The sequence below is a fragment of the Cottoperca gobio genome, unplaced genomic scaffold (genome assembly GCF_900634415.1).
Source record: "Cottoperca gobio unplaced genomic scaffold, fCotGob3.1 fCotGob3_292arrow_ctg1, whole genome shotgun sequence".
Lineage (NCBI taxonomy): Eukaryota > Metazoa > Chordata > Actinopteri > Perciformes > Bovichtidae > Cottoperca > Cottoperca gobio.
The window spans coordinates 31,031-166,360 of record NW_021166901.1 but is presented as its reverse complement, the minus strand read 5'-3'; the positions used below and the strand labels follow the sequence as shown (position 1 = coordinate 166,360).

Here is a 135,330-nt window from a genome sequence, read left to right as displayed (position 1 = left end):
GGACCCAAATTAATGTAAAATGAATGTGAAGAGCATGAAAATTAACTAAATGATTTTCCCAGGTCTAATTGTTTTAGTTGGTCCCTGATGGACTTCTTTAGCAGGTTTTGTCTTTTGTCTTCATACTTTTTGGGTGTTATCAAGTATTATCTGCTGTAGCACTGTAGAACACACTGTACATGCAACGCATGATGTCTCCGGCCCTGTGCTTGACACTTGAACTTGAATGCCTCAGTATGTACGTTGTACGGTGGTTCTCGTGTTCCCCGTCTCACGTTTGCAAAGGGCCTCACACTCCTCCCGCTCTGATTATTACACAGCGTTACAAAACTTACATGACGCAAAGTAAGAGAAATAATGCAGAATGTAAAGAACAATGTAATACTTTTACGACGTGTTAACATCACAAGTGCCAAAATACTGACCGCTTTTTGATAAAAGTTTGCCGTCTCGAATGCAACGCTGCGATGAGTGTGGCGTTGTGCTTCAGTTCAATCGCTCGGGCAATTGTCACTGTGGAAAAGGAAATAGATGGTAAAGATCTAAAATATGGATACAACTTGTTATGATTAGGATCATTAGGGTGAAATATCATCATTGCCATGAGTATCTGTGTCATTGGACTCTGACTCCTGATCTGTAATCCTCAGATACAATATAATAAGAGAATCAATATTTATGTCATTATAAATTTAAATTTATAGTAAAAGATGCCACTGGTTATAAGGTATAGCTCCTACCACAACGCACAATAACCATACCCAACCTAAGAATATTTTTTTTTTTTGTTATTGTTTTTTCAAAATATTGATGATTCATACAACCATTAATAGTCATATTGTATTATTCCAGGGTTGTGATGTGATGTAATAAGATACATTTCATTGCCCTTTAAGGCAATTCTGTCAAACATTCTGACTTGTCCGACTCCTCTCATGATGGTTGCATAGAATGTAAAAAACTACACTTTTGTAGAGAAGCAATGTGCAGCTCGGACATTATTAAGAATCACAAAACATAATAAAAAAAAAACTAGGTGTATTAATGTAATAGAAATGTGACACTCAACGAGCATACCTGATGCATGCAGTTATGGCTAAAGTGCAGGCCTGGGCGACTTTACCTTCCTGCGCCTCAGCCTGGCACTGGATGAATATGCATCGATCGCTCTGGGCTCCAGGTCTCGGCCCTTTTCGGCCGGCGGATGAGACGAGGGATGTGGACCTCCTGCAGCAAACATGACAGAGAATAGTTGCTTTAAAATCAGCTTTTAAAGTTATTCATTTGTAATACTATGCATTCTTTTTGTGTGTTGCGAGACTATAATCCACTGTGACACTGTGGCCCCCTAACACCGACATATACTCCCCTCCACTCATGTTGGTATGGAGTCAGTTTATTAGCTGGAACCGTGGAGTCCGTGAGTTAGCTTGGCTAGTAACTTTTTTTTTTGTATCTGTTGACTTTGGGCAAATTGTCATTAATAGTGTGGCGAATGCGCATTAGCAGTTCCTGTTGCAATGTACCCAGTGGAAGTACAGGCAGCTATCAGTGGTTCTTTCTATACTGAAGAAAACTTCAAAATGTGACGATTCTCTTGCCGGTTCTGACAAGTGACTTTGAGAAGAAGGAGTTTAACCCATTGTCTGCCTCACGGGCCACACCCCAAACCTCTGCTTTAGACATAGGGGTGTTTGCAGAAGGGCGTGTTGGGGTCACTAGAGGGAGTTTAATAAAAAATGTATTTATTGTAAACTGAAGAATTCTCTGGATAGTGCTTCACTCTTCTCTGAATGAACAGAAATTATCAAAGCAATCAATATTAAGTCAGAGGCCTAATTATTCTGACAGATTTTAGTGAACAGCACATTTAGTTCTTATGTTTACCATAGAAATATCAAATGAGGAAATACTAAGAGTAAGACAGGAGGTGAATAGGCCTCCCGGCAGCAAAACCTCCAAGTCCCACAGCTCTATGTCATAACTTAGAAAGACTTGACTGGTCTGTAGCTGCTCACCTTGAGGGTTTTGATATACCCAGCGCAAACTTTCAGGCTCCGGTGAACATCTTTCGCTTCAGCCTCCGTACGCTATCGAACAGGAAAACATGACCACAAGAAATATTTAGTATAGTAATAAAAAGCAATGACAATTTTACAAACTAGGGTTAATCAATTTACAACTTATTTAACATAAATAACAGACAAAAAAACACACTTTTCTTTCCCTGCTAGTCTCGAGGCAACTTGGTGTACCAGAGGGCTACATTGAAGGCCATGGAGACCATTTCAAACACTGCATCCTGTGGGCAACTGGGAGGAGAGCGTGGACAGACGGTGGGTTATACAGACTGACATAGCCTTTGAGGTAAAATTGTAATGAGCAACACAGAGCGTGATAGTGTCGTCTTCACTGTGAAAAATTCTTTTTCTGTGTTTTGAAGTTTTTAGAATGAGTTCTGCCCCAGAATAACTTCATTCAAAATGTAGTTAATATTTGCAGAACTCCATCATTTAAATAAGAATGACAAATATTCAATGAGGTGCTTAATGGCATTTTGAACTGTTTTACTTATCGGTTGCCATGCAAACCATGAACACTAAATAAAATGCTTCCAATGAGACTCGAAGTATAAATTGAGTTTTTACCTTGGTGGTTTCCTTGTAATGGTCAGTCCACTTGAAGTTCTGGATGAATCTCATCTTGTTCTCCTGTGTAGTCCCATCCAAGGATGAAATAAAGCCTATTGTATCATAAACCAATATTTAAAAAATGAGAAAGCAGTTGGTTGGTGCAAGGCAAAAATCAAAAAACCGAAGGTAAGTTAGAAGGCAAATCAGAAACACAATTACAATAATTAAAAATACAATACAAGTATGCAATTACTTTTTTCAATCACATTGTTTTAGGTAAAGTCATGCCAAGACATTGTCAAATACTGTAAAGAAAAACTGGGGTCAACTCTTTGGACATCTACTTTTCCCTTAAGTATCTTAAAAGTTTGAAAATGTTTCTTATTCCAATTGTCTGGAAGCATCATATACAGCATATTTCTCTATCCGCTTGTTCAAACTATTTATTGAAACAGTGTGGATGTTTACTGAGACTGTTTTTGAGGCATGGTTCTATGGCAAGATGTCTTTGAGCTTGGAAAACTTTGGGACCAGGATTAAAATAATGTTCTGTTTGATGAAAAATGTTTTTGATGAGAAGCAAGAGTTTGTATTGACTGATACACTGACGGGCAACACTGCATTGTAAAGGGTTAACACCCTAACAAGAGAAGAGAAGAAACATTAGATCGCACATTACCTGGAGGAGGGAAGTAAGGAAGGGAAGTATGCATCTGTGGCATTTTATCATGATTCTCAAGGGTTGCAGGTGACAGCAGTGGAAACATCTTCCAGCAGTCTCGCCTGTTAGTCCTCAGGTACTGATGTGTCAAACAAATAGCAATCAATTGAGCTCTAAAATGTGATGATCATTACAGCATCAGAGTGATTATATCCAACGAGGCATTGCCATCTTTAAGAAAAAAGAGGTGACTGTGATCAATTACAGTAACATGCCATAGGACTTCCACTCATCATATAGAGCAGGATAGACAAAAACAATGCACGGTGGTATTTTGTCCGTGATCTGGTCACAGTCAGTCCAATTTGATAACACCATTCCCGGTGTAAGTAAATGGAGAGAAGACATACTTGCATATCTTATTGCGGCGGCTCCCTGCCACTCCATAAAAGTTAAAGGAACCGGGCTGTTGCTTCAGCGGGTTTCTGTGAAACCAATGAGCCATCCTGGGATGAGGACACACCTATAAGGGTTGAAAAATACAGGATGAAAAAGAGCTACTGAATGAGTTGTTTTCTGGTATTAACACATTTTTGGTACAGTGGAATGGATGGCCTCCCAACTAGTTAATATATTTAGTGAGGTATTTATAGTAGGCAGCATATAGGTTATGTGTCACTTGGCTAACGTTCATTTACCGATACGGGTCGCTTCGAGTGGCTAGCGGCCGTGTTAGCAAGGACTATTGCCCCTTCCCAAAGTAACCTTACTAGAAAAAAAATGATAAAAACAATCAAGAGCTCTGGGGCTGCTATGCATTGGGTTTTAACAATTATTGTATGTCTGTTGTAGACAAAAGTCCATTACGTAAGATACGGAGAGCAGCAGCTAACGGCTAATAGTGTGGTGCTGAGGGAAAACTGTAATAGTGTGTGTGTGTGTGTGTGTGTGTGTGTGTGTGTTCTTTTTAACAAGGAGCACACAACTACAAGAGTGTTACGCACACCTGAAAAAGCATCACACACAACTGCACTACATTAAACCCTCAACATGACTTTAGAACAGTATTACTCAAACGGCAACATGGCAGTCTCATTTCATCACTTTCACTCAAAGCCAAAGAAAATAACAACTCTTAGAAAGTTGTTCGGCAGCAGTGTCGAGCTTCACACATGTTCACACTCCTGCCTGTTTGCACCGCGACATGGGAGAGACGCTGTGCTGCTGCCAGAGGAGCTGCTGACTTTACTCTGAGCAGCCAGGTCGAGGTTATTCATAAAACATTCCGGGCTGTGTTTCGGACGCCCGGGCATACAGGCGCTACTGTTCCACACTACTTTTTGGAACAACCTCCTCCACCATAGAGCCGGTAGTAATTTCGCTTTCAATTCAGCCGTGCTTTGTGTTGCTGTGCGTAACGGTATGACGCCATAATGTCAACAAGTGGGAATTATAGCCCGTAGAGGCTAAGGCGATGCTTTGAGACATTCAGAAACACAATAACTACCTCCGCCTACTTGTGTGTGTGTGTCTCCGAGTGTGTGTCCAGGTGTGCGTGTGTGTCAAAAACAGTTTACCTCCCGGCGGAACACCACCATCAACAAACATTGGTTCCTACTTATAGCAGCAGTGCTAATTGGCTCATACATATCCATTATCACGATATGAATTTAAAAATAATACTGCATTAAACATTATACCGGTATTATCGTGAACGATCTGATATGGCCCGGCCCTGGTTTTGAAGTGCTGTAGTTGTTTCCTTTGGAGTTGCGGTGCCTTTGCAGAGCAATATCTTTTTGTTTCACACATTTTAGTCAAATCAGAATCTCCTGCCTTGTAAAACACACAGACAGGAGATATTAGTTTGAAGGTTTTGGGTTTGAGGCCCTGAGCTGCTGCTCCACTCGAACACCCAGAGTGACATATTGTAATATTGTCACCGGTGGTCAGTCACCTAGAGAGTGCTAAAGCCAAACTATTTCATAAGAGACTATTAACGTTCAGTATTTCTGTCTGCAGACCACACATTGAACACCTTGGAGCGGAGTGCGTAGCAAATGGAGGAAGTACCTTCAGCTGAAGCAGCACTTTTACATGGCTTATGTAAGTTCATGCAGTTCACAGTACTTTTGTTTATGCAAAGGAACCTTGGATGAAAACCGACTCTTCTTTACAAAGACGGGATGACAAATGGCAGGGCTCCTTTTATAGTCTACTACTTTGTGTTTGCAGGCGTACTGCTATAATGGACAGACACTGCTGGCGAGTGACAAGTGTGGTGAGGCTATACGATCTCTCCAGGAGGCAGAAAAGTGTAAGTATATCTACAGGACTGTCTCAGAAAATTAGAATATTGTGATAAAGTTCTTTATTTTCTGTAATGCAATTTAAAAAAACAAAAATGTCATGCATTCTGGATTCATTACAAATCACTGAAATATTGCAAGCCTTTTATTATTTTAATATTGCTGATTATGGCTTACAGCTTAAGAAAACTCAAAAATCCTATCTCAAAAAATTAGAATAGTTCCTCAGGACCAAGTAAAAAAAAAAGATTTATAACAGCAAAACAAAATCAAACATTTGAAAATGTCCATTAATGCACTCAGTACTTGGTTGGGAATCCTTTTGCACGGATTACTGCATCAATGCGGCGTGGCATGGATGCAATCAGCCTGTGGCATTGCTGAGGTGTTATGGATGCCAGGATGCTTCAATAGCGGCCTTTAGCTCATTAGCATTGTTGGGTCTGGTGTCTTTCAGCTTCTTCTTCACAATACCCCACATATTCTCTATGGGGTTCAGGTCAGGGGAATTGGCAGGCCAATCGAGGACAGTAATGCCATGGTCAGTACACCAGTTACTGGTGGTTTTGGCACTGTGGGCAGGTGCCAGATCATGCTGGAAAATGAATTCCTCATCTCCATAGAGCTTTTCAGCAGACGGAAGCATGTAGTGCTCTAAAATCTCTTGGTACACAGCTGCATTTACTCTGGGCTTGATGAAACACAGTGGGACCAACACCAGCAGCTGACATGGCTCCCCAAACCATCGCTGACTGTGGGAACTTCACACTGGATTTCAAGCAACTTGGATTTTGCTCCTCTCCAGCCTTTCTCCAGACTCTGGCGCCTTGACTTCCAAATGAAATACAAAACTTGCTTTCGTCTGAAAAGAGGACTTTGGACCACTCTGCAACTGTCCAGTGCTTCTTTTCCATAGCCCAAGTCAGACGCTTCTTCCGTTGTCTTGAGTTCAGAAGTGGCTTGACCATGGGAATATGGCTATTGTAGCCCATTTCCCGGACACGTCTGTGAACAGTGGCTTTTGATACCTGGACTCCAGCTTCAGTCCACTGTCTTTGAAGCTCCCCCAAATTCTGGAAGCGACTCTTCTTCATAATGCTGTTAAGGCTGCGGTCATCTCTCTTGGTTGTGCAGCGTTTCCTGCCACATTTCCCCCTTCCAACAGACTTTTTGTGGATGTGCTTTGAAACTGCACTCTGTGAACAGCTTGCTCTTTGAGAAATTTCTTTTTGTGTCTTACCCTCCTCATGGAGGGTGTCAATGATGGTCCTCAGGACAGCAGTCAGATCAGCAGTCTTCCCCATACTTGTGATTTAGTTTACTGAACCAAGCTGAGTGTTTTTCAAGGCTCAGGAAACCCTTGCAGGTGTTTCGAGTTAATTAGACGATTCAAGTGATTCGTTGAACACCCTACTAGTATACTTTTTCATGATATTCTAATATTTAGAGATAGGATATTTGAGTTTCTTAAGCTGTATGCCATAATCAGCAATATTAAAATAATAAAAGGCTTGCAATATTTCAGTTGATTTGTAATGAATCCAGAATGTATAACATTTTGTTTTTTTAATTGCATTACAGAAAATAAAGAACTTTATCACAATATTCTAATTTTCTGAGACAGTCCTGTATATCTATATATATATATATATATCTATATATCTACAGGACTGTCTCAGAAAATTAAAATATTGTGATAAAGTTCTTTATTTTCTGTAATGCAATTTAAAAAAACAAACAAATGTCATGCATTCTGGATTCATTACAAATCAACTGAAATATTGCAAGCCTTTTATTATTTAATATTGCTGATTATGGCTTACAAGCTTAAGAAAACTCAAAAATCCTATCTCAAAAAATTAGAATAGTTCCTCAGACCAAGTAAAAAAAAAAGATTTATAACAGCAAAACAAAATCAAACATTTGAAAATGTCCATTAATGCACTCAGTACTTGGTTGGGAATCCTTTGGCACGGATTACTGCATCAATGCGGCGTGGCATGGAGGCAATCAGCCTGTGGCATTGCTGAGGTGTTATGGATGCCCAGGATGCTTCAATAGCGGCCTTTAGCTCATTAGCATTGTTGGGTCTGGTGTCTTTCAGCTTCTTCTACACAATACCCCACATATTCTCTATGGGGTTCAGATCAGGGGAATTGGCAGGCCAATCGAGGACAGTAATGCCATGGTCAGTACACCAGTTACTGGTGGTTTTGGCACTGTGGGCAGGGTGCCAGATCATGCTGGAAAATGAATTCCTCATCTCCATAGAGCTTTTCAGCAGACGGAAGCATGTAGTGCTCTAAAAATCTCTTGGTACACAGCTGCATTTACTCTGGGCTTGATGAAACACAGTGGACCAACACCAGCAGCTGACATGGCTCCCCAAACCATCGCTGACTGTGGGAACTTCACACTGGATTTCAAGCAACTTGGATTTTGCTCCTCTCCAGCCTTTCTCCAGACTCTGGCGCCTTGACTTCCAAATGAAATACAAAACTTGCTTTCGTCTGAAAAGAGGACTTTGGACCACTCTGCAACTGTCCAGTGCTTCTTTTCCATAGCCCAAGTCAGACGCTTCTTCCGTTGTCTTGAGTTCAGAAGTGGCTTGACCATGGGAATACGGCTATTGTAGCCCATTTCCCAGGCACACGTCTGTGAACAGTGGCTTTTGATACCTGGACTCCAGCTTCAGTCCACTGTCTTTGAAGCTCCCACAAATTCTGGAAGCGACTCTTCTTCACAATGCTGTTAAGGCTGCGGTCATCTCTCTTGGTTGTGCAGCGTTTCCTGCCACATTTCCCCCTTCCAACAGACTTTTTGTGGATGTGCTTTGAAACTGCACTCTGTGCACAGCTTGCTCTTTGAGAAATTTCTTTTGTGTCTTACCTCCTGATGGAGGGTGTCATGATGGTCCTCTGGACAGTGTTTTTCAAGGCTCAGGAAACCCTTGCAGGTGTTTCGAGTTAATTAGACGATTCAAGTGATTCGTTGAACACCCTACTAGTATACTTTTTCATGATATTCTAATATTTAGAGATAGGATATTTGAGTTTCTTAAGCTGTATGCCATAATCAGCAATATTAAAATAATAAAAGGCTTGCAATATTTCAGTTGATTTGTAATGAATCCAGAATGTATGACATTTGTTTTTTTAATTGCATTACAGAAAATAAAGAACTTTATCACAATATTCTAATTTTCTGAGACAGTCCTATGTATGTGTGTGTGTGTGTGTGTGTGTGTGTATATATGTATATGTGTGTATATATATATGTATATATATATATATATATATATATCATATTATATATATATTAATATTATCATATATATCTGTGTGTTGTGTGTGTATTTGATCTCTCATCATATCTTTATATCTATATTTTATCTCATCTATTTTTATTCTATCTTTTATATCTTCATATTTATTATTATCATATATATATAATAATTATCTATAACCATTACTACTTATCTCTACTATATTTACTTATATATATAATTTTATCTTCTTCTTATTCTCATCTATATCTCTCTCTTTCTTCCTCTCTCTCTACTTCTCTCATCTTATACTCTCTCTCTCTCTTTTTCTCTCTCTCTACTCTCTCTATTTCTCTCTCTATCTCTCTACTCTCCTCTCCTCTCTTCCTTCTCCATCTCTTTTTCTTCTCTCTCTCTCTCTCTTTTCTCTCTCTCTCTCTCTCTCTTCTCTCTCTCTTTTCTCTCCTCTCTCTCTCTCTTTTCTCTCTCTTTTCTCTCTCTTCTTCTCTCTCTCTCCTCTCTCTCTCTCTCTCTCTCTCTCTCTCTCTCCTCTCTCTCTCCTCCCTCCTCCACTCTCTCTCTCCTCCTCTCTCTCCCTCTCTCTCATCTCCTCTCTTTTATCTCTTTCTCTTCTCTCTCTCTTTTCCCTCTCTCTCCTCTCTCTCTCTCCTCTCTCTCTCTATCTCTTCTCTCTTCTCTCTCTCTCTCTCTCATCTCTCGTCTTCTTGTTCTCTCCCCCTGCTGTCTTCCTGTCTTGTGTCCATATGTTTTAGAGTAAAGGCCCTGTCACACAGCTCCGTGTGGCAGAAACATGCCGGTGTATATGAAAAGTAGCTCAAAATGTGTCAGAGTCCAAATACGTCCAACTTTTCCACAGCAGTGTTGTAGCTGACGTATACATAATAAATACATAACAAATTATTATACGTATGTCTAACCTATTGATAGCGTATCACTTACTTATTTAAAACGTATCAGAGCGTCTGGCCCACGGAGCTGGAAAAGTGCCATCGAGTTCACGTCATGCTGATGCTGGAGAACGGCTAACATGCTGAACGTTAGCTGTACTGTAGAAACACGTTTAATAAGTTACTCCGTCATCCGTTATCAATAAGTTGGCTGTAGGGTTCACCGTCAGCCGATGTAGCCTATATCCAACGTACCTCTAACGTAGTCACGTAGGTATTCACATACGTATTCTGTATTCACGTATGTCTAACACAACGCAACGTCTGCATATCTTATGAAGCACACGTCGGGTAAGTCCGGTAATTTTGAACATGCTCAAAACATCAGCATTCAACAACGCACCCCAGCATAACAGTGAGCTCTTAACGAATACTACTTATACCTTACCTTATATCTACGTACACCAGCGTAACACAGTGAGCTCTTAATGAATACTACTTATACCTTACCTTATATCTACGTACACCAGCGTAACACAGTGAGCTCTTAATGAATACTACTTATACCTTACCTTATATCTACGTACACCAGCGTAACACAGTGAGCTCTTAATGAATACTACTTATACCTTACCTTATATCAACGTACACCAGCGCAACAGTGAGCTCTTAACGAATACTACTTATACCTTACCTTATATCTACGTACACCAGCGTAACACAGTGAGCTCTTAATGAATACTACTTATACCTTACCTTATATCAACGTACACCAGCGTAACACAGTGAGCTCTTAATGAATACTACTTATACCTTACCTTATATCAACGTACACCAGCGTAACACAGTGAGCTCTTAATGAATACTACTTATACCTTACCTTATATCAACGTACACCAGCGTAACACAGTGAGCTCTTAATGAATACTACTTATACCTTACCTTATATCAACGTACACCAGCGTAACACAGTGAGCTCTTAACGAATACTACTTATACCTTACCTTATATCTACGTACACCAGCGTAACACAGTGAGCTCTTAATGAATACTACTTATACCTTACCTTATATCAACGTACACCAGCGAAACAGTGAGCTCTTAACGAATACTACTTATACCTTACCTTATATCAACGTACACCAGCGTAACACAGTGAGCTCTTAATGAATACTACTTATACCTTACCTTATATCAACGTACACCAGCGTAACACAGTGAGCTCTTAATGAATACTACTTATACCTTACCTTATATCAACGTACACCAGCGTAACACAGTGAGCTCTTAATGAATACTACTTATACCTTACCTTATATCAACGTACACCAGCGTAACACAGTGAGCTCTTAACGAATACTACTTATACCTTACCTTATATCTACGTACACCAGCGTAACACAGTGAGCTCTTAATGAATACTACTTATACCTTACCTTATATCAACGTACACCAGCGTAACACAGTGAGCTCTTAATGAATACTACTTATACCTTACCTTATATCAACGTACACCAGCGTAACACAGTGAGCTCTTAACGAATACTACTTATACCTTACCTTATATCTACGTACACCAGCGTAACACAGTGAGCTCTTAATGAATACTACTTATACCTTACCTTATATCAACGTACACCAGCGTAACACAGTGAGCTCTTAATGAATACTACTTATACCTTACCTTATATCAACGTACACCAGCGTAACACAGTGAGCTCTTAACTGAATACTACTTATACCTTACCTTATATCTAACGTACACCAGCGTAACACAGTGAGCTCTTAATGAATACTACTTATACCTTACCTTATATCTACGTACACCAGCGTAACACAGTGAGCTCTTAACTAATACTACTTATACCTTACCTTATATCTACGTACACCAGCGTAACACAGTGAGCTCTTAATGAATACTACTTATACCTTACCTTATATCAACGTACACCAGCGTAACACAGTGAGCTCTTAATGAATACTACTTATACCTTACCTTATATCAACGTACACCAGCGTAACACAGTGAGCTCTTAATAATACTACTTATACCTTACCTTATATCTACGTACACCAGCGTAACACAGTGAGCTCTTAATGAATACTACTTATACCTTACCTTATATCAACGTACACCAGCGTAACACAGTGAGCTCTTAATGAATACTACTTATACCTTACCTTATATCTACGTACACCAGCGTAACACAGTGAGCTCTTAATGAATACTACTTATACCTTACCTTATATCTACGTACACCAGCGTAACACAGTGAGCTCTTAATGAATACTACTTATACCTTACCTTATATCAACGTACACCAGCGTAACACAGTGAGCTCTTAATGAATACTACTTATACCTTACCTTATATCAACGTACACCAGCGTAACACAGTGAGCTCTTAATGAATACTACTTATACCTTACCTTATATCAACGTACACCAGCGTAACACAGTGAGCTCTTAATGAATACTACTTATACCTTACCTTATATCAACGTACACCAGCGTAACACAGTGAGCTCTTAATGAATACTACTTATACCTTACCTTATATCAACGTACACCAGCGTAACACAGTGAGCTCTTAATGATACTACTTATACCTTACCTTATATCAACGTACACCAGCGTAACACAGTGAGCTCTTAATGAATACTACTTATACCTTACCTTATATCTAACGTACACCAGCGTAACACAGTGAGCTCTTAATGAATACTACTTATACCTACCTTATATCACGTACACCAGCGTAACACAGTGAGCTCTTAATGAATACTACTTATACCTTACCTTATATCAACGTACACCAGCGTAACACAGTGAGCTCTTAATGAATACTACTTATACCTTACCTTATATCAACGTACAACCAGCGTAACACAGTGAGCTCTTAATGAATACTACTTATACCTTACCTTATATCAACGTACACCAGCGTAACACAGTGAGCTCTTAATGAATACTACTTATACCTTACCTTATATCAACGTACACCAGCGTAACACAGTGAGCTCTTAATGAATACTACTTATACCTTACCTTATATCAACGTACACCAGCGTAACACAGTGAGCTCTTAATGAATACTACTTATACCTTACCTTATATCAACGTACACCAGCGTAACACAGTGAGCTCTTAATGAATACTACTTATACCTTACCTTATATCAACGTACACCAGCGTAACACAGTGAGCTCTTAATGAATACTACTTATACCTTACCTTATATCAACGTACACCAGCGTAACACAGTGAGCTCTTAATGAATACTACTTATACCTTACCTTATATCTACGTACACCAGCGTAACACAGTGAGCTCTTAATGAATACTACTTATACCTTACCTTATATCAACGTACACCAGCGTAACACAGTGAGCTCTTAATGAATACTACTTATACCTTACCTTATATCTACGTACACCAGCGTAACACAGTGAGCTCTTAATGAATACTACTTATACCTTACCTTATATCTAACGTACACCAGCGTAACACAGTGAGCTCTTAATGAATACTACTTATACCTTACCTTATATCACGTACACCCAGCGTAACACAGTGAGCTCTTAATGAATACTACTTATACCTACCTTATAATCAACGTACACCAGCGGTAACAACACGTGAGCTCTATTAATGAATACTACTTATAATAACCTTACCTTATATCTACGTACACCACGGTAACACAGTGAGACTCTTAATGAATACTACTTATACCTTACCTTATTCTACGTACAACCAGCGTAACACAGTGAGCTCTTAATGAATACTACTTATACCCTTACCCTTATATCCTACGTACACCAGCGTAAACACAGGGAGCTCTTAAATGAATACTAACTTATTACCTTACCTTATATCTACGTACACCAGCGTAAACACGTGGAGCTTCTTAAGGAAATACTACTTATACCTTACCTTAATATCAACGTACAACCAGCGTAACACAGTGAGCTCTTAATGTAATACTACTTATACCTTACCTTATATCAACGTACAACCAGCGTGAACACAGTAGGGCTCTGAATGAATTAGACTTACTATACCGTTAACCCTTTTGTAAAAAAATATCTACGTACACCAGCGTACACAGTGAGCTCTTCAATGAATACTACTTATTACCTTACCTTATATCTACGTACACCACCAGCGTAACACAGTGAGCTCTTAATGAATACTACTTTATATCTTACCTTTATCAACGTATACACCAGCGTAACAAATGAGCTCGTAATGAATACTACTATATACCTTAACCTTATATCTACGTACACAGCGTAACTAGTGAGCTCTTAATGAATACTACTTATACCTTACCTTATATCTAACGTACACCAGCGTAAACAGTGAGCTCTTAATGAATACTACTTATACCTTACCTTATATCAACGTACACCAGCGTAACACAGTGAGCTCTTAATGAATACTACTTATACCTTACCTTATATCTACGTACACCAGCGTAACACAGTGAGCTCTTAACTGAATACTACTTATACCTTACCTTATATCAACGTACACCAGCGTACACAGTGAGCTCTTAATGAATACTACTTATACCTTACCTTATATCTACGTACACAGCGTAACACAGTGAGCTCTTAATGAATACTACTTATACCTTACCTTATATCAACGTACACCCAGCGTAACACAGTGAGCTCTTAATGGAATACTACTATACCTAATTAATCAACGTAAACCAGCGTAACACAGTGAGTATCTACTGAATTTAATACTCTACCTTAACTATATAAGTACCCCCCAGGTCACACGTGAGCTCTTAATGAATAGCTACTTATACCTTACCTTATATCTAACGTACACCAGCGTAACACAGTGATGCTCTAAGGAATACTACTTATACCTTACCTTTATATCACGTACACCAGTCGTAACAGTGAGCTCTTAATGAATACACTTATTACCTACCTGATATCTACGTACATCCAGCGTAACCTAAGTGAGCTCTTAAATGAAATACTACTTATACCTTACCTTATATCTACGTACAACCAGCCGTAACACAGTGAAGCTCTTAATGAATATACTTATACCTTACTTATATCTACGTACACCAGCGTAACACAGTGAGCTCTTAACTGAATAACTACTTATATCCTTACCCTATATCTACGTACACCAAGCGTACACGTGAGCTCTTAATGAATACTACTTATACCTTACATATATATCAACGTACACCAGCGTAACACAGTGAGCTCTTAATGAATACTACTTATTACCTTACCTTATATCTACGTACACAGCGTAACACACAGTGAGTCTCTAATGAGATATCTTTGACCTGTACTGATATCTAACGTTACACCAGCGTAACACAGTGAGTCTCGTTAAGCATACTACTTAGACCTTACCTTATATCACGTACACCACGTAACATCAGTGAGCTTTAAGACTACTACTTATACCTTACCTTATATCTACGTACACAACGCTAACACAGTGAGCTCTAATGAGAACTACTTAACCTACCTTATATCTACGTACACCAGCGTAACACAGGAGGCTTTGAATAACTTACGCACATACATGGCTTTAATCGAATACTACTTATACCTTACCTTATATCAACGTACCACACCACGCTTAACCGTGAGTCTTAAACAGATCTAGAAATATATATATATATATATATATATTATATTATATATAATATATATCTATATATATATCTATATATATATATATATATATATATATATATATATCTATATATATATATATATATATATATATATATATATATATATATATATAGAAATAATATCAGCACTACAATGGTGAATGTGCTCTTGAACGGGTAGATACATGGTGGTCTAGTATAGAAAAAATAAACGTACGGTAATTAAAAATATGTTATCATAAGCATTCTTACGAATATGGACATTTGCTAAAAAATCATTTATAATCGCTAAATTTGAACATTTAAATTGGAGGATACTACGACCAACCTGGCACTTCATACTCGCGTTAGCTTGGCTACGAGCCATACAAGAAGAGCATAGGAATATTCAAGAAAAGTGTACAGAGGAGTTTTTATTTGTCCTCCACGAGTCGAACCCTTTGTGCTTAATATACAAACAGACCCGCTCTGTTTTCAAGCGAAGTCATTTGGAGCCGCATTTCCAAACGACACATCCAAAATTCAACGAAATTTACGCATCTGGAAGGGAAATTAGGAAAAAACTAAAATAGAGCAGCTTTCTTCTTCTCTTTCTGGACAACAAAGGCTCATACACATGACAACTAATACAGCTGAACGATTAACTGAGGCATCTTTTGAGATCGCATGGATTTTGGCTCGGGCAAAAAAAGAAAACCTTTTCAGACTCAGAAATTGTGAAACACTGCTTTTTGTCTTCAGCAGAAATATTGTTTTAAGGTAATTAAGTAATTATAATTATTAAGATAATCCTGCTTTTAATTAATTTATTGGTTGACTACATTGCATGTTGTATGTTTTGGGTGGGATGACAGATTAATAAGCAGACATGCTTTTTATGACTGGAAAAGAAAGTGGCTCTCCTATTGACTTTGTCCTATCAATGTAAAAAATCATGTAAGAAATAGTGAAGATCAATGTGTTATGTGGTCATAAAAAGCAGCTCAGATAAATATACCTTCACACATCAGTTGTGCGTTCCTCTTGTTAGCAGCCAGGTTGATGCAGATGGAGAGGAGCTCAGCTTCGGTTTCCTCCTCACCGTGCTCATACAGCATTTGCATTAGCTAGATACAGACACAAAGACACATAAAATTTCACTGTGACTTTGAAACTATCAAAGCCTGTATTAATGTTGACGTTAACATTTCATATTCTTTAGGTTAGTTTAAAGTGTCTTTCAGTAGATTATAAATTGTACCTGAGGTATGCAGTCAGTGTAAACAAACATTCCCTTAAAGCGGTCGTCGATGCTGATGTGATACAGGATACGCATGGCTACCTGACGGCTGTTCTCATCACCTGCATGACAACAAACATACGCGAACATCCGTCAAGATATTTGTATACTCATTCCTTGTCCCACTGGACTTGCAGAATATAAGTTAGTTTTTCTAAGCGATGTACTGCTGTGGACAGGGGCAGCACCTAAAAGAAAGGTCCACCAATGAAAATCCAAATAACTTTAAGTGTTCTTTATACATAATATTTTCACAGCTTTACCTTGCTGTGAGACTGTTGAGTTGTACAGTCTGTGTTTCCAACAGGGAACTGAAGCAATTATCTACAGGTTTGCTCCTGCCCAAGCCACCAGCAACTCCCATGATCTGCGATGTAATATTACTGTACATTGAGTCTGGTGGCTTTGGCGACAGCATAGATGGATATAACGGCTTCAGTTCCCCGTCGGAAAGGACTGTTTCACAGCAAGATTAAGTGCTGAAAATATTCTAAATATAGCGTATAGCAATTTTTTTAGATGTCCCTTTGTTTTGGTGGCTAAAATATGTTTTCCTGCTGCCCCGGTCCACAGCAGTTCATTGCTTTGCTCCTCTGCAGTAACTCCTGTCTGTTTCTCCAACAGTGGGCATGTCGACAACAATCTACTGTAGGTAAAATACTTACTATAGATAAGAATGAACTAGGAACTATTCCCTTAACATTATGGGCTCTGTAGAGGTAGTTCCTAATCCTAATGTACTGTACATTCAATATAGACAGTATATATTGCATGCTACTATATTAGTGTGTACTGTTACCCAACAAGGCAGTCAATTTAGGTAACAGTCCAACTTCCACCATCTTGGCTCTGAGTCCAGAGTCAAAGGAGAGGTTGAGCAGCAAACGCAGAGTCAGGTTTAGCAGGTCTTCATGGTCACACGGAACCAGACGAGCCAATCGTTCTACAGTATCCACCTCAGCCTGCAAATCACAAACATCTGAATGAGAGGGTCTGTCATCACAGACTACATTAGGTTCTGTATCACATCTACTCAGAAAATAACGCAACTGTGACACTTTTGACAATGACTGAACATCGCTTAGTCTCAGTGTAAATAAATACATAGGATGATATTTTCATTAATCTGGGCTGACAGGATGAATTCTTAAAAACATCTCCTTCACTTGCCATGTCATTCTTGTTCTCCAGGAAGATGGACAGTTTTTTGAGGAATGAAACCACCAGGACCAGCAGCTCTTCATCATCTCGTTCCAGAACTTTGACGAGCAGACAGACAATGTTTTTATTCCTCATCTTCAGCTCCGTCCTCGTGTCCTCGGCAAGGTTCAACAGGAGGTAAAGAGACACTGGGAGAAAGGGATAGAAAGAGAGGAAGAAATGAGAACCGGAAGGAGAAAGAGAACATTTGAGAAGTTATAAGCAACTTCTTATTTCTAGTAGCATAACAATTAAAAAAAAAAATGCATTCATATTTTTCATTCAGAAACGTGTGTTTTAGGTTTCATGCTATGAATAGGAGCAATGCTTAGAGTCAAACATTACTGTGAACTAATGCTGCTTTCACACTGGTGAAGATAATGTGGTAATGATTTAGCACTACTCCACAAAGTGGTACATATGGGTGAGAAAGAATAATGTACTACTTTTAAATACAAATTGCTGGGATGTGACAAGAAATGCAATTTTTTCTGATCTTAATTTGGATTTAACACAATTCACCACAATGTCAACACAGCAAAGAAAAACACTACTTTGTGTGTAATTGCTACTGTATGACAAAAACATGTTATTCGAGTGTTAAAAGGCCAGTCTACCTCTGAGCAGCTGTTCCTGTTTAGACAGAAGGCCGTGGTATTTTCTCACAGCTTTGTCCTGATCTCTTCTTAGAGAGCCGTTCTCTGGTGCTGACTCACGTACACAAATGAGTGTTAAGGAACACATGTTACACACACACTCACACACACACACACACACACACACACACCCACCCCCACCCAGCTCAAATGCAATAAGCAGATGACAGCAGATAAAAGGATATAAGCCTTGTTTTTCTTGCGTAGCTCCTCACGCCACATATCATGTCTCTTCAGCTCATGTTCCACCACGCTCATACACAACGCGCCTATTTTATAATGACTCACCACTCCGTGAAACTGGGAGAAACTGCAGGAGAGGAGAAGAGACACATTATTTAAAAATAAGTAGAACAGATCGACAAACGAAAGAAATGTGTGCCATTGTGTTTGTGTGTGTTACCTGGAGAAGCAGAAGAAGATGTAAATGATGATGGTAGCAAGCTCTACACTCTGTTTCCAGTCTTCCCTCAACACTCTGGCCAGAGCACCTAGGGCTGCCTCTACACAAACAGTTTTCATGTGAGGTAACAGCAGACTGTTACCGGCTACGTGTTAAACCAGACCACAGGTGTGATTATACCACATCTTTAGCTGTTAAGTAAAGTAAGTATTCATGTAAATGTATATGAGCTACTTTGCTAGATATCAGTATTAGCAAGTGGAATGACACTAACCGTTGTGAAGCAGCTCCTCCAGGTTATCAGGGTTGCGGGCGAGCTGCAGAATGAGAGCAGAGCCTCGGATCTTCTCTGGGATGCCCTCATAGAGCAGTTCAATATACTCATCCACCCTGGTTATACCGGCTTCCTCATTTAACTACACAGATAAACAGAAAACACAGACTCACACGGTTACTGACTAACAACAAGGCATGACACTCTTCCAGAGATCAATAAACATGAGACTTTAAAGCTTTTAGTCTTTCTCCAGCCAAATTGTAAATAGATTAAATAAACATGAATGAATTAGAGGAAATTCATACATTATTGCATTATACAGAGGCCTCAAATTTGGTGTTGCTGCTAATCAGTTTAGAGTGCTGAAGAATGGTGATGATATAATATATAATATAACATAAATAAAATAACATTTAGAGAATGTTGTCTGAGAACTGAGATCAAACTGAAAGGCTGAGAGAACAAGACAGGTGTTTAAAGTTGTTACCTCCATTCCTTCAAACGGTGTCAGCTCTCGAGGTTTCACAGTTCTTTTCTCTTTCTTCTCCACTGATGACACACAAACAGCCAACCATAAAAACATTACAGAATATCCTTTAAAACTTGAAAAGATTGATTCATTCTTGGTATGGTTTATAACTGTATGAGAAACCGTACATGTACATAGAATCATCTCATCGTGTATTCAACAATATATATGTAACAGGATCTATATGACTAATCAATGTACCGGTACACACTGATTGAACATATGCCTCTGTGTCTTTACATGTTTAATGTTTTTTAAATGATTGCTGCCCAACTTTCTTTACATTGGAATGTCAGTGTTAAGCAATGTTTATGCTTGCATACTGTGATGTTTTGTAGGCCATAGAAAGAAAAGCATTCAATGGGGCATCTGCTAATAGGAGTTCCAGTGATGAATAAAAAAAACATTAAAATCAATGAACAATGTATAAGGTTGATAATCAGGCCACAGTATGGTGCCAGCTAGATGAGTTTAAGATTGTGATCGCATTTTGATGGCTGTAGATGTTTAGACTCTACAGCAAGGTCGGGAACAACGGTAACATGACTGACTTTTGCCCTCCACGGGGGATGATTTCCTGTTTTGCAAATAGTAGAGGAGCTGCTCCACCTGGGGCAAGCGGGAAGGAGGGATGAGTTTACACTCCTCCACCACTTTCTTGGCCAAAGCCCCTACATCTGTACTAGGAGACAGACTTTTCACTCGGATACTGGAGGGAGGACAAAGAGAAGGATGACAGATAAAGACTGGTTGACTTCATTTTTTCAGGTTTTTAACCAAATGTAAGGCCATTGCAAAACCTATAATGAAGCTGCATAACTAGCATGTTATTGATTAAACACATCTGATGTATCATTCCATTTCAAGTCAAGTAGAGAAATAAGAAGAGATGGAAAAATAGCCCCAGAGGTCATAGGAAAGAATAAGAGTTCCATGTAGAAAATCAAGAGTGTACTCACATTTTTTGTCCCTCCTTTCGTTCGCCCAGCATGTGACCTCCACCCTCTCCCAGTATAGAGGCTTCCACCTCATAGTGGACCACAAGGGCCTTCTCTGTGGGATGGACATCCAAACTGCCTGCAGTCACTTTGCTTCGGGTGAAGATGAACAGTTACAAACATCGTTTTTCCAGTAACTTTGTAAAACTCAAGTGAACCATACCAAATACATATTAAATAACCATTTAGTTGGGCTTAAGTTTCAGATCAATAAATTCCAAAATAAATTAGTATAGGGTGAAGTCAATGTTTCTATCAAGAACATGACTTTAGCCATTAAATTTGGCTTCATATCCACATTTCCACCGTACCATAGCTGAGATGTTTTAATCATACCGCTTTCACAGAATTTTGTAATAATTTACTTTAAATGTTGATTAAGCAAACAAGAAAAAAAGATAAACAAAGAAAATGAATACACCAGTATAAATGATTGGGTTCTTAACTGTAAATACCAGTAACAGTTAAACACTTGTTAAATATTTACCATCCACCAAAACGTTATATAGGAAGACACGCCCAGACAGCGACGTACTGCCTCGTTAACCGTATAACATTTGTTTAAATAAAGGGTTGGATCATTAGAAAGATTAGTTGAACTCACAGTGTAAACATCCAGACAGTAACAGTAAACCAATTCAACATAAAACAGTGAATTAGCGAGGCAGTTTATCGGTCACCGTTTCACAGTAGCTTGCTAGCTATGTTAGCTGTAAACCCAGATATTCCAGCCCCCTTCATTGGGGGAATGTAATGACAAACCCCCTTTAACAATCTGTCTGTTGAATGGCGTCGTATTTACCGGCGAAAACATAGATCGGTTGGCAAATGAAATACATTTTTTATGTTTTATTATGGTGTTGTGGTGAATTCGGCACTGTGAAAATGAAACACGCAATACATGGTTGTTCCTTGTACTGATTCACATAAATAACTCTACTTATATGATTACTACGAGTTAGCGGTATATTCCACGAAGGGCCGGTTCTCGAGAGACATGATTATGGAAGCAAGCGTGTACAATGAGATTTATTTTCAAGTATGTGTTTTATCTGTGGATTACATATATGCCGAATTGATTGGAGGGTCAAGGTGATTAACAAAAGATGTTAAGAGATCTTACACTTAGTATTCACTTTGCTCGGAGATCAAGGAAACATTAAATTACCCCAAATGTAACTAGTAATTGGTGTGAGCTTCTCTCCATGCAATAGAACCGCACGCTTCAAGGCTAATTAAACACGATGGGATTTCAATAACACTAGTCTCATTTAACCTCGGTGCTTGTTAAACGCCTTTAGTTAGAGCTGATGCGGTATGCTGTCATATTTTAATTACATTAATGTGCAAGAGGTATTGTAGCTAGCTAGCTAATGTTACTCATCCCATAAAAATATTGAATCATGTTAGAATAACTTAAGCTTTATGTCTCACCGTTTGAGGTAGCGCGCGTCATCCTGCATCTTCTTTAAATGTAATGTGTCAGATTTTTTTCAAATGTAATAGCTCGATTACATTTAATGGATCCACCAAATAACGACCATAGAAATCCGTGTGCTAGTCGCTAGCACCACTGTCAAAACAGCAAGAGCAGACTACAAATATGGGATATATTTCCCCCCAAGACGAGACTCCCAGGCATTTATTTTCGTGCACCGTACAAATACTGCCCCCGTAAATATATTGACATAGATAGTAACCCAAATCTTAACCATGGATTACAGTAAAACTTGATCATCTACACAACAACACTGTTGGAATCGTATAGTCGGTTGAGAACATATACTACAGCCTGGCTGAGCCGCAGCGGATGCCTGAGAGGCTAAACTCTGGGAATTCTTCGACGGTGTTAAATGTATACATCCAACTAGTTAGTGCTGTGGCTGAACCTGAAAAGGGGTTCTATTTTAGGAGATACCCCTACCAGAGGTATAACAAGCTGGGAATGGTCTCATTTTTACCGTCTGGATCTCTAGTTTTTGAAAAGTGATGTTGTAGTTGCTGCAACTCCGTACAAGATGGTCTATTAACCCTCTGCTTGCTGACACTTAAGAAAAAGCGATTATTTCAATTATTGCCTAATTCGATGAATCAGCCCTCTTTATTTTTAGCACTGTTGGTTATAACTATGTATTTAATTGAAATAGACATGTAGCAAATATTGTATGGGGGTTTAAGCTGGTAGGGGGGGAAATATACCGATTTATGTGATGAACCACCCATGCGTTGCTGTTTTGAAAACACGGAGTATATTCTGATTCAAAATTAAACAACTTGTGACCAACAATACAGATGATTTAAATGAGACCAGTCTCGGCTTTTTATACCTCCGGTAGGGTATCTCTTTAAATAGAGGCCCTTTTCATCTTCGGCCACATTATACTATTTCTGTGTTATGATAATCTATAAGGATATTAATTTCTCTTATCTATTCAGGAACTAATATGGACCTCATCCAAGAACCACCCGAGAAAAGGAGACGGGCAAGCAGCAGTGACAACTGTTTGATATGTCGTCTCCCCTTGAATGCAGATTCCATTTTATGTACATGATAGGCTTTCTGATATCAAAGATGGCATTCTAAATCAAACTGTTACAGTTAGATACCACACGAAATGCAGAGCTTGGTATACGTTATCAAGTAACCTAAAGTATGTACGACATGAGGCTGGCCCTAGTTCAACAGGGAGCACGGCTAGTGACTTGACCGAGAGTGGGCCAACACGACTTTGGCGAACAGAAACATCTACGTTTAATATAAGAACAGACTGTTTCATCTGTGGGACATCGAACACTAGGAAAGAAAAGTTGACAAACATTACTACCGGCACTGGGGCTTCAACCCGTGAACGCATTATCGCAGCAGCTTTGGAAAGGTCAGATCCCGATGACAAGATTCACATGCGTATGTTGTCATATCCAGACTTGTTTGCATACAACACTAAATACCACAGGTCATGTTACAGTCGGTATGTTTCACAGCGAAATATCAAGGCTGACCGGACCAAGGCTGAAACACAGAAGTCTCTGAATGATGAGGAAATCGAGAACACCATAGTCTCAAAAACCAGAAAGCCTGTAACATTGTCCTCCCTACATAACGATATATTGAGATACTCAATGAAGGTAGACCTTCTAGTACTAACATTGATCCAAGTCACTATCCCTCATGGAAGCTTAAGGAGAAGCAGAAGAAACGCTTTGATGATAAACTGTTATTTATAGCCCAGGCTGGCAAATTCAATCTAGTTTGTTCCAGTGAGGTGAGCATCGGTGACGCTCTAAAGAAAGTTGCAACACTAAACATCCAAATCAATGAATCTGGTGAATGTGAATTTGCTAGTACATATGAAGATCCAAGTGAACTGGATAGTGCTGTCATGACCAGTAGGCCATGGCTGGTCTGCTTGCGATGATGGAGGCATCACTCAGACGTTGTTCACTCAGGCACCTGCTCCAAGTGAGGTTCGAGACCTGACTCATCTGTACTGCACTGATAAAGACTGTTTAAATGGGAGGAAGTGTCCTTGCCTGCTTGCTGGACTAGAGTGCATAGATTCTTGTTCTTGTACAAACTGTGAAAATCAGAATAACAAACCCGAAGAAGATGAAGAAATAGAGGTGGACATATAGACCATACCTGTCAACATTGGAATTTCAAAATAAGGGACATTTTTTGGCAGACTACCCATATTTTAACAGCTTTCAGCCCCCTAGCCCCTACCCATATAATGTAAATGTAAACACATAAGGGACGGGTATATACATTCAGGAAATACATGTTTATGTAAAGTATGTATTTTATTTTTTTGTTACTATCATCAATTTATTTGATGATGGATGAGTTGTGTGGCTTTTGTTTTCCCCGACGAGTAGGCTACTTCCTTGCGATGGCAGAGTTGGGAAACATGTCCGCTACACTGTGACTGAAATCATCGCAGAAGCTGAAGGCTACATTATTTTTTAACGCAAAGCATCGGCATCTTTCCCTCAGCTTTGGTCACTTGGTTTGCCTCCGAAACAGTTCTTGTCACAAATGAAGTCATTGACAGTGTATGTGTTTGTGCCTCTTGGCGTGCTTGTGCTTGGACGATTGTTCATTCTGGCGAACATTGCTTATTCCGCCGTGTGCAATGCTAACATCTGAATGGCACACTTTACAAAAAGCATTAGTTTGCCCGACTCTGCTTTTAATTAAATAATGGAAGGTCTCCCCTCATTTGGCCAGGTACTTACATAAAGTTTTAACTTGTTTGGCAGGTACAACTGCGTCTCCATCTATCTCCCGTTCACTGTGACTCTCATCCATATGTTTTCGTCTTCTTCTGCGTTATTGTTCCTGTTTTCTTCTTCTGTGTGTTTACTGGCGGATAACGTTTTTCAGCTAATGTTAAACATAATACTGCCACCTGCTTTACCAGAGGCCACTTTACACTTTTTTTAATTAGGCCTTTTTTTTGTTTTTGAAAGGTTAAAAATACGGGAAAATTACGGGAAAATATTTACACGGGAGGAAAACGGGATAGAAGCAAAAATACGGGAAAACGGGAGGGTTGACAGGTATGATATAGACACTGCTATGAGCACAGTTCTACCGTGTGTCCCCAAAAAATGGATTAAAAGACGGGAGAGCCGATAACTTTAAAAACAAGGAACATAATTTCTTCATATTTTAGAGTTTGAAAGTGTACTGAATATCTGATCTTCCTTGGTGAGCATTTCAGACAAATTTATTTGCAACTTTTCCCGACAAACATCGCTTCATTGTTTGTGTGTTTGTTTAGTAGAAGCTAACGCCTTTGAATATATTAATAAAGGAATAGTGATCCAAAATAATTTTATACAGGTTTGCAGTATTTTTACCAAACTTAAGTCATAAACAGAATATACTCCGTGTTTTCAAAACTTGAAGTCTGAAACGTGCACGTGCAGCAGCAATGCATGGGGTTCATCACATAAATCGGTATATTTCCCCCCATTTAACTCCCTACCAGCTTAAACCCCCATACAGTATTTGCTACATGTCTATTTCAATTAAATACATAGTTATAACCAACAGTGCTAAAAATAAAGAGGGCTGATTCATCGAATTAGGCAATAATTGAAATAATCGTTTTTTCTTAAGTGTCAGCAAGCAGAGGGTTAATAGACCATCTTGTACAGAGTTGCTGAATGTTATACGATGTCTATCTTTTCTTGAAAAGTTCGTCTTGAAAATGGCGTTGTAATTATATCTGCGACCAAATTGATCTCTTCTCCTCCTTCAGCCATTGTGGGTTGAAAAAAAACAGCTTGTAGAAATCTACACAAATTAGCTTGTTCAAAGTTTGCTAGCTCTGCATAGCTCTGCCTCTCAATAGTGCGTATCCAATCAAAAGACGTGGACGTGCTGACGTTATCGTACGCCTGCTAGCTGGCCCCAGTGTCCCCATCTTGAAATCTGATTGGTTAATGCCACAGTTTTGTCTCCGTTCACTTTAAGCGACAGGCGCCCGCACTGTTGATTCTGAAGGCCTCAGGGCAGATTTCTTGGACCCTGGCAACACATTATGGCTGAAATATGATTGGATAAAAGCTCTAACATAAAGGCCAGCCCTCCAAATCTCCATCTGAGGCTGGAAGCAGCGCAACCAAGAGGAAAGCTATGAAATGAAGAGAATAGACTATGGGGAATAATTTAATACATATTTGTGGAAAAAATATATAAAAATTAAATGTATATTCTGATGATGTTTAGGCCAGCAGAGAAGGAATTACTGGCCCTGACGGCCCACCACTGATTGTGGCATGTTTTCCACAATAACTTTGCTATATATTGCTATATAGAAATACTGCCAGAGTTGACCTGCCGAAGGACTATATTGAAATGATGACTAGGATCATAAGATCAGATATGTACCATTAGGGTTTTTGCAGTCCAATGTTACACAAACAGACACAGACAGAGAGCACTTTGGTTGAGTCATCTTTTATTGGAAAGCTATGATATGACTGCAAAGCAGTATTTCGGCACAGACTTTCTCACACCATGAGGTTTACACCTAAGAGTTTCTAAATACAGTCAGTGTTCAGTGTGTGCTGGTGAATGTTTACTATTGTGTGTTTATCTGCACATGCAATGTATATGCTTATTAACTTGTGTGTGTCATGACTGCTACACTGTCCTTACTGTTCTTCCACTTCTTTCCCCAATTCCTTTCCTCAGCTCTTTTTTCCCTTGCCCCTTTACTGTTATACCCCCTTTTCCTGTTTACTTTTTCTCTGCCTTTATCCAATCTCCTCCACTTTTTCAATTCATATTTTTCTCCCTTTCGCTCAAAGATCATCCTTTTCTCTTTCCTTGTTCCTCCTGCTATTCCACGTCACCTCCTTCGTCCTCATCATCAGCACATGCTGTGAACTCCTTCTCAGGTAACAGGCCATATTCATTGAGGAAGCCCTCCACATCCGTTGCGAAGAAATCTTCATTGAAGTGTTTGGTAACAGCCAGGAAATTACCCAGTAACTCACCAGCTTTGTACACCAGCAGGGCAGGAAGAACCTGGAAGGATATTAATAGGAATCAATATGTACCTGCAGGTGTTTAAGTCAATGCTAGTCCAATTTCTGTAATACTATAACAAATGCTTAACCAACAATTTGTTAACTTATCAGATTATGCTGATATTAAGTTATTGTTGCTATGTCAAACTTCCCATGCAGGCATGATTTAGTTTACAATGATAACAGTGTCAGATGTACCCCTTGATAGTCATTGTAATCTTTAAAAAAAATGGGCGATTGATTTCGGAAGAAGACAAAAGCAGGCTTTTTATTTTTCTTGTGCTCTTTACTTCTTGTTTTGAAAAAGCAAAGAACTTTAGATACCAAGTATTGCACTTTCTAGTGCCACATGCACACCACTTGGACAATCGCTGGTCATGGGAGGGGTCAATTCATTTCTCATAACTTCACTTATTCATATCAGTGTGACTACAAACACTATTACTACAACTACTAGAAATAATACTGTTCATACTACAGCCCAATGTCCCAATGGGGATTATTGTAATTCTATCAATTGTTAGTCTTGTCTTTTAATAATAACATTACCATCATCATTTTCTTTGCTGTTTTTAACAGTTTACTGACCTCAGGGGAGAAGCGCTCAGCAGCGCCTGTTGCCACAGCATCAATGCGACAAAATTTAATGCTGGAGTACTCCAAAGCCAGACAGTCCAGACATGAGTTCAACTGTTCACAGCCTTAAAAAAGAACAATAACGTATGCATAACTATTAGCAAACAGCACTGCAGTGAACCACCCCATGGGAATATATAGACATTTCTGAAGTATATGTTGTACCATGTCAGTTGATCAATGAGACTATACTGTTGTAACATGATTCCGTTTGCTAAGACTAATACACACAATTAAAAAAAACAAACCTTCGACACCGTGCTGGTATATGTGGACTACCACTAGGGTCAACCGATGTTCCTTCTCTATGACTTCTAGAAAGGCTTCTCCAGTCTCGAGTTCGTAGACTTCTTCAAACGTAGGACCAAAGCTCAGGCGCTCGTGCATTTCCTGCATACACTGTTTTCTGTAGCGTTTCAGGCAACGCTCATCCTCTTCTTGGATCATTTCGTACTCCTGAACACTCATCTAGAGGTGAGGAAATTCTTGTTACTGTTTCACTTTTTTGTTACATTTAAATGTATTCTTTTGGCAGACGTTTTTGTCAAAAGTAAAAATGAGGTATAGCTCAAGCCACAGTAGATTGTTGTTGTGTGTAACCTATGTTTTTATTTTTTATTGTGTCTGTCTTCCTCTAAGTGTCTGTTACTTTGTCTGTGTACGGAAGCCCCAGGCTGTGATTTTGATTCTCTTCTTCTGTAGATCTTATTATATTTGTCGGCACATACCTCTTGAATTGTGGTCAAGTCTATTGTCATCCTCTCATTAACTATATAATCTGTCAATAGTATGTTTTCCTATGTTTTTCCTATTTCCTAGCGCCTTGAGATTGCTTTTAGCTTTGAAAGGCGCTTTATAAATACAATTTATTATTATTATTATTATTATTATTATTATTATTATTATTATTATCATTATCATTATTATTATTATTATTATTATTATTATTATTATTATTATTATTATTATTATTATGTGTGAGGTTTGGTGAGTGTTTCCATCCACCTTCCTGTTGAGTCTCTCCTTGTCATCCTCTCGTGGACTTGACATTTGTCTGAGCAGCTCTCTCTTGCTTTGAGGGACAGTTTGATCCACACTGTCCAACTTAAACCTTCTCCAGTCATTAATTACACCTTTTGGACCTACAGAAACAAAGAAATGCCCACAAAAACATTACCTCATAAAGACATACTTAAATATAAGGTATAGTTGAAACTGCATTGAAGTTAATAAAACCATCATTGCTTGATGCCTCAATTATGTTTAATAAAGAACACATTTATCTGTTTTGAGTCAGAATGGTACATCTGTTGTGATGATTTATAAAAGCGACACTATACTGACTGAGGCTAGACTGCCATTTTAGCAATTCCTGTTTCCTGCATCTTTCTGACTTGTGCCTCTGACCTGTGTGATTGGCAGGCAACTCCTCTTCTTCCTGGGTAGAGCCAGACATCATGCTAGAGGTCTGCAATACAGAGAATACACAAACTGGATAATTTGACAAGGCCCATAAAGAGAGCAGGTGAAGTGATGTGCCATTTTGAAAGCCATGTTACAAGTCCATCTCAACTACAACTGCTGAAATGCCAGGTTGAAATAAACCAGAGTTATCTTTTAATGCCTAATGATGGCTTATGACCACTTTTCTAACTGATCTGGCTCTAAGCACCTGTTTTATATTTGTGCGTTTGATTTTATAAATTTTACAAACTCAACTTGTAACATATCCCTAATATTCAACACTTTGATATTTACAAACCTAACTATCTGCAACATTTGGTTATCAGAATCACTTACTGTGAGCCAGTCTGATGTTTACTTATCAGATTATGCTGAGATTAGCATGAGAGTCTGACATCTACACATACATTTTATTAAGTATTGGCGTGTGAGTGGTATGACCCAAACAAGTTTTACTCTATTAAACATTAGGATTAACCTGTGGTGACAAACACATTTGTTAGAGAAAAAAACAAGAGAATATTATTATATAATTTTAAAATAAAAAATAAATAAATTAGGACAATACAGTTCTTGAATGTAATTTTGTAATGTCAAATCATTATATTTGGGTTCCTTTAAACACATTGTTGTCAAGTAACCAAAAGTGGCATCAATGCTTCTATTAAATTATAAATAAACCAACAGCAATTATGATGTTAGGTGCAGACTCTGAGGATGTACTGGTGCTCTGAGTATAAGGAATACACTCACAAGGAAACCACTTTTTCCCCTGGATAAACCAGTAAATGCCACATTAAAAGATATTGTGCTGATACAGCTGAGCTGTCAATGACAGAAGGATCATACTCATCACACTCAGTCATAAAACTGATAATACCCTTGAGCCTAATTCCTTCATGTTATCAAAGCAATACATTTCTTGCATGGTTGGTTTTAATGAACTCAAATGCAGTTCAGCAAATGGACTTTAACCCCCAATGGTTTTAAAAATGGCACATCATGACTTGAACAGTAAAAACAATTTATAGTACATGCTTCAACAAATGATTTGACAAAATAAATGATTATGTAAGCATATACAAATGGGAGTAAGCATATATATTACCATGTGCTGATAAGGAAATCAATACATATTTATTGGCCAATGATGTAGTGCTGCAATTATAAATAATCATACACAGAAAATATCAATAAATAAAAATAAATAGTAACGTGTATAAAACAAACTCTCAAACTCTCAATCTCTCAAACACAATATTTTAGTGTGGAGAAACTTTACTTGTAGCTTCAGAACTCAGAAGATGATAGAGTACTAGAAATGTTGTACACATATCTGCATGGTACCTAACTAATACAGCCAGAAATTCTTACCTTTGGGTCTTGAGTGAGAATTACTGTCAGTTTCTTACAGCTTATTTGTTTTTTTAATCTTGTATCTATTGTTCTTCTGTCTATCTAGACATTCACTGAGTTGTGTGTTCACATATAGAGGACGGACAGGACAAGGGAACACAAGTTTAGAAAAGGGTGGGGAGAGAGAGATGAAGGATTAAGCATTATCTTCACTGTCACCTTCATCATCACTGTCACTGTAATATGATATTGTCTAATATGATTAGGTGTGATACCAGGCTAAGTGTTATAGACTAATGACGGCAAAGTAGACACAAGTTGGCTTGTAACAGATAGTTAGAAGCTTCACAGTTTCTTTTGAATGTCTATTCATTTGTTTAGAACCGGTATTCGTGCACAGTTACAGATAAAGATTAGGCTACACTAATATTATAAGATTTTAGCCATGGCTGCGTAGTTAGCATACTAGAAAATATCACAGGTTCTAGCTGGCGGGTGACAAAACAGCGTTCCGAGTAAGTTATTAATGACTTACAGAAACATTGCCTGCAATAGCAATAAAGTAATAATATAAAAGTTATATTCATTAAAGGAAGTCGATTTAATAAAAAGAAAGATTAACTAAATGAATCCGATTATACCTCAATAGAAGCTTTGAATGTAAAAAAGAAATGACGGCACAGCCCTACAAGTAAGATACTTTTTTTTTCTTTCACATTTGCAATAAATATTGGTGAAATTATTATTCAGTTACCAGGTTTACATTTTGGGATCTCATCTGCCATTTCTTCAGTCACCTTGTTCAAAATGTTATGCATTATGAATATGTGGATAGTTACACATTTCAAATGTAACTATTAGTGTCAGATCCGGCCATCCTTTTTCTTTCCATTCTCACTTTTCTAGGTCTGGGTGTTGGTAGGGACAGGCTAAGAAGTCTGGTCTAAAAATGTGTCTTTCCAGATCATCATGGGAGCTTCCCTCCAGCACGTTCTGAGCCTACTCCACGGTCTCTGACCAGCTCGGCTCTGGCATCCAGGTAAGATATGATGTCACCCACTGGTTTGCTTTGAATCCCGGAGTTGTTGTTTGAGTGCCATGTTTTCCCTTTAGAGCCAGGACCTTGCAAATGAGAAGTGCAAGGTGTTGCCTTCTAGCTCAGGAAACACGCCCTGCCATCTCGGACTGAAAACACTGGTCAACAGTCTGTCTGCTTGCTACCTAACTACAGAAATGTCTTGTCAGACAAACATGCCACTGTGTGTAGGTAATAATAATATCTTAATCCAACAACCAAGATGCTGTATCAATTTCAGTGCTACATTGATAGTTATAAAGAAGCATCTATTGGCCTCATTATTTATTTGATCACATCTCTTCATTGGAGTCTTTGCTTTGAATACAACTATCGAACCACATACAAGTAAGAACAATAAACATGGTACTACAGATAACTAGACTGGTAAAGACTCATTTACTTTTTGCAAATATGTTTTTGAAAAAGGAAAAAGGCTTTTGTGCCTGGGTGGGCTTGAACCACCAACCTTTTGGTTAACAGCCGAACGTGCTAGTCATCCATTGTGTACCTGGCTCAGGATCGTCTGTACAATTTCCATTTTCATCGTCCAATCACAATACTCGCTGTCCATTGTGAGAATGTACCTAAGCCAATCATGCTGCAGGCTCACAATGGACCTAAACCAATCACGGCTCGGCTTCTCTCAGAGCTCTTTTCGTCACAACGGTGCGGTAAGGCGAATGCAATACCGTCCCCGCTGCTCCGAATCTCCGGCCGATCTCTCGCTCCATCGTACCCTCACTCGCGAACAAGACCCTGAGTTGCTCTCAAACCCAACATGGAAAACAATAAAGCCAGTTTTATTTGTTACTGTGTACTGCCCTCCTGGTCCGTATTCTGAATTTCTATCTGAATTCTCAGAATTTTTATCAAGTTTAGGCCTTAAAACAGATAAAGTAATTATTGTAGGTGACTTTAATATTCATGTGGATGTTGATAGTGACAGCCTTAATAATGCATTTATCTCAATATTATATTCAATTGGGTTCAGTCAAAATGTACATGAACCAACTCACTGTTTAAACCACACTCTGGACCTTGTTCTGGGATATGGTGTTGAAATTGAAAGTTTATCAGTGTGTCCACATAATCCTCTTTTATCAGACCATTTTTTAATAACTTTTGAAGTCCTGTTACTGGACTACAAGCCAGTAGGCAAAATATCCTACGCTAGATGTTTATCTGAAAGTGCTGTGACTAAATTTAAGGAAGTGATTCCATCAGCACTTAATTCAATACCAGGACTCAATATCAATATAATGGAGGACTCAAATGCTAACTTTAGTCCCTCCCAAATTAATCATCTTGTTGATAGCGCTGCAGCCTCACTGCGAATAACACTCGACTCTGTCGCTCCTCTAAAGAAGAAGATCATAAAACAGAAAAAGAAAGCTCCATGGCTTAATTTACAAATCCGCAAACTAAAACAAAAGTCGAGAAATCTTGAAAGTAAATGGCGTTCCACTAAATTGGAAGAATCTCGTTTAGTCTGGTTAGATCATCTTAAAACGTATAAGAAGGCTCTCCATAATGCCAGAGCAGCTTATTACTCTTCCTTAATAGAAGAAAATAAGAACAACCCCAGGTTTCTTTTCAGCATTGTAGTCAGGCTGACAGAGAGTCACAGCTCTACAGAGTCTTCTATTCCTATATCTCTCAGTATCGACGACTTCATGAGCTTCTTTAACGATAAAATTATAATTATTAGAGACAAAATTAATCTCCTCCTGACCTCAATTGGTAATGACTTAACTTCAACTGCCGGAATTTTAAAAACATCTGTAACTCCTGAAATATATCTAGACTGTTTTACTCCAATCAACTTTAACCAACTAATCTCATCATCTAAGCCATCAACCTGTCTTTTAGACCCGATTCGAACTAAACTGTTTAAAGAAGTTTTACCCTTAATTAACACCTCGTTATTAAATATGATCAACCTGTTTCTATTATCTGGCTACGTATCACAATCCTTTAAAGTAGCTGTAATAAAACCACTTCTTAAAAAGCCTAGTCTTGATCCAGAGGTTTTAGCCAACTATAGGCCGATATCTAACCTACCCTTTCTCGCTAAGATCCTAAGATCGCAAAACAGTTATGTGATTTTTTTACATAATAATAGTTTATTTGAGGTTTTTCAATCTGGATTTAGAGTTCATCATAGCACAGAGACGGCACTGGTGAAAGTTACCAATGACCTTCTAATGGCATCAGACAAAGGACTTGTCTCTGTTCTTGTCTTGTTAGACCTCAGTGCTGCTTTCGACACTGTTGATCATGACATTCTACTACAGAGACTGGAACATTGTGTTGGCATAAAAGGAACCGCACTAAGCTGGTTCAAGTCCTATTTATCTGAGCGATCTCAATTTGTACTTGTTAACGATAAATCCTCCATGACAGCCAAAGTCAGTCTTGGAGTTCCGCAGGGTTCTGTACTTGGACCGATTCTATTCACCTTATATATGCTTCCTTTGGGCAATATTATAAGGAACCACTCTATAAACTTTCATTGTTATGCGGATGATACCCAATTATATCTATCAATTAAACCAGATGAAACCAATCAATTGGCTAAACTTCAAGCATGCCTTAAGGACATAAAAACTTGGATGTCTAGCAACTTTTTGATGTTAAACACAGACAAAACGGAAGTTATTATATTTGGCCCTAAACGCCTCCGAAACGCATTTTCTAATGACATAGAAGCTCTGGATGGCATTAACTTGGCCTCCAGCACCACTGTAAGGAATCTTGGCGTCATCTTTGATCAAGATCTGTCGTTTAACTTCCACATAAAACAAATCTCAAGGACTGCCTTCTTTCATCTACGTAACATTGCAAAAATAAGACACATCCTGTCTCAAAATGATGCAGAAAAACTAGTCCATGCATTTGTTACTTCAAGGCTGGATTACTGCAACTCATTGTTATCAGGTTGTCCCAAAAAGACTCTTCAGTTGATCCAAAATGCAGCAGTGTATTGACAAGAACAAGGAAACGGGATCATATTACTTCTGTATTAGCTGCTCTGCACTGGCTCCCTGTAAAATACAGAATAGAATTCAAAATCCTTCTCCTGACTTACAAAGCAATTAATGGTCAGGCTCCAGCATATCTTAAAGATCTCATAGTACCTTATAAACCAACTAGAGCATTACGCTCCCAGACTGCAGGGTTACTTGTGGTTCCTAGAGTCTCTAAGAGTACAATGGGAGCCAGAGCCTTCAGCTATCAAGCTCCTCTCCAGTGGAACCAGCTTCCAGTTTGTGTTCGGGAGGCAGACACACTCTCCACATTTAAGAGTAGGCTAAAGACTTTCCTTTTTGATAAAGCTTATAGTTAGGGCTGGCTCAGGTTTGCCCTGGATCAGCCCCTAGTTATGCTGCTATAGGCTTAGACTGCCGGGGGACACCTCCCTGCTCTCTTCCTTCTCTTCCTCTCTCCTCCCCTCCCTCTCTTCTTCTCCCTCTCTATCTGTATGCATTTATGTAAATGTATGTTACTAACTCATCATCCGGGGCATCATCCCCGGAGTGTCTGTCTCTCATGTGGCAGATTGCCACTGATAAAGTTTACGTCAGGATCATGAATCGTGGCTGCGCCTGCTGCCCTGGTCCTGCTGGACACCGGGAAGCCTTTTTGACATTTTCCTGGATTCATCCATACTTTCTTTTTTTTCAACACAACATAATTTCAAATGTTGTATTTGTACTATGTTGTTTATCCTGTACACACAACATCTATTGCACGTCTGTCCGTCCTGGGAGAGGGATCCCTCCTCAGTTGCTCACCCTGAGGTTTCTTCCATTTTTCCCCCATCATCTGCAAAGAGCAGCGATGAGATCCTCAGGCCACCGAACTGCAACCCCTCTCCTCCACGACTACGCCTCGATATCCTGTCCATGAAAATCACAAACAGGATTAGTGATAAAGCGCAGCCCAGCCCTGGCAACTTCTACTCACCGCTGAGTAGTTTCTATATTATCGTGTTTTTTAGTAATTCTTTTTAAAATTATTTTGTGTTTACTGCTCTGCAACCTGTCTGGAAATCATGGACACCAAACCCGCTATTCTTGCACTCATTTTCTTCTTACTTTTCCTGTTAACTGTGACCGGGGATCGCACGTGTAGCCAGTGCATTGTTTACACCAGGGACCAGCTGTTAGCATCCCGTAGCATGGCGGTGCTAACCGGTGAGAGACCCGATGTTCCCCGTGAGCTGAGGAGAAGAAGAAGAGGACGTCGTGCCGGGACTCAGCTGCGGGCTAGGAAGAGACGCTATAGACCTGTCCTTCCATCCATCGTAATGGGAAATGTACGTTCGCTTCCCAATAAGATGGACGAGCTAGCAGTGCTGACCAGGCACCAGAGGGAATACCGGGAGTATAGCATCATGGTATTCACAGAGACTTGGCTAACTGAGCTAATACTGGACACTAATGCCACATTGGACGGTTTTCATCTGATACGGGCGGACAGGATGAAAGAGAGTGGTAAGAGGAAAGGAGGAGGGCTGGCTGTGTTTGTGAACGATAGATGGTGTAACTCTGGGCACATCACTATTAAAGAGCAAGTTTGCAGTGGGGACGTTGAGCTACTGGCTATTAGCATGCGGCCATATTATCTGCCAGGGGAATTCTCGCATGTTATCGCGATAGCGGTATATATTCCCCCCTCTGCTAACGCCGATGTGGCTTGTGAAGTCATCAACTCCACTGTAAGCAGGCTGCAGACACAGCACCCAAATGCCCACCTTCTGATCTCTGGTGACTTTAATCATGCCTCTCTTTCCACCACTCTGCCCACATTCAAGCAATATGTCACCTGCCCCACCAGAGACAATAAAACACTGGACTTACTGTATGCCAACAGCAGATGTTTCCCTTGGTATTTCTTCAGTCGCCCCTTGTGGAGGTACTCCCCTCCACAAGTCTTTCCACAAGGGGAGTACTCCCCTTGTGGAGGTACTCCACTTAAGAAATACCAAGGAAAACATCTGCGTCTAGAGTTGTGGACACGCCTATGTGCCTACAAGGGGCCAATAGGGAAGAGGACAACCCCCAGTTGGGGAGTATATGAAAAAGGTTTAGCTTGGAGGCGGGACAATTTCTGTGGAACAGGAGGAGAGAGAGGTGCTATGGAACAGGATCGTCCTCAGCTCGGTATATCTACCATGCGGTCATATCACTTTTTTAAATGCTTTGAGATAAATAAGAAGTATACTGGATTGATTCAAGATAGAAACTCTATCTTTATAATGTTGCTCCATTAAAGGTAAAAAAGAAATCGACTGACAGAATCTCCCCATGGTTAAACAACAGCAATGTTACTCAGACTAAGAGGACTTGTAGAGCAGCTGAATGAAGATGGAGGAAAACTAAACTCACACTATAATATCTACAAAGAATCCATGGCTGCCTATGGTAAAGCAATGCAGCTGGCAAGAAAGGATTACTTTTCTAGGATTATCACAGAGAACGTTGGAAATTCTAGAATACTATTCTCGACTATTAATTAACCAGCTACTTTAACACTGCCCCCACCCCTCCGCAGTCCTCTGCATCACAATGTGAAGAATTCACATTGTTCCTCGATAATAAAATAACTTCAATCAGAGCCAGCATCACTTATGATGCAGACACAGAGAACATCTGCAAACATTGTGATGTAACCATGGGAAAATTAACTGAGCTTCATAAAACTGTGATGGAATGTAACTCCTCCACCTCTTGTGTTGACCCTATACCTACAGCATTCTTTAAGCGGATATTCAACAGCATTTCAATTCACATCCTAAATATTATAAACACGTCTCTTCTAACGGGCATCTTCCCAGACGTCTTCAAAACAGCCGCTGTAAAACCCTTGCTAAAGAAACCTAACCTAGACAGTAATACGCTGACCAACTATAGCCCAATATCTAATCTTCCATTCATCAGCAAAATACTAGAAAAAATAGTCTCGGTCCAAATAAACTAATTTCTTAAAGAAAACAACATCCTGGAGGAATTTCAATCAGGCTACAGAGCATGCCACAGTACCGAAACTGCTAAAATAATTAGTGACCTCAGACTAAACTCTGATACAAATAAGGTGTCAATTCTTATCCTACTAGACCTAAGCGCAGCATTTGACACGATCGATCATGACATCCTAATTAAACGTCAAGAAAAACTGGTTGCTCTTTCTGACTGTGTATTAAACTGGTTCAGAACATATATCAAAGGGAGAAAGTATTTTGTCAGGCTTGGAGACCATGTGTCAGAGAAGCATGATGCCCACTTTGGAGTTCCACAAGGGAGCTGCCTCGGTCCATTACTGTTCTCCCTATACATGCTACCACTGGGGGACATCATTAGAGAACACAATGTGTGCTTCCATAGCTACGCGGATGACACACAACTGTACATCTCTGCTGAACCAAATGATACTACAGTTATTAACTCCATCACCACCTGTCTGTCAGCAATAAATAAATGGATGAGCAATAATTTCTTAAAATTAAATGAGAACAAAACTGAAATCCTACTAGTAGGTCCTATAACCAAAAGAGAAATGATGCTGAATAACATGGGGAAACTTACTCCTTTGATTAAACCTGAAGTCACAAGTCTTGGTGTTATCATAGACTCAGATCTAAGCTTTAAATCCCACATAAACAAGGTGACAAAAACATCATTCTTCCACCTTAGAAATATAGCTAAAATCAGACAATTTATAAATCAAAAGGATGCTGAAAAACTAATCCATGCTTTTATCTCAAGCCGACTCGATTACTGTAATGCATTCTTTTCCGGCCTTCCAAAAACAACAACGGAGAGACTTCAGCTCATCCAAAATGCTGGAGCGAGGCTACTGACTAGAACCAAGAGGAGAGACCACATCAGTCCAGCGTTAGCTACCCTACACTGGCTTCCAGTAACTTTTAGAATTGACTTTAAGGGCCTCCTTCTTGTATACAAAGCCCTAAACGGAACCGGACCAAGTTACACTGCCAACTTTTTAATCAACTATGTGCCCCCAAGAACATTGCGATCATCCACTACTGGTTTATTAAATGTTCCCAGAAACATCCAAAAGAAAATCGGGGATGCAGCCTTTTGCAATTATGCACCAAAGCTATGGAACACTTTACCTGCAGACATTAGGGAGGCAAGCTCGCTCAATATCTTCAAAAGTAAGCTAAAAACATATCTCTTTACTTTAGTCTTTTAATGGTGATATTTTATACAATCTTTAATGCTGCTACTTTATGCCACTTTAAACTCATTTAATGCTTTTATTAAAGCTGCTATTTTATCTCTTTACTATTAGCCTTTTAATATATATTTGACTAAATGCTTGTAAATGTGTAAAGGTAACTTCGATACATTTCAGAGTGTGTACTTTTGAAAAACCTGAGATCAAATAGACTGTGTTACCACGGGAAGACTACCAAGAATTGGTAGCAAAGGGAGTAAACCAGTTGAAAGGCCACAGGGACCCATTGTTGATCTCATGCTTTCAAAATATGGCTCTGATGTCATGATCGTGATTTTTTATATCCTGTTTTATTTTGATGTGTTCACTCCCCCTTGTGTCATGTCTAGTTGTACTTCCGGTCTCTGTGTTTTCCCTCCTTTTGTGATTGTTGATTAGTTTCCATGTGTGTATTTGCCTTTCTCTCCCAGCTGTGTCCCGTTCCATCGTTTAGTGGTTGTGTGTATATATCCCTGTCTGTCCCAGTGCTCCTTGTCTGGTTGTCATTCATGTTACATGGTGTTTTCCCCTTGTGGCTACCTCGTCTCACCCTCTGGTCTGGTCTGGTCTGGTCTTTTCGGTTTTATTTGTTACTTTGCAATTTTGTAAGCTTTCCTGTAATAAAGTCTAGTGATGGTGAGATGAAGCTTCATGAAGCATTGAAGCATTGAAGCATTGAAGCATTGAAGCATTGAAGCATTGAAGCATTGAAGCATTGAAGCTTTCCATCCAATTGGTTCGCTCATGGGCCGAAGCTTCACAGTGCTTCATTTGCTCTACTCCACCATCAAGTGGACAATAAATGTAAAACCGGCGAAGTGCAAGACTGCAGTGGATTTAAAGTATCTTTGCCCTGAAAATTCTTTGACGCACACATATAAGACTGAATATAATGTTCTATTTAAAAATAAAGATTAATGTTATTACGTGTTACTGAGAAGAGAGTGCTTTAAATGATAGTGCAGTTTAAGATTGGACAGAGAGAAGGGGAATGACATGCAGCAAATAGCAGCAGGTCTGTTTCGAACCCCGGGCCGCTGCGGCAAGCATTTGAATGTTGGTCGCCTGCTCTACGCGCTACGGGATGTGTAATGTACACGTTGGATATACATTATTCTTTCAACAGATTTAGATTTGGTATCTTTACTTGCTCACAAGGAAGATGATGCTGGCGTGCATAATTGTTTCGCTAGTTGGCTGGCTCCATAATGATCCAATACAAACGCAATACCAACAACAACAATGCATACTACGACAGCAACCCACAAATTTGCGGTTATATAAAGTGTTGATTATGAGGGGGCTCAATTGCGGTTCGCTCCCCCTTATAATTCGAATCGCACGCCAAACTCACAAACCTGTTCCTGAATCAGTCACGTGGTACGGCAGGTTGGCGAGTCTTCAAACGTCATCACATACGTCATCGACACAAGCCTCAATACGCGCCTCACCAAAATCTTCCGTGATTACTCGACACACGCTTCGAAGCCTCGACATGAAAGGACACATCACTAGTGTTGACCATACTGCCTTACTCCAGCTCCCACTCCAGGGGGAACTGAGTGTCCTCCTCTCCGTGTAGCAGATGTGCTCATCTGCCCACCTGATCTGTTTTGCATATTGTTAGAGATGGACAGGTTATTACGTCACAGAAATCAACTTGAATGTGGTTGTGCTGACTGTGATCTTAGCTTTTGAAGTTCTTCAGGTTCCATGTTTCCCACCAGATGTGTGAGAACACCATTGCAACATGATCTAAATATGTTTGCTGGTTATTTCTGAGTCTCTGGTACAGGGCCATACTCACCCTCCTGTGGTTACTCTGACCTCCTTTTCACAGTCCCCTTCTAACACTTTAGGTGTGTTATTTCTTCACTGGGGTTGAGACAAGTGTCCCCTAGGGTTAACACCTCCCTTTGTAGCCAGACTTCACCACGAAGAGGTCCAGTTTCTGCTTCTATGGAGAGTCAGTATCTTTCACAGGTACTGGGTGGTATATTTACCCTTTTACAATGTGTCAGGTGATTCCAAGATGCTCTCTCTTTAACTCTGACTGCTGGGGGTCAATAGCACTTGAAACAGTCCATCCCATCTTCCTTTTGCTGATCTTTAGGAAAGCGATCTCCTGTTTTCACTGGACTCTCCTTCTCTTCTGTATGTGACAAAACAAATTTCATAATATCTTTTCTTCTTACAGTTATGACATTTCTTCTTCTATTTCTGAATGCAATTGTTTGTCCATAAGTCCTCTCATAGCTGGAATATAATAGGGCCTGTCATAAAAACACCTCAAATGGCAATAAGCCTCTTGCACTTGGTAAAATGTGCATATTTACTTTTCCCTGTACACCAAACATTGTTGTTGTTGTTAATGTTCTTATGATATCGTTTACAAAATGTCTCATTATCACTACTTATTCTTTTGTGGTACATTACAAAATATGGCTCCGATAGTTTTCCCGGCACAGATAGGGAAACTTGGCATCATTACGAATGCTATTTCATACCATTTTTATTCTGCTATTTCACACTCATTTACATCAACACTGTGATAATTGTACTGTTAATGTTCTTCTGGCTTATTTTTTTTGCAGTGAAGCACTTTGGGCTACAATTATTATATGGAAGGTGCTATACAAATAAAGCTTATTATTATATCTTTTGCTAACATTACATTATTTTACAGTTAATTTAGCTGAAAACGCTTTAGTTACTGTCATTGCGTCTGCTATGTGTTGAAAATACTTCAACCCATTATATATATCTCTACTATTGTTAAACAATATTCTTTCCTTCATATTTATTTAATACAATAAAATCCATGCAAATGTGCTGAAACGGATATTCTGGAGTCGGCATTTGGCCTTAAAAGCCTCTTAACGGGTGGAGTTTTATTGTACCATGTACATGTACATTTTTTAATTCTGAATTTTTTAAAATGTTTTTGGAAAGCATAGAATCTCGTCCATTTAGATATTTAGATGAAAATCACAACAGCAGGTACAATCAGCTCCTCAAACTAGCAAGTACACTCAAAATCATAACTTTGAGCCCACTTACCTATAAAGCAGGGGTGTCAAACATACGATGATTTTGCAAAGTGTAAAGATTACAGAGAAGACATTAACTGCAATTTTTCAATGAAAGTAACTGTTATTTCAAATGTGTCCACTGGGGGTCGCACACAACACTGTCAAGCAAGCAAACTGTTGATGCTGGAGCTACCGGTAAAATAACTTCTGGAGCTGGCGGGTTCTGTCAACATTACACTCTGTGGCACCGTCATTACCCAAAATGTGAAAAGTGGACACAGAGTGTAGACTTTTCCAAGAAAAATGGACCGTTTTCTTTTTATTCACAATGGTGAGTGGGAAAGCTGTGTGTTCGCAGCAGGTTTCAGGACTCAAAGAATATAATATTCGGCGCCACTATGAGACTCATTATGGCGAAAAATACAACAGCTTGCAAGGACAACTGAGAAGGTAAATGAATTGTTAGCGGGTCTGGAGAAGCAGCAGTCTGTTTTTACCCGTAACCGAGATATCGGCGATGCAGCAGTGAAAGCTAGCTACCTTATTGCTAGCCAAATAGCATTAGCATCAAAGCCAGACTGAGGGTGAGTTCGTGAAAACCGGGTCGGAGTGGACTGGGCCCGTGCTGTTAGCGTGGCTACAGATGGCGTGCCATCAATGGTTGGGGAAAAAGCAGGTGTTATGACAAAATTCAGAGAGAAAGTACAGGCTGCAAATGGAGGACATGGTTTTTGGACATTTCACTGTATTTTGCACCAGGAAGCATTGTGTTGCAAGTCATTAAAAATGGATCAAGTCATGGCAGTGGTTGTCCGAACTGTTAATTTCATCCGAGCCAGAGGTCTGAATCACCGTCAGCTTGACAGCCTCCTCAGTGATGAAGACGTTACCTATAGCCTGCCATACTGCACTTATTGCAAATGCTGCTTCAGACACTTTTGCACCATGAACAATATATTTCTGTGAAAATGAATACTTATTTTGGAAATATTTTAAGACATTGAACATTGTGACATGTCAGTCAGCAGCTTCAGTACAAAGAGCCACAACCTTTATGTATTTTATGTATACATTTTATACATTTACAAGGCAGCGGGATAACTTAACCTTCTTCCTGAATAGTTCCCACTTTAGTTTGTGTGGTGTGGTGTCAGTTCAGGTGATCAGGATTACTACACACATGTGGAAATTAATGTATATTTAAAAATAATTTCTATAGCGTGACGAGTTGTTTTGATCATAAAGTAAAATATTATACTGTTCAGTTCCAGATACCTGTGACCAAATGTGTTGTGCTTTTGTAGACACACTGATGTGTATGTTGTCCACATGTGTAAATGATAAACTGAGGCATAATATTGTTGAATTTGCACTTATTTTTCTTAAGAATTTTCAGGTTGTTCATAATGTTTTGTAAAAATATAGTTAATTAAATGTGAATATTTTCAGAATGTACTTTGTACTTTTTTGTACTAAAACAAAGGTGAACATTTGGGGTTGTCGTTATTTACAGGTTATTATTCTATGATTTTACTGGTCCGACCCACTTGAGATCAAATTGGGCTGCATGTGGCCCCTGAACTAAAATTAGTTTGACACCCCTACTATAAAGCCTCATAAATATCCTCTTTTCAGCAATATTGAAAAAAAAAAAAGCTCCTAAGCCATTGCCAGTTGTCCACACGTTCGTCTCCGGTAAAAGGATATCCACCATGAACATCGTCACATCGATAAAAGCCCATGAACAGGTGTTGCAATCTGTGAAATCAGCTGATTTTACATTGTGTGATCATAAACAGTCATAACTTAATATCTCGTGCGCTCATCGCGGTTCAGACACTTCCTGGTTTTAGCGCGGACTCTCAGCGTTAGATTGACACTTCATTTGAGCCAATCGGAGCTTCATGAGCCAATGAGTGTCAACTTAATAAGGTAGTGCCCACCCACTTCTTTTGTTACAGGCTGAGCCAGGAGCAGCTCAGCCTCCCGGCATCGTATAGACATTGTTAGATGCGTCACTTCCTTTGGTTTGTTTTTACAAAATAAAATGTATTTATTGTTCAGAAGAAAATACAAAGAAAACATATTTTTTTTTGTTTATACTTCACTTACTCTGTGTGATTACTAACAGGGAATATGGGTATATAATAGTTATTTATAAATAAATAAAAATAATATTTTATTAATAAATATATGTACACATGCACAGTTTGTGTACGTCTGGTGTTACTCTTAGAAAGATATGTCTAATAAATTAAGTTTTTATCCATTTTATCTGAAACTGGAAGTTTTACTTCATAACACTTGGTTCTATGTTTTTATTGTGTTTTCCAGTCCATACCTACCAGCTATACCCATCTTCAGGCATCTTTATCAACAACAAACGGAGGAGTGTATTTTCTTCAAATTCAGTATATTCAGACCACTATTACTCAGTGCCAGAAGCTCTTGGAGTGATTAATCAATGTTTTGCAAGAACACAAAGAGAGTTATCTTTTGAATGAGACCAAAATCATGCAGCTGGTGCAAATGGTTGAAGAGCAGCTTTCAATTTACTTTGGGTATGTCGTTCGTAGGTATTTACGTGTAAATTCCCTCACCCTGTAAGAGGTTAAAGTCAAATGCTATGAATATACTCTCTATTTATATAATCATCCCTCCTTTTGAGACATGGTCAATACCGTGGCTCAAAACACATGCACATTCTTCTCTGGTCAAGTACTCTTTCAAATGTCATCTTTGTATGCAATTATTCTTAGTCCAAACAGCTTTCTCTTACTTTGTAGCTGCATTCTGCATATCTTTTAATATCTCTCAGTCTATGTTCTGGTGTGTCTGTCTTCTCATTCACATATTGTTGCCTACTGAAACTAGAACTGTTCCTGTCGTATGTGTCGTGCATTTACGTACAGCAATATAATTTGGTAGCTGTACTGCCTCTAAAAAGTCTTCTATTAGATTGTGATGTTTAATAGGTTTGTTAGTCAATGTTCCCATACCTCTATTCTGTCCCTGTTGAGCAAACACATGTAATGTTGGAAATGCATAGTTACTGTCCGTGTAGATATTTACAACTTTATATTTTCCTAGTCTGCATGTCACTGTCAATGCGATTAGTTCTGCTCCTGTGCTGACAGATGATTAGTTAGGGCTTCTGCTTTTAATCCTTCGGTCTGTGTCACTACAGAAATCTTGTGGCATTTGTAAGATTATTTTACATGATCCGTTAACAAACATTTCTATCTCTGGTTTCTCTTAGGGAGTGTCAGTCAAGTCTGGTCTTGGTAAAGTTTCTTGTCCGTCTCTGTCGTACAGTCATGTGGTTCTCCGTCTCTAGCTGTTGGTAACAATGTAGATGGGATCAAAGTTGTACAGTTTTTCTACAGTTAGGTGCGGTTGGGAAAACAAAACTGCTATGCATGCCTGGTGCCATACAGGTGATTTTGTTCTGTACCAACAAAACTGACACTTGTTAGTGTTCAATTTGGAGGACAGTAAATGCAGCAAATAAATCTAACAAACTTCTTGTTTAACAAAGTATTTATTAATATGATAAGACAAGCATGGAAAATATACCCAGCTGGGTGACCATCTTGTTTAACAGCCCTCCTCTCTCTGCTGTTCCACAGCATGGTCCGGCTTTCTAGTTACATCCGTGTATATATAATTTTCTGTCGTTGTTGTCTTCTCCTATTGGTCGCACTTGACGTCTGACGTCATCACGTCACATCCTACGGGGTCTTCGAATGTCTCTTTGAGGGGCGCTCCCATATTATGCATTCAGTTAGTCACAATAATCCCTGATATAAAACAGTTATGAGTGAGTTGAGTTTCTTACAACAAGTCTAAGTATGAGCTTTATTTAATACATATAGTACCTAACTTTTCTTCACATGAGCTATGTAAACACGTGCATTTGTCAGTTATTACACAAGAGAATACATTTACTTAATTATATCACACACTGCATGTGTTACTGTTAAAGTCAATGGTCTGAATAACACTTGATGCAGAGGGCTGAATTGCCATTGAAGCTGCATTACCGCTTGCTGTCAGGCTTTGCCTTATCTACTGGGTCTAATTGTGAGGAGTAGTAAACCACTGGTCTATTCTTATCTCCATGTTTCTGTGTCAATACTAATGCCATGAGTCTGCTGTTTAAATAAAAGGTTTCTTATAATCTGAAAATACTAAAGCAGATGAGTTTACCAAAACTTTCTTTATTTCCTTAAATGATTCATCAGCCGTTTCATTCCATATTATCTTATCAGATGCTGACATAGGGTTTTCATGAATCAGTTTTGACAGAGGATTAGTTAATAGTGCATGAGTGGCACTCCGCTTCTACAGAAATTACATCATTTGTCTCTTAGTCTGGTTTAGGTGCTTGTAAAGTTTTATTCCTCTCCTCGAGGATTTTAACAATTGTAGTTTATTCTTACTAACTTTGTGTCCTTGTTGACGTAAAAATTCTAACAAAACATGCTATCCTTTTTATAATATATATGTATATATATATATATATATATATATATATATATATATATATATATATATATATATATATATATATATATATATATATATATATATATATATATATATATATATATATATATATAATAAATATCAACAGTGTCGAAAGCAGCACTGAGGTCTAACAAGACAAGAACAGAGACAAGTCCTTTGTCTGATGCCAATAGAAGGTTATTGATAACTTTCACCAGTGCCGTCTCTGTGCTATGATGAACTCTAAATCCAGATTGAAAAAACTCAAATAAACTATTATTATGTAAAAATCACACAACTGTTTTGCAACTGCTCTCAAGGATTTTAGAAAGAAAGGGTAGGTTAGATATCGGCCTATAGTTGGCTAAAACCTCTGGATCAAGACTAGGCTTTTTAAGAAGTGGTTTTATTACAGCTATTTTAAAGGATTGTGATACGTAACCAGATAATAGAGACAGGTTGATCATATTTAATAACGAGGTGTTAATTAATTTAGGGTAAAACTTCTTTAAACAGTTTAGTTGGAATCGGGTCTAAAAGACAGGTTGATGGCTCAGACCAGGGGTGTCAAACTCATTTTAGTTCAAGGGCCACATGCAGCACAATCTGATCTCAAGTGGGCCGGACCAGTAACATCACAGTATAATAGCCTGTAAATAACTACAACTCACATGTTTCCCTTCATTTTAGTGCAAGAAAGTACAAGTAAATACTGAAAACTTTCACATTTAATGAACTATCTTTTTACAAAACATTATGAACAAAAAAAAGGAGCAATTTCAACAATATTATACCTCAGTTTATCATTTACACATGTGCATTACAACATACAGGTCACAGTGTGTCTACAAAGGCACAACACATTTTGTCACAGGTATCTGGAACAGTACTTTACTTTATCATCAAAACAACTCATTTTTACACTTTGCAAAGTCATCCGCGGGCCGGATTGGACCCTTTGGCGGGCCAGTTTTGGCCCCCGGGCCTTATGTTTGACACCCCTGGCTTTGACGATGAGATTGTTGAAGTTAGTTGGTTAAGGTTGATTGGAGTAAAACAGTCTAGATATATTTCAGGGTTCTAGGTGGTTAAAGATAAGTCAGTACCGGTTGAGGGCAGCAGGTGATTAATTTATCTCTAATAATTATAATTTTATGCTTAAAGAAACTAATGAAGTCGTCACTACTGAGAGATATAGGAATGGAAGGCTCTGTAGAGCTGTGACTCTGTCAGCCTGGCTACAGTGCTGAAAAGAAACCTGAATTAAGTGCTGATGGAATCACTTCCTTAAATTTAATCACAGCACTGAATACGGACCAGTAGGGCGGTACACAGTAACAAATAAAACTGGCTTTATTGTTTTCCATGTTGGGTTTGAGAGCGTAAGAACAAGGCTTTCAAAAGAGTTATAGTTTAGTTTAGTTTAGGTTTAGGATTGATCAAGAGGTTTGAGTCAAATATGTGCCTCGAAGAAGTGAGTATTAATATGACCAGGTGGAGTGGATTCATTTAGACTGACATATTCTTCATGTCTCAGCCAGGTTTCAGTGAGACAAAATAAATAAATCTTATTATCTGATATTAAATCATTAACCAATCCAGCTTTTGTTGATAAAGATCTGATGTTTAAGAGCCCAAATTAAAATTTTTGAGTTAGTTGCACTTTTTGCAAGCAGTCATGTCTCCTCACCTACTCTGGGGATGTGGCCCAAAGTGTCAATACCAACAGCCTGAAGGTGTCTGGCCGAGAATGTGTGCCAACCTTTAGACCACCTGCCAAATACACTGGTATATATAATTGATATCTGCTACATAATACTTTTGGTGTTTGGCTGTTCCTACTTAAGTTCAACAAGGCTTTATTTGTATCATTCCAATTGCCAAAGCATATTAATATATCTCTGTTATTTTCCATAGGAGAGCTGCTTGGTGTTGACTACCTGCTGAGTCAGACTAGAAAGCCCATTAAAGTCAACCCAGACTCAGAGGAGATTGAGAACATGCTGGAGGATGTGGATGAGGGCAAGGAAGGAGAAGAAGACGAGGGCTTCGAGGAATATACACTGTCAAGTCTCCTCAATGACCCAAGTTTCTCTGTCTCTTCCTTGCCTTGTTCCTCCTCAGAACTACTCTCCTCTTCCCTGCTGCCTCCTCTCTGCTTGATTCTTCCTCCCAGGCTGCTGCATCCTCTCTGCCTGCTTCTTCCTCCCAGGCTGCTGCCTCCTCTCTTCCTGCTTCTTCTTCCCAGGCTGCTGCCTCCTCTCTTCCTGCTTCTTCTTCCCAGGCTGCTGCCTCCTCTCTTCCTGCTTCTCCCTCCCAGGCTGCCACCATGCCGCAGCCAGGTGTCTCCTCAGCACTTGATTTGGTACCTCCTGATGAGTCCAGGGTATATAAATACATCATTATTTGTAAAGAAATAAAATCACTGTATCTGTGTTTTGTCACATCTCACTGTCCTCAAATTTTGTTTCTCATCTCTGTTATTTTGTGCAGGCTGTGGATGACTCTGGCATGGCAGGCATGGACAGAGTGGACAGCTTGGCAGAGTGTCTGGTGGAGTTGAGAAATCAGCTCTCTCTTGTCCTTAACAACCAACATGTCAGGAGCATTTATAGCCTTGCTACTTTATTTTCAGTCTGTGTCATAAATGTTCACACTTACACATGTTTTTGTCTTCTCATGTGCTGTTTATTTATCTCGATGCTTAGGTGAGCAACATTGTTGCTGTGGCAGAACCTGCTGGACTATGACAAGCAGAAAGTGTTTTTTGCTGCCAGACACCAGACCAGGCTGGACACAGGGAGGTTCAGGTCTCCCAAGAAGAGGCAGGAGTTCACTCCAGGGGTAGAGAGTGTGAAGAGGCATGCACTCACCACCACTGCCCCGCTTGCCCAGTGGCCAGATTGCTGCTGGCTGATTGAGACCATCTTTATCAGGCTCTGTGACATCCACCGCAATCCCAAGAAGAAGGGGACAATGCGGTGGTGATGCAGGGGCTGGCCTTGCCGAGCCGCCTATCTGTGGCGGCTAACCCTCTCCCCCCTGCTAATGTGCGCACCGCATGTGCACCCAACCCCCATCCAGAAGTAAGTGGCATCAGTAAAACAGCAACTATCTGCTAAGTGTAATGATGCCTCCAACATGAGGCTATGACAAACAGTTGATGAGTTATGAATGGGGACAGGGCCTTTACCATTATATAAATATGTGGCATTTGAGGCAAATATGTGTCCACATGGGAAAAAGTACAACACAATTCAATGACAACTGAATTGGAGTATGAAAAAAAAAAAAAGGTGAAGAATTTACCATCAGCAGTGGTCTCTGTGGCGCAATTGGTTAGCGCGTTCGGCTGTTAACCGAAAGGTTGGTGGTTCAAGCCCACCCAGGGACGAGACAGTTTTGTGGGGCGTGGCTTAAGTTTAGAGGACGGGTAAACCCTCAGAAATGTAAAACAAATTCTGCCTCCTACAAGACTCTAAGAGAAACGGTTCTTGAATTCTGAAAATTGGCGTGGCAGAAGTAAAGAGGCAGGGCTAACCCACATCAGTAAAACAGCAACTATCTGCTAAGTGTAATGATGCCTCCAACATGAGGCAATGACAAACAGTTGATGAGTTATAAATGGGGACAGGGCCTTTACCATTGGGGGTAGGGGCAAATTGTCACTGATGAAAAGGGAACTTTCTGCTGAGACAAATGATGCCTTCCAAAAGTGTCTACAAGAAACGGTTAATTTGTTATGAAAGGGGGTGCTGCTTAAGTATAGTGGGCAGGGCTAACCCAAAAAATGAAACAGGAACTCGCTGCTGTGACCAATGATGCTTCTCACAAGCGTCTACGATGAACGGTTCACAAGTCATAAATAGGGGCAGGGCTTTTACCATTGGAGGGGGGTTGGCAAACTGTCACTAATGAAAAGGGAAATCTCTGCTGAGACCAGGGTAGGAATTTTAGCCATTTCTCCAAAGCCACAGTGAGTGAGTTTGTTTGTGTCCAGTGATTAATTAATTGGATACTACATTTTGCATTTGAGGCAAATATGTGGCATTGGAGGCAAATATGTGTCCATATGGGAAAAAGTACAACACAATTCAATGACAACTGAATTGGAGTATGAAAAAAAAAAAAAGGTGAAGAATTTACCATCAGCAGTGGTCTCTGTGGCGCAATTGGTTAGCGCGTTCGGCTGTTAACCGAAAGGTTGGTGGTTCAAGCCCACCCAGGGACGAGGACAGTTTTGCGGGGCGTGGCTTAGTTTAGAGGACGGGTAAACCCTCAGAAATGTAAAACAAATTCTGCCTCCTACAAGACTCTAAGAGAAACGGTTCTTGAATTCTGAAAATTGGCGTGGCAGAAGTAAAGAGGCAGGGCTAACCCACATCAGTAAAACAGCAACTATCTGCTAAGTGTAATGATGCCTCCAACATGAGGCAATGACAAACAGTTGATGAGTTATAAATGGGGACAGGGCCTTTACCATTGGGGGTAGGGGCAAATTGTCACTGATGAAAAGGGAACTTTCTGCTGAGACAAATGAGGCCTTCCAAAAGTGTCTACAAAACCGGTTAATTTGTTATGAAAGGGGGTGCTGCTTAAGTATAGTGGGCAGGGCTAACCCAAAAAATGAAACAGGAACTCGCTGCTGTGACCAATGATGCTTCTCACAAGCGTCTACGATGAACGGTTCACAAGTCATAAATAGGGGCAGGGCTTTTACCATTGGAGGGGGGTTGGCAAACTGTCACTAATGAAAAGGGAAATCTCTGCTGAGACCAGGGTAGGAATTTTAGCCATTTCTCCAAAGCCACAGTGAGTGAGTTTGTTTGTGTCCAGTGATTAATTAATTGGATACTACATTTTGCATTTGAGGCAAATATGTGGCATTGGAGGCAAATATGTGTCCATATGGGAAAAAGTACAACACAATTCAATGACAACTGAATTGGAGTATGAAAAAAAAAAAAAGGTGAAGAATTTACCATCAGCAGTGGTCTCTGTGGCGCAATTGGTTAGCGCGTTCGGCTGTTAACCGAAAGGTTGGTGGTTCAAGCCCACCCAGGGACGAAGACAGTTTTGTGGGGCGTGGCTTAAGTTTAGAGGACGGGTAAACCCTCAGAAATGTAAAACAAATTCTGCCTCCTACAAGACTCTAAGAGAAACGGTTCTTGAATTCTGAAAATTGGCGTGGCAGAAGTAAAGAGGCAGGGCTAACCCACATCAGTAAAACAGCAACTATCTGCTAAGTGTAATGATGCCTCCAACATGAGGCAATGACAAACAGTTGATGAGTTATAAATGGGGACAGGGCCTTTACCATTGGGGGTAGGGGCAAATTGTCACTGATGAAAAGGGAACTTTCTGCTGAGACAAATGAGGCCTTCCAAAAGTGTCTACAAAACCGGTTAATTTGTTATGAAAGGGGGTGCTGCTTAAGTATAGTGGGCAGGGCTAACCCAAAAAATGAAACAGGAACTCGCTGCTGTGACCAATGATGCTTCTCACAAGCGTCTACGATGAACGGTTCACAAGTCATAAATAGGGGCAGGGCTTTTACCATTGGAGGGGGGTTGGCAAACTGTCACTAATGAAAAGGGAAATCTCTGCTGAGACCAGGGTAGGAATTTTAGCCATTTCTCCAAAGCCACAGTGAGTGAGTTTGTTTGTGTCCAGTGATTAATTAATTGGATACTACATTTTGCATTTGAGGCAAATATGTGGCATTGGAGGCAAATATGTGTCCATATGGGAAAAAGTACAACACAATTCAATGACAACTGAATTGGAGTATGAAAAAAAAAAAAAGGTGAAGAATTTACCATCAGCAGTGGTCTCTGTGGCGCAATTGGTTAGCGCGTTCGGCTGTTAACCGAAAGGTTGGTGGTTCAAGCCCACCCAGGGACGAAGACAGTTTTGTGGGGCGTGGCTTAAGTTTAGAGGACGGGTAAACCCTCAGAAATGTAAAACAAATTCTGCCTCCTACAAGACTCTAAGAGAAACGGTTCTTGAATTCTGAAAATTGGCGTGGCAGAAGTAAAGAGGCAGGGCTAACCCACATCAGTAAAACAGCAACTATCTGCTAAGTGTAATGATGCCTCCAACATGAGGCAATGACAAACAGTTGATGAGTTATAAATGGGGACAGGGCCTTTACCATTGGGGGTAGGGGCAAATTGTCACTGATGAAAAGGGAACTTTCTGCTGAGACAAATGAGGCCTTCCAAAAGTGTCTACAAAACCGGTTAATTTGTTATGAAAGGGGGTGCTGCTTAAGTATAGTGGGCAGGGCTAACCCAAAAAATGAAACAGGAACTCGCTGCTGTGACCAATGATGCTTCTCACAAGCGTCTACGATGAACGGTTCACAAGTCATAAATAGGGGCAGGGCTTTTACCATTGGAGGGGGGTTGGCAAACTGTCACTAATGAAAAGGGAAATCTCTGCTGAGACCAGGGTAGGAATTTTAGCCATTTCTCCAAAGCCACAGTGAGTGAGTTTGTTTGTGTCCAGTGATTAATTAATTGGATACTACATTTTGCATTTGAGGCAAATATGTGGCATTGGAGGCAAATATGTGTCCATATGGGAAAAAGTACAACACAATTCAATGACAACTGAATTGGAGTATGAAAAAAAAAAAAAGGTGAAGAATTTACCATCAGCAGTGGTCTCTGTGGCGCAATTGGTTAGCGCGTTCGGCTGTTAACCGAAAGGTTGGTGGTTCAAGCCCACCCAGGGACGAAGGACAGTTTTGTGGGGCGTGGCTTAAGTTTAGAGGACGGGTAAACCCTCAGAAATGTAAAACAAATTCTGCCTCCTACAAGACTCTAAGAGAAACGGTTCTTGAATTCTGAAAATTGGCGTGGCAGAAGTAAAGAGGCAGGGCTAACCCACATCAGTAAAACAGCAACTATCTGCTAAGTGTAATGATGCCTCCAACATGAGGCAATGACAAACAGTTGATGAGTTATAAATGGGGACAGGGCCTTTACCATTGGGGGTAGGGGCAAATTGTCACTGATGAAAAGGGAACTTTCTGCTGAGACAAATGATGCCTTCCAAAAGTGTCTACAAGAACCGGTTAATTTGTTATGAAAGGGGGTGCTGCTTAAGTATAGTGGGCAGGGCTAACCCAAAAAATGAAACAGGAACTCGCTGCTGTGACCAATGATGCTTCTCACAAGCGTCTACGATGAACGGTTCACAAGTCATAAATAGGGGCAGGGCTTTTACCATTGGAGGGGGGTTGGCAAACTGTCACTAATGAAAAGGGAAATCTCTGCTGAGACCAGGGTAGGAATTTTAGCCATTTCTCCAAAGCCACAGTGAGTGAGTTTGTTTGTGTCCAGTGATTAATTAATTGGATACTACATTTTGCATTTGAGGCAAATATGTGGCATTGGAGGCAAATATGTGTCCATATGGGAAAAAGTACAACACAATTCAATGACAACTGAATTGGAGTATGAAAAAAAAAAAAGGTGAAGAATTTACCATCAGCAGTGGTCTCTGTGGCGCAATTGGTTAGCGCGTTCGGCTGTTAACCGAAAGGTTGGTGGTTCAAGCCCACCCAGGGACGAAGACAGTTTTGTGGGGCGTGGCTTAAGTTTAGAGGACGGGTAAACCCTCAGAAATGTAAAACAAATTCTGCCTCCTACAAGACTCTAAGAGAAACGGTTCTTGAATTCTGAAAATTGGCGTGGCAGAAGTAAAGAGGCAGGGCTAACCCACATCAGTAAAACAGCAACTATCTGCTAAGTGTAATGATGCCTCCAACATGAGGCAATGACAAACAGTTGATGAGTTATAAATGGGGACAGGGCCTTTACCATTGGGGGTAGGGGCAAATTGTCACTGATGAAAAGGGAACTTTCTGCTGAGACAAATGAGGCCTTCCAAAAGTGTCTACAAGAACCGGTTAATTTGTTATGAAAGGGGGTGCTGCTTAAGTATAGTGGGCAGGGCTAACCCAAAAAATGAAACAGGAACTCGCTGCTGTGACCAATGATGCTTCTCACAAGCGTCTACGATGAACGGTTCACAAGTCATAAATAGGGGCAGGGCTTTTACCATTGGAGGGGGGTTGGCAAACTGTCACTAATGAAAAGGGAAATCTCTGCTGAGACCAGGGTAGGAATTTTAGCCATTTCTCCAAAGCCACAGTGAGTGAGTTTGTTTGTGTCCAGTGATTAATTAATTGGATACTACATTTTGCATTTGAGGCAAATATGTGGCATTGGAGGCAAATATGTGTCCATATGGGAAAAAGTACAACACAATTCAATGACAACTGAATTGGAGTATGAAAAAAAAAAAAAGGTGAAGAATTTACCATCAGCAGTGGTCTCTGTGGCGCAATTGGTTAGCGCGTTCGGCTGTTAACCGAAAGGTTGGTGGTTCAAGCCCACCCAGGGACGAGGACAGTTTTGTGGGGCGTGGCTTAAGTTTAGAGGACGGGTAAACCCTCAGAAATGTAAAACAAATTCTGCCTCCTACAAGACTCTAAGAGAAACGGTTCTTGAATTCTGAAAATTGGCGTGGCAGAAGTAAAGAGGCAGGGCTAACCCACATCAGTAAAACAGCAACTATCTGCTAAGTGTAATGATGCCTCCAACATGAGGCAATGACAAACAGTTGATGAGTTATAAATGGGGACAGGGCCTTTACCATTGGGGGTAGGGGCAAATTGTCACTGATGAAAAGGGAACTTTCTGCTGAGACAAATGAGGCCTTCCAAAAGTGTCTACAAAACCGGTTAATTTGTTATGAAAGGGGGTGCTGCTTAAGTATAGTGGGCAGGGCTAACCCAAAAAATGAAACAGGAACTCGCTGCTGTGACCAATGATGCTTCTCACAAGCGTCTACGATGAACGGTTCACAAGTCATAAATAGGGGCAGGGCTTTTACCATTGGAGGGGGGTTGGCAAACTGTCACTAATGAAAAGGGAAATCTCTGCTGAGACCAGGGTAGGAATTTTAGCCATTTCTCCAAAGCCACAGTGAGTGAGTTTGTTTGTGTCCAGTGATTAATTAATTGGATACTACATTTTGCATTTGAGGCAAATATGTGGCATTGGAGGCAAATATGTGTCCATATGGGAAAAAGTACAACACAATTCAATGACAACTGAATTGGAGTATGAAAAAAAAAAAAAGGTGAAGAATTTACCATCAGCAGTGGTCTCTGTGGCGCAATTGGTTAGCGCGTTCGGCTGTTAACCGAAAGGTTGGTGGTTCAAGCCCACCCAGGGACGAAGACAGTTTTGTGGGGCGTGGCTTAAGTTTAGAGGACGGGTAAACCCTCAGAAATGTAAAACAAATTCTGCCTCCTACAAGACTCTAAGAGAAACGGTTCTTGAATTCTGAAAATTGGCGTGGCAGAAGTAAAGAGGCAGGGCTAACCCACATCAGTAAAACAGCAACTATCTGCTAAGTGTAATGATGCCTCCAACATGAGGCAATGACAAACAGTTGATGAGTTATAAATGGGGACAGGGCCTTTACCATTGGGGGTAGGGGCAAATTGTCACTGATGAAAAGGGAACTTTCTGCTGAGACAAATGAGGCCTTCCAAAAGTGTCTACAAGAACCGGTTAATTTGTTATGAAAGGGGGTGCTGCTTAAGTATAGTGGGCAGGGCTAACCCAAAAAATGAAACAGGAACTCGCTGCTGTGACCAATGATGCTTCTCACAAGCGTCTACGATGAACGGTTCACAAGTCATAAATAGGGGCAGGGCTTTTACCATTGGAGGGGGGTTGGCAAACTGTCACTAATGAAAAGGGAAATCTCTGCTGAGACCAGGGTAGGAATTTTAGCCATTTCTCCAAAGCCACAGTGAGTGAGTTTGTTTGTGTCCAGTGATTAATTAATTGGATACTACATTTTGCATTTGAGGCAAATATGTGGCATTGGAGGCAAATATGTGTCCATATGGGAAAAAGTACAACACAATTCAATGACAACTGAATTGGAGTATGAAAAAAAAAAAAAGGTGAAGAATTTACCATCAGCAGTGGTCTCTGTGGCGCAATTGGTTAGCGCGTTCGGCTGTTAACCGAAAGGTTGGTGGTTCAAGCCCACCCAGGGACGAGGACAGTTTTGTGGGGCGTGGCTTAAGTTTAGAGGACGGGTAAACCCTCAGAAATGTAAAACAAATTCTGCCTCCTACAAGACTCTAAGAGAAACGGTTCTTGAATTCTGAAAATTGGCGTGGCAGAAGTAAAGAGGCAGGGCTAACCCACATCAGTAAAACAGCAACTATCTGCTAAGTGTAATGATGCCTCCAACATGAGGCAATGACAAACAGTTGATGAGTTATAAATGGGGACAGGGCCTTTACCATTGGGGGTAGGGGCAAATTGTCACTGATGAAAAGGGAACTTTCTGCTGAGACAAATGATGCCTTCCAAAAGTGTCTACAAGAAACGGTTAATTTGTTATGAAAGGGGGTGCTGCTTAAGTATAGTGGGCAGGGCTAACCCAAAAAATGAAACAGGAACTCGCTGCTGTGACCAATGATGCTTCTCACAAGCGTCTACGATGAACGGTTCACAAGTCATAAATAGGGGCAGGGCTTTTACCATTGGAGGGGGGTTGGCAAACTGTCACTAATGAAAAGGGAAATCTCTGCTGAGACCAGGGTAGGAATTTTAGCCATTTCTCCAAAGCCACAGTGAGTGAGTTTGTTTGTGTCCAGTGATTAATTAATTGGATACTACATTTTGCATTTGAGGCAAATATGTGGCATTGGAGGCAAATATGTGTCCATATGGGAAAAAGTACAACACAATTCAATGACAACTGAATTGGAGTATGAAAAAAAAAAAAAGGTGAAGAATTTACCATCAGCAGTGGTCTCTGTGGCGCAATTGGTTAGCGCGTTCGGCTGTTAACCGAAAGGTTGGTGGTTCAAGCCCACCCAGGGACGAGGACAGTTTTGCGGGGCGTGGCTTAAGTTTAGAGGACGGGTAAACCCTCAGAAATGTAAAACAAATTCTGCCTCCTACAAGACTCTAAGAGAAACGGTTCTTGAATTCTGAAAATTGGCGTGGCAGAAGTAAAGAGGCAGGGCTAACCCACATCAGTAAAACAGCAACTATCTGCTAAGTGTAATGATGCCTCCAACATGAGGCAATGACAAACAGTTGATGAGTTATAAATGGGGACAGGGCCTTTACCATTGGGGGTAGGGGCAAATTGTCACTGATGAAAAGGGAACTTTCTGCTGAGACAAATGATGCCTTCCAAAAGTGTCTACAAGAAACGGTTAATTTGTTATGAAAGGGGGTGCTGCTTAAGTATAGTGGGCAGGGCTAACCCAAAAAATGAAACAGGAACTCGCTGCTGTGACCAATGATGCTTCTCACAAGCGTCTACGATGAACGGTTCACAAGTCATAAATAGGGGCAGGGCTTTTACCATTGGAGGGGGGTTGGCAAACTGTCACTAATGAAAAGGGAAATCTCTGCTGAGACCAGGGTAGGAATTTTAGCCATTTCTCCAAAGCCACAGTGAGTGAGTTTGTTTGTGTCCAGTGATTAATTAATTGGATACTACATTTTGCATTTGAGGCAAATATGTGGCATTGGAGGCAAATATGTGTCCATATGGGAAAAAGTACAACACAATTCAATGACAACTGAATTGGAGTATGAAAAAAAAAAAAAGGTGAAGAATTTACCATCAGCAGTGGTCTCTGTGGCGCAATTGGTTAGCGCGTTCGGCTGTTAACCGAAAGGTTGGTGGTTCAAGCCCACCCAGGGACGAAGACAGTTTTGTGGGGCGTGGCTTAAGTTTAGAGGACGGGTAAACCCTCAGAAATGTAAAACAAATTCTGCCTCCTACAAGACTCTAAGAGAAACGGTTCTTGAATTCTGAAAATTGGCGTGGCAGAAGTAAAGAGGCAGGGCTAACCCACATCAGTAAAACAGCAACTATCTGCTAAGTGTAATGATGCCTCCAACATGAGGCAATGACAAACAGTTGATGAGTTATAAATGGGGACAGGGCCTTTACCATTGGGGGTAGGGGCAAATTGTCACTGATGAAAAGGGAACTTTCTGCTGAGACAAATGATGCCTTCCAAAAGTGTCTACAAAACCGGTTAATTTGTTATGAAAGGGGGTGCTGCTTAAGTATAGTGGGCAGGGCTAACCCAAAAAATGAAACAGGAACTCGCTGCTGTGACCAATGATGCTTCTCACAAGCGTCTACGATGAACGGCTTCACAAGTCATAAATAGGGGCAGGGCTTTTACCATTGGAGGGGGGTTGGCAAACTGTCACTAATGAAAAGGGAAATCTCTGCTGAGACCAGGGTAGGAATTTTAGCCATTTCTCCAAAGCCACAGTGAGTGAGTTTGTTTGTGTCCAGTGATTAATTAATTGGATACTACATTTTGCATTTGAGGCAAATATGTGGCATTGGAGGCAAATATGTGTCCATATGGGAAAAAGTACAACACAATTCAATGACAACTGAATTGGAGTATGAAAAAAAAAAAAGGTGAAGAATTTACCATCAGCAGTGGTCTCTGTGGCGCAATTGGTTAGCGCGTTCGGCTGTTAACCGAAAGGTTGGTGGTTCAAGCCCACCCAGGGACGAAGACAGTTTTGTGGGGCGTGGCTTAAGTTTAGAGGACGGGTAAACCCTCAGAAATGTAAAACAAATTCTGCCTCCTACAAGACTCTAAGAGAAACGGTTCTTGAATTCTGAAAATTGGCGTGGCAGAAGTAAAGAGGCAGGGCTAACCCACATCAGTAAAACAGCAACTATCTGCTAAGTGTAATGATGCCTCCAACATGAGGCAATGACAAACAGTTGATGAGTTATAAATGGGGACAGGGCCTTTACCATTGGGGGTAGGGGCAAATTGTCACTGATGAAAAGGGAACTTTCTGCTGAGACAAATGATGCCTTCCAAAAGTGTCTACAAAACCGGTTAATTTGTTATGAAAGGGGGTGCTGCTTAAGTATAGTGGGCAGGGCTAACCCAAAAAATGAAACAGGAACTCGCTGCTGTGACCAATGATGCTTCTCACAAGCGTCTACGATGAACGGTTCACAAGTCATAAATAGGGGCAGGGCTTTTACCATTGGAGGGGGGTTGGCAAACTGTCACTAATGAAAAGGGAAATCTCTGCTGAGACCAGGGTAGGAATTTTAGCCATTTCTCCAAAGCCACAGTGAGTGAGTTTGTTTGTGTCCAGTGATTAATTAATTGGATACTACATTTTGCATTTGAGGCAAATATGTGGCATTGGAGGCAAATATGTGTCCATATGGGAAAAAGTACAACACAATTCAATGACAACTGAATTGGAGTATGAAAAAAAAAAAAAGGTGAAGAATTTACCATCAGCAGTGGTCTCTGTGGCGCAATTGGTTAGCGCGTTCGGCTGTTAACCGAAAGGTTGGTGGTTCAAGCCCACCCAGGGACGAAGACAGTTTTGTGGGGCGTGGCTTAAGTTTAGAGGACGGGTAAACCCTCAGAAATGTAAAACAAATTCTGCCTCCTACAAGACTCTAAGAGAAACGGTTCTTGAATTCTGAAAATTGGCGTGGCAGAAGTAAAGAGGCAGGGCTAACCCACATCAGTAAAACAGCAACTATCTGCTAAGTGTAATGATGCCTCCAACATGAGGCAATGACAAACAGTTGATGAGTTATAAATGGGGACAGGGCCTTTACCATTGGGGGTAGGGGCAAATTGTCACTGATGAAAAGGGAACTTTCTGCTGAGACAAATGAGGCCTTCCAAAAGTGTCTACAAGAAACGGTTAATTTGTTATGAAAGGGGGTGCTGCTTAAGTATAGTGGGCAGGGCTAACCCAAAAAATGAAACAGGAACTCGCTGCTGTGACCAATGATGCTTCTCACAAGCGTCTACGATGAACGGTTCACAAGTCATAAATAGGGGCAGGGCTTTTACCATTGGAGGGGGGTTGGCAAACTGTCACTAATGAAAAGGGAAATCTCTGCTGAGACCAGGGTAGGAATTTTAGCCATTTCTCCAAAGCCACAGTGAGTGAGTTTGTTTGTGTCCAGTGATTAATTAATTGGATACTACATTTTGCATTTGAGGCAAATATGTGGCATTGGAGGCAAATATGTGTCCATATGGGAAAAAGTACAACACAATTCAATGACAACTGAATTGGAGTATGAAAAAAAAAAAAAGGTGAAGAATTTACCATCAGCAGTGGTCTCTGTGGCGCAATTGGTTAGCGCGTTCGGCTGTTAACCGAAAGGTTGGTGGTTCAAGCCCACCCAGGGACGAAGACAGTTTTGTGGGGCGTGGCTTAAGTTTAGAGGACGGGTAAACCCTCAGAAATGTAAAACAAATTCTGCCTCCTACAAGACTCTAAGAGAAACGGTTCTTGAATTCTGAAAATTGGCGTGGCAGAAGTAAAGAGGCAGGGCTAACCCACATCAGTAAAACAGCAACTATCTGCTAAGTGTAATGATGCCTCCAACATGAGGCAATGACAAACAGTTGATGAGTTATAAATGGGGACAGGGCCTTTACCATTGGGGGTAGGGGCAAATTGTCACTGATGAAAAGGGAACTTTCTGCTGAGACAAATGATGCCTTCCAAAAGTGTCTACAAGAAACGGTTAATTTGTTATGAAAGGGGGTGCTGCTTAAGTATAGTGGGCAGGGCTAACCCAAAAAATGAAACAGGAACTCGCTGCTGTGACCAATGATGCTTCTCACAAGCGTCTACGATGAACGGTTCACAAGTCATAAATAGGGGCAGGGCTTTTACCATTGGAGGGGGGTTGGCAAACTGTCACTAATGAAAAGGGAAATCTCTGCTGAGACCAGGGTAGGAATTTTAGCCATTTCTCCAAAGCCACAGTGAGTGAGTTTGTTTGTGTCCAGTGATTAATTAATTGGATACTACATTTTGCATTTGAGGCAAATATGTGGCATTGGAGGCAAATATGTGTCCATATGGGAAAAAGTACAACACAATTCAATGACAACTGAATTGGAGTATGAAAAAAAAAAAAAGGTGAAGAATTTACCATCAGCAGTGGTCTCTGTGGCGCAATTGGTTAGCGCGTTCGGCTGTTAACCGAAAGGTTGGTGGTTCAAGCCCACCCAGGGACGAAGACAGTTTTGTGGGGCGTGGCTTAAGTTTAGAGGACGGGTAAACCCTCAGAAATGTAAAACAAATTCTGCCTCCTACAAGACTCTAAGAGAAACGGTTCTTGAATTCTGAAAATTGGCGTGGCAGAAGTAAAGAGGCAGGGCTAACCCACATCAGTAAAACAGCAACTATCTGCTAAGTGTAATGATGCCTCCAACATGAGGCAATGACAAACAGTTGATGAGTTATAAATGGGGACAGGGCCTTTACCATTGGGGGTAGGGGCAAATTGTCACTGATGAAAAGGGAACTTTCTGCTGAGACAAATGAGGCCTTCCAAAAGTGTCTACAAGAAACGGTTAATTTGTTATGAAAGGGGGTGCTGCTTAAGTATAGTGGGCAGGGCTAACCCAAAAAATGAAACAGGAACTCGCTGCTGTGACCAATGATGCTTCTCACAAGCGTCTACGATGAACGGTTCACAAGTCATAAATAGGGGCAGGGCTTTTACCATTGGAGGGGGGTTGGCAAACTGTCACTAATGAAAAGGGAAATCTCTGCTGAGACCAGGGTAGGAATTTTAGCCATTTCTCCAAAGCCACAGTGAGTGAGTTTGTTTGTGTCCAGTGATTAATTAATTGGATACTACATTTTGCATTTGAGGCAAATATGTGGCATTGGAGGCAAATATGTGTCCATATGGGAAAAAGTACAACACAATTCAATGACAACTGAATTGGAGTATGAAAAAAAAAAAAAGGTGAAGAATTTACCATCAGCAGTGGTCTCTGTGGCGCAATTGGTTAGCGCGTTCGGCTGTTAACCGAAAGGTTGGTGGTTCAAGCCCACCCAGGGACGAAGACAGTTTTGTGGGGCGTGGCTTAAGTTTAGAGGACGGGTAAACCCTCAGAAATGTAAAACAAATTCTGCCTCCTACAAGACTCTAAGAGAAACGGTTCTTGAATTCTGAAAATTGGCGTGGCAGAAGTAAAGAGGCAGGGCTAACCCACATCAGTAAAACAGCAACTATCTGCTAAGTGTAATGATGCCTCCAACATGAGGCAATGACAAACAGTTGATGAGTTATAAATGGGGACAGGGCCTTTACCATTGGGGGTAGGGGCAAATTGTCACTGATGAAAAGGGAACTTTCTGCTGAGACAAATGATGCCTTCCAAAAGTGTCTACAAGAAACGGTTAATTTGTTATGAAAGGGGGTGCTGCTTAAGTATAGTGGGCAGGGCTAACCCAAAAAATGAAACAGGAACTCGCTGCTGTGACCAATGATGCTTCTCACAAGCGTCTACGATGAACGGTTCACAAGTCATAAATAGGGGCAGGGCTTTTACCATTGGAGGGGGGTTGGCAAACTGTCACTAATGAAAAGGGAAATCTCTGCTGAGACCAGGGTAGGAATTTTAGCCATTTCTCCAAAGCCACAGTGAGTGAGTTTGTTTGTGTCCAGTGATTAATTAATTGGATACTACATTTTGCATTTGAGGCAAATATGTGGCATTGGAGGCAAATATGTGTCCATATGGGAAAAAGTACAACACAATTCAATGACAACTGAATTGGAGTATGAAAAAAAAAAAAAGGTGAAGAATTTACCATCAGCAGTGGTCTCTGTGGCGCAATTGGTTAGCGCGTTCGGCTGTTAACCGAAAGGTTGGTGGTTCAAGCCCACCCAGGGACGAGGACAGTTTTGCGGGGCGTGGCTTAAGTTTAGAGGACGGGTAAACCCTCAGAAATGTAAAACAAATTCTGCCTCCTACAAGACTCTAAGAGAAACGGTTCTTGAATTCTGAAAATTGGCGTGGCAGAAGTAAAGAGGCAGGGCTAACCCACATCAGTAAAACAGCAACTATCTGCTAAGTGTAATGATGCCTCCAACATGAGGCAATGACAAACAGTTGATGAGTTATAAATGGGGACAGGGCCTTTACCATTGGGGGTAGGGGCAAATTGTCACTGATGAAAAGGGAACTTTCTGCTGAGACAAATGATGCCTTCCAAAAGTGTCTACAAGAAACGGTTAATTTGTTATGAAAGGGGGTGCTGCTTAAGTATAGTGGGCAGGGCTAACCCAAAAAATGAAACAGGAACTCGCTGCTGTGACCAATGATGCTTCTCACAAGCGTCTACGATGAACGGTTCACAAGTCATAAATAGGGGCAGGGCTTTTACCATTGGAGGGGGGTTGGCAAACTGTCACTAATGAAAAGGGAAATCTCTGCTGAGACCAGGGTAGGAATTTTAGCCATTTCTCCAAAGCCACAGTGAGTGAGTTTGTTTGTGTCCAGTGATTAATTAATTGGATACTACATTTTGCATTTGAGGCAAATATGTGGCATTGGAGGCAAATATGTGTCCATATGGGAAAAAGTACAACACAATTCAATGACAACTGAATTGGAGTATGAAAAAAAAAAAAAGGTGAAGAATTTACCATCAGCAGTGGTCTCTGTGGCGCAATTGGTTAGCGCGTTCGGCTGTTAACCGAAAGGTTGGTGGTTCAAGCCCACCCAGGGACGAAGACAGTTTTGTGGGGCGTGGCTTAAGTTTAGAGGACGGGTAAACCCTCAGAAATGTAAAACAAATTCTGCCTCCTACAAGACTCTAAGAGAAACGGTTCTTGAATTCTGAAAATTGGCGTGGCAGAAGTAAAGAGGCAGGGCTAACCCACATCAGTAAAACAGCAACTATCTGCTAAGTGTAATGATGCCTCCAACATGAGGCAATGACAAACAGTTGATGAGTTATAAATGGGGACAGGGCCTTTACCATTGGGGGTAGGGGCAAATTGTCACTGATGAAAAGGGAACTTTCTGCTGAGACAAATGAGGCCTTCCAAAAGTGTCTACAAAACCGGTTAATTTGTTATGAAAGGGGGTGCTGCTTAAGTATAGTGGGCAGGGCTAACCCAAAAAATGAAACAGGAACTCGCTGCTGTGACCAATGATGCTTCTCACAAGCGTCTACGATGAACGGTTCACAAGTCATAAATAGGGGCAGGGCTTTTACCATTGGAGGGGGGTTGGCAAACTGTCACTAATGAAAAGGGAAATCTCTGCTGAGACCAGGGTAGGAATTTTAGCCATTTCTCCAAAGCCACAGTGAGTGAGTTTGTTTGTGTCCAGTGATTAATTAATTGGATACTACATTTTGCATTTGAGGCAAATATGTGGCATTGGAGGCAAATATGTGTCCATATGGGAAAAAGTACAACACAATTCAATGACAACTGAATTGGAGTATGAAAAAAAAAAAAAGGTGAAGAATTTACCATCAGCAGTGGTCTCTGTGGCGCAATTGGTTAGCGCGTTCGGCTGTTAACCGAAAGGTTGGTGGTTCAAGCCCACCCAGGGACGAGGACAGTTTTGCGGGGCGTGGCTTAAGTTTAGAGGACGGGTAAACCCTCAGAAATGTAAAACAAATTCTGCCTCCTACAAGACTCTAAGAGAAACGGTTCTTGAATTCTGAAAATTGGCGTGGCAGAAGTAAAGAGGCAGGGCTAACCCACATCAGTAAAACAGCAACTATCTGCTAAGTGTAATGATGCCTCCAACATGAGGCAATGACAAACAGTTGATGAGTTATAAATGGGGACAGGGCCTTTACCATTGGGGGTAGGGGCAAATTGTCACTGATGAAAAGGGAACTTTCTGCTGAGACAAATGATGCCTTCCAAAAGTGTCTACAAGAAACGGTTAATTTGTTATGAAAGGGGGTGCTGCTTAAGTATAGTGGGCAGGGCTAACCCAAAAAATGAAACAGGAACTCGCTGCTGTGACCAATGATGCTTCTCACAAGCGTCTACGATGAACGGTTCACAAGTCATAAATAGGGGCAGGGCTTTTACCATTGGAGGGGGGTTGGCAAACTGTCACTAATGAAAAGGGAAATCTCTGCTGAGACCAGGGTAGGAATTTTAGCCATTTCTCCAAAGCCACAGTGAGTGAGTTTGTTTGTGTCCAGTGATTAATTAATTGGATACTACATTTTGCATTTGAGGCAAATATGTGGCATTGGAGGCAAATATGTGTCCATATGGGAAAAAGTACAACACAATTCAATGACAACTGAATTGGAGTATGAAAAAAAAAAAAAGGTGAAGAATTTACCATCAGCAGTGGTCTCTGTGGCGCAATTGGTTAGCGCGTTCGGCTGTTAACCGAAAGGTTGGTGGTTCAAGCCCACCCAGGGACGAGGACAGTTTTGCGGGGCGTGGCTTAAGTTTAGAGGACGGGTAAACCCTCAGAAATGTAAAACAAATTCTGCCTCCTACAAGACTCTAAGAGAAACGGTTCTTGAATTCTGAAAATTGGCGTGGCAGAAGTAAAGAGGCAGGGCTAACCCACATCAGTAAAACAGCAACTATCTGCTAAGTGTAATGATGCCTCCAACATGAGGCAATGACAAACAGTTGATGAGTTATAAATGGGGACAGGGCCTTTACCATTGGGGGTAGGGGCAAATTGTCACTGATGAAAAGGGAACTTTCTGCTGAGACAAATGATGCCTTCCAAAAGTGTCTACAAGAAACGGTTAATTTGTTATGAAAGGGGGTGCTGCTTAAGTATAGTGGGCAGGGCTAACCCAAAAAATGAAACAGGAACTCGCTGCTGTGACCAATGATGCTTCTCACAAGCGTCTACGATGAACGGCTTCACAAGTCATAAATAGGGGCAGGGCTTTTACCATTGGAGGGGGGTTGGCAAACTGTCACTAATGAAAAGGGAAATCTCTGCTGAGACCAGGGTAGGAATTTTAGCCATTTCTCCAAAGCCACAGTGAGTGAGTTTGTTTGTGTCCAGTGATTAATTAATTGGATACTACATTTTGCATTTGAGGCAAATATGTGGCATTGGAGGCAAATATGTGTCCATATGGGAAAAAGTACAACACAATTCAATGACAACTGAATTGGAGTATGAAAAAAAAAAAAAGGTGAAGAATTTACCATCAGCAGTGGTCTCTGTGGCGCAATTGGTTAGCGCGTTCGGCTGTTAACCGAAAGGATTGGTGGTTCAAGCCCACCCAGGGACGAAGACAGTTTTGCGGGGCGTGGCTTAAGTTTAGAGGACGGGTAAACCCTCAGAAATGTAAAACAAATTCTGCCTCCTACAAGACTCTAAGAGAAACGGTTCTTGAATTCTGAAAATTGGCGTGGCAGAAGTAAAGAGGCAGGGCTAACCCACATCAGTAAAACAGCAACTATCTGCTAAGTGTAATGATGCCTCCAACATGAGGCAATGACAAACAGTTGATGAGTTATAAATGGGGACAGGGCCTTTACCATTGGGGGTAGGGGCAAATTGTCACTGATGAAAAGGGAACTTTCTGCTGAGACAAATGATGCCTTCCAAAAGTGTCTACAAGAAACGGTTAATTTGTTATGAAAGGGGGTGCTGCTTAAGTATAGTGGGCAGGGCTAACCCAAAAAATGAAACAGGAACTCGCTGCTGTGACCAATGATGCTTCTCACAAGCGTCTACGATGAACGGTTCACAAGTCATAAATAGGGGCAGGGCTTTTACCATTGGAGGGGGGTTGGCAAACTGTCACTAATGAAAAGGGAAATCTCTGCTGAGACCAGGGTAGGAATTTTAGCCATTTCTCCAAAGCCACAGTGAGTGAGTTTGTTTGTGTCCAGTGATTAATTAATTGGATACTACATTTTGCATTTGAGGCAAATATGTGGCATTGGAGGCAAATATGTGTCCATATGGGAAAAAGTACAACACAATTCAATGACAACTGAATTGGAGTATGAAAAAAAAAAAAAGGTGAAGAATTTACCATCAGCAGTGGTCTCTGTGGCGCAATTGGTTAGCGCGTTCGGCTGTTAACCGAAAGGTTGGTGGTTCAAGCCCACCCAGGGACGAAGACAGTTTTGTGGGGCGTGGCTTAAGTTTAGAGGACGGGTAAACCCTCAGAAATGTAAAACAAATTCTGCCTCCTACAAGACTCTAAGAGAAACGGTTCTTGAATTCTGAAAATTGGCGTGGCAGAAGTAAAGAGGCAGGGCTAACCCACATCAGTAAAACAGCAACTATCTGCTAAGTGTAATGATGCCTCCAACATGAGGCAATGACAAACAGTTGATGAGTTATAAATGGGGACAGGGCCTTTACCATTGGGGGTAGGGGCAAATTGTCACTGATGAAAAGGGAACTTTCTGCTGAGACAAATGAGGCCTTCCAAAAGTGTCTACAAGAAACGGTTAATTTGTTATGAAAGGGGGTGCTGCTTAAGTATAGTGGGCAGGGCTAACCCAAAAAATGAAACAGGAACTCGCTGCTGTGACCAATGATGCTTCTCACAAGCGTCTACGATGAACGGTTCACAAGTCATAAATAGGGGCAGGGCTTTTACCATTGGAGGGGGGTTGGCAAACTGTCACTAATGAAAAGGGAAATCTCTGCTGAGACCAGGGTAGGAATTTTAGCCATTTCTCCAAAGCCACAGTGAGTGAGTTTGTTTGTGTCCAGTGATTAATTAATTGGATACTACATTTTGCATTTGAGGCAAATATGTGGCATTGGAGGCAAATATGTGTCCATATGGGAAAAAGTACAACACAATTCAATGACAACTGAATTGGAGTATGAAAAAAAAAAAAGGTGAAGAATTTACCATCAGCAGTGGTCTCTGTGGCGCAATTGGTTAGCGCGTTCGGCTGTTAACCGAAAGGATTGGTGGTTCAAGCCCACCCAGGGACGAAGACAGTTTTGTGGGGCGTGGCTTAAGTTTAGAGGACGGGTAAACCCTCAGAAATGTAAAACAAATTCTGCCTCCTACAAGACTCTAAGAGAAACGGTTCTTGAATTCTGAAAATTGGCGTGGCAGAAGTAAAGAGGCAGGGCTAACCCACATCAGTAAAACAGCAACTATCTGCTAAGTGTAATGATGCCTCCAACATGAGGCAATGACAAACAGTTGATGAGTTATAAATGGGGACAGGGCCTTTACCATTGGGGGTAGGGGCAAATTGTCACTGATGAAAAGGGAACTTTCTGCTGAGACAAATGATGCCTTCCAAAAGTGTCTACAAGAAACGGTTAATTTGTTATGAAAGGGGGTGCTGCTTAAGTATAGTGGGCAGGGCTAACCCAAAAAATGAAACAGGAACTCGCTGCTGTGACCAATGATGCTTCTCACAAGCGTCTACGATGAACGGTTCACAAGTCATAAATAGGGGCAGGGCTTTTACCATTGGAGGGGGGTTGGCAAACTGTCACTAATGAAAAGGGAAATCTCTGCTGAGACCAGGGTAGGAATTTTAGCCATTTCTCCAAAGCCACAGTGAGTGAGTTTGTTTGTGTCCAGTGATTAATTAATTGGATACTACATTTTGCATTTGAGGCAAATATGTGGCATTGGAGGCAAATATGTGTCCATATGGGAAAAAGTACAACACAATTCAATGACAACTGAATTGGAGTATGAAAAAAAAAAAAAGGTGAAGAATTTACCATCAGCAGTGGTCTCTGTGGCGCAATTGGTTAGCGCGTTCGGCTGTTAACCGAAAGGTTGGTGGTTCAAGCCCACCCAGGGACGAGGACAGTTTTGCGGGGCGTGGCTTAAGTTTAGAGGACGGGTAAACCCTCAGAAATGTAAAACAAATTCTGCCTCCTACAAGACTCTAAGAGAAACGGTTCTTGAATTCTGAAAATTGGCGTGGCAGAAGTAAAGAGGCAGGGCTAACCCACATCAGTAAAACAGCAACTATCTGCTAAGTGTAATGATGCCTCCAACATGAGGCAATGACAAACAGTTGATGAGTTATAAATGGGGACAGGGCCTTTACCATTGGGGGTAGGGGCAAATTGTCACTGATGAAAAGGGAACTTTCTGCTGAGACAAATGATGCCTTCCAAAAGTGTCTACAAGAAACGGTTAATTTGTTATGAAAGGGGGTGCTGCTTAAGTATAGTGGGCAGGGCTAACCCAAAAAATGAAACAGGAACTCGCTGCTGTGACCAATGATGCTTCTCACAAGCGTCTACGATGAACGGTTCACAAGTCATAAATAGGGGCAGGGCTTTTACCATTGGAGGGGGGTTGGCAAACTGTCACTAATGAAAAGGGAAATCTCTGCTGAGACCAGGGTAGGAATTTTAGCCATTTCTCCAAAGCCACAGTGAGTGAGTTTGTTTGTGTCCAGTGATTAATTAATTGGATACTACATTTTGCATTTGAGGCAAATATGTGGCATTGGAGGCAAATATGTGTCCATATGGGAAAAAGTACAACACAATTCAATGACAACTGAATTGGAGTATGAAAAAAAAAAAAAGGTGAAGAATTTACCATCAGCAGTGGTCTCTGTGGCGCAATTGGTTAGCGCGTTCGGCTGTTAACCGAAAGGTTGGTGGTTCAAGCCCACCCAGGGACGAGGACAGTTTTGCGGGGCGTGGCTTAAGTTTAGAGGACGGGTAAACCCTCAGAAATGTAAAACAAATTCTGCCTCCTACAAGACTCTAAGAGAAACGGTTCTTGAATTCTGAAAATTGGCGTGGCAGAAGTAAAGAGGCAGGGCTAACCCACATCAGTAAAACAGCAACTATCTGCTAAGTGTAATGATGCCTCCAACATGAGGCAATGACAAACAGTTGATGAGTTATAAATGGGGACAGGGCCTTTACCATTGGGGGTAGGGGCAAATTGTCACTGATGAAAAGGGAACTTTCTGCTGAGACAAATGATGCCTTCCAAAAGTGTCTACAAAACCGGTTAATTTGTTATGAAAGGGGGTGCTGCTTAAGTATAGTGGGCAGGGCTAACCCAAAAAATGAAACAGGAACTCGCTGCTGTGACCAATGATGCTTCTCACAAGCGTCTACGATGAACGGTTCACAAGTCATAAATAGGGGCAGGGCTTTTACCATTGGAGGGGGGTTGGCAAACTGTCACTAATGAAAAGGGAAATCTCTGCTGAGACCAGGGTAGGAATTTTAGCCATTTCTCCAAAGCCACAGTGAGTGAGTTTGTTTGTGTCCAGTGATTAATTAATTGGATACTACATTTTGCATTTGAGGCAAATATGTGGCATTGGAGGCAAATATGTGTCCATATGGGAAAAAGTACAACACAATTCAATGACAACTGAATTGGAGTATGAAAAAAAAAAAAAGGTGAAGAATTTACCATCAGCAGTGGTCTCTGTGGCGCAATTGGTTAGCGCGTTCGGCTGTTAACCGAAAGGTTGGTGGTTCAAGCCCACCCAGGGACGAAGACAGTTTTGTGGGGCGTGGCTTAAGTTTAGAGGACGGGTAAACCCTCAGAAATGTAAAACAAATTCTGCCTCCTACAAGACTCTAAGAGAAACGGTTCTTGAATTCTGAAAATTGGCGTGGCAGAAGTAAAGAGGCAGGGCTAACCCACATCAGTAAAACAGCAACTATCTGCTAAGTGTAATGATTTCTCTGTTGGGTTTTGAAGCCCAAAGGGCGCTGTGATTGCCTTTCAAATGAATCCAGTAAACTTCTAGATGATCAAGATACTTATTTATTTAAAGTGATGACAGCATTTCAAAAATACCCTCAGCCGAGGACACTTTCACACACCAAGTCCACAGTTCGAATCAATAAAGAGCCAGTTCGCTGTCTGTTGGTAAAAGTGAAAGTGGTACAAAAACATCATAAACATTTTGCTATATTCTCTACAGAAGGGTGTTGTCGTCTCTCATTGGTCCATGTTGGCGCGGTTATGCCCCTTGGTAGGCAGTCTTGTTGTGACGAGATGGAGGTAGACCTGAAACTCTTTGAAGAGAACCTACAGTGCTTCACATTCATAACTAATACAGTGTTCATTATACATTTGTGCAGAAATACATGTTGTGCAATAATACATTTTGATTGAGGTGGACGAGTACATGTGTGACACAATACAATCAGGAGTTTATTTACTTCACAAATTCCCTCCGTACACACCATTTATGGTGTGTATATCATTCAGTAAATATAAAGCACCAATTGGTGCAAGAATACAGCATATGGTATGAAAGAATACATTCTTAGTTGTTTGGTTTTATTTCAATCAAAAACTTACCAGAATTAGAGAATGACTATAAAATAGAGAATACCTCAATCAAATAACGTACCTGAATTTAGAGAACAATGACTTATAAAAATAAGAATAAAAAATACCTCCGGTAATATGGCTTTGTCTTTAATAAAAAATACCTTTAGTTTCACTTTTTATTCCAGTATAAAAATCCCTTTTAGCTTCTCTTTTTATAAAAACACTTTTGGTATAAGACTGTAAATTTCAGCACACATAACATCAATAAAAAACAGTAGAAAAACAGTAAATCTCAGTATACCTGGAACATCAGTAAATATAGGTAACTTGCAATGTCTATGTAAGACTGAGGTAGCTGTATTAGACTGTACCTACAGTGTGAGACTAACTACAGTAAAATCAGTAGCTGAGGCATGGCAGGAGTGATCATTTAGTGGAATTTATTCACACGAAAGCTTCTACCTTCAGGCTTTGTAGTTCCTCCTCTGTGAGATGATCTAAGAGGAACTCACCGAACTCACCTTCTCCGTGCATCAAAAACTGACCTGCTTCAGCTCTCTCTTTGGTCAGGGCGGTGGTGATCAGCTTAGTGGTTAGGGTGCGGATGCATGGGATGCAGCAACATCCACACAGGATTAGTATACCTATCATTATCGGTACGATCAACAGAATGCTCAACACCATCATCTTATACTGACCAAACCAACGCTCCATGGAGCTTGTGAAGTAATTCTCTACCCCACTGTTTGAGGCTAGCTCTTTGCTGAGTGCGCTGAGTCCTTCCAAGGCTTTGGTAATGGATCCATCAGGGGCTGTGTTATTTGGGATGAAAGTACAACACATAGATCCAAACAATTTGCAGACACCCCCTTTTTCAGCCAACAACATGTCTAATGCAATTCTGTTCTGTTGTGACATCAGGCTAGTCATCCCTAATTGCTCATGCACTCCAGTGAGAGTATCTATTGTGTAGTTTACGAATCTCTGCTGGTTGTAATAAAGGTAATTAATCCAAGCTACATTTTTGTTGACAGTCACTCGAACGAAAATGGACTCAAAACCCGCTGCAATTTGATTTCTAGCTTTGAATTCGTTGGGGACACCACGTGGTACTCCTATGGAGTCCATGTAAATTGAGAAGCTGAAACTTCCACTGGGAATAGAACGTTTAGCTCGACTCAGGAGCTCATTCCCACTAGACAGACCGGAGAGTTCTTCAGCAGAGATTGATGTAGAAAGGCATTACCAACTGTACCAATGCACAGGTACCTACCCAGTCTGGCGGTAGGGCTGGATACAAAGTGTCTGTACCACAGTACCACCATACGTCAGCTCTGGCAAATTCCATGACAGACATCTTTGCTCAAAACAACATCCCTCCGTGGGAAACCCTTAGAGTGGAATTACACCATTTCAAATGTCCTACCTGAGTGCCTGCGCCACTGGTCTTGGTGATACACTCATAATCGCCTTCATAGGCCGCAAAATGAGGTGGAGTGAAGTCAATTCTGGTTACTGGATACAACAGGGCCAGAGAGGTGCATCCTGCGGGACTGACAAGAGTGTACAAAGCATACATACACTGGAGACCTGCTGGGTCATTACTCAGATTCAATGGAAATAGGAATAGTAGCTAAACTAGGTCTAGCAGTGGCGCATGCAACACAGTTTGCTTGATTACTCTGTTCAACGGAGTATCTCACCCAATCCATCCATGTATTTCTGTCCTGATATCCTGTCTCCACTGCCATTGTTTCTTTAAGATTAGTGATGTTCAGATAAGTCACACTCATTTTCATCCTTGCTAGTCCGGTGTACGTTTTCTGGGTCTTTTTCTCAAAAGGGATTAAGCTTGGCTCTATTACCTTCAACCAAAACATGAACAGCGGGTCTTTGGCATTCTTTGATATCCCTAAATAGTACAGGCCAGAATTAGAGAGTTCAGGTTGGAAAACTGTGATGACCACAGGGTTACAATTTGTCGGATGCCCATTACCGGGCAGAGTTCTTGGATCAGGATTAGGATTAGGTGGTTCACTTTCACCGCATTTACATGGGCTTCGTTTAATGATTCTCCATTTTTCAACCAAGGGGTGGTCTAGATTAATCCATCCCCCGTTTGAGCGTGCAAACACATTGTGATAATGACAGGGAGGCGTACACAGATACTTGGCTTTGTTGGAATCGCAATGTGTGCTCCATTTTTCACCGTTAGCAGACATCATGGTGTTTACATCAAATTCAAACGAGGTGATCTTGTCTCTCTCTACTGTAACAGTAATCCCACCTTCCTTAATATCTACGGCTTCGTTGTTTTTCATGCGTCTCATTCGTCGCGTTAGTATGGTGTTAGGGGGTGCAGTCTCATTAGGGAATCGTTCAGTCACATCTTGGATTTGTTTAGTTGTCAGATTGTCTGGTGTGTAGTAAGCTTCATTTGGGCAAAGATTAGCTACTCTATTGCTTGGTTCCTTACTTCCTACGCTCAGGCAAAACTCCCACCATGTCAAGGAGAGCACTATAACAATTGTGAGCAGTGCTAACCCAGCTATCACCCGAGGGACTCCCCACAGAGAGATTTTCTGGTACACTATTACCTTCGCTTTTTTGTCTTCTATTGGTGGCATTTTTAACTGGTTTTATCTGCTCACTTAGACGGACAAACAAATAACTGTGACAAGTGAAATTTAGTATAATCTAAGGACAATTTATCCTCTGGTGCTGATTCTAGATTCACAAATCAATTAGTCAGTACTGTTTTGTTCCAGCAGGTTCAAATCTTGACTAACTTCTGCTAAACAGCGAGAAGGCGCCAGTGCAGGTACACAATGTGTGAGGTGGTGCCAATTAGCTCCTGTTTTACCTTTTACCCGGAGCGCGTGTGAAGTACGTTTTGTCACCTCCCACGGTCCAGTCCACCTAGGTTCAGACCACTTCTTTTGTGGACCTTGACCGTTACCCAATCACCTGATTTTAGCCAAAGCCTTGACATATTCATCTGCCTCAATCTGCCATAGATCTAATACAGGACCGTGCCCTCCTTCGCGTGGAGGGCCAGGCATTGGTCTACTGGTTAACAGTTCATGTGGAGACAAATGTGTTTGACTGCTTTGTGAGGATCTCATTGACATGGAGTGCCAAAGTTAGGGCATCTACCCACTTTAACTTGTTACCATAACATGTTTTAGCAAGTTTTCTTTTGAGTGTTTGATTAGCTCGTTCTACCAAACCCTGTGATGCCGGATGATATACTGACCCAAATTTGTGTGTTATGCCAAAATACTTTTCTACTTCTTCAAGTTTATGGCTCATGAAGTGTGTCCCATTATCTGATCGTATGCAACGTGGAACTCCATACCTTGGTATGAGTTCATTTTTTAACCGTTTGATTACAGAATTGGCATCTTCTTTTTGCAGGGAATTGCTTCAATCCACTTAGTGAAACGATCGACCATTACCAAAATATATCTGTACCCTCTTACCACATTTCTGCTCCCATGTCTGTATAGTCAATACATATCTCTTTGAATGGTGCGTCTGGCACTGGAAAACGACCCATAGGACCTTTGTATGTTCTTTTATTGTTAAATTTACAACAGGTATCACATTCTGTTACAAAGTTTTCAACCATCTCTTTCATAAATGGGTGCCACCATTCTACCTCTATGTCCCTTGTTGTTCTTAGTTTTCCAACATGCGTGGGGCCATGGGCTTGTTTGATCAACAGGTGACATAGTTTAGCTGGTGCCACGAGTCTGCCATCATGAGCTCTCCAGATTCCTTCAGTCTTGGTGGCTCCCTTATGAGCCCATTGATTATGCTCATAGACTCCTGCTTGTGCTTGCATTTCTTTGATGCTCTCCAAAGTGAGTTGCTCTTGATTTTCACTGTTCAAACAAATCATTTGTTGTAGTGTAGCCGCCTGCTACTTTAGCTGCCTTGTCTGCTGCATCATTTCCTTTTGCCACTGCTGTATCAGTTTTCTGATGACCTTTGCATTTCATTATAGCAACATGTGATGGCAGCAGTGCCGCTTTCAGTAGGGCTCTTAATGCTTCAGCATGTTTGACAGGATTTTTGGATGAAGTCAGGAAACCTCTTCTCATCCACTGGGGGCCGTCAATATGGACAGCGCCATATGCCCATATGCATAAGCAGAGTCTGTGTATACATTTATTCTCTGGCCTTCTCCGTGTTTCAATGCTTGTGTTAACGCGACTATTTCTGCAAGTTGTGCAGAGGCTGGCTGTGGAATGATGTGTGCTTCCAAAGTTTGTGTGTTTTCTCCACTTTGTTGCACTACAGCATAGGAAGCTACATTTTCTTCATCTCCTTTGTAGCAGCAGCCATCACTGTATAGAATTTTATCTGGATTATTCAACGGTTCGGTTTCCAAATCTGATCTAATTTTAAGATCTTGTTGTGAGACAAATGCACAGTCATGTGGGTCATGGTTTCTGAATTCAGTCCTGTTGCCATGTTGATTGTCCCTGCCACATATGTGATGTGGGGCTTAGTTAGTGTTTCTTCTATCTTTACTTTTCTGACTGGAGAAAAAGTGAACGCTTGTGAGTTTAGAAACGCCACTACACCATGTGTAGTGTTTACTTTGAGAGGGTGGCACATCACCACGTGTGCAGTCTTTTGAATTGTCTTTGCTAGAGCAGCCAGGTGTCTTGTACAACCTGTTTGTCCTTGTTCAACATTGTCCAATTTTGAGCTGTGGTACATCAGTACATGTCTTTCTCCCCCTTTTTTCTGAAACAGGACTCCATTTACCATCCCTCCTGTTTCAGAAACATCCAAATGAAAATCATCATTGTAGTCTGGGGAGCATAGATGTGCAGCTTGTCCCAAGGCTTGTTTAGTCTTAGTGAAAGCTTCTTCGCCTTCTGTAGTCCAGATGAGCTCAGCAGTGAGGTTTCTGTTTCCTGCTTCTGAGAGCATGTCTCTGAGTGGTTGAGTCAGATTTCCATAATCTGGTACATGAGTCCTACTGTAACCCGTCAATCCAAGAAATGCCAACATGTGTTGTACTGTCTTAGGCTTTCCATGTGATAGGATTGAGGTCCTTTGTGCATTGGTTAGAGTCAGGCTGTTTGCAGAAATGAGTCTTCCCAAAAAAGTGACTGATCTTCTTGCAACTTGAGTTTTTTCTTTCTTGACTTTGTATCCTGCTTCTGCAAGTAGTGTGAGGAGATTTGCTGTGGCTTCCAGGCAGGATTCAGCACTAGTCCCTGCGAGCAGCAAATCATCAACGTACTGTATCAGAGTTACACCTGGTGGCAGTTGTAAGCTGCTTAAGTCTTTTTTCAGAGCTTGATTGAACAGTCCTGGGCTGTCTTTGTAGCCTTGTGCCATTCTGTTGTAGGTGTATTTCTGTCCTTTATATGTGAAAGAAAATTTGTCTACCGATGGTAGACAAAAGAAAGCATTAGCCAGATCTATGACTGTGAAGTATTTGTGTTCAGGATTCAGATGTTGAAGTGCCACATATGGGTCTGGAACAGGTATATTTTGTGACACAGTAGCAGAGTTGATTTTTCTTAGGTCATGAACCATTCTCCAGCCTTGGGACTGGCAAAATGGGTGTGTTCCAGATGGAGTTTGAGTGTCTGATTACTCCAGCTTCTAGGAGTCCATTGATTGTTGCTCCTATTCCTTCAACCTGCTCTCTTTTTAGGTTATATTGCGGTAACCAACATGATGATTGTTCTGTTTTGAGAGTCACTGAGACCTCATTATGAGGTCTTAGTGTATATATGTAATATTGCCTGCTCTCCATACGCAGGCAATATTGGTTGGGAGCCAGTTGATTGACATGGCTCTCTTTATCATGGGACCTAGGGACCTTGCCTCAGATCCTACTGCCAATGCCAGTGTGATATGTGGCACTGTTTCAGCTGGTAATGTATACCATTGCAGTTGTTCTTTAGTGAGAGCACAGAATGCAGCTACACCTTGAGGTCCCACGTAGATGTCCTTGACTTCTATTTGCTCCTTTGTCATGTTTCTTTCTTCCTCCCAGGCTTGTTGATACTCTTCGTCAGGTTGACGCAAGTAGTTATAGGTGCAGTGTAAAGGATCAAGTGGAGGTCCATATGGAGCTAATGTGTTGATCCAAGGCTTCCATTCCATGTAAGTCTTCTGGACTCCTGGAGTGTCTTGACCTTCTGTCAACAGGCGGCTCCAATACACTGTTGTGGTAGTTTCTTCAATGTCTTGGGTAGGGCTTGATGTCATCACCAAGATCCTTTGATCTGTTTGATACTGTCCATGCAGAGGTATTTGTCCAGGAAACTGTAGAATCAGTCCATCACTGGAACATAGAATTTGTGCTCCAGTTTTTAACCAGCAGGTCTCTACCCATCAGGTTTACAGGACACTTTGGGGAGAAGAGGAAAGGGTGTAGCAGGGATTGTTTGCCAAGTACAGTGACCAATGGCATGGTGTACTTTAGTTCTTCTGTTCTTCCCGAGTATCCAACGGTTCGAAGGGTCTTTGTGGAGAGAGGTGGTGTTTTTCCTTTCAAGGAAGTTATACAGGACGCTGTTGCTCCTGTGTCCACCATCAGTTCCATTTTTTTCGCCTTCTATCGTACAGGTGACCATTGGTTCATTCGGAGCCTGGAATAGCTTCACCTGCAGTTGGATTCTCTGGGCATCCTCATTGTGAGGAGCCACCCCATTCCTGGGAATGTTCCCATGCAGAGAGAGGCATTTGGTGAGTGTTGGGAGGATTTCTTCTCTTTCTTATTTCTTGAAGCCTCAGTGTCTTTCTCAGCCATTTGAGCCTTTGCCAATCTTCTGGTGATTGTCAGATGTTCTTCTTCCTTCTGCACTTCTGTTTGCCTGTGTTGCTTGTCATGATGCACAAGGTGCTCTCTCCAAAGTGCATTAGGCATTGTGTCTAGTCCCACCACACTCTTTAGACAGTTTTGGACATGAGTAAATAGAGCCTTTATCACAGCATTTCTCCACAACATGGTAGTTGATACAGAGGAGTCATGTCTTTCTCCAGTGCCGTCTAACCAGACGCCTTCGCTTCTCTTCAGGAAAGCATGCATTTCTTCATCATTTCCTTTCTTTAGGCCTGTCACTGCTGTCTCGTATTGGTGATATAAAGTCCACCTTTGACCTGTTTCTGCCCAAAATTATTGAAGAACCTGTGGCTGAACATGACAAACAAGGAGGGGCGATGTGTGTATGGCAACAAGTGGAGAAGGATGGACCGAGTGGACCTGCAGGCCTATGTGGGTATTTTAATCCTCGCTGGCGTGTACCGATCCAGTAAAGAGGCTACATTTAGCTTATGGAATGGCGAGTCTGGTCGTGCCACTATGACTCTCAAGACATTTCATAAAATCTTGATACAATAGAACATCGGTGTGCACAAGACAAACTTGCTCCAATTCGAGATGTATGGGACATGTGGGTGTCTCTCCTGCCACTGATGTATGATCCAGGCGCTGATGTGACTGTGGATAAGCGTCTGGTCCACTTCAGAGGTCGCTGTCCATTCAAACAGTACATTCCGACTAAACCAGGGAAATATGGGATAAAGATATGGGATAAAGATATGGGCAGCATGCGATGCCAGGTCCAGCTACGCATGGAACATGCAAGTATACACGTGCAAACTTGCTGGTGCGCAGTCCGAGAAGAAACAGGGCATGCGAGTTGTCCTTGAAATGACAGAAGATCTCCAGGGGAAAACAATCACATGTGATAACTTCTTCACTTCACATGCCCTTGGCCTTGAGCTACTGAAAAGAAAGCTGTACATGGTGGGAACAGTACGGCGGAACAAGCCTGAGCTTCCCTCTGCACTGGTGACAAAAATGGACGGGGCTCGGTTCTCATCGAAGTTTGCCTTCACTGAGACCCATGCTCTGGTGTCATATCTTCCCAAAAAACAGAAGAATGTCCTTCTGATGAGCACTCGCCATCGGGATACTGCTGTGAGTAACAATGAGGACAAAAGGCCAAAAATCATCGAAGATTACAATCACAACAAAGGGGGTGTCGATAACCTTAACAAGGTAATGCACATTTATTATTCATAATATTTATAATATTATATGGAAAGGATAATGCATTGAATTTGTGTGTAGGAAAATAAGCTTACATTTCTGAATATGTTTTGGTTTGTTTCCGGTTACCAGTGCGTACACGTGCAAAAGAATGACAGCCCGTTGGCCCCTCGTTGTCTTCTACAACATTCTTGATGTATCTGCATACAACTCCTTTGTCCTGTGGTCTGAGATCAAGCCAGCCTGGAATCAGGGGAAGTACAACAGGAGGAGGCTGTTCATGGAGGAGCTTGGGCGACAACTGGTGATACCTCACATCAAGCGACGCAAGGTCAGCATTAAGCTACATTTCTGTTGCTTTTCCTTCTGTTATGACCTCACAATTTGTATTTGCACTGTGATTTGTTATAATAAAGTTTGACTTGACTTGACAGGTTCTTCCCCGCATGCCAGCCGCTGCTAGATTGTTTATGGAGATCCAGCAGTTCTGCTCCAGCTCGACCTCTGCAGCAGCTCCCCCTCGCCCAGCTGCCCCCCCTGGCCCAGATGCCCCTCCTGGCCCATCACTCAAAAGGAGCAGGTGCAAATTCTGCCTTCGCCAGAATGATCTCAAAATATCGAAAACGTGTCAAAAATGCAATGCATACGTCTGCAAAGACCATGGCGTTACTACCTGCCCCGCATGCAACTGAGGGCACATTCAGAGAGTTGTATTCTGAAAAGTTGGTTTGGAAGTTTTGTAAATTGATGTTGACATGTTTTATAATAGTTGGAATAAAGTTGACTAAAAAGGTGAAACACAGTGGTGGGTGATAATTTATACTTTATGCTTTATAAACAGTGAAGCCAGATGGGGTCATTTGACCCCAGAGGACCGAAGGTGTGATTATGTGGTTTATGTGTTGCCATTCAAAAAATTTAAATGATTCAAAAACAGCATCTATACTAAACTTTGACACTTACAAGTCTGTGATAAGACAAATAGTCACAATAATATATAGTCAACTAAATTCATTGTTTAATTTATTTTTAACTCTATTTTTTTACTTAAAAATTATCTAATTTCAAGATGGCGGCGCGCTCAGACGCAGCGGCTCACGGCTCTCTGGTTTGGTTGTGCACTGTTTGTTTTTTGTTTGTGTGCGTGAACGCCCAAGTACAGGCAAAAATACATATACAGTCGCTTGGACTTATTTGACATCGGGATGAGTTGTCGCTCTGACATCACAGCAACAACATACCGGAGGACATAGTGAGACCTCTCGGGTCTCCCTGGATTGTTTTCGGGCCAATGAAGCAACGCAGACGCCGGAGGGAGAGGAAGCAGAAGCGAGGATGCCGTGCAGGCCTGCTTGCTAGGCTAAGGAAGCGGCCGCACCGAGCACCACTACCAAGCCTCGCAAATGCCAGGTCCATCATCCACAAAATCGACAAACTGGAGGTACAATTAGCTGCTAACACGAACGTCCGCAACTGCTGTGTGATGATCATCACGGATTCCGTATGCAGCAGTGCAGCTCCCAGGCCGCTCTACCCACGCTACGACAGGAACAGCGCTTCCGGTAAGAGCCGAGGGGGTGGTCTGTGTGTTTACATCCACAATGACTGGTGCATGGACAGCAGGGTTACACATACACAATTGCTCTCCCCGACCTGGAAGTAATGTCTATTATGTGCAGACCCTTTTACCTGCCTAGAGAGCTGACAGGGTGATAATCAACACTGTGTATATCCCACCTGATGCTAACGCTAGCATTGCACTTGACTACCTCCAGAGCTTAAAGGGCCTACGAATGATAAACATGAATTTCTACTGATGATAGTAAATGCTATTTGTGTTGTAAAATGATGTGTTCGCATGATCGCAGTATTTAATAATCATGATTTAGTATATCGACCACCGATGTTTACATTGCCGCTACCGGAAACACCCGACGCCATGTTCTGACGTCACAAGTATAAATAGTCCACCAGTTGAATACACAGACATACACAGGCAGAAGCGGCAGACGTGGCGATGTCGGACTCTGGCTCAGATATTTCGACAGAATCGAGTGACAGTGAGTCGTCAATAGACTCGTTGCACCTTCAAGAAGAGGAGTTTATTGAAGAGAATGCTGGCGGCGGTTTGTAACGCAGACGAACACTGGCGGCGGCTGTATTCTACTTGCGGCGGCTGTATTATACTTGTGACATCATCGCCGAAGTGGATGCTCTTGGCGCAGTGATCGATTGTTGTTAGCAGAAGTCATTTTTATGCTGTTATGATCGTGATTTATTACGAATACATCAATATTAAAAATATATATATGGCACAATTCACATAGATATGCAACCTCTATCACAGTGGTTCCCAAACGGTGTGTCGCGGCACACTGTGTGCCGTGAGGCAATTCCGGTGTGCCGCCGTGGGATTTGTGACAACCATACGTTATTATTGCAATATAAAACTACACAAAAATAATATTTTTTTATTTTACTATATCAGTACTTTGTATGCACTCATTTCATAATACAGAGGCAAACTCTATACCTAAAAACAATTCTTAAAAAAAAATCCTCACAGAACCCCATATTTCGCTGTTAACGCAGTTGCACAGGTGGGAATTATAAGACCGTGACACATCAAAGGCTGAAGGACAACATTAAACAGAGAAACACGCAAGAGGGAAAATGGAGCGCTTTCTTGTGCTGAGCAAACCACCAACCACCAGTGCAGAGACTGCCGACAACCCACCACCGAAAGAAAAGAGGAAAAAAACTGTCAGCAGACAGTATCATGAAAGTTACCTGTCTTATGGCTTCAGTTGGGCCGGGGATGTCAACAATCCTCAGCCCTAGTGCGTCGTCTGTCGGGAGAAGTTAGCTAATGCGAACATGGTTCCAAGCAAGCTGAAGAGGCACTTGGAAACCAAACATCCCTTCGATGTTCAGAGAAACTTGGCCTACTTCAAAAGAGCGCGGGATCTGAACCAGAGGCAGCAAGACCGTTTGTTGGATTGTGTGAAAGTGTCTGAAAAGGCAATGGAGGCTAGTTACATGCTAGCGGAGCTCATTGCAAAGCAGAAGAAACCTCACACAATAGCGGAGACACTCATCCTCCCCGCTTGCAAAAAAATTGCAGGTATCATGCTGGGTCCAGATGCAGCAAATGAGCTATCCAAAGTGCCGTCGTCTGATAATACAATCAAAAGAAGAATCGACGACATGTCAGAAGACATTGAGCAACATTTGACAGAGAAACTGCAGGCAAATAGACAAATCTACTGACATAAGTGGGGCTGCCCAACTTCTGGCAAACGTCAGATATGTTGATGCTGACTCTATCAAAGAGACGTTTTTCTTCTGCAAAGAAATGGAAAGCCATACTACGGGAGAAGAATATTCAGGGTAACTAATAACTATTTAAAAGAGAACAGTCTGACCTGGAATATGTGCGTCAGTCTTTGCACAGATGGTGCGGCAAGCATGACGGGGAGAGTGAAAGGATTTATTGCTACGGTGAGAGCACAAAAACCCACATATCGTGACAAACTACTGCATTTTGCATCGAGAGGCAACCACCAAAGCCTGATCCTCCACACAGAGGTACGTTGGCTGTCACGGGGGGAAAGTCCTATCCTGTCTTTATGAGCTTCGGGAAGAGCTTTTGGAGTAAATAAATATATTTTTTATTCACAACTCACTTTCACATTGACAGATGCTCTTTATTAAATAAACTAAACGTTTATGCTATGATCTAATTTATGTGCACGTTCAGTTTGTACTGTCTACTTTTCACATTCATCACATTCTCTCCTTCGCTCCGTTTACGAAGGGCGGGGCTTCGCAGCTGACACACCTACAGAGCAGAAGAAAGGAGAGGGGAGAACTAAATAGAAATCGCGCCTTGCACGCAATCTCCCCGCGCCACGCACGCTGATGTGTTTTACTTCAAGTTAGACAAGCACACCCCTCACCCGCTCCAACATTACACAAACTCAGACATTGCATAAACAAATGCACACCCTCCCCACTGACCCAGCACCAAAGATGAAACAACCAGCGTTGGTGGTATAGTGGTTAGCATAGCTGCCTTCCAAGCAGTTGACCCGGGTTCGATTCCCGGCCAACGCATGTCTTTTAATATGTTCTGTACATTATAACCTTTGCAGGAGTGTTTTGTAACACCCAGATGCTCTTTTGAGCAACTCTGTACATTGGAGTGTTCTATTCACAACCTAACTAGCATTAATGGGCTATTCAGTGACTCACACATCACCGAACAGCCTGCTTTGGTGTGAATGCACCCTAATAGAAGGACAAGTGACCTATAGTAGAAGTATTACGACCGCACTCAACAGTAGCAGGGCAACTTTCCAAATCCTCTTGGCACTTTTTTTGTCAAAAGCTACTAACTAAACAGCTACTACTAAATTCGTTAAAAAAAACGGAATTATGTTTAACACGTTTTATTAAGGCAAATAAATTACAACACAGCGTTGGTTAGCTAGCATGACGCATTAACGTTAGCTGATGTTTGCTAGGCTCTGCAGCATCTTGGTCAATACCGTTAGCTAGCTAGCTAAAGTTTAAAGTAAAATAATATTACCTGTGTTTTCTTCATTCCCAAATACGTCCTCAACTCAAATAAACTAGCAAAAAAATACTAAAGTGTACCAGTATACACATATATAGTTTTGATAAAGTACACTTATGTTGATTTCCTCGACACGCACTTGGCATTAACTAATTGAGCTGCTCGCCCGCCCCGCTCCCAGCATCTTCCACCACGACACATGACTTGAGGTGCGTTCAGGTACAGGTGTTATATTATGGATTTAAATTGGTGTGTTATAACTAAGGATTAATCAAATGAAGTACTGACTGTCGTTCAGTTTTCCCCCACTAAAATGAAAGTCAGGTATCATTACCTGGTTCTGATTATAGTAATGCCTACTCAAACCACTTTGTCCTGGTCCAATATTTGTATGTGAAATATGAATTACTGTCTTGTTAATTAATGATTTGGAACCGAGCAAGTAAAACAGCTTTTGTCTCCACTTGCCAAAATGATGGGAATAAAGTGAGGTAAAAGTGGAAGAAGGTTGGAGAATAAATGTGGTTACATTGCGTAAATTAAATTATCCAATAACTTACTAATACAATACTGTGTTGAGCCAGTATTGAATTATGTTGCAATGATGATGAAACAGGTTGCATGTAACAGTTGTGTAGGCCTAACATGTTATCATGATATTATTGCCATCGTAGTGAATATGTTACTGTTGAGTTATCATGTTTGATGCCTACAGATATATTGCAGTGAAATAAACTATTGTTTGCTTGATAGGATTGTAAGTGGGACCCCTTTTAACCACGTGCAATAAACGTCCAATTATCACGTGACACAGGGCGCTACAGTGTGGTTGTCATGAAAAGAGCTCCTAGTCAAACTGCGTCCGGCTGCACTGCCAGCAAGAGACAAGTCAAAGAAATCGAGGAGATATAGGCTGCCATTTCATGTGTGGAGTACAAACCATTCACAGTTTTTGTGTTGAACCACAAAAAAGAGCCATTTTTGAGAAGAAAAAAGCGGACACATGACAATAATAGGTAAGGGAGATGGTTGTGGGATCTTCCCGTCGCTGCCAGTGTCACGCAAGCAAAACGAAAAGTCAATACCGTTCAGGGACCTTACACGAAAACTGGTCATCCTTGCTTACAGCTAATTCAGTTTTTGGGATAGGGAGAGGAATTATAAAAACACAGGACTCAACACAAAACACGGAATAAGTGGCAATAAAACATTAACTTATACTTCTTAATTTTGATTCGACTTTTGTCGGTGTGCTATTATTTTATAAACAAAGTCACCTAACTTCCGGCCGTTAATGGATAACTTTACAATGAGCATCTGCACTAACATGCTCTAAAATAACAGCCTTAATTAGTGTTTTCTTGGTCCATATGGTCTGATAACACAAAATGAAAGGTTATATATGGATTTTGTCCCCATGAACCATCTCTGCTGGTCTGCAACACACATTGTATATACTGATGAATGTAATTAAGATAAATGAGAATCAGAATTTGGGACCGGATTGATGATCTGATTTAATGCGTATTGGTTTAGAGAACATTTGGACTTGTAAAATGCACACACACATTGAAGGAGTGCGTGGTTATTTTAGACTGAATTAGATAGGCTAACCCCGTTACACATTCCCTCCCCAAGTTGTCATGCAGGATAACAGGAATGGGAAGATTCCGTGCCCACCACCCTCAGCAGAGAACAGGGTCATCTGGGAATTCCAAAGGTACAATGCTGTTTTCTCCAATATACCCAAGGTGAACAATGGTCTGATCAATTAAATCAAGGTAAAGGAAACCCCCTACTTAATCTGTGAGGTCACTGTGTTATAATAGTAGGAGTGGCAGTCCTAGAAGAGGTTAGTTATTTGAAAATGGACTTATTCTAACTGACTTTCTTAGATAGTTGAAAGCAGTGTCATAAGTCTGATGTTGCAGTACCACAGTGACCCGTTTCGTAGCTCTGACTAACCCAGGCATCAACCCGTATATTCTAACCCATGTGACATCTCATTGGTGGGACTAAAACGAAGAAGAAGAACAATGTTAGGAGAGATTTCTTTGCATGGCAACATTACCGTACCCAGCAAGGTACTTGTTGATTATGGTACATTGTTGACGGGCATATAGCGCGGTGAGTGGTTCGGAAGACTAGAAAGGCACAAATTAAAATTTTTAAAAAAAAAAAAATCAAAGGACATTACCATATATAAAATGTTTTTAGACCATGGATGAGGATCGGCAATGGTCAGTCAGCGATTGGGCTAAACTTTGATCTAGACGGAATATCTCAACGGATGGGATGAAATTGTCATTAAATGTCAAACATACAGTATATTAATGGCCCCAACCGATGAGACTCAACCTTTGAGGGCTACGCCACCATAAGTTTGCGCAATTGTTGCCTGTAGTGAAATGTCAAATATAATCAAACCCTCAAATCAAAGTATTCATTATCTCGTGATAGCTCAACAATCTCCCCTATGCATTGACACCAAAACACAGGCATTCATTGGTTTCCACCCACGCGCTATCACTACACGACTTTTGGTGATCTGCTGGACTTTTCTCTAAGTGCCACCATTAGGGACATTTGTGGTTTTTGAGGGAAGCGTCTCAACAAACCAATAGATGGAATGCCATGACATTGGATAAACCATTAATGTCTACAGATGAATTTGAATAAACTTTTGTGTCTTCACTGTCATCTAGCACCATCTGAATTGGAGTATGAAAAAAAAAAGTGAAGAATTTATTACCATCAGCAGTGGTCTCTGTGGCGCAATTGGTTAGCGCGTTCGGCTGTTAACCGAAAGGATGGTGGTTCAAGCCACCCAGGGACGAAGACAGTTTTGTGGGGCGTGGCTTAAGTTTAGAGGACGGGTAAACCCTCAGAATGTAAAACAAATTCTGCCTCCTACAGACTCTAAGAGAAAACGGTTCTTGAATTCTGAAAATTGGCGTGGCAGAAGTAAAGAGGCAGGGCTAACCCACATCAGTAAAACAGCAACTATCTGCTAAGTGTAATGATGCCTCCAACATGAGGCAATGACAACAGTTGATGAGTTATAAATGGGGACAGGGCCTTTACCATTGGGGGTAGGGGCAAATTGTCACTGATGAAAAGGGAACTTTCTGCTGAGACAAATGATGCCTTCCAAAAGTGTCTACAAGAAACGGTCAATTTGTTATGAAGGGGGTGCTGCTTAAGTATAGTGGGCAGGGCTAACCCAAAAAATGAAACAGGAACTCGCTGCTGTGACCAATGATGCTTCTCACAAGCGTCTACGATGAACGGCTCACAAGTCATAAATAGGGGCAGGGCTTTTACCATTGGAGGGGGGTTGGCAAACTGTCCACTATGAAAAGGGAAATCTCTGCTGAGACCAGGGTAGGAATTTTAGCCATTTCTCCAAAGCACAGTGAGTGAGTTTGTTTGTGTCCAGTGATTAATTAATTGGATACTACATTTGTATTTGAGGCAAATATGTGGCATTGGGGCAAATATGTGTCCATATGGGAAAAAGTACAACACAATTCAATGACAACTGAATTGGAGTATGAAAAAAAAAAAAAGTGAAGAATTTACCATCAGCAGTGGTCTCTGTGGCGCAATTGGTTTAGCGCGTTCGGCTGTTAACCGAAAGGATGGTGGTTCAAGCCCACCCAGGGACGAGACAGTTTGTGGGGCGTGGCTTAAGTTTAGAGGACGGGTAAACCCCTCAGAAATGTAAAACAATTCTGCCTCCTACAAGACTCTAAGAGAAACGGTTCTTGAATTCTGAAAATTGGGTGGCAGAAGTAAAGAGGGCAGGGCTAACCCACATCAGTAAAACAGCAACTATATCTAAGTGTAATGATGCCTCCAACATGAGCAATGACAAACAGTTGATGAGTTATAAATGGGGACAGGGCCTTTACCATTGGGGGTAGGGGCAAATTGTCCTGATGAAAAGGGAACTTTCTGCTGAGACAAATGATGCCTTCCAAAAGTGTCTACAAGAAACGGTTAATTTGTTATGAAAGGGGTGCTGCTTAAGTATAGTGGGCAGGGCTAACCCAAAAAATGAAAACAGGAACTCGCTGCTGTGACCAATGATGCTTCTCACAAGCGTCTACGATGAACGGTCACAAGTCATAAATAGGGGCAGGGCTTTTACCATTGGAGGGGGGTTGGCAAACTGTCACTATGAAAGGGAAATCTCTGCTGAGACCAGGGTAGGAATTTTAGCCATTTCTCCAAGCCAAGGTGAGTGAGTTGTTTGTGTCCAGTGATTATTATTGGATACTACATTTTTGCATTTGAGGCAAATATGTGGCATTGGAGGCAAATATGTGTCCATATGGGAAAAAGTACACACAATTCAATGACAACTGAATTGGAGTATGAAAAAAAAAAAGGTGAAGAATTTACCATCAGCAGTGGTCTCTGTGGCGCAATTGGTTAGCGCGTTCGGCTGTTAACCGAAAGGATGGTGGTTCAAGCCCCCAGGGACGAGGACAGTTTTGCGGGGGCGTGGCCTTAAGTTTAGAGGACGGGTAAACCCTCAGAAATGTAAAACAAATTCTGCCTCCTACAAGACTCTAAGAGAAACGGTTCTTGAATTCTGAAAATTGGCGTGGCAGAAGTAAAGAGGCAGGGCTAACCCACATCAGTAAAACAGCAACTATCTGCTAAGTGTAATGATGCCTCCAACATGAGGCAATGACAACAGTTGATGAGTTATAATGGGGACAGGGCCTTTACCATTGGGGGGTAGGGGCAAATTGTCACTGATGAAAGGGAACTTTCTGCTGAGACAAATGAGGCCTTCCAAAAGTGTCTACAAGAAACGGTTAATTGTTATGAAAGGGGGTGCTGCTTAAGTATAGTGGGCAGGGCTAACCCAAAAAATGAAACAGGAACTCGCTGCTGTGACCAATGATGCTTCTCACAAGCGTCTACGATGAACGGCTCACAAGTCATAAATAGGGGCAGGGCTTTTACCATTGGAGGGGGGGTTGGCAAACTGTCACTAATGAAAAGGGAAATCTCTGCTGAGACCAGGGTAGGAATTTAGCCATTTCTCCAAAGCCACAGTGAGTGAGTTTGTTTGTGTCCAGTGATTAATTAATTGGATACTACATTTTGCATTTGAGGCAAATATGTGGCATTGGAGGCAAATATGTGTCCATATGGGAAAAAGTACAACACAATTCAATGACAACTGAATTGGAGTATGAAAAAAAAAAAAGTGAAGAATTTACCATCAGCAGTGGTCTCTGTGGCGCAATTGGTTTAGCGCGTTCGGCTGTTAACCGAAAGGATGGATGTTCAAGCCCACCCAGGGACGAAGACAGTTTTGTGGGGCGTGGCTTAAGTTTAGAGGACGGGTAAACCCTCAGAAATGTAAAACAAATTCTGCCTCCTACAAGACTCTAAGAGAAACGGTTCTTGAATTCTGAAAATTGGCGTGGCAGAAGTAAAGAGGCAGGGCTAACCCACATCAGTAAAACAGCAACTATCTGCTAAGTGTAATGATGCCTCCAACATGAGGCAATGACAAACAGTTGATGAGTTATAAATGGGGACAGGGCCTTTACCATTGGGGGTAGGGGCAAATTGTCCTTGATGAAAAGGGAACTTTCTGCTGAGACAAATGATGCCTTCCAAAAGTGTCTACAAGAAACGGTTAATTTGTTATGAAAGGGGGTGCTGCTTAAGTATAGTGGGCAGGGCTAACCCAAAAAATGAAACAGGAACTCGCTGCTGTGACCAATGATGCTTCTCACAAGCGTCTACGATGAACGGCTCACAAGTCATAAATAGGGGCAGGGCTTTTACCATTGGAGGGGGGTTGGCAAACTGTCACTAATGAAAAGGGAAATCTCTGCTGAGACCAGGGTAGGAATTTTAGCCATTTCTCCAAAGCCACAGTGAGTGAGTTTGTTTGTGTCCAGTGATTAATTAATTGGATACTACATTTTGCATTTGAGGCAAATATGTGGCATTGGAGGCAAATATGTGTCCATATGGGAAAAAGTACAACACAATTCAATGACAACTGAATTGGAGTATGAAAAAAAAAAAAGGTGAAGAATTTACCATCAGCAGTGGTCTCTGTGGCGCAATTGGTTAGCGCGTTCGGCTGTTAACCGAAAGGATGGTGGTTCAAGCCCACCCAGGGACGAGGACAGTTTTGCGGGGCGTGGCTTAAGTTTAGAGGACGGGTAAACCCTCAGAAATGTAAAACAAATTCTGCCTCCTACAAGACTCTAAGAGAAACGGTTCTTGAATTCTGAAAATTGGCGTGGCAGAAGTAAAGAGGCAGGGCTAACCCACATCAGTAAAACAGCAACTATCTGCTAAGTGTAATGATGCCTCCAACATGAGGCAATGACAAACAGTTGATGAGTTATAAATGGGGACAGGGCCTTTACCATTGGGGGTAGGGGCAAATTGTCACTGATGAAAAGGGAACTTTCTGCTGAGACAAATGATGCCTTCCAAAAGTGTCTACAAGAAACGGTTAATTTGTTATGAAAGGGGGTGCTGCTTAAGTATAGTGGGCAGGGCTAACCCAAAAAATGAAACAGGAACTCGCTGCTGTGACCAATGATGCTTCTCACAAGCGTCTACGATGAACGGTTCACAAGTCATAAATAGGGGCAGGGCTTTTACCATTGGAGGGGGGTTGGCAAACTGTCACTAATGAAAAGGGAAATCTCTGCTGAGACCAGGGTAGGAATTTTAGCCATTTCTCCAAAGCCACAGTGAGTGAGTTTGTTTGTGTCCAGTGATTAATTAATTGGATACTACATTTTGCATTTGAGGCAAATATGTGGCATTGGAGGCAAATATGTGTCCATATGGGAAAAAGTACAACACAATTCAATGACAACTGAATTGGAGTATGAAAAAAAAAAAAGGTGAAGAATTTACCATCAGCAGTGGTCTCTGTGGCGCAATTGGTTAGCGCGTTCGGCTGTTAACCGAAAGGATGGTGGTTCAAGCCCACCCAGGGACGAGGACAGTTTTGCGGGGCGTGGCTTAAGTTTAGAGGACGGGTAAACCCTCAGAAATGTAAAACAAATTCTGCCTCCTACAAGACTCTAAGAGAAACGGTTCTTGAATTCTGAAAATTGGCGTGGCAGAAGTAAAGAGGCAGGGCTAACCCACATCAGTAAAACAGCAACTATCTGCTAAGTGTAATGATGCCTCCAACATGAGGCAATGACAAACAGTTGATGAGTTATAAATGGGGACAGGGCCTTTACCATTGGGGGTAGGGGCAAATTGTCACTTGATGAAAAGGGAACTTTCTGCTGAGACAAATGATGCCTTCCAAAAGTGTCTACAAGAAACGGTTAATTTGTTATGAAAGGGGGTGCTGCTTAAGTATAGTGGGCAGGGCTAACCCAAAAAATGAAACAGGAACTCGCTGCTGTGACCAATGATGCTTCTCACAAGCGTCTACGATGAACGGCTCACAAGTCATAAATAGGGGCAGGGCTTTTACCATTGGAGGGGGGTTGGCAAACTGTCACTAATGAAAAGGGAAATCTCTGCTGAGACCAGGGTAGGAATTTTAGCCATTTCTCCAAAGCCACAGTGAGTGAGTTTGTTTGTGTCCAGTGATTAATTAATTGGATACTACATTTTGCATTTGAGGCAAATATGTGGCATTGGAGGCAAATATGTGTCCATATGGGAAAAAGTACAACACAATTCAATGACAACTGAATTGGAGTATGAAAAAAAAAAAAGGTGAAGAATTTACCATCAGCAGTGGTCTCTGTGGCGCAATTGGTTAGCGCGTTCGGCTGTTAACCGAAAGGATGGTGGTTCAAGCCCACCCAGGGACGAGGACAGTTTTGCGGGGCGTGGCTTAAGTTTAGAGGACGGGTAAACCCTCAGAAATGTAAAACAAATTCTGCCTCCTACAAGACTCTAAGAGAAACGGTTCTTGAATTCTGAAAATTGGCGTGGCAGAAGTAAAGAGGCAGGGCTAACCCACATCAGTAAAACAGCAACTATCTGCTAAGTGTAATGATGCCTCCAACATGAGGCAATGACAAACAGTTGATGAGTTATAAATGGGGACAGGGCCTTTACCATTGGGGGTAGGGGCAAATTGTCACTGATGAAAAGGGAACTTTCTGCTGAGACAAATGATGCCTTCCAAAAGTGTCTACAAGAAACGGTTAATTTGTTATGAAAGGGGGTGCTGCTTAAGTATAGTGGGCAGGGCTAACCCAAAAAATGAAACAGGAACTCGCTGCTGTGACCAATGATGCTTCTCACAAGCGTCTACGATGAACGGTTCACAAGTCATAAATAGGGGCAGGGCTTTTACCATTGGAGGGGGGTTGGCAAACTGTCACTAATGAAAAGGGAAATCTCTGCTGAGACCAGGGTAGGAATTTTAGCCATTTCTCCAAAGCCACAGTGAGTGAGTTTGTTTGTGTCCAGTGATTAATTAATTGGATACTACATTTTGCATTTGAGGCAAATATGTGGCATTGGAGGCAAATATGTGTCCATATGGGAAAAAGTACAACACAATTCAATGACAACTGAATTGGAGTATGAAAAAAAAAAAAGGTGAAGAATTTACCATCAGCAGTGGTCTCTGTGGCGCAATTGGTTAGCGCGTTCGGCTGTTAACCGAAAGGATGGTGGTTCAAGCCCACCCAGGGACGAGGACAGTTTTGCGGGGCGTGGCTTAAGTTTAGAGGACGGGTAAACCCTCAGAAATGTAAAACAAATTCTGCCTCCTACAAGACTCTAAGAGAAACGGTTCTTGAATTCTGAAAATTGGCGTGGCAGAAGTAAAGAGGCAGGGCTAACCCACATCAGTAAAACAGCAACTATCTGCTAAGTGTAATGATGCCTCCAACATGAGGCAATGACAAACAGTTGATGAGTTATAAATGGGGACAGGGCCTTTACCATTGGGGGTAGGGGCAAATTGTCACTGATGAAAAGGGAACTTTCTGCTGAGACAAATGATGCCTTCCAAAAGTGTCTACAAGAAACGGTTAATTTGTTATGAAAGGGGGTGCTGCTTAAGTATAGTGGGCAGGGCTAACCCAAAAAATGAAACAGGAACTCGCTGCTGTGACCAATGATGCTTCTCACAAGCGTCTACGATGAACGGCTCACAAGTCATAAATAGGGGCAGGGCTTTTACCATTGGAGGGGGGTTGGCAAACTGTCACTAATGAAAAGGGAAATCTCTGCTGAGACCAGGGTAGGAATTTTAGCCATTTCTCCAAAGCCACAGTGAGTGAGTTTGTTTGTGTCCAGTGATTAATTAATTGGATACTACATTTTGCATTTGAGGCAAATATGTGGCATTGGAGGCAAATATGTGTCCATATGGGAAAAAGTACAACACAATTCAATGACAACTGAATTGGAGTATGAAAAAAAAAAAAAGGTGAAGAATTTACCATCAGCAGTGGTCTCTGTGGCGCAATTGGTTAGGGCGTTCGGCTGTTAACCGAAAGCATGGTGGTTCAAGCCCACCCAGGGAAGAGGACAGTTTTGCGGGGCGTGGCTTTAGTTTAGAGGACGGGTAAACCCTCAGAAATGTAAAACAGATTCTGCCTCCTACAAGACTCTAAGAGAAACGGTTCTTGAATTCTGAAAATTGGCGTGGCAGAAGTAAAGAGGCAGGGCTAACCCACATCAGTAAAACAGCAACTATCTGCTAAGTGTAATGATGCCTCCAACATGAGGCAATGACAAACAGTTGATGAGTTATAAATGGGGACAGGGCCTTTACCATTGGGGGTAGGGGCAAATTGTCACTGATGAAAAGGGAACTTTCTGCTGAGACAAATGATGCCTTCCAAAAGTGTCTACAAGAAACGGTTAATTTGTTATGAAAGGGGGTGCTGCTTAAGTATAGTGGGCAGGGCTAACCCAAAAAATGAAACAGGAACTCGCTGCTGTGACCAATGATGCTTCTCACAAGCGTCTACGATGAACGGCTCACAAGTCATAAATAGGGGCAGGGCTTTTACCATTGGAGGGGGGTTGGCAAACTGTCACTAATGAAAAGGGAAATCTCTGCTGAGACCAGGGTAGGAATTTTAGCCATTTCTCCAAAGCCACAGTGAGTGAGTTTGTTTGTGTCCAGTGATTAATTAATTGGATACTACATTTTGCATTTGAGGCAAATATGTGGCATTGGAGGCAAATATGTGTCCATATGGGAAAAAGTACAACACAATTCAATGACAACTGAATTGGAGTATGAAAAAAAAAAAAGTGAAGAATTTACCATCAGCAGTGGTCTCTGTGGCGCAATTGGTTAGCGCGTTCGGCTGTTAACCTGAAAGGATGGTGGTTCAAGCCCACCCAGGGACGAAGACAGTTTTGTGGGGCGTGGCTTAAGTTTAGAGGACGGGTAAACCCTCAGAAATGTAAAACAAATTCTGCCTCCTACAAGACTCTAAGAGAAACGGTTCTTGAATTCTGAAAATTGGCGTGGCAGAAGTAAAGAGGCAGGGCTAACCCACATCAGTAAAACAGCAACTATCTGCTAAGTGTAATGATGCCTCCAACATGAGGCAATGACAAACAGTTGATGAGTTATAAATGGGGACAGGGCCTTTACCATTGGGGGTAGGGGCAAATTGTCACTGATGAAAAGGGAACTTTCTGCTGAGACAAATGATGCCTTCCAAAAGTGTCTACAAGAAACGGTCAATTTGTTATGAAAGGGGGTGCTGCTTAAGTATAGTGGGCAGGGCTAACCCAAAAAATGAAACAGGAACTCGCTGCTGTGACCAATGATGCTTCTCACAAGCGTCTACGATGAACGGCTCACAAGTCATAAATAGGGGCAGGGCTTTTACCATTGGAGGGGGGTTGGCAAACTGTCACTAATGAAAAGGGAAATCTCTGCTGAGACCAGGGTAGGAATTTTAGCCATTTCTCCAAAGCCACAGTGAGTGAGTTTGTTTGTGTCCAGTGATTAATTAATTGGATACTACATTTTGTATTTGAGGCAAATATGTGGCATTGGAGGCAAATATGTGTCCATATGGGAAAAAGTACAACACAATTCAATGACAACTGAATTGGAGTATGAAAAAAAAAAAAGTGAAGAATTTACCATCAGCAGTGGTCTCTGTGGCGCAATTGGTTAGCGCGTTCGGCTGTTAACCGAAAGGATGGTGGTTCAAGCCCACCCAGGGACGAAGACAGTTTTGTGGGGCGTGGCTTAAGTTTAGAGGACGGGTAAACCCTCAGAAATGTAAAACAAATTCTGCCTCCTACAAGACTCTAAGAGAAACGGTTCTTGAATTCTGAAAATTGGCGTGGCAGAAGTAAAGAGGCAGGGCTAACCCACATCAGTAAAACAGCAACTATCTGCTAAGTGTAATGATGCCTCCAACATGAGGCAATGACAAACAGTTGATGAGTTATAAATGGGGACAGGGCCTTTACCATTGGGGGTAGGGGCAAATTGTCCTTGATGAAAAGGGAACTTTCTGCTGAGACAAATGATGCCTTCCAAAAGTGTCTACAAGAAACGGTTAATTTGTTATGAAAGGGGGTGCTGCTTAAGTATAGTGGGCAGGGCTAACCCAAAAAATGAAACAGGAACTCGCTGCTGTGACCAATGATGCTTCTCACAAGCGTCTACGATGAACGGCTCACAAGTCATAAATAGGGGCAGGGCTTTTACCATTGGAGGGGGGTTGGCAAACTGTCACTAATGAAAAGGGAAATCTCTGCTGAGACCAGGGTAGGAATTTTAGCCATTTCTCCAAAGCCACAGTGAGTGAGTTTGTTTGTGTCCAGTGATTAATTAATTGGATACTACATTTTGCATTTGAGGCAAATATGTGGCATTGGAGGCAAATATGTGTCCATATGGGAAAAAGTACAACACAATTCAATGACAACTGAATTGGAGTATGAAAAAAAAAAAAGGTGAAGAATTTACCATCAGCAGTGGTCTCTGTGGCGCAATTGGTTAGCGCGTTCGGCTGTTAACCGAAAGGATGGTGGTTCAAGCCCACCCAGGGACGAGGACAGTTTTGCGGGGCGTGGCTTAAGTTTAGAGGACGGGTAAACCCTCAGAAATGTAAAACAAATTCTGCCTCCTACAAGACTCTAAGAGAAACGGTTCTTGAATTCTGAAAATTGGCGTGGCAGAAGTAAAGAGGCAGGGCTAACCCACATCAGTAAAACAGCAACTATCTGCTAAGTGTAATGATGCCTCCAACATGAGGCAATGACAAACAGTTGATGAGTTATAAATGGGGACAGGGCCTTTACCATTGGGGGTAGGGGCAAATTGTCACTGATGAAAAGGGAACTTTCTGCTGAGACAAATGATGCCTTCCAAAAGTGTCTACAAGAAACGGTTAATTTGTTATGAAAGGGGGTGCTGCTTAAGTATAGTGGGCAGGGCTAACCCAAAAAATGAAACAGGAACTCGCTGCTGTGACCAATGATGCTTCTCACAAGCGTCTACGATGAACGGTTCACAAGTCATAAATAGGGGCAGGGCTTTTACCATTGGAGGGGGGTTGGCAAACTGTCACTAATGAAAAGGGAAATCTCTGCTGAGACCAGGGTAGGAATTTTAGCCATTTCTCCAAAGCCACAGTGAGTGAGTTTGTTTGTGTCCAGTGATTAATTAATTGGATACTACATTTTGCATTTGAGGCAAATATGTGGCATTGGAGGCAAATATGTGTCCATATGGGAAAAAGTACAACACAATTCAATGACAACTGAATTGGAGTATGAAAAAAAAAAAAAGGTGAAGAATTTACCATCAGCAGTGGTCTCTGTGGCGCAATTGGTTAGGGCGTTCGGCTGTTAACCGAAAGCATGGTGGTTCAAGCCCACCCAGGGAAGAGGACAGTTTTGCGGGGCGTGGCTTAAGTTTAGAGGACGGGTAAACCCTCAGAAATGTAAAACAAATTCTGCCTCCTACAAGACTCTAAGAGAAACGGTTCTTGAATTCTGAAAATTTGCGTGGCAGAAGTAAAGAGGCAGGGCTAACCCACATCAGTAAAACAGCAACTATCTGCTAAGTGTAATGATGCCTCCAACATGAGGCAATGACAAACAGTTGATGAGTTATAAATGGGGACAGGGCCTTTACCATTGGGGGTAGGGGCAAATTGTCACTGATGAAAAGGGAACTTTCTGCTGAGACAAATGATGCCTTCCAAAAGTGTCTACAAGAAACGGTTAATTTGTTATGAAAGGGGGTGCTGCTTAAGTATAGTGGGCAGGGCTAACCCAAAAAATGAAACAGGAACTCGCTGCTGTGACCAATGATGCTTCTCACAAGCGTCTACGATGAACGGTTCACAAGTCATAAATAGGGGCAGGGCTTTTACCATTGGAGGGGGGTTGGCAAACTGTCACTAATGAAAAGGGAAATCTGTGCTGAGACCAGGGTAGGAATTTTAGCCATTTCTCCAAAGCCACAGTGAGTGAGTTTGTTTGTGTCCAGTGATTAATTAATTGGATAATATATTTTGCATTTGAGGCAATATGTGGCATTGGAGGCAAATATGTGTCCACATGGGAAAAAGTACAACACAATTCAATGACAACTGAATTGTAGTTTGAAAAAAAAAAAGTGCAGAATTTACCATCAGCAGTGGTCTCTGTGGCACAATAAGAGAAACGGTTCTTGAATTCTGAAAATTGGCGTAGCAGAAGTAAAGAGGCAGGGCTAACCCACATCAGTAAAACAGCAACTATCTGCTAAGTGTAATGATTTCTCTGTTGGGTTTTGAAGCCCAAAGGGCGCTGTGATTGCCTTTCAAATGAATCCAGTAAACTTCTAGATGATCAAGATACTTATTTATTTAAAGTGATGACAGCATTTCAAAAATACCCTCAGCCGAGGACACTTTCACACACCAAGTCCACAGTTCGAATCAATAAAGAGCCAGTTCGCTGTCTGTTGGTAAAAGTGAAAGTGGTACAAAAACATCATAAACATTTTGCTATATTCTCTACAGAAGGGTGTTGTCGTCTCTCATTGGTCCATGTTGGCGCGGTTATGCCCCTTGGTAGGCAGTCTTGTTGTGACGAGATGGAGGTAGACCTGAAACTCTTTGAAGAGAACCTACAGTGCTTCACATTCATAACTAATACAGTGTTCATTATACATTTGTGCAGAAATACATGTTGTGCAATAATACATTTTGATTGAGGTGGACGAGTACATGTGTGACACAATACAATCAGGAGTTTATTTACTTCACAAATTCCCTCCGTACACACCATTTATGGTGTGTATATCATTCAGTAAATATAAAGCACCAATTGGTGCAAGAATACAGCATATGGTATGAAAGAATACATTCTTAGTTGTTTGGTTTTTATTTCAATCAAAAACTTACCAGAATTAGAGAATGACTATAAAATAGAGAATACCTCAATCAAATAACGTACCTGAATTTAGAGAACAATGACTTATAAAAATAAGAATAAAAAATACCTCCGGTAATATGGCTTTGTCTTTAATAAAAAATACCTTTAGTTTCACTTTTTATTCCAGTATAAAAATCCCTTTTAGCTTCTCTTTTTATAAAAACACTTTTGGTATAAGACTGTAAATTTCAGCACACATAACATCAATAAAAAACAGTAGAAAAACAGTAAATCTCAGTATACCTGGAACATCAGTAAATATAGGTAACTTGCAATGTCTATGTAAGACTGAGGTAGCTGTATTAGACTGTACCTACAGTGTGAGACTAACTACAGTAAAATCAGTAGCTGAGGCATGGCAGGAGTGATCATTTAGTGGAATTTATTCACACGAAAGCTTCTACCTTCAGGCTTTGTAGTTCCTCCTCTGTGAGATGATCTAAGAGGAACTCACCGAACTCACCTTCTCCGTGCATCAAAAACTGACCTGCTTCAGCTCTCTCTTTGGTCAGGGCGGTGGTGATCAGCTTAGTGGTTAGGGTGCGGATGCATGGGATGCAGCAACATCCACACAGGATTAGTATACCTATCATTATCGGTACGATCAACAGAATGCTCAACACCATCATCTTATACTGACCAAACCAACGCTCCATGGAGCTTGTGAAGTAATTCTCTACCCCACTGTTTGAGGCTAGCTCTTTGCTGAGTGCGCTGAGTCCTTCCAAGGCTCTGGTAATGGATCCATCAGGGGCTGTGTTATTTGGGATGAAAGTACAACACATAGATCCAAACAATTTGCAGACACCCCCTTTTTCAGCCAACAACATGTCTAATGCAATTCTGTTCTGTTGTGACATCAGGCTAGTCATCCCTAATTGCTCATGCACTCCAGTGAGAGTATCTATTGTGTAGTTTACGAATCTCTGCTGGTTGTAATAAAGGTAATTAATCCAAGCTACATTTTTGTTGACAGTCACTCGAACGAAAATGGACTCAAAACCCGCTGCAATTTGATTTCTAGCTTTGAATTCGTTGGGGACACCACGTGGTACTCCTATGGAGTCCATGTAAATTGAGAAGCTGAAACTTCCACTGGGAATAGAACGTTTAGCTCGACTCAGGAGCTCATTCCCACTAGACAGACCGGAGAGTTCTTCAGCAGAGATTGATGTAGAAAGGCATTACCAACTGTACCAATGCACAGGTACCTACCCAGTCTGGCGGTAGGGCTGGATACAAAGTGTCTGTACCACAGTACCACCATACGTCAGCTCTGGCAAATTCCATGACAGACATCTTTGCTCAAAACAACATCCCTCCGTGGGAAACCCTTAGAGTGGAATTACACCATTTCAAATGTCCTACCTGAGTGCCTGCGCCACTGGTCTTGGTGATACACTCATAATCGCCTTCATAGGCCGCAAAATGAGGTGGAGTGAAGTCAATTCTGGTTACTGGATACAACAGGGCCAGAGAGGTGCATCCTGCGGGACTGACAAGAGTGTACAAAGCATACATACACTGGAGACCTGCTGGGTCATTACTCAGATTCAATGGAAATAGAATAGTAGCTAAACTAGGTCTAGCAGTGGCGCATGCAACACAGTTTGCTTGATTACTCTGTTCAACGGAGTATCTCACCCAATCCATCCATGTATTTCTGTCCTGATATCCTGTCTCCACTGCCATTGTTTCTTTAAGATTAGTGATGTTCAGATAAGTCACACTCATTTTCATCCTTGCTAGTCCGGTGTACGTTTTCTGGGTCTTTTTCTCAAAAGGGATTAAGCTTGGCTCTATTACCTTCAACCAAAACATGAACAGCGGGTCTTTGGCATTCTTTGATATCCCTAAATAGTACAGGCCAGAATTAGAGAGTTCAGGTTGGAAAACTGTGATGACCACAGGGTTACAATTTGTCGGATGCCCATTACCGGGCAGAGTTCTTGGATCAGGATTAGGATTAGGTGGTTCACTTTCACCGCATTTACATGGGCTTCGTTTAATGATTCTCCATTTTTCAACCAAGGGGTGGTCTAGATTAATCCATCCCCCGTTTGAGCGTGCAAACACATTGTGATAATGACAGGGAGGCGTACACAGATACTTGGCTTTGTTGGAATCGCAATGTGTGCTCCATTTTTCACCGTTAGCAGACATCATGGTGTTTACATCAAATTCAAACGAGGTGATCTTGTCTCTCTCTACTGTAACAGTAATCCCACCTTCCTTAATATCTACGGCTTCGTTGTTTTTCATGCGTCTCATTCGTCGCGTTAGTATGGTGTTAGGGGGTGCAGTCTCATTAGGGAATCGTTCAGTCACATCTTGGATTTGTTTAGTTGTCAGATTGTCTGGTGTGTAGTAAGCTTCATTTGGGCAAAGATTAGCTACTCTATTGCTTGGTTCCTTACTTCCTACGCTCAGGCAAAACTCCCACCATGTCAAGGAGAGCACTATAACAATTGTGAGCAGTGCTAACCCAGCTATCACCCGAGGGACTCCCCACAGAGAGATTTTCTGGTACACTATTACCTTCGCTTTTTTGTCTTCTATTGGTGGCATTTTTAACTGGTTTTATCTGCTCACTTAGACGGACAAACAAATAACTGTGACAAGTGAAATTTAGTATAATCTAAGGACAATTTATCCTCTGGTGCTGATTCTAGATTCACAAATCAATTAGTCAGTACTGTTTTGTTCCAGCAGGTTCAAATCTTGACTAACTTCTGCTAAACAGCGAGAAGGCGCCAGTGCAGGTACACAATGTGTGAGGTGGTGCCAATTAGCTCCTGTTTTACCTTTTACCCGGAGCGCGTGTGAAGTACGTTTTGTCACCTCCCACGGTCCAGTCCACCTAGGTTCAGACCACTTTCTTTTGTGGACCTTGACCGTTACCCAATCACCTGATTTTAGCCAAAGCCTTGACATATTCATCTGCCTCAATCTGCCATAGATCTAATACAGGACCGTGCCCTCCTTCGCGTGGAGGGCCAGGCATTGGTCTACTGGTTAACAGTTCATGTGGAGACAAATGTGTTTGACTGCTTTGTGAGGATCTCATTGACATGGAGTGCCAAAGTTAGGGCATCTACCCACTTTAACTTGTTACCATAACATGTTTTAGCAAGTTTTCTTTTGAGTGTTTGATTAGCTCGTTCTACCAAACCCTGTGATGCCGGATGATATACTGACCCAAATTTGTGTGTTATGCCAAAATACTTTTCTACTTCTTCAAGTTTATGGCTCATGAAGTGTGTCCCATTATCTGATCGTATGCAACGTGGAACTCCATACCTTGGTATGAGTTCATTTTTTAACCGTTTGATTACAGAATTGGCATCTTCTTTTTTGCAGGGAATTGCTTCAATCCACTTAGTGAAACGATCGACCATTACCAAAATATATCTGTACCCTCTTACCACATTTTCTGCTCCCATGTCTGTATAGTCAATACATATCTCTTTGAATGGTGCGTCTGGCACTGGAAAACGACCCATAGGACCTTTGTATGTTCTTTTATTGTTAAATTTACAACAGGTATCACATTCTGTTACAAAGTTTTCAACCATCTCTTTCATAAATGGGTGCCACCATTCTACCTCTATGTCCCTTGTTGTTCTTAGTTTTCCAACATGCGTGGGGCCATGGGCTTGTTTGATCAACAGGTGACATAGTTTAGCTGGTGCCACGAGTCTGCCATCATGAGCTCTCCAGATTCCTTCAGTCTTGGTGGCTCCCTTATGAGCCCATTGATTATGCTCATAGACTCCTGCTTGTGCTTGCATTTCTTTGATGCTCTCCAAAGTGAGTTGCTCTTGATTTTCACTGTTCAAACAAATCATTTGTTGTAGTGTAGCCGCCTGCTACTTTAGCTGCCTTGTCTGCTGCATCATTTCCTTTTGCCACTGCTGTATCAGTTTTCTGATGACCTTTGCATTTCATTATAGCAACATGTGATGGCAGCAGTGCCGCTTTCAGTAGGGCTCTTAATGCTTCAGCATGTTTGACAGGATTTTTGGATGAAGTCAGGAAACCTCTTCTCATCCACTGGGGGCCGTCAATATGGACAGCGCCATATGCCCATATGCATAAGCAGAGTCTGTGTATACATTTATTCTCTGGCCTTCTCCGTGTTTCAATGCTTGTGTTAACGCGACTATTTCTGCAAGTTGTGCAGAGGCTGGCTGTGGAATGATGTGTGCTTCCAAAGTTTGTGTGTTTTCTCCACTTTGTTGCACTACAGCATAGGAAGCTACATTTTCTTCATCTCCTTTGTAGCAGCAGCCATCACTGTATAGAATTTTATCTGGATTATTCAACGGTTCGGTTTCCAAATCTGATCTAATTTTAAGATCTTGTTGTGAGACAAATGCACAGTCATGTGGGTCATGGTTTTCTGAATTCAGTCCTGTTGCCATGTTGATTGTCCCTGCCACATATGTGATGTGGGGCTTAGTTAGTGTTTCTTCTATCTTTACTTTTCTGACTGGAGAAAAAGTGAACGCTTGTGAGTTTAGAAACGCCACTACACCATGTGTAGTGTTTACTTTGAGAGGGTGGCACATCACCACGTGTGCAGTCTTTTGAATTGTCTTTGCTAGAGCAGCCAGGTGTCTTGTACAACCTGTTTGTCCTTGTTCAACATTGTCCAATTTTGAGCTGTGGTACATCAGTACATGTCTTTCTCCCCCTTTTTTCTGAAACAGGACTCCATTTACCATCCCTCCTGTTTCAGAAACATCCAAATGAAAATCATCATTGTAGTCTGGGGAGCATAGATGTGCAGCTTGTCCCAAGGCTTGTTTAGTCTTAGTGAAAGCTTCTTCGCCTTCTGTAGTCCAGATGAGCTCAGCAGTGAGGTTTCTGTTTCCTGCTTCTGAGAGCATGTCTCTGAGTGGTTGAGTCAGATTTCCATAATCTGGTACATGAGTCCTACTGTAACCCGTCAATCCAAGAAATGCCAACATGTGTTGTACTGTCTTAGGCTTTCCATGTGATAGGATTGAGGTCCTTTGTGCATTGGTTAGAGTCAGGCTGTTTGCAGAAATGAGTCTTCCCAAAAAAGTGACTGATCTTCTTGCAACTTGAGTTTTTTCTTTCTTGACTTTGTATCCTGCTTCTGCAAGTAGTGTGAGGAGATTTGCTGTGGCTTCCAGGCAGGATTCAGCACTAGTCCCTGCGAGCAGCAAATCATCAACGTACTGTATCAGAGTTACACCTGGTGGCAGTTGTAAGCTGCTTAAGTCTTTTTTCAGAGCTTGATTGAACAGTCCTGGGCTGTCTTTGTAGCCTTGTGCCATTCTGTTGTAGGTGTATTTCTGTCCTTTATATGTGAAAGAAAATTTGTCTACCGATGGTAGACAAAAGAAAGCATTAGCCAGATCTATGACTGTGAAGTATTTGTGTTCAGGATTCAGATGTTGAAGTGCCACATATGGGTCTGGAACAGGTATATTTTGTGACACAGTAGCAGAGTTGATTTTTCTTAGGTCATGAACCATTCTCCAGCCTTTGGGACTGGCAAAATGGGTGTGTTCCAGATGGAGTTTGAGTGTCTGATTACTCCAGCTTCTAGGAGTCCATTGATTGTTGCTCCTATTCCTTCAACCTGCTCTCTTTTTAGGTTATATTGCGGTAACCAACATGATGATTGTTCTGTTTTGAGAGTCACTGAGACCTCATTATGAGGTCTTAGTGTATATATGTAATATTGCCTGCTCTCCATACGCAGGCAATATTGGTTGGGAGCCAGTTGATTGACATGGCTCTCTTTATCATGGGACCTAGGGACCTTGCCTCAGATCCTACTGCCAATGCCAGTGTGATATGTGGCACTGTTTCAGCTGGTAATGTATACCATTGCAGTTGTTCTTTAGTGAGAGCACAGAATGCAGCTACACCTTGAGGTCCCACGTAGATGTCCTTGACTTCTATTTGCTCCTTTGTCATGTTTCTTTCTTCCTCCCAGGCTTGTTGATACTCTTCGTCAGGTTGACGCAAGTAGTTATAGGTGCAGTGTAAAGGATCAAGTGGAGGTCCATATGGAGCTAATGTGTTGATCCAAGGCTTCCATTCCATGTAAGTCTTCTGGACTCCTGGAGTGTCTTGACCTTCTGTCAACAGGCGGCTCCAATACACTGTTGTGGTAGTTTCTTCAATGTCTTGGGTAGGGCTTGATGTCATCACCAAGATCCTTTGATCTGTTTGATACTGTCCATGCAGAGGTATTTGTCCAGGAAACTGTAGAATCAGTCCATCACTGGAACATAGAATTTGTGCTCCAGTTTTAACCAGCAGGTCTCTACCCATCAGGTTTACAGGACACTTTGGGGAGAAGAGGAAAGGGTGTAGCAGGGATTGTTTGCCAAGTACAGTGACCAATGGCATGGTGTACTTTAGTTCTTCTGTTCTTCCCGAGTATCCAACGGTTCGAAGGGTCTTTGTGGAGAGAGGTGGTGTTTTTCCTTTCAAGGAAGTTATACAGGACGCTGTTGCTCCTGTGTCCACCATCAGTTCCATTTTTTTCGCCTTCTATCGTACAGGTGACCATTGGTTCATTCGGAGCTGGAATAGCTTCACCTGCAGTTGGATTCTCTGGGCATCCTCATTGTGAGGAGCCACCCCATTCCTGGGAATGTTCCCATGCAGAGAGAGGCATTTGGTGAGTGTTGGGAGGATTTCTTCTCTTTCTTATTTCTTGAAGCCTCAGTGTCTTTCTCAGCCATTTGAGCCTTTGCCAATCTTCTGGTGATTGTCAGATGTTCTTCTTCCTTCTGCACTTCTGTTTGCCTGTGTTGCTTGTCATGATGCACAAGGTGCTCTCTCCAAAGTGCATTAGGCATTGTGTCTAGTCCCACCACACTCTTTAGACAGTTTTGGACATGAGTAAATAGAGCCTTTATCACAGCATTTCTCCACAACATGGTAGTTGATACAGAGGAGTCATGTCTTTCTCCAGTGCCGTCTAACCAGACGCCTTCGCTTCTCTTCAGGAAAGCATGCATTTCTTCATCATTTCCTTTCTTTAGGCCTGTCACTGCTGTCTCGTATTGGTGATATAAAGTCCACCTTTGACCTGTTTCTGCCCAAAATTATTGAAGAACCTGTGCTGAACATGACAAACAAGGAGGGGCGATGTGTGTATGGCAACAAGTGGAGAAGGATGGACCGAGTGGACCTGCAGGCCTATGTGGGTATTTTAATCCTCGCTGGCGTGTACCGATCCAGTAAAGAGGCTACATTTAGCTTATGGAATGGCGAGTCTGGTCGTGCCACTATGACTCTCAAGACATTTCATAAAATCTTGATACAATAGAACATCGGTGTGCACAAGACAAACTTGCTCCAATTCGAGATGTATGGGACATGTGGGTGTCTCTCCTGCCACTGATGTATGATCCAGGCGCTGATGTGACTGTGGATAAGCGTCTGGTCCACTTCAGAGGTCGCTGTCCATTCAAACAGTACATTCCGACTAAACCAGGGAAATATGGGATAAAGATATGGGATAAAGATATGGGCAGCATGCGATGCCAGGTCCAGCTACGCATGGAACATGCAAGTATACACGTGCAAACTTGCTGGTGCGCAGTCCGAGAAGAAACAGGGCATGCGAGTTGTCCTTGAAATGACAGAAGATCTCCAGGGGAAAACAATCACATGTGATAACTTCTTCACTTCACATGCCCTTGGCCTTGAGCTACTGAAAAGAAAGCTGTACATGGTGGGAACAGTACGGCGGAACAAGCCTGAGCTTCCCTCTGCACTGGTGACAAAAATGGACGGGGCTCGGTTCTCATCGAAGTTTGCCTTCACTGAGACCCATGCTCTGGTGTCATATCTTCCCAAAAAACAGAAGAATGTCCTTCTGATGAGCACTCGCCATCGGGATACTGCTGTGAGTAACAATGAGGACAAAAGGCCAAAAATCATCGAAGATTACAATCACAACAAAGGGGGTGTCGATAACCTTAACAAGGTAATGCACATTTATTATTCATAATATTTATAATATTATATGGAAAGGATAATGCATTGAATTTGTGTGTAGGAAAATAAGCTTACATTTCTGAATATGTTTTGGTTTGTTTCCGGTTACCAGTGCGTACACGTGCAAAAGAATGACAGCCCGTTGGCCCCTCGTTGTCTTCTACAACATTCTTGATGTATCTGCATACAACTCCTTTGTCCTGTGGTCTGAGATCAAGCCAGCCTGGAATCAGGGGAAGTACAACAGGAGGAGGCTGTTCATGGAGGAGCTTGGGCGACAACTGGTGATACCTCACATCAAGCGACGCAAGGTCAGCATTAAGCTACATTTCTGTTGCTTTTCCTTCTGTTATGACCTCACAATTTGTATTTGCACTGTGATTTGTTATAATAAAGTTTGACTTGACTTGACAGGTTCTTCCCCGCATGCCAGCCGCTGCTAGATTGTTTATGGAGATCCAGCAGTTCTGCTCCAGCTCGACCTCTGCAGCAGCTCCCCCTCGCCCAGCTGCCCCCCCTGGCCCAGATGCCCCTCCTGGCCCATCACTCAAAAGGAGCAGGTGCAAATTCTGCCTTCGCCAGAATGATCTCAAAATATCGAAAACGTGTCAAAAATGCAATGCATACGTCTGCAAAGACCATGGCGTTACTACCTGCCCCGCATGCAACTGAGGGCACATTCAGAGAGTTGTATTCTGAAAAGTTGGTTTGGAAGTTTTGTAAATTGATGTTGACATGTTTTATAATAGTTGGAATAAAGTTGACTAAAAAGGTGAAACACAGTGGTGGGTGATAATTTATACTTTATGCTTTATAAACAGTGAAGCCAGATGGGGTCAATTTGACCCCAGAGGACCGAAGGTGTGATTATGTGGTTTATGTGTTGCCATTCAAAAAATTTAAATGATTCAAAAACAGCATCTATACTAAACTTTGACACTTACAAGTCTGTGATAAGACAAATAGTCACAATAATATATAGTCAACTAAATTCATTGTTTAATTTATTTTTTAACTCTTATTTTTTTACTTAAAAATTATCTAATTTCAAGATGGCGGCGCGCTCAGACGCAGCGGCTCACGGCTCTCTGGTTTGGTTGTGCACTGTTTGTTTTTTGTTTGTGTGCGTGAACGCCCAAGTACAGGCAAAATACATATACAGTCGCTTGGACTTATTTGACATCGGGATGAGTTGTCGCTCTGACATCACAGCAACAACATACCGGAGGACATAGTGAGACCTCTCGGGTCTCCCTGGATTGTTTTCGGGCCAATGAAGCAACGCAGACGCCGGAGGGAGAGGAAGCAGAAGCGAGGATGCCGTGCAGGCCTGCTTGCTAGGCTAAGGAAGCGGCCGCACCGAGCACCACTACCAAGCCTCGCAAATGCCAGGTCCATCATCCACAAAATCGACAAACTGGAGGTACAATTAGCTGCTAACACGAACGTCCGCAACTGCTGTGTGATGATCATCACGGATTCCGTATGCAGCAGTGCAGCTCCCAGGCCGCTCTACCCACCGCTACGACAGGAACAGCGCTTCCGGTAAGAGCCGAGGGGGTGGTCTGTGTGTTTACATCCACAATGACTGGTGCATGGACAGCAGGGTTACACATACACATTGCTCTCCCGACCTGGAAGTAATGTCTATTATGTGCAGACCCTTTTACCTGCCTAGAGAGCTGACAGGGGTGATAATCAACACTGTGTATATCCCACCTGATGCTAACGCTAGCATTGCACTTGACTACCTCCAGAGCTTAAAGGGCCTACGAAATGATAAACATGAATTTCTACTGATGATAGTAAATGCTATTTGTGTTGTAAAATGATGTGTTCGCATGATCGCAGTATTTAATAAATCATGATTTAGTATATCGACCACCGATGTTTACATTGCCGCTACCGGAAACACCCGACGCCATGTTCTGACGTCACAAGTATAAAATAGTCCACCAGTTGAATACACAGACATACACAGGCAGAAGCGGCAGACGTGGCGATGTCGGACTCTGGCTCAGATATTTCGACAGAATCGAGTGACAGTGAGTCGTCAATAGACTCGTTGCACCTTCAAGAAGAGGAGTTTATTGAAGAGAATGCTGGCGGCGGTTGTAACGCAGACGAACACTGGCGGCGGCTGTATTCTACTTGCGGCGGCTGTATTATACTTGTGACATCATCGCCGAAGTGGATGCTCTTGGCGCAGTGATCGATTGTTGTTAGCAGAAGTCATTTTTATGCTGTTATGATCGTGATTTATTACGAATACATCAATATTAAAAATATATATATGGCACAATTCACAATAGATATGCAACCTCTATCACAGTGGTTCCCAAACGGTGTGTCGCGGCACACTGGTGTGCCGTGAGGCAATTCCGGGTGTGCCGCCGTGGGATTTTGTGACAACCATACGTTATTATTGCAATATAAAACTACACAAAAATAATATTTTTTTATTTTACTATATCAGTACTTTGTATGCACTCATTTCATAATACAGAGGCAAACTCTATACCTAAAAACAATTCTTTAAAAAAAAATCCTCACAGAACCCCATATTTCGCTGTTAACGCAGTTGCACAGGTGGGAATTATAAGACCGTGACACATCAAAGGCTGAAGGACAACATTAAAACAGAGAAACACGCAAGAGGGAAAATGGAGCGCTTTCTTGTGCTGAGCAAACCACCAACCACCAGTGCAGAGACTGCCGACAACCCACCACCGAAAGAAAAGAGGAAAAAAACTGTCAGCAGACAGTATCATGAAAGTTACCTGTCTTATGGCTTCAGTTGGGCCGGGGATGTCAACAATCCTCAGCCCTAGTGCGTCGTCTGTCGGGAGAAGTTAGCTAATGCGAACATGGTTCCAAGCAAGCTGAAGAGGCACTTGGAAACCAAACATCCCTTCGATGTTCAGAGAAACTTGGCCTACTTCAAAAGAGCGCGGGATCTGAACCAGAGGCTGCAAGACCGTTTGTTGGATTGTGTGAAAGTGTCTGAAAAGGCAATGGAGGCTAGTTACATGCTAGCGGAGCTCATTGCAAAGCAGAAGAAACCTCACACAATAGCGGAGACACTCATCCTCCCCGCTTGCAAAAAAATTGCAGGTATCATGCTGGGTCCAGATGCAGCAAATGAGCTATCCAAAGTGCCGTCGTCTGATAATACAATCAAAAGAAGAATCGACGACATGTCAGAAGACATTGAGCAACATTTGACAGAGAAACTGCAGGCAAATAGACAAATCTACTGACATAAGTGGGGCTGCCCAACTTCTGGCAAACGTCAGATATGTTGATGCTGACTCTATCAAAGAGACGTTTTTCTTCTGCAAAGAAATGGAAAGCCATACTACGGGAGAAGAAATATTCAGGGTAACTAATAACTATTTAAAAGAGAACAGTCTGACCTGGAATATGTGCGTCAGTCTTTGCACAGATGGTGCGGCAAGCATGACGGGGAGAGTGAAAGGATTTATTGCTACGGTGAGAGCACAAAAACCCACATATCGTGACAAACTACTGCATTTTGCATCGAGAGGCAACCACCAAAGCCTGATCCTCCACACAGAGGTACGTTGGCTGTCACGGGGGAAAGTCCTATCCTGTCTTTATGAGCTTCGGGAAGAGCTTTTGGAGTAAATAAATATATTTTTTATTCACAACTCACTTTTCACATTGACAGATGCTCTTTTATTAAATAAACTAAACGTTTATGCTATTGATCTAATTTATGTGCACGTTTCAGTTTGTACTGTCTACTTTTCACATTCATCACATTCTCTCCTTCGCTCCGTTTTACGAAGGGCGGGGCTTCGCAGCTGACACACCTACAGAGCAGAAGAAAGGAGAGGGGAGAACTAAATAGAAATCGCGCCTTGCACGCAATCTCCCCGCGCCACGCACGCTGAATGTGTTTTACTTCAAGTTAGACAAGCACACCCCTCACCCGCTCCAACATTACACAAACTCAGACATTGCATAAACAAATGCACACCCTCCCCACTGACCCAGCACCAAAGATGAAACAACCAGCGTTGGTGGTATAGTGGTTAGCATAGCTGCCTTCCAAGCAGTTGACCCGGGTTCGATTCCCGGCCAACGCATATCTTTTAATATGTTCTGTACATTATAACCTTTGCAGGAGTGTTTTGTAACACCCAGATGCTCTTTTGAGCAACTCTGTACATTGGAGTGTTTCTATTCACAACCTAACTAGCATTAATGGGCTATTCAGTGACTCACACATCACCGAACAGCCTGCTTTGGTGTGAATGCACCCTAATAGAAGGACAAGTGACCTATAGTAGAAGTATTACGACCGCACTCAACAGTAGCAGGGCAACTTTCCAAATCCTCTTGGCAACTTTTTTTGTCAAAAGCTACTAACTAAACAGCTACTACTAAAATTCGTTAAAAAAAACGGAATTATGTTTAACACGTTTTATTAAGGCAAATAAATTACAACACAGCGTTGGTTAGCTAGCATGACGCATTAACGTTAGCTGATGTTTGCTAGGCTCTGCAGCATCTTGGTCAATACCGTTAGCTAGCTAGCTAAAGTTTAAAGTAAAATAATATTACCTGTGTTTTCTTCATTCCCAAATACGTCCTCAACTCAAATAAACTAGCAAAAAAATACTAAAGTGTACCAGTATACACATATATAGTTTTGATAAAGTACACTTATGTTGATTTCCTCGACACGCACTTGGCATTAACTAATTGAGCTGCTCGCCCGCCCCGCTCCCAGCATCTTCCACCACGACACATGACTTGAGGTGCGTTCAGGTACAGGTGTTATATTATGGCATTTTAAATTGGTGTTGTTATAACTAAGTATTAATCAAATGAAGTACTGACTGTCGTTCAGTTTTCCCCCCACTAAACTGAAAGTCAGGTATTCATTTACCTGCGTTCTGTTATAGTAATGCTACTCAACCCACTTTGTCACTGGTCCAATATTTGTATGCTGAAATATGACTTACTGTCTTGTTAATTAAGATTTGGAACCGAGCAAGTAACAGCTTTTGTCTCCACTTGCAAAATGACTGGGAATAAAGTGAAGGTAAAAGTGGGAAGAGGTTGGAGAATAAATGTGGTTACATTTGGTAAATTAAATTACTCCACATAAATTACTAATACTAATACTGTGTTTAGCCAGTATTGAAATTATGTTGCAATTATTGATTAAAACAGGTTGGCATGTTAACAGTTGTGTAGGCCTACATGTTATCATGATATTATTGCATCGTAGTGAATATGTTACTGTTGATGTTATCATGTCTTGATGCTACAGATATATTGCAGTGAAAATAAACTATTGTTTGCTTTGATAGGGATTTTGTAGTGGACCCCACTTTTAACCACGTGCAATAAACGTCCAATTATCACGTGACACAGGCGCTACAGTGTGGTTGTCATGGAAACGAGCTCCTCGTCAAACTGCGTCCGGGCTTGCAACTGCAGCAAGAGACACGTCAAAGAAATCGAGGAGATATATGCTGCCATTTCATTTGTGGTGAGTACAAACCATTCACAGTTTTTGTGTTTGAACCACAAAAAAGAGCCATTTTGAGAAGAAAAAAGCTGACACATGAAATAATAGGTAGTGGAGATGGTTGTGGTATCTTCCCGTCGCTGCCAGTGTCACGGCAAGCTAAACGAAATGTCAATCCCGTTCAGGACCTTCACACTAAAACTGTTCATCCTTGCTTACAGCTAATTCAGTTTTTGGGATAGGGAGAGGAAATATAAAAACACAGGACATCAACACAAAACACGACATAAGTGGCAATAAAAAATTAACTTATACTTTCTTAATTTTGATTCGACTTTTGTCTGTGTGCTATTATTTTATAAACAAAGTCACCTAACTTCCGGCCTTTTACTGGATAACTTTACAATGCAGCATCTGCACTAACATGTTCTAAAACTAAACAGCCTTAATAGTGTTTTCTTGTTCCATCTGGTCTGTAACACACAATGAAAGGTTATATATGGATTTTGTCCCCAATGAACCATCTCTGCTTGTCTGCAACACACATTGTATATACTGATGAATGTAATTAAGATAAATGAGAATCAGAATTTGGGACCGGATTGATGATCTGATCTTAATGCTGTATTTGGTTTAGAGAACATTTGACTTTTGTAAAAATGCACACACACATTGAAGGAGTGCTTGGTTATTTTAGACTGAATTAGATAAGGCTAACCCCTGTTACACATTCCCTCCCCCAAGTTGTCATGCAGGATAACAGGAATGGGAAGATTCCGTTCCCACCACCCATCAGCAGAGACAGGGTCATCTGGGAATTTCCAAAGGTACATGCTGTTTTCTCCAATATACCAAGGTGACAATGGTCTGATCCAATTAAATCAAGGTTAAAGGAAACCCCCTACTTAATCTGTGAGGTCACTGTGGTTATAATAGTAGGAGTGGCAGTCTAGAAGAGGTTAGCTTTATTTGAAACATGTGACTTATTCTAACTGACTTTCTTAGATAGTGAAAGCAGTGTCATAAGTCTGATGTTGCAGTACCACAGTGACCCGTTTCGTAGCTCTGTAACCCAGGCATCAACCCCGTATATTCTAACCCATGTGACATCTCCATTTGTGGGACCTAAAACGGAAGAAGAAGAACAATGTTAGGAGAGAATTCTCTTTGCATGGCAACATACAGTACCCAGCAAGGTACTTGTTGATTATGTGTACATTGTTGACGGCATATAGCGGTTTGAGTGGTTCGGAAGACTAGAAAGGCACAATATAAATCAAAGTACATTTACCATATATAAAATGTTTTTAGCCATGAGACTGAGGATGGCAATGTCAGTCAGCCGATTGGGCTAAAACTTTGATCTAGACGGAAATATCTCAACAACGATTGGATGAATTGTCATTATAATGTCAACATACAGTATATTAATGGCCCCAAACCGATGAGACTCAACCTTTCGTGTACCGCCACCATAAGTTTGTCAATTTGTTGCCTTTAGTGAAATGTCAACTATCACATCCAACCCTCAAATCAAAGTATTCACTTATCTCGTGATAGCTCAACATCTACCTCATGCATTGACACAAAACACAGGCATTCATGGTTTCCACCCAATGTATCCTAAAGACTTTGGTGATCCTCTGACTTTTCCTCTAGTGCCACCATTAGGTTGACATTTGTGGTTTTGAGGGAAAGGTCTCAACAACCAATAGATGGAATGCCATGACATTTGGTATAAACATTAATGTCCTACTCAAGATGAATTTGAATAACTTTTGTGATCCCTTCACTTTTCATCTAGCACCATCCTCGCGTCAATTCGTTATAAGTAAATGTTAGCATTCTCACCATTAAACATGGTAAACATTATACCTGCTTAACATCTGCATGTTAGCATTGGCATTGTGAGTATGTTAGAATTTAGCATCAAAGCACCGCTTTGCCTAAGTACAGCCTCTCAGAGCCTCCGGCATGGCTGTGGGCATATTCTTGTTATTAATTAGTTTTTTAATATAGTGGCTTTGTGCAAAATATATGTCTGTAATGTATGGTCCTGTTCTTTTCAGTGCTACACACCTATTGCCTCTCTGCAGCTAAATAAAGACTGGGACATTCAGGCTAAAGCAACCTGTAAAGACACAGCCACCAGGCATCAGCCGTGAGTCTCCTGCTTTGGGTCGATGTGTAAGCTTTGCTTAAACATCCAATGAAAAGCATTTACATCTCACTGATCTCTTGTCTTCTTTAAAGATGGGACCAACAGAAAATGTCAAAAGTGGTGGTTGTTGGAGACCTTAATGTGGGGAAGACCTGCCTCATTAATAGGTACTAACAACTCAACACTTAGCCAATTAAGACATAACCTATATAACTGAGATCACAATATGAAAATCAGATCTGTTTCACTGTCTGTATATAGTTGTACATACAAGAAAGTGGCAAGTACTTCAGGTCAGTGGTTCCCAACCTTTTTGGCAAGTGACCCCTTAAAGTGAAACTATGAGTTCTGAACATCATGAACAAAAAGAAAAACAACTTGATCTGTTGATGCTGTTTTTAGGTTTTGCAAGGATCTATTTGAAAGAGACTACAAGGCCACCATAGGTGTAGACTTTGAGATTGAGAGGTTTGAGATAACTGGAGAACCTTTCTCCCTTCAGATGTGAGTAGTTTGATGTTAAGTACCGTAAGTAATTCTGCATACATGTAACTTCAGAGTACATTCTGTTTTTGCCATTCATGTTTTTTGTTTTTTTAAATAGCTGGGATACTGCTGGGCAGGAAAAATTTAAGTGCATCGCTTCTGCATACTACAGAGGGGCTGAGGGTAAGACGTTATTGTTATTGTATGTCTGATGCTAGATGAGACCAGTTTACAATTTAGCTAATAATGCTGACACTTCTTGTTCATCTTTTCCAGTCATTATCACAGTCTTTGACATGGCAGACATTAAGTCCCTCGATCATACACGGTAGGTCTGATTATAATATTACTATTGGGCTTATACTACAGTTTCGGAAAGTCTACAATAGAAACATGAATGCATGTGTTTGGGAATGGAATATTTTTATTATTCTAGCAGTGGGGGATCACCCTGTTTAGTCAAATATTACATTACCAGACTACAGACTGCAACATCACATTTACAGTTTGTGATCACTCACACATCAATATTTATTTATTACCCAAAACTGAGCTGTGACATCACATCTTTTTGGGGGCTGATGTGGGGAAATTCCACTGAAGGCTAATGTAACCGTACCCTAACACTGAACTTGATTAACTATTGGATCACATGTCTACTTGTATGGGAAAGGGGTTGCTCATAGTGATATCTAACAGAGAATTATCACTCAACTCTACAACCCTCTCTCGCTGCTCTTATCAGCCATAGCAGGCAGCTGTTTAAGCTCTGACTAACCCACTGTACACTACCTGCCCCACACTAAACAGCAGACAGACACCGTTACAGTAGAGACTAGCTGGTGAGCAGAGTGGAGCATTTAGCAACCAATGAGCCAGATATATTTCTCAGGAGTTGGTGGAGACCAAAAAGAGATCTAATAGAGAGTGAATATTGAAGTTATACTCATCAAGTGGCCAGAAACAAAATTCCAAAAGACTGATCAATTGCGCCGTATCTGCTTTATGTGTAAATAGCACATTTCTGCTGACAATGTTACCATATCAACTAAAAAGGAGCTAGATATTATATCAGTGTTATATTCACAGCAAGTGGCCAAAATCTGTTTTTGGAGGATAAAATAAGTATGAAAAAAATAATGTGATCTTTGTTAAGAAGAATGAACTGAACATAAGCTACAGAACAAGCTGTACTTACAATAATGTTTACCATAGCAACAGTCTGCTTGCATTAGACTGAACATCAGTAAACAACACATTTCGTCATAAAATGGAAACCAAATTACGTTGAGCAGCTTTATTATAATTCATATATCATTAATGGCACTGCTGCCATTCAGACCACACATATTAATATTTTTTTTGTAAAGACATCTGCTACCTAGTGAAGATCTCCATACAAAATAATGATACATATCTGCCATTCAAGTATTTTATTTTCCAGATTAAAGTGTCTGGGTGTAATATCTTGTAAGTCACAGGTATATACATCCATCCTTTCATTATCTGTAACTGCTTATCCTTTACAGGGTCAGGGGCTTATATATACAGTAACATTCAAATATTCTAAAATCAACAGCAGTTGTACTGTTGTACTGTAAGATATTATAAGAACTTTGTTTGTTTTCATAGCCAATGGTTGGAGGACGCCATGAGAGAAAATGAGCCTGACTCCTGTTTCATCTTCTTGGTTGGTACTAAGAGTGACCTGCTGGTGAATACATTTTATATTATTTGTATATTGTGTCGATTTTCACAAACACAATTTTCTTCAAGTACCTTTTACCTTTTACCTTTTAAGCCCTTAGAAGAAAGACAGAGGACAGAGAAGGATGCCATCAGGATAGCAACAGAAATGCATGCAGAGTTTTGGGCTGTTTCGTCTAAAACTGGTAAAACCAAGAGCTCACACTTGTCAGTGCTGTATCGTACATTAAGACAACATGAATGCAGTGATTCTGGACAGTCACTGTAAGAAACTGTTGTTTTTTTCTTATTTTCAGGGGAGAACGTCCAGGGTTTTTTCTTCAGGGTGGCAGCTTTGGCCTTTCAGAAGTGTGTACTGAAGGACATGGAGAATGGGGTCCCTGCTAGAATCGGACGAGAAAATAGTATCAGTAAGTAATGACTAAACTCCTAACAAGCAGAGATGTTGATAATGAAATCTTGAAGCTATTCAAATCTACTCTCAATCTTTGTCTTAACAGAATCAGATCGTGCCAACCTGGAGGAGGCCGCGCCCCATGACATGAAGAGAAGCTGCTGCTGATGAAAAGAGGAACTCTCAAACTGAGATGAACCAGACAGAGCGTCAGCTGCAGAAATGAAAGTGACTGACCATGTGTCACTGGTCTGAAATGTGCCTTAGGACATGTTCCATTAGGTTTCTTAAATCATTAAAAACTCCCATGTATTCTGATGTTTGCAAAAGGTTCAACCTGTATGCGCTCCTGGAAGCCAATAGTTACTAGATTGAAGCAGACAATAATGGACTCTTTTTGCTGATACTGAATCTTTTAGACCACAGGAAACCCAAGATAAAATACTATAGAATGGCAATAACAAATCTGATTAGTGTGTGTCGTTAAAATCAGTTTAGTTTATGGTCTTCCAATGTAGTATTGGTCAATTCTGCAATATCTGTAAAATATAATCTCCATTATGTCCATAATTTCAGAGTAGTGCCTGGAACAGACTCATTTGGGACAGGCCAATATTGCCCCTTGTGAAACCCTTGTATGGATGCTTTAGATTTTTTTGCTACTGTCATAGTGTTTGTTTTTTTACATACAGTATTGCTGTGGAATATGTCTCACCCATTATTGTGAGTGATAAAGGTTTAATTACATTTTGTTGGCTGGAATTTGGGAGGAAGGAAACCAAATGTTTGTTTACTTTCAAGTAATAAAAGTTTAAATGAGTCGACTCTTAACTCAACATATATTATAGTCACGACATTATAATGTATTTTTAAAGTAAAATATTGATTAATTGGAGCAATAGCTGAGGACAGCAACTGTGCATTTATATAAAAAAAAAACATTGTTGTCAAAGCGTGTTATTATCTAATAAAATGGTTTATCAGCTGTCTGAACTGTTCCGTCATGATAATATTCAAGATTATGTGATGTGGCTATGTAATATTCACAAGCAACATACCTTAATTGGTAAGACTTTCTTATCTTCTGAAACCACTGAATGTGTATAAAGGCTTGCCTTTACTTAATTTGATGGTCCAGATATCTAAACAAAGATGAATAAAATATACATTTGCAACACATCATAGTTGTATGAACTTCAATTCTAATATGAGTAGGGTTTCTTTAAAGTACACGTATATACAATTTAAAGAAAATATGTATATGTCTGGAATTTAGGAGAATTCATATGTATACTGGGTTATACAGAAAAAAACAAAAGTTTTAATCTTCCATCAAAAGCGAAGATGGAAATAAGTGGAGTGAGTTCTCTTCTCTAAAACACTCTCTGACCCGCCGCGAACCAATCACATCACACATGTCCATGTTTTGGAGGAAGTACCACTGGCGAGCGCTAAGTTAGTTAGCTAGGAAAATGCTTTCTATTTCCACGTTAAAACGGAGGCTCTAACGCATTTCAACTATATGGGCGTATTTTGGTTGCAAATAGTTGTTGTAACGTTGATGCTGGCGTTAGTTAATTTAGTTGAGTAGCTGTATATAGTCTCAAATTAGACACATGCTAGGCTAGCATATGTCAACATCCCAGGGCAGTTTGTGCTGCTAGGAGTTTGAGTTGTTGAGGAGAGACTGCTCAGGTATTGCTATATTTATTTTAACCGATCTACCTTAATGTTTTATTGAATACTTCAATACTACAATAAGTCATCATAATACATAATATATATATATACAATACATTATATATATACAATACATGTTTTATATATATATATATATATATATATGTATATATATATATATATATATATATATATATATATATATATATATATATATATATATAAAACATGTATTGTATGTGTGTGTGATAGAGAGAACAAATACGTACCAAATTGCATGTAAGTTTACTTGCAACTTTGTGTTGTCACAAATTAACTGATGATTTTGATCCCCAGCTGGTTCATTATGAAGACCAATAAGTCATATAAGCTTGTGCTGCACAAGAAAGGTTTTGGTGGAAGTGGTAAGCAAGAACTTGCAATTCATGCAGTCTAAATTAATGTTTCTCTTTTGAAATATTGGATTTCTATGAAACTGTTTTCCTTTGAACAGATGACGAGTTGGTTGTCAACCCAAAGGTTTTCCCTCAAGTCAGTCTAAGGGATATAATCGAGATTGCACACCCCACAGATGAATACAGGTGATCTTTCATAATGAGAGAATCGCTGTTGTAAGATCATTTACATATTGTTACTCTACTGAGCCTGTAATCTGCCATTGTCTCTTTTGAAATCTCAGTCCTCTCCTGCTGCAAGTGAAGAGCCTAAAAGAGGACCTTCAGAAAGGTAAATTAATTATGATTGAAAACTTGACTATATGTATGCTTGCTATATTTCAGGAATTCAAATAGTCTAGATCAAATACATCTGATATTATTAATTATAGTATATTATTAATTATTACTATTCGTTGAGTATAGAGCTGTAATGATAAGTTGATTAATCAAGTTGATTTGCAGAAAATTAAGCGACAGTATCTTGATAAGCAGTTACGTAATTTTCCAAGCGGAAATGCCAAACATAACCTAATGTTATAAATGTGAGGATTTGCTGCTTTTGTTTGTCATTTGTAAGACTAAGGTGACATTGTTGGGTTTTGAAGTGGTCGGAGAAAACAAGCAATCTGAAGACCTCATCTTGGGCTTTAGGAAACTGTAAAGGGCATTTATACTGATATGGACATATGTGTCTGAAATAAAGTTACTAAAAATGAATTGATGAAAAAGATTATCGGCAGATTAGCCAATAATGAAAAGTATTGTTATTCCTTCTCTTGTAATAAACAGCGTAAATAGTAAAATATGCGTTGATTGTAAATGTTCTCTAATTATATTCAATCCATAAATTGCAAAGGTTATGATAGATGCTTTGCCTGTTCATTACCCATGATGGATATTTTGTTCTTATCCAGAGACAATCAGTGTGGATCAGACTGTAGCACAAGCCTTCAAGCTGCGTGCTTACCAGGATGTCATTGTTAACATTGTTGACCCAAAGGTAGGTTCACTGTGATCCTTCTGCATCGCCACCATTTGTCAGTTGAACAGAATCTGTCATAGTTATTTTCCCTTGCAGGATGTAACACTGGACCTGGTGGAGCTGACGTTTAAAGACCAGTACATCGGCAGAGGAGACATGTGGAGACTAAAGAAGGGTCTGGTGGGACATGAAAAGTTTATGTGTCTGGATATAATGTGCAATAGCACAGTTATGTGAGGATTTAACTGTTACAATCTTTATTCCAGGTGAGCACATGTGCCTATGTGACGCAGAAAGTGGAGTTTGCAGGAATCAGGTATTAAGCATACATTTCATTCACTACACTCCATATGCAGAAATGCATTTTGAGTGACTTGAATGTGGAATAAATCACATACACTTTTTTATATACGGTAGGTGCAAAGTTAAAAAAGAAAGCAAAGGGACTAGTTATGTTGCTGGAACTTTCCTACAGTTAGAATATAAAGTGTACCTTTTACAAAGATGGATGCTAAATAAGACAATTGTTTTGTTTTTTTCTCAGAATGTCCCTTGCCTTGTTTTCTTTGTATACAATGGATTGACATGACTGTATAATGTTTCTGCCTCTACATGCATGCTCATGATGTTTTTCATTCCCCAGAGCCCAGGCCAGTGAGCTCTGGGTGAAGGGAGAGAAAGTGACCTGTGGGTACATCAGTGAAGACACCAGGGTAAGAGCAGTTTTGAAAGACAGTACAACAATAAATGTAATTGAAGTATTCACAATCTATGAATTTGACCTTTTTCATCTAACAGAGGAATTGGATGTTAGTATTAATCAGTTTACCACAGAATTGTATGGTAAAAGTTATTTTTTTCCACAAAAATGTGAACCACCGCAACCACAAGAGGTCCTTGAGCATACAGTCATAAATGTGCACAAAACTTATTAGACTTATGGGTCCTGTAGTATACAAGATTAGCCGTGGACCGACAGACGCACACACACATGACTGAACACATTACCTCCCCACTGGCTTACTTCTGGCAGAGATAATAAAATCATTAAATACACAAACAGTCAGTAAAATGGGCTGCTAAGCTCTGTTTACTGAGCTTTAAGGAGGGACATTACATGGACAGGTTAGGGTTTGATATTAAAACCATAGCAAGAAATAAAACAAGAGGTCAAACGTATGAATGGTACATAACAATCTGGTCAAGCAGTATTTATCTTTTTTGTCCTTATTGCACCACAACTAATGGTGCATTCAACACATCATGTTTTGGCGGTGGGGGTGGGGTTTGGGAAATAAGGTTTGTTTGAACATATCATATGTGAACTGTTATTACAAGCTTGTCGACCTGACCTGATTTATTTGTTATTCATCATTAATTTCTCTCTAATATCTTGTGATCTTGTGACTCAGGTGGTGTTCAGATCCACATCTGCAATGGTGTACATCTTTATCCAGATGAGTTGTGAGATGTGGGACTTTGACATCTATGGTTAGTTGGACCTCTGATTTGTAACTCACACTTTGTAAGCAGGTTTTATTTATTCAGTCATATAAAGGTTCTCTTGGAATCATTTGAACGTTTTGCTCTCAGGTGATCTCTACTTTGAGAAGGCTGTAAATGGTTTCTTGTCCGACCTTTTCGCCAAGTGGAAGGTTTGTGATTTCTATTCTTTTTGTTTGCCTTTGTTGTAACATTTTCATTCAAATATGAAACAAACACAGTGTTTTAATGTTAAAACAGGAGAAGAACTGCAGTCATGAGGTGACTGTTGTACTTTTCTCGCGTACATTCTACAATGCCAAGACTATTGGTGAGTCTGTTTCCTATGTTGTCACACACAGTGAGGTATTGATACATTTATCATCAATACTAATATCATTTTCCTCAGAGGAATTTCCTGAGATTCTGAGAGGGTCCATCAGACAGGATCATGATGGACATTTTTATGAAGACTTTTACAGGTAACCATAGCTACAGTGCATAGCTTTTAATGATGTACCTTACTTCAAGTTCATCTGACTTACAGACTTTAGGTCTTTAAGGTTTTTTACTGTTTTGTGATCAGGGTGGTGGCTCAGAATGAGAGACGGGATGAGTGGACATCACTACTGGTCACTATCAAGAAGCTCTTCATTCAGTATCCTGTCCTGGTGCGGGTGAAAGAAGCAGGTAGTAAATGAGTCCAGTCTTTGGCTGACTAATGGATCTTTGGATCAGGTGCTTTTTGTAACATTTTGTAAAATCTTGCGTTGTGTGTGTGTCTTTCGTTTATTTACTTTAATTCCAGATGGTTTTCCTGTTGGTTACAACTCAACTGCTGCTCAAGGAAACTACCTGGAGGCCATTAACCTTTCCTTCAATGGTGAGTAGTCTAATCGTAGAATAGTGTGTACATTCAGGGCTGTCCACATATCATATTTTCAAGAAAATTCATGATAACGATAATATCGTGATATCTAGCGAAAGTTTGAAAGAAAAAAATTCTAATAATGCTATCAGTTCATCTTTAGCTTTATTTATGGTGCGTGTTGTCTCTGTTTTAGGAAACGTACTACACACAAAATACAAATGTCGGGAGGTGGAGAGAGAGTGTCTTTAACCATAACTGTCCAAAAGCTTCCATTTATTATCCGCTGGATTGTTTACACGATATTATCATAACTGTATTATTTGCATGATATCAATATTTATTTTTTTAATATCACGGTTATTGTCAATACCAGGACACCCCTACTACATACATACCATAACTGTGAAAGTTTCAGCCACTGCAAGGCTGAAACTCAGACTTGTTTTTAAACTTCCTCCATGGGCCAATCAAAGCCTTGAAAGATACCCGTGTGCATGTATTCAGTTATTGGAGTGAAAAGAGAATAATAATACTGAATTCTTAAAAACATTTTGGGAAATTTGCATCAAATATTTCTTTCCGAGTACTTTCTGACGAATCACACAAACACAAAGATTAAATAAAATAAAATAAAAAGGTTTTACTTGCTGTTTTAATTCTTCTTGTTCATACTGGCCTCATTCTTTGCAAAGATGCTTTCCAAAGCTAAACAAATTAAATTAAGTGGATTTCTTTTAAGTTAGTCTTTTTAGAACAACATTTCCCCAGACAGAGTTTCCTTGTTGATCTGCAGGGCAGAGATAGTATCAAATAGAGGGAATTCTGCAGTGATAAGACACTTGTGAAATTGTGAACATGTCCTTTAGTATCAAAAGTAAATTCCAGTTATGTGAGAATAAGAAAAGATGACAATGACCATGTCCCCCCCAGTGTTTGACAAGCACTACATCAACCGTAACTTTGACCGCACCGGCCAGATGTCAGTGGTCATCACACCCGGGGTGGGAGTGTTTGAAGTCGACCGTCTGCTTATGATTCTCACCAAACAGCGTATGATTGACAACGGTGAGTGTGACAAACATGCTTCACTTGGAACTTCATATTGAACAGGTCTTTTTGTTAACAGAGAATTTAGGATTTATTGCATGGAGTTAATGATGTTGGAGACGCATACTTTTCCCTCTTTAGGTATTGGGGTGGACTTGGTGTGTATGGGGGAGCAGCCGTTGCACGCAGTACCATTATTCAAGGTAACTCATTCAGACTGTGATTGTCTGTAGGTGCATTAGGTCATATACATGCTGGTTTCTGATGTTCATTACTCTCTGTAGCTGCACAACAGGACGACACCTGGAGACTCTCGCGTGGGAGACGACTATAACCTTCCTCACTGGATCAACCACAGGTAAAATGGCACAAATTATATATAAAGATACAATCAAATTCAATGCAAAGGTGGAATTGATTGATTTATATGTTGTATCTTTTTATTCCACACCTGCAGCTTCTACACCTCCAAAAGTCAGAACTCTTGTAGCTCCTTCACCCCTCGAATCAAACTGGCCGGCCGCAAGGTGCATTTACATTTTTCGCAGCACTGTTGTTTCATTTTTTTTAATTGAAAAGGATTTTTTTTCACGTTTTAACATTTCATTGAAATTACATTTCTTCTAGCTTCATGCTGAAAAATTCAAGAACAGCAAGGACCACAGTAAGTTGCCACCCGTTATCTCTGAGAGCTCTTCCTAATCTCTTAAAGCATGGGTTAGATAGTTACTTCATTTGTAGGCATGCTAGGGATGGTCTGACTGTCTGTCTGACTGTCTGTCTGACTGTCTGTCTGACTGTCTGACTGCCTGTCTGACTGCCTGTCTGCCTGTCTGCCTGTCTGACTGTCTGCCTGCCTGCCTGTCTGTCTGACTGTCTGACTGCCTGTCTGTCTGTCTGCCTGTCTGACTGTCTGACTGCCTGTCTGTCTGTCTGTCTGTCTGTCTGTCTGTCTGTCTGTCTGTCTGCATCTACTTGATTAATTGGACGTTTATGGTCACCATAGTGTTAATGCCATTGACTTTGGTGATCCCTGACCTTTCCTCTATTGTCACCATGAGGTTGATATGTTTAGATTTTAGTGAAATGGCTTTTCAACTTTTGGAAGAATTACCAAGGAATATGATACAGAGATTAATGGAGCCCACAGGATAAATCCAAATCATACTTACCCTCTTCCAGCTCTCTGTGCTCCAAAGGACTCTGAAAACAGCCTGCCTATTCAGGTGGACTACGACGCCTATGATGCTCAGGTGTTCAGACTGCCTGGTCCTTCACGAATTCAGAGAAGCACCAACTTCAGGTATCTTACTGCTTGTACAACACTAAACTAGGCTCACATTACACACAGAGGACAGAGTTACCCTTTCTAGTGGACCTTCAGCCCCATTGATCAGCAGAGACTGTGTGTCTTTCAGGATGGGTCGAGACAAAGAGACGAGTGGGAGGAAGAGCTGGGGATCGGTGGATGTCAGTGCAGGCATAGGTGCATCCCCTCCTGTTCGCTCTGGAGGTCCGGAAGAACAGCGCAGCCTGGCGTCTGATGATAGTTTAGGCCCTGTGTCCAACATGCTGCTTATACCCCGCATGCCTCCCATCCAGTATGAGGTCAGCAGCTCCCTGGGATACACCAGCACCAGAGGTAACTCCTCCACATCTTAAAGGGATAGTTTAGATGTTTTGAAGTGGGGTTGTATGATATATATATATATATATATATATATATATATATATATATATATATATATATATATATCTATATCTAAAATCGGTTTCACTGCTTTACCTTGCTGCCATTTCTGACGGGGAACTGAAGCCATTATAGTCACCTATGCTGTCTTTAAAGCCACCAGACTCCTTTTGACAAAAAAAATATTTTACCTCGCTGAACATGGAAGTCACTGGTCTACTGCTGCATCGATTGGTTAGTTTGTTTTATGTGACTTTGGTAAATCTGAACTAACCCTTTAAACCACCAAAGTCACACAATAACACAAACTTATTAACCCATCAACGCGTGCCGACCGCAATCTACTGTAGAATACACTGACTATGAATAAGTACCTCATATAATCCTACATCAAAATATCTGAACTTTCCCTTTATTGGAAAACGCTTACAAGGGATGTGAAAAAGTGTGCTCCATCTCTTTGCTTTCTCCATCTCATTATTGTTGTCTTGCTGTTGTTCAGAGTTGTTGGAAAAGATGATGGACTCTCAGCGGGACTCCAGTGCCCCGGGAAGGTTCACAGTGGGAAGTGCTGAGTCCACCCTGCACATCCGCCCAGGAGGTTACACACCTCAGAGAGCACTCATTAACCCCTTCACCCCATCCAGGATGCCCATGAAGCTGACCTCCAACCGCCGGCGGTGGATGCACACCTTCCCTGTTGGTGAGGGGGCACACAGCTTTGTGAAAACACACGCATGCAGTCAACAATTGATTTGACCTAGTTAAGGGGTGATGATGGATGATGTAGTTTGTGGTGTTGAACTGTATTGCAGTATACAGAGAGGTGGTATTTAGCCTTCCCTTTTGCCTGCTGTAAACATTCCGCCTGTTCATACTGGCCGTTAAGCAATATATTACTAATATACTTCCAATGGACACACTCACAGACCTCTTCTCATGCAAAAATATATTCCAAACTTCAACAGTTTCAATCAGTCAAATCCAGTGGAAGATACTCACTTGATTTGTCTAAGTTAGATATATAAAGTTCAGATAAACTGTGGAATACATTTTAGCACCAAAGGAGGACTGTGGATGTTGTCCCACATCACTGGAGTGCTTTAGGGAGAGATCTTTTAATGGCCAGTATGAACAGGAAGAATGATAACAGCAAATAAACCTGTTTTACCTCAATTCTTGAATATTCTATCTGATTATAAACTATTTCTCAGTAGCTTTTCTAAAAAACTTCCTATATCACTATTGTGGTATAGAATAATGTGCTGTCTACAGGGACAGAATATTTGATGCTTATTGCCCATATTTATGGCTACCACATGCAAGTAGATCATTGTTTATGGAGCATTTAGCTTCATAAATATGTATATATATGAGAATGTGTTTTGCATTTTCATGCAATTGTTGCTTTCAGTCATTCTGTTTATTCAACACTTGATCCTGATCATGATCAACTACTGGCAACATTTCTTAATATTATTCATGATCTTATGCGTTAAAACATGACAAACATTTTTTTATGACAAAGTATTTTAAAAACAAACGACCAATATGTTTTGCTTTGGATATTTAGTCTTCAGAGGATAAACTGAAATGTTTTTGGTCACAACTTTACACTTGCACACAAGAAAGATCAAAAGCTATTGGGAAGAGTAAGAATTTAATGAAAACTGTAATGCTGGCATTTATCCAAGCATCAGACTGTAAGTGCACTGTTATTCTTCAGGGGCTTCTGGCGAGGCAATCCAGATCCATCACCAGACCCGACAGAACATGGCTGAACTGCAGGGCAGCCAGCAGAGAGATCCCGCCCACACTTCCGCTGAGCTGCTGGAGCTGGCCTATCACGAGGCCACTGGAAGGTTAGACACGCCCACCACAAGGAACAACCGTTTCCTTTGTAAAGAAATGTAAACTAAAACACAGACAGTGAGATGAATGCTTATTTATCTTTCTATTTAAGGCGAACAGTCTCCAGGCATGCAGGAGAGAACGGCCTTTACATCGGTGGAGGGATGGAAGAGTTGACTGGGAGTCCAGGGAGCAACAACAGTGGTGATATGCCCACTCAAAAACAATGTTTTCCTGAAACATACCGAGTATTTTACCCCGCTCTTCTCTAGAATTGGAGAGCACTGATTTTAGGATTCATGCTGCTCACAGTCTGTCTTTGATTCCTCTTTATCTCTGACGATCTGCATCATTGCTGTTTCTACTTGACTTTCACTTAAGGACGTCCTGACCATGTTTTATGATCAAATATTTACTTCATTTCTATTTACTATAAAGCAAACAGCATACAATGCACTTTGCTTACAGTGTGCTCACATTTAAAACTAGAAAAGCAACACTGTAGTGCTACGTGTAGCACTACAGTGTTGTGGCAACTGACTGAGTCTTATTCCTTAACTGAATCTGCTGCAGCAAATAGATTTTGTGCAGTTCCCCCTCACTGTTTTAACAAAGAGCAAGTGGGCACAAGATTTTGAAGACATAATTCCAGGAGCAAACTCCTGGCTTTATTATTCAAAAACTGGAATGAACATTGTGGTCACAGAATAAACAGCTACTGCCTGCAGTTTAACGGATGTTATTGAGTTTTCCTCTGTACACTGCAAACTCCACTCAGGATCAGTGAGCAGTACATTTATTAAACAATAAAATGCAGCACTGGACATCACTGTAAAATACTTTTAGGAGTAAATATTCATTTAAAAAGAAATGTCTTCCATCTCCTTCGCACACTGCAGTTGGTAGCGCCCTAGGCAACCGCCTACAACAGCGCTGGATGGCAGCAAAGATGCCTCCTTTTGCCAGCTCACTGCAACTTTGCATGATGTTATTTTTTGTCAGTGCATTACATTTGTAATTTATGTGCTAAAGTCACTGAATACGTTTTATGTCTACAAGTTTCAGCTGTGGTGCAAACAGCTTGAATCACCACAAAGGTACTATGGATTAAATGTGATCCCGGTGTGAGAGTTGACAGTGTCACTAGCTACCAGCAGGCACAAAGTACACACACACACACACACAATACAAGTAAAACTGGAATCTGATTGGGCCAATACAAGTCACAAACATCATGTGACTCCCACGTGTTTCTGCACACCATGCTCATGCAGGAATGAGTTAGAGGAGCGCACACACACACGCACGCACACGCAACACACACGCACACGCACACAGAGAGCTTCAGTGATGCTCAGGGACCTCGTTACTGACCTGAGAGTGATAGATGTAGGAGGAGCGAGGGCTACGTATAAAATCCAAAATAAAGGCAGCGTCCTGTCAGCACACAGGAAGAACATAACCCAGGATGAAACACCCAAAGCCCAGCAACAGGAAGAGAACAGAGCATGGGGGGAAATGCAGATGGAATGAGAGAAACAAGAGCCCCGCACCAAAGCACCAGCAAAGAAGACTTCATGTCTTTGTTGCTGATCAAAATACATTTAGATGGGAAAGCAAAAGCTAAATGCCTGAAGTAAAACAATGTAATCTGATCCACACACATAGTACAGACGCTCACCTTGCGGGGACTGTCTACATATGTGGGGGCTGTGGCAACGCTGGAGGAGTCACTGACAGCTGTTGAGGGCTTCGCCTGCTGCTGCTCCTCCAGAATCCTGAGAGGAAGCAGAAAGAATGCAGTTAAAGCTTAGATTCATGGCTCGAACGCAGACAACGCGTTGGCCTGCAGTCCCAGGAGACACTCACTTCTGGTTCTGCTCCATCTCCAGTAAGACTGATAAAGCTGATGTGCCTTTCTTGCCTTGTGGGGGCACCACTGGCTCGGGAGGATACGCAGGGAGAGGACTGGTAACCTGCAGTCCTTTCATTGATGTGCCCTTCTGATATGTGAAAAACAGAGTGAAAGCAACAGAGGTACTCAAGATACTGCAAAAACAAATGTTAGGAGTTGTTTGCCCCATGTTCAGTGTTATTATTGTCCTGGAACAATGCTCCGTTTAATGTCTGTAAGCCAATAGTTTTTAATACAGACTGCATCATCTTTTGATGACTTATTTTGCTTTTTTTTGTAACTGCAAGAGTGAGACATTAAAGAAATGTCCCACTGCTGTCTGTAAAGGTAAAGCAGGCTTCTGCAAGTCTCTGCAAGTTGATTTTGATACCAGAGACACATGAAAAATGAAATAGGGCGAAAACTAATAAATATTTAATAGTATTTTAATCTGCCAATTATTTTCTCAAGAAATAAATTCATAGTTTTTTGATAAAATGTTAGAAAACAAATTCACAGTCATGACTTCCTAAATGCCTTACATGTACTTAAAGTATCAAAAAGGTACTCATTTAGCAATAGTTCCCGTTAGTGTTATATTATAATATATTATATTATTGGGTTGTTATTACTGATGCATTTTCGTGTAATGTAGTAAGTGATCAGGTTTTAAACTGTTAGATTCACTTTGCAACAATGCATTATATTTTATATGCTCTTCATAGGTTTTTGAAAAGTAACTAGTTTATACAGCTGTTGGATAACTGGAGTGGAGTAAAAAGTACAATATTTCCTTTTTAAAAGTAATGGAGTAGAAGCATAAAGTAGCAAAAATGTTAAAATCTCATGGGAGGTAAAAAATGCATTCAATAAGACGTAAATGTATTGCATTTGAAAAATGACAAACTGCAGCACAAGTGTCAGGTTCATATAATATTAAACTATATGCAGTAATGTGTAAATTCAAACATCGAACTGAAAGGGAACAGCAACTGTAAAGGTGTTTGTGACATGTGATGTAAGAGAGAGAGCCTGACTCTGATGATCCTGTCGGAGCGATGGCGACGCCGAATGCGGTTGAGACCCTCCAGGAAGCGGATGAAACCATCCAGCAGGATCCAGTCCCCGCTGCCTCCCATCCCAGCACCTGCTCCCTCCCCATAAACATCCCAGTGCCCCTCCCCGTCTGCCACCCGCCTGGCTCCTCCAGCCGGCAGCAGGAGGAAGCGAGTCCTCCAGAACTTCAGAGAGTCGATCAAACTGTGGACGCAGTTTCATTTTATAGGTATATAAAAATAATTATACCAAAAGATTAACTCACTCAAACTCATATTTGGCTTTGATTTGACCATAAACAAAACATTAATACAGCTGTTAAGCTCTGACAACATATATACTGGCTGTGTAAGAGTATTTGCACCTGAAGTCCTCAGAGCCAGCAGAGCAGATGTACTGATCCAGGTAGTTCCACTTGTACTCCTCCAGTCTCTCATGGCCAAACTCCACCCAGCAGGACAGAAACTGAGCATCAGAATGTGGAGGACACAGACTGTAACTGTACTGGATCTGTGCTGACTCGTATGGGTACCTAAAAACACACAGACACACAGACACACAGACAGTCACTATTCCCTTTTTATTAGATAATGACAGTAAAGAGCTTTCAGGAAATGAGGGGAGAGAGATGGGGGATGACATGATGCAAGTGGAGAACACTTCTCTAAAACATATGAATCAGAACACAGGACATAACTGATCCTGGTTCTCCTTTTCATGTACACTCAGGAAGATACTTCCTCCCTTACATATACAGTACACTGAGGTTAAGGCAGCTCCAGCTGAGTTACAGCAGCAGCTTTCCAGTCGGTGTGGAGCTTCTTCAGCGCGAGTGAAGAAGACATAAAACTCACAATTTACTCGCAAACATAAGCCGTGGAGGAACAACCCTAAAAACAAGGTTTTGACAAAAATAAGTAACTGTAACATTTGGAGACAACATAAGTTATTCAATAGTCAATGTGTTATTATGACAATACTATTGAATTTCAATTTACCATGAAAGAAAAGTTACAAAAATGTTTGTGTACACTATGCTGTCTATTATAGTTCTTAGAAAGAAAGTCAATTGGAATCGGCAGGCCAGACTTAAAAAAAGAATCGGGATTGGCCAGTGGTGGATCTGTACTACCATTTAATGGTTTTTACTGTAAGGTTTACAGGTGAACATGTATTGTGTTTTCATACAGGATGGGACACTTACAGTCCACACTTTCCCCTGTAACTTCTCTTAACATTAGGGAGGTTCAACATGGCAAAAGAATGCAGAATGAGTTCTTTCTGTTAGGGGCTTGCAGGCGTACTCACTTGGGCAGGTAGCGAGTGACAGTGATTATCTTGTCTTTGAGGCAAACTTTATGGAAGGTCCGGCCCATACTGAGCCAGTAAACCGTCTCCTCCTCCTCTGCTCGACGCAGAGAGACCAAACCTGAAACCCCAAGAAGAAAGAGGACACATACGCCATGGGTCTGTTGATGTTTTCCAACAACATCTTATAGACACATTTTCTCAAATACTGAAACCAGAGGTGGACTGAGTTATCACAAATACATATTCAAGCTGTTGATGTCATTTTGTTTCCTAGTGAAAGGTGAAAATGCTATTTTACAGTGAATATCCAATATCAAACTATGCACATCCCACAGCTGAAATGCAACAACTTTATGGAGCTGCTGAAAGGCATTGTGGGAAACGACTACAACATGAGGCAGTTTGAGAATCAGGGGCTACTCTCAGAAATAATGTATCCTGTGGCCAATCTGAAAATGTCAAGTATTTAAAATGTGTATATATAAGAAACATGAGTTTACCTCTTGAGTAGAGAGGACTGCTGCCAAGCGGCGTGGCCACAGCGGGCTGGGGTTTCCTGTTATTGGGTTGGACAATGATCTGGTAGCCCTGCATCAACCTCTGACAGATAAACTCCTCAAACACCTGAGACGCACTCATCACTGGAGCTTCATCTTCACGCCTGAGAAAGAGACAGAAGCATGAAAACATATCAACACAGAGTCTGATCCTTTGATTTGACAATGGCACTATATAAAACACAACACAAATAGAATTAGAAATGCTGTGCAAACCTCTGCTAATGCTGTATTTGCATGTTCATCACAAACAGCACTGTGCTTCACTGATTTTATTGATACTAAATTCTAGTGTCCTTTTAGGAGAATATTAGAGAGTATTTGTTTTTTTTCAAACCGAACCCTATTTTCCCATGTTTTTGTGTCTATTTGACTAATGGGAACAACCATTTTTGAAATTGGTCCAGTATTGAGCGAGAGTGCTGAAGCTGGTGGCTGCTAAACGCGCTGCAACGTGATCTACCGGGCATTTGTGCACAGTCAATGTACGTCCACTAAAAGTGCTTGTTGCCTCAGATAGTTATTATAAGTGTGTGACTGCAATATAGAAAGGACCCTACAGAGAACTAAAACATTTTATTACCTTTCACTTGATCTGGTGTGGTTTTGTTATTGTGTCTAACAAAGTCAACATTTTTGAAATTTCGCAAGAGTTGACTTGCCGGTGCTGTCAGAGTTTGTTGTATTGGAGTACAGAAAGCGTAGTTTAGTTTTATCTGAAAGATTTTCAATGTCATAGCTGAATATAAAGCTGATTTTGACAATGTGTATGAGGCCTAACCTTTTGTGAGGTTTCAGATTTCAACTATTTTCCCCTTTTGTCCCTCAGACACAAAAACATGGGAAAAAAGCATGTAAATAAAAATATTTTTTCTTCCAAAATGTGAAGCCCTAAGAAGTGCCTGCAGCCTTCTCTTTTTGAGTGTCTCAACATTTTTGATACATTTTCACCTCTCTAATCAAAAAGTAATTAGACTTTGTTCAAAGTAATTTTAGTAGAAAAATCAACCATTAAATATAAAAGGGGACAAAAAAGGATTTTGACAAGTGAGGTGGCATGTCCTTGACCCCTTGTTGAGAGTACGTCCTTGTGCATGTGACTGTATGAACAGCTGTTGAGTGTCTTAGCCAGTTGCAAGCACAAAGTAATTTGCTATAGACAGTTGTACTCCCCGACAGGATGCTGCCTACCTCTCCAAGTCACTGTGCGGCAGCAGGTCGTAGCAGCCTTCAGTGTAGTCGTTCTGTAGCGCCTGGCGGTCGGGGAAGTAGTCGGTGGTGAGGGGCAGGCAGGCCGGTGTGGTCAGAGACTTCCAGTCCACCCCCACTGTGCAGCAGAAGCTGGGCACTGTCGGGGGTGCAGACAGCAGCAGGGCTTCAGGAGCACCCACACCATACACACATACAAAAAAATCCCCACAGCAAAGACAAATGCATGTACCCCCGAGTGGAGAGGTACATGTGTGAGGGGCGGGGATGGATATAGAGAGGAAGGGGAAACAGAGTGGGGTGATAAGTAAAGAAAGGAGGGGAGAGGATGAAGACATGAAGGTTGAAACAAAAGATACAAACAAAAAAAGAAAGTAGAAGAGAGGGGAAGAAAAAACAGAACGTGTTACTTTACTGGCCTCGTCGCCCCTGCTGGTGATTCCTGAGCGGCCGGTAGTTGTGGCGCAGTGATCAAACATGCAGATTGTGGCAGCCTGTGATCACCATCACTCACAAGCAAGTGAAAAATGTGTCCTGAGCTCAGCAAAGGTGTGAACTGTAAAGTGACTGAGTGAATTTAAGCAGAGAAATCACATCATGCAAACATACAGATGGTGAGCAAACTCTTAAATATTGTGTGCAAGAGAGACTTGTTTGACAGAAGCACCAGTTTACAATCAATCAAGAGAAATATTCTATGCATACCGCCATGCAGGAATGAGATATACACACAAGGTGAATGCAAACAGGTCATGGTGAAGAAAAATGATGCTCAGACTAATTAAATAGGATTAAAGGATTTTAAGACATGGTAATATTTTATCATGAGAATTAAGATCAACAGAGGGCCCAGAGAAAGAGGAAGAAAAGAGTCAGACAGAGAAAGTGAGGATACAGAGGGAGGAGGAGGGGTAACCCCTAGCCACATGACCTGTAAGAGTTGTTTATACCTGCAACCCCTGGAGACAGATGCCCAGAGAAACCTGTCTGCCAAAGCTGAATAAGCCTTCACAGGTTAAAGACACCCCTGAAGGTTTATTGCCATTATCAGTTTGGTGATTAAGAATATCAACCCGATTCTGAGGTATGGCTATATGACAACGTTCGTCACTTATCAATTGATGTTTTAGTTTTCATAGGAGCAAGATGGACTCACTTGGATTGGCACCACTTAGGGAGAAGTCTTCAAATGTGGAGCCACGGTTGGTTAGTGTTCCTGCACAGAGATTGCAATTTAAAATATGTGTTAAATGACCATTACAGTTTTCCAGAGTCCAAGGTAATGTGGTAAAAAAAATTGTTTTGTCTGTGCAACAGTCCTAAATTCACTGATATTTAATATACTGTCATTTATATAAAAAGGAAAGCAGCAAATCCTCACATTTGAGGAGCTGGAACCTGCACATTTATAACATTTTTGCTTGAAAAGTGACTGAAACGATTGATCTTTCGTCAGAATAGTTGGCAGTTCATTTCTTTCTATCATTTAATTGATGAATTGTTGCAGCTCTTTCACATAGCTTCCCTTGTTTGGCTGAACATGGCTACATCATCATTTTATTTCTCAAAGGATAAGACTGCCATTTGTATTTTTTTGTGTCAACAAATCCAAGACCCAAAGCAACAATGTGTTAGTATGTCTCTCAATACCTTCCGGTTTACATACCAGTCTGTGGCTCTCAACCCAAAGCCCACTGATTACTAATGAAGACTTACTGTATATCTTTAAAGCTCAAATCAAATCAAATCAAATCAAATTTATTTGTATAGCCCAATATCACAAATGATACATTTGTCTCAGTGTGCTTTACAGACTGTACAGGTTACGACACCCTCTGTCCTTAGACCCTCGCATCGCACAAGGAAAAACTTCCTAAAAAGAAAAAAAATCCATGACATTCTTAATAGAAGTCTGTGGGTTGGCTGCTTCACTGCAGAGTTCCTGTCAGATCTGGTTTAGTGCTCACAAATATATAGTTTAATTTTTCTAAAGGCTTAGTCATTTCCTAAACCAGCTGGCCACTGTAGTTTTAACAAAAGTTACTCAAACAGGAGGAAATGCAAATTGCATTTGTTGGGAACTATTTTCAGCGGCGGATTGATGAAAGAACATATCACCCAGTGCAATAGTTTCTCATTTGTATCTCATTGTATCGCCAACCTCCACTGATATTGATATCTTCATGACCTAATTGGAAAAATAACCACACTGTATGTCTTATCTCTAAATAT

General features: G+C 41.1%; 5 protein-coding genes, 1 long non-coding RNA gene, 41 other non-coding genes and 1 pseudogene across 48 annotated transcripts in view; 44 read left to right on the top strand and 4 right to left on the bottom strand.

Moving 5' to 3' along the window:
* Window positions 1-425: 425 nt before the first annotated feature.
* Window positions 426-4,949, bottom strand: LOC115005283 (BRO1 domain-containing protein BROX-like; annotated as a pseudogene).
* Window positions 4,950-5,312: 363 nt separating this feature from the next.
* On the top strand, window positions 5,313-6,080 carry LOC115005286 (uncharacterized). The gene is made up of 3 exons (XR_003831935.1): window positions 5,313-5,400; window positions 5,530-5,611; window positions 6,061-6,080. It is a non-coding gene; the product is annotated as an uncharacterized LOC115005286 (long non-coding RNA).
* A 10,345-nt stretch (window positions 6,081-16,425) lies between these two features.
* Window positions 16,426-22,549, bottom strand: LOC115005282 (kinesin-associated protein 3-like). Its single transcript, XM_029427081.1, has 12 exons — window positions 22,219-22,549; window positions 20,746-20,877; window positions 20,338-20,495; window positions 19,745-19,806; window positions 19,255-19,396; window positions 18,981-19,080; window positions 18,763-18,887; window positions 18,539-18,637; window positions 17,892-18,070; window positions 17,521-17,683; window positions 16,683-16,783; window positions 16,426-16,548 (listed from the first exon to the last, which is right to left on the bottom strand). The coding sequence occupies exons 1-12, from the start codon at window positions 22,245-22,247 to the stop codon at window positions 16,426-16,428; spliced, it is 1,413 nt and encodes a 470-aa protein (XP_029282941.1). The 5' UTR covers window positions 22,248-22,549.
* A 4,184-nt stretch (window positions 22,550-26,733) lies between these two features.
* Window positions 26,734-35,673, bottom strand: LOC115005285 (phosducin-like). 2 transcript variants are annotated; one of them, XM_029427084.1, is made up of 6 exons: window positions 35,656-35,673; window positions 29,371-29,431; window positions 28,969-29,105; window positions 28,212-28,431; window positions 27,916-28,028; window positions 26,734-27,325 (listed from the first exon to the last, which is right to left on the bottom strand). In XM_029427084.1, exons 2-6 carry the CDS (start codon window positions 29,420-29,422, stop codon window positions 27,137-27,139), a joined length of 711 nt encoding a protein of 236 aa, XP_029282944.1. In that variant the 5' UTR covers window positions 29,423-29,431; window positions 35,656-35,673; the 3' UTR covers window positions 26,734-27,136. The 2 variants fall into 2 exon arrangements, with proteins under 2 accessions (XP_029282944.1, XP_029282943.1); XM_029427083.1 differs by lacking the exon at window positions 35,656-35,673 and adding an exon at window positions 30,802-30,897.
* Window positions 35,674-49,964: 14,291 nt separating this feature from the next.
* trnan-guu (transfer RNA asparagine (anticodon GUU)) lies at window positions 49,965-50,038 on the top strand. Its single transcript has one exon. It is a non-coding gene; the product is annotated as a tRNA-Asn (tRNA).
* Window positions 50,039-50,801: 763 nt separating this feature from the next.
* On the top strand, window positions 50,802-50,875 carry trnan-guu (transfer RNA asparagine (anticodon GUU)). Its single transcript has one exon. It is a non-coding gene; the product is annotated as a tRNA-Asn (tRNA).
* Window positions 50,876-51,637: 762 nt separating this feature from the next.
* trnan-guu (transfer RNA asparagine (anticodon GUU)) lies at window positions 51,638-51,711 on the top strand. Its single transcript has one exon. It is a non-coding gene; the product is annotated as a tRNA-Asn (tRNA).
* A 763-nt stretch (window positions 51,712-52,474) lies between these two features.
* Window positions 52,475-52,548, top strand: trnan-guu (transfer RNA asparagine (anticodon GUU)). Its single transcript has one exon. It is a non-coding gene; the product is annotated as a tRNA-Asn (tRNA).
* A 763-nt stretch (window positions 52,549-53,311) lies between these two features.
* trnan-guu (transfer RNA asparagine (anticodon GUU)) lies at window positions 53,312-53,385 on the top strand. The gene has a single exon. It is a non-coding gene; the product is annotated as a tRNA-Asn (tRNA).
* A 764-nt stretch (window positions 53,386-54,149) lies between these two features.
* On the top strand, window positions 54,150-54,223 carry trnan-guu (transfer RNA asparagine (anticodon GUU)). The gene has a single exon. It is a non-coding gene; the product is annotated as a tRNA-Asn (tRNA).
* Window positions 54,224-54,987: 764 nt separating this feature from the next.
* Window positions 54,988-55,061, top strand: trnan-guu (transfer RNA asparagine (anticodon GUU)). Its single transcript has one exon. It is a non-coding gene; the product is annotated as a tRNA-Asn (tRNA).
* Window positions 55,062-55,824: 763 nt separating this feature from the next.
* trnan-guu (transfer RNA asparagine (anticodon GUU)) lies at window positions 55,825-55,898 on the top strand. Its single transcript has one exon. It is a non-coding gene; the product is annotated as a tRNA-Asn (tRNA).
* Window positions 55,899-56,662: 764 nt separating this feature from the next.
* trnan-guu (transfer RNA asparagine (anticodon GUU)) lies at window positions 56,663-56,736 on the top strand. Its single transcript has one exon. It is a non-coding gene; the product is annotated as a tRNA-Asn (tRNA).
* A 764-nt stretch (window positions 56,737-57,500) lies between these two features.
* trnan-guu (transfer RNA asparagine (anticodon GUU)) lies at window positions 57,501-57,574 on the top strand. Its single transcript has one exon. It is a non-coding gene; the product is annotated as a tRNA-Asn (tRNA).
* Window positions 57,575-58,338: 764 nt separating this feature from the next.
* On the top strand, window positions 58,339-58,412 carry trnan-guu (transfer RNA asparagine (anticodon GUU)). Its single transcript has one exon. It is a non-coding gene; the product is annotated as a tRNA-Asn (tRNA).
* Window positions 58,413-59,175: 763 nt separating this feature from the next.
* trnan-guu (transfer RNA asparagine (anticodon GUU)) lies at window positions 59,176-59,249 on the top strand. Its single transcript has one exon. It is a non-coding gene; the product is annotated as a tRNA-Asn (tRNA).
* Window positions 59,250-60,012: 763 nt separating this feature from the next.
* trnan-guu (transfer RNA asparagine (anticodon GUU)) lies at window positions 60,013-60,086 on the top strand. The gene has a single exon. It is a non-coding gene; the product is annotated as a tRNA-Asn (tRNA).
* A 764-nt stretch (window positions 60,087-60,850) lies between these two features.
* Window positions 60,851-60,924, top strand: trnan-guu (transfer RNA asparagine (anticodon GUU)). The gene has a single exon. It is a non-coding gene; the product is annotated as a tRNA-Asn (tRNA).
* Window positions 60,925-61,688: 764 nt separating this feature from the next.
* Window positions 61,689-61,762, top strand: trnan-guu (transfer RNA asparagine (anticodon GUU)). The gene has a single exon. It is a non-coding gene; the product is annotated as a tRNA-Asn (tRNA).
* Window positions 61,763-62,526: 764 nt separating this feature from the next.
* On the top strand, window positions 62,527-62,600 carry trnan-guu (transfer RNA asparagine (anticodon GUU)). The gene has a single exon. It is a non-coding gene; the product is annotated as a tRNA-Asn (tRNA).
* Window positions 62,601-63,364: 764 nt separating this feature from the next.
* On the top strand, window positions 63,365-63,438 carry trnan-guu (transfer RNA asparagine (anticodon GUU)). The gene has a single exon. It is a non-coding gene; the product is annotated as a tRNA-Asn (tRNA).
* A 764-nt stretch (window positions 63,439-64,202) lies between these two features.
* On the top strand, window positions 64,203-64,276 carry trnan-guu (transfer RNA asparagine (anticodon GUU)). Its single transcript has one exon. It is a non-coding gene; the product is annotated as a tRNA-Asn (tRNA).
* Window positions 64,277-65,039: 763 nt separating this feature from the next.
* trnan-guu (transfer RNA asparagine (anticodon GUU)) lies at window positions 65,040-65,113 on the top strand. The gene has a single exon. It is a non-coding gene; the product is annotated as a tRNA-Asn (tRNA).
* Window positions 65,114-65,877: 764 nt separating this feature from the next.
* Window positions 65,878-65,951, top strand: trnan-guu (transfer RNA asparagine (anticodon GUU)). Its single transcript has one exon. It is a non-coding gene; the product is annotated as a tRNA-Asn (tRNA).
* Window positions 65,952-66,716: 765 nt separating this feature from the next.
* trnan-guu (transfer RNA asparagine (anticodon GUU)) lies at window positions 66,717-66,791 on the top strand. The gene has a single exon. It is a non-coding gene; the product is annotated as a tRNA-Asn (tRNA).
* A 764-nt stretch (window positions 66,792-67,555) lies between these two features.
* On the top strand, window positions 67,556-67,629 carry trnan-guu (transfer RNA asparagine (anticodon GUU)). Its single transcript has one exon. It is a non-coding gene; the product is annotated as a tRNA-Asn (tRNA).
* Window positions 67,630-68,392: 763 nt separating this feature from the next.
* On the top strand, window positions 68,393-68,467 carry trnan-guu (transfer RNA asparagine (anticodon GUU)). The gene has a single exon. It is a non-coding gene; the product is annotated as a tRNA-Asn (tRNA).
* A 764-nt stretch (window positions 68,468-69,231) lies between these two features.
* trnan-guu (transfer RNA asparagine (anticodon GUU)) lies at window positions 69,232-69,305 on the top strand. The gene has a single exon. It is a non-coding gene; the product is annotated as a tRNA-Asn (tRNA).
* A 764-nt stretch (window positions 69,306-70,069) lies between these two features.
* trnan-guu (transfer RNA asparagine (anticodon GUU)) lies at window positions 70,070-70,143 on the top strand. The gene has a single exon. It is a non-coding gene; the product is annotated as a tRNA-Asn (tRNA).
* Window positions 70,144-70,906: 763 nt separating this feature from the next.
* Window positions 70,907-70,980, top strand: trnan-guu (transfer RNA asparagine (anticodon GUU)). The gene has a single exon. It is a non-coding gene; the product is annotated as a tRNA-Asn (tRNA).
* Window positions 70,981-83,847: 12,867 nt separating this feature from the next.
* Window positions 83,848-83,919, top strand: trnag-ucc (transfer RNA glycine (anticodon UCC)). The gene has a single exon. It is a non-coding gene; the product is annotated as a tRNA-Gly (tRNA).
* Window positions 83,920-87,145: 3,226 nt separating this feature from the next.
* Window positions 87,146-87,218, top strand: trnan-guu (transfer RNA asparagine (anticodon GUU)). The gene has a single exon. It is a non-coding gene; the product is annotated as a tRNA-Asn (tRNA).
* A 757-nt stretch (window positions 87,219-87,975) lies between these two features.
* trnan-guu (transfer RNA asparagine (anticodon GUU)) lies at window positions 87,976-88,050 on the top strand. The gene has a single exon. It is a non-coding gene; the product is annotated as a tRNA-Asn (tRNA).
* A 750-nt stretch (window positions 88,051-88,800) lies between these two features.
* trnan-guu (transfer RNA asparagine (anticodon GUU)) lies at window positions 88,801-88,872 on the top strand. The gene has a single exon. It is a non-coding gene; the product is annotated as a tRNA-Asn (tRNA).
* Window positions 88,873-89,633: 761 nt separating this feature from the next.
* Window positions 89,634-89,708, top strand: trnan-guu (transfer RNA asparagine (anticodon GUU)). The gene has a single exon. It is a non-coding gene; the product is annotated as a tRNA-Asn (tRNA).
* A 763-nt stretch (window positions 89,709-90,471) lies between these two features.
* Window positions 90,472-90,545, top strand: trnan-guu (transfer RNA asparagine (anticodon GUU)). The gene has a single exon. It is a non-coding gene; the product is annotated as a tRNA-Asn (tRNA).
* Window positions 90,546-91,308: 763 nt separating this feature from the next.
* On the top strand, window positions 91,309-91,382 carry trnan-guu (transfer RNA asparagine (anticodon GUU)). Its single transcript has one exon. It is a non-coding gene; the product is annotated as a tRNA-Asn (tRNA).
* A 764-nt stretch (window positions 91,383-92,146) lies between these two features.
* On the top strand, window positions 92,147-92,220 carry trnan-guu (transfer RNA asparagine (anticodon GUU)). The gene has a single exon. It is a non-coding gene; the product is annotated as a tRNA-Asn (tRNA).
* Window positions 92,221-92,983: 763 nt separating this feature from the next.
* trnan-guu (transfer RNA asparagine (anticodon GUU)) lies at window positions 92,984-93,057 on the top strand. Its single transcript has one exon. It is a non-coding gene; the product is annotated as a tRNA-Asn (tRNA).
* Window positions 93,058-93,821: 764 nt separating this feature from the next.
* On the top strand, window positions 93,822-93,895 carry trnan-guu (transfer RNA asparagine (anticodon GUU)). Its single transcript has one exon. It is a non-coding gene; the product is annotated as a tRNA-Asn (tRNA).
* A 762-nt stretch (window positions 93,896-94,657) lies between these two features.
* Window positions 94,658-94,732, top strand: trnan-guu (transfer RNA asparagine (anticodon GUU)). The gene has a single exon. It is a non-coding gene; the product is annotated as a tRNA-Asn (tRNA).
* A 762-nt stretch (window positions 94,733-95,494) lies between these two features.
* trnan-guu (transfer RNA asparagine (anticodon GUU)) lies at window positions 95,495-95,568 on the top strand. Its single transcript has one exon. It is a non-coding gene; the product is annotated as a tRNA-Asn (tRNA).
* Window positions 95,569-96,331: 763 nt separating this feature from the next.
* trnan-guu (transfer RNA asparagine (anticodon GUU)) lies at window positions 96,332-96,405 on the top strand. Its single transcript has one exon. It is a non-coding gene; the product is annotated as a tRNA-Asn (tRNA).
* Window positions 96,406-97,169: 764 nt separating this feature from the next.
* On the top strand, window positions 97,170-97,243 carry trnan-guu (transfer RNA asparagine (anticodon GUU)). Its single transcript has one exon. It is a non-coding gene; the product is annotated as a tRNA-Asn (tRNA).
* Window positions 97,244-110,817: 13,574 nt separating this feature from the next.
* Window positions 110,818-110,889, top strand: trnag-ucc (transfer RNA glycine (anticodon UCC)). The gene has a single exon. It is a non-coding gene; the product is annotated as a tRNA-Gly (tRNA).
* A 1,323-nt stretch (window positions 110,890-112,212) lies between these two features.
* Window positions 112,213-117,855, top strand: rab36 (RAB36, member RAS oncogene family). The gene is made up of 11 exons (XM_029427082.1): window positions 112,213-112,304; window positions 113,028-113,110; window positions 114,353-114,444; window positions 114,537-114,611; window positions 114,847-114,948; window positions 115,049-115,113; window positions 115,207-115,258; window positions 116,563-116,644; window positions 116,732-116,822; window positions 116,934-117,047; window positions 117,138-117,855. Exons 2-11 carry the CDS (start codon window positions 113,033-113,035, stop codon window positions 117,197-117,199), a joined length of 813 nt encoding a protein of 270 aa, XP_029282942.1. The 5' UTR covers window positions 112,213-112,304; window positions 113,028-113,032; the 3' UTR covers window positions 117,200-117,855.
* A 605-nt stretch (window positions 117,856-118,460) lies between these two features.
* On the top strand, window positions 118,461-128,356 carry LOC115005281 (DEP domain containing 5, GATOR1 subcomplex subunit). The gene is made up of 25 exons (XM_029427080.1): window positions 118,461-118,726; window positions 119,048-119,115; window positions 119,205-119,292; window positions 119,391-119,437; window positions 120,063-120,148; window positions 120,227-120,310; window positions 120,397-120,446; window positions 120,774-120,843; window positions 121,543-121,621; window positions 121,724-121,785; window positions 121,874-121,943; window positions 122,022-122,094; window positions 122,199-122,302; window positions 122,421-122,495; window positions 123,414-123,548; window positions 123,672-123,733; window positions 123,815-123,888; window positions 123,988-124,057; window positions 124,158-124,194; window positions 124,713-124,833; window positions 124,949-125,172; window positions 125,723-125,923; window positions 126,947-127,082; window positions 127,184-127,275; window positions 128,346-128,356. The coding sequence occupies exons 2-25, from the start codon at window positions 119,058-119,060 to the stop codon at window positions 128,354-128,356; spliced, it is 2,109 nt and encodes a 702-aa protein (XP_029282940.1). The 5' UTR covers window positions 118,461-118,726; window positions 119,048-119,057.
* Window positions 128,357-128,415: 59 nt separating this feature from the next.
* The window catches only part of LOC115005280 (GATOR complex protein DEPDC5-like), a 7,377-nt gene continuing 462 nt past the window's right edge, over window positions 128,416-135,330 (bottom strand). Inside the window, exons 2-10 of the mRNA XM_029427078.1 lie at window positions 134,255-134,314; window positions 133,081-133,264; window positions 131,833-131,993; window positions 131,330-131,450; window positions 130,386-130,553; window positions 130,003-130,225; window positions 128,941-129,074; window positions 128,753-128,849; window positions 128,416-128,508 (exon numbers count right to left, since the gene is read on the bottom strand). Coding sequence (XP_029282938.1) covers window positions 128,416-128,508; window positions 128,753-128,849; window positions 128,941-129,074; window positions 130,003-130,225; window positions 130,386-130,553; window positions 131,330-131,450; window positions 131,833-131,993; window positions 133,081-133,264; window positions 134,255-134,314 — 1,241 coding nt within the window. The remainder of the gene's footprint in view (window positions 128,509-128,752; window positions 128,850-128,940; window positions 129,075-130,002; window positions 130,226-130,385; window positions 130,554-131,329; window positions 131,451-131,832; window positions 131,994-133,080; window positions 133,265-134,254; window positions 134,315-135,330) is intronic.

Excerpts from the sequence above, each read along its gene's own strand:
- LOC115005282 (XM_029427081.1), bottom strand. The coding sequence starts at position 22,247 with ATGCAGGATGACGCGCGCTACCTCAAACG. Across the intron at positions 20,496-20,745 it reads CGAAAGGAGGGACAAAAAAT|TATCCGAGTGAAAAGTCTGT; the intron begins GTGAGTACACTC and ends TCCTCCCTCCAG. Across the intron at positions 16,784-17,520 it reads TAAATTGACTGCCTTGTTGG|GTGATGAGAACAGCCGTCAG; the intron begins GTAACAGTACAC and ends GTTGTCATGCAG.
- LOC115005281 (XM_029427080.1), top strand. The coding sequence starts at position 119,058 with ATGAAGACCAATAAGTCATATAAGCTTGTGCTGCACAAGAAAGGTTTT. Across the intron at positions 125,924-126,946 it reads GATGCACACCTTCCCTGTTG|GGGCTTCTGGCGAGGCAATC; the intron begins GTGAGGGGGCAC and ends GTTATTCTTCAG. Across the intron at positions 127,083-127,183 it reads TATCACGAGGCCACTGGAAG|GCGAACAGTCTCCAGGCATG; the intron begins GTTAGACACGCC and ends TTTCTATTTAAG.
- rab36 (XM_029427082.1), top strand. The coding sequence starts at position 113,033 with ATGCAGGATAACAGGAATGGGAAGATTCCGTTCCCACCACCCATCAGC. Across the intron at positions 114,949-115,048 it reads GAACCTTTCTCCCTTCAGAT|CTGGGATACTGCTGGGCAGG; the intron begins GTGAGTAGTTTG and ends TTTTTTAAATAG. Across the intron at positions 116,823-116,933 it reads GGCTGTTTCGTCTAAAACTG|GGGAGAACGTCCAGGGTTTT; the intron begins GTAAAACCAAGA and ends TCTTATTTTCAG.
- LOC115005285 (XM_029427084.1), bottom strand. The coding sequence starts at position 29,422 with ATGATGTCTGGCTCTACCCAGGAAGAAGAGGAGTTGCCTGCCAATCAC. Across the intron at positions 29,106-29,370 it reads GTTGCCTGCCAATCACACAG|GTCCAAAAGGTGTAATTAAT; the intron begins GTCAGAGGCACA and ends TTGTTTCTGTAG. Across the intron at positions 28,432-28,968 it reads AGGAGAGACTCAACAGGAAG|ATGAGTGTTCAGGAGTACGA; the intron begins GTGGATGGAAAC and ends CCTCACCTCTAG.